This window comes from Dipodomys merriami, unplaced genomic scaffold (assembly GCF_024711535.1).
Source record: "Dipodomys merriami isolate MVZ:Mamm:240054 unplaced genomic scaffold, mDipMer1.0.p SCAF_39, whole genome shotgun sequence".
NCBI lineage: Eukaryota > Metazoa > Chordata > Mammalia > Rodentia > Heteromyidae > Dipodomys > Dipodomys merriami.
Genome location: NW_027205492.1, coordinates 11,812,360 through 11,951,231, shown reverse-complemented (window position 1 = coordinate 11,951,231; position 138,872 = coordinate 11,812,360). Strand labels below are relative to the sequence as shown.

General features: G+C 55.3%; 4 protein-coding genes and 1 long non-coding RNA gene across 6 annotated transcripts; all 5 read right to left on the bottom strand.

Annotated features, from left to right (window-relative positions):
* Window positions 1-1,385: 1,385 nt before the first annotated feature.
* Window positions 1,386-7,962, bottom strand: Pck1 (phosphoenolpyruvate carboxykinase 1). The gene is made up of 10 exons (XM_069990047.1): window positions 7,857-7,962; window positions 7,434-7,696; window positions 6,924-7,105; window positions 6,103-6,306; window positions 5,469-5,656; window positions 4,712-4,874; window positions 3,713-3,937; window positions 3,467-3,598; window positions 2,639-2,734; window positions 1,386-2,409 (listed from the first exon to the last, which is right to left on the bottom strand). The coding sequence occupies exons 2-10, from the start codon at window positions 7,655-7,657 to the stop codon at window positions 1,955-1,957; spliced, it is 1,869 nt and encodes a 622-aa protein (XP_069846148.1). The 5' UTR covers window positions 7,658-7,696; window positions 7,857-7,962; the 3' UTR covers window positions 1,386-1,954.
* A 2,370-nt stretch (window positions 7,963-10,332) lies between these two features.
* On the bottom strand, window positions 10,333-11,807 carry LOC138805355 (uncharacterized). Its single transcript, XR_011365501.1, has 3 exons — window positions 11,599-11,807; window positions 11,201-11,269; window positions 10,333-10,731 (listed from the first exon to the last, which is right to left on the bottom strand). It is a non-coding gene; the product is annotated as an uncharacterized lncRNA (long non-coding RNA).
* A 44,301-nt stretch (window positions 11,808-56,108) lies between these two features.
* On the bottom strand, window positions 56,109-85,821 carry Rbm38 (RNA binding motif protein 38). Of its 2 annotated transcripts, none has more exons than XM_069990046.1 (4): window positions 85,430-85,821; window positions 84,788-84,911; window positions 84,284-84,338; window positions 56,109-56,590 (listed from the first exon to the last, which is right to left on the bottom strand). In XM_069990046.1, the coding sequence occupies exons 1-4, from the start codon at window positions 85,673-85,675 to the stop codon at window positions 56,584-56,586; spliced, it is 432 nt and encodes a 143-aa protein (XP_069846147.1). In that variant the 5' UTR covers window positions 85,676-85,821; the 3' UTR covers window positions 56,109-56,583. The 2 variants fall into 2 exon arrangements, with proteins under 2 accessions (XP_069846147.1, XP_069846146.1); XM_069990045.1 differs by lacking the exon at window positions 56,109-56,590 and adding an exon at window positions 75,393-76,189 and having other exon boundaries at window positions 85,430-85,820.
* Window positions 85,822-91,643: 5,822 nt separating this feature from the next.
* On the bottom strand, window positions 91,644-108,457 carry Rae1 (ribonucleic acid export 1). The gene is made up of 12 exons (XM_069990044.1): window positions 108,245-108,457; window positions 105,006-105,102; window positions 104,328-104,432; window positions 102,892-102,984; window positions 99,220-99,306; window positions 98,500-98,586; window positions 98,324-98,395; window positions 97,511-97,618; window positions 96,011-96,117; window positions 95,861-95,936; window positions 93,937-94,131; window positions 91,644-92,065 (listed from the first exon to the last, which is right to left on the bottom strand). The coding sequence occupies exons 2-12, from the start codon at window positions 105,093-105,095 to the stop codon at window positions 91,979-91,981; spliced, it is 1,107 nt and encodes a 368-aa protein (XP_069846145.1). The 5' UTR covers window positions 105,096-105,102; window positions 108,245-108,457; the 3' UTR covers window positions 91,644-91,978.
* A 7,474-nt stretch (window positions 108,458-115,931) lies between these two features.
* On the bottom strand, window positions 115,932-130,469 carry Spo11 (SPO11 initiator of meiotic double strand breaks). The gene is made up of 12 exons (XM_069990141.1): window positions 130,339-130,469; window positions 126,545-126,658; window positions 124,882-124,970; window positions 124,387-124,453; window positions 124,058-124,166; window positions 123,624-123,710; window positions 122,556-122,592; window positions 122,129-122,238; window positions 119,768-119,867; window positions 119,440-119,477; window positions 118,642-118,718; window positions 115,932-116,101 (listed from the first exon to the last, which is right to left on the bottom strand). Exons 1-12 carry the CDS (start codon window positions 130,467-130,469, stop codon window positions 115,969-115,971), a joined length of 1,092 nt encoding a protein of 363 aa, XP_069846242.1. The 3' UTR covers window positions 115,932-115,968.
* Between the last annotated feature and the right edge of the window lie 8,403 nt (window positions 130,470-138,872).

The following is a 138,872-nucleotide window of genomic DNA, read 5'->3' as shown; positions in this document are numbered from 1 at the left end:
GCCACCAGAAAACTGAAAGTGGCGCTGTGGCTCAAGTGCTTGAGTGCCCATCTTGAGCTGAAGAACTCAGGGACAGTACCCAGGCCCAGAGTTCAAGCCCCATGACCAACCAAAAAAAAAAAAAAAAAAAGTTGCAGGTGATGACAGGATTGCACACAAACACTCCTGAAGTAGAGAAGGGGCTGTCAAGTCTGGAAGGACAGCCTTGTCTTTAAGGCCCCACCACGGCGCAATAAGGTTAGTTTCTAGTTTGGGGGCGTGGCAACTTTATAATAAGCATCCTTGCAGCTAAATCTTTGGGCCTAGCCAGTGGTTTTCCCCTTAGGCAGAGTTCTTAAAGGTGTAGATGCAGGAGAAGGGGGAATGTGGGGGGGGGCACTGTTTGGAGGACAGAAGTGGAGGCTGGGGGAAGGGCCTAGTCCCCAGCTCCAGCCATAGGCTTGCATCTCCTGACAGGAGGCTTTGGAATCTGAGAACACATCCAGACTCTACCTCAAGCCCAGGGAACACACAGGCAGGCGTGGGTTTGAGTAAACCCTCCAGAGCGCATTGGATTCAGCAAGTGGCTTCTCCGTCCGTGGCTTGGGCCTCACAACATGCCAGTTTGTCTGAGAGGCTGGCTGTGGCCCTGCATCCCTTAAAAGGGAAGGAAACTTGCCTGTTTAGTGCACATCCCTGCCTCAGTTTCCCTAGAGATCCAGGACATTTGCCAAAGGAGAGCCCAGGTGTGATTAGTAGAAGAACTGCCCCCTGGGGTGTGTCCAGTTAACACTTCCCAGTCCCACCCAGAAAGGAAAACACAGCAGACGGAAATACTGATTATCTGCGGGACAAACGTGTCACACAAGTTTATGGTTTGTTTGGATTATTTTGTAGCAGCCAGTAAGTTCCAGAGCAGCAGAGACACCTGCCCTAGACCTCATTCACACAGTACAGCCACTGTCGGCTTTCCCTTCTCAAGGTGGCTTTTCTCCACGCCCCACCCTGCAAACCACAGTGGAGAAACTGCTCTTCAAAAAAGGCCAAAGGCAGCACCCGGATGCCAAGCACTTCCTGGAGAAAGGCTGAGCCCCTGAAGCCCAAAACACACTGTGAATGCTGCGTCCGTCCGGCTGAGTAGGCCTGTTGTTGCTACGGGGCGCCAACTAGTGGCAGCAGAGGCCTCTGCAGCCGGAAGTACAGCCTTGTCACCTCTGTCCCTTCCTGCATCTTCCCATGGCTCCTTCTGATCCCTTCCCCTCCCCTGTCCCCTTTCCCCCACTTCAAGGGCAATTCTGCAGGGTCCCCGCTTTCTCAGGGGCGAGGTAGGATTTAAATCACAGAGTGTCTCATCAGAACAGTTTTTGGTGGAGTCAATAGGGAAAACAAAGCAAAGCAAATCCAAATTTTCTATAAAAGTTTATTTTGCAATTTCCCCTACCCCCCCAGAGATGATAAAGACACACATCATAATTATGTAAAGATAGTGTATAAAAATAATTTAAACACATATATTAGTAACAAAGCAACATTTCTTTCTAGTAACCACTAGTAGGTAAATCTTGCCCGAGATTCTCCCAAAGGTGTTAAATAGATTTTTAGACAACAGAACAGACAGAAACACACGCACAAATACACAAAAATACACCTATGTACAACTCAAGTATTTTTTTCTGTGCATTCTAACTCACTGAGATAACTAAAGTGAAAAGACTGAAGGCCAGAGAGACCTTAATGTGGAAACAAACATGCACTGGGTGTGAGTTCTGGATTCTCCCTAAGATTCTTCTCCTACTACCTACAGCTAGGTCCTGTGCACCTCTCACCTAATCACGGTGTGAATGATCAGCTCCCAGTGTGCTGGCTTGCTACTGTGGATGTGGGAAGAAGGGCTGCCTCTGGCTGCCGATGCATCCTCTGATGGGACAGGGGCTGGTTCTACAGACCCCCCCCCAACACACACACACACTCCCCGTTACATCTGGCTGATTCGTTGCTTCAGAGACAGGACCTCTCTCTCTATTTCATACGGCAGATCGGCATTGACTTGATCTTCCAGGTATTTCTCCACGTCTTCCACTTCCTTCTCCCAGAACTCCTTGGAGATGCTAAAGAGTTCCTCCATGTTGACATTCCCCAAGCCTTTCAGGTTCAGGGCGTCCTGCTTGGGGATGTAGCCGATGGGCGTGAGCCGGGCGCTGTCCTCCCCATTGATTCGGTTGAACATCCACTCCAGAACCCTGCTGTTCTCCCCGAAGCCAGGCCACAGGAACTTCCCTTCCTTGTCCTTCCGGAACCAGTTGACATGGAAGATCTTGGGCAGCCTGGCTGCCGGGCGGTGGGCCATGCTGAGCCAGTGGGTCAGGTATTTGCCAAAGTTGTAGCCGAAGAAGGGCCGCATGGCAAAGGGGTCGTGCATGATGACCTTGCCTGTCAAACAGAGGCAGACGCATCCATGTGCCTTGTGCCCACAGGCAACAGCGACCTTTACTGGCTGCTGACCTAAGCAAGCCTGGGTCTCTGGGTCTCTCTCTCTCTCTCTCTCTCTCTCTCTCCACACACACACACACACACACACACACACACACACACACACACACACACACACACACACACACACACACACACACAGGCAGAGCCCAAGAGAACCTGACTTTACCTTTGTGTTCTGCAGCTGCTGTGGCCTCTGACCTCATGGCAGCGCCCACAAACACCCCATGCTGCCAGCTGAGAGCTTCGTAGACGAGAGGCACCCCTTGATGAAGCAGGATAAAAGAAGAGGCGGTTGGTTTAGGCTGTGTGTTAATACCAGGACTTGAAGTCAGGACCTGGGTGTTGTCCCTGAGCTTTTTTGTCCAGGAGGGCACTCTACCACTTGAGCCACACCTCCAGTTCTGACTTTTTGCTGGTTTTGTCTTTGTCTTGTCTGGCTTTGAACCAGGACCTCGAGCTGAGTAGCTGGATTACAGGGGTGAAGCGCTCATGTCCGCTTCTCTAAGCACCTGACACTCACACTCCCCGACCAGTGGCACCATTTCACATAGGAAAAGACACAGCCAAGCAGCAGCTCTAAACCGTTCTGTAGACCACAGTCTTGTTATTTAGAGCTCGCGGTCCTCCTGCCTTAGTATTCCAAGTCCTGCGGTCTCGGGCATGTGCCACCATGCCCCGCCAGCAGCATCTTTTAAATTGAGCTGGTTTTTCATATGCAAAGCTAACACAGAGAAAACTGGAAAGTCAAAGGAACGCCACCGGGGTCCTCCAAGGTCCCCGAGTGAACAGCAGAACTGCTCCGAGCTCCCCTTGATCACAGACCCAAAAAGGATATGCGACCACAGGGATCAGGTGTACGCTCAAGCTTGCCTGGGAGTCTAGACTCGGGGAAAGGAAGGCCTTTGGCACCCCTGACTAGGTCACAGAAGAAGAGAGATTTTACACCCCACCGGCCACCCCAGCGGCGCGCCGCCTGAGCAGAGAGGGGCCTCACCAGCAGGTCTGCGGCCGCCAAAGATGATGCCCTCGATGGGCACACCTTCCGGAGACTCCCAGGCAGGGTCGATAATGGGGCACTGGCTGGCAGGGGTGCAGAACCGCGAGTTGGGGTGGGCACAGGGCTCCCCTAGAGAGAGGGGGGAGTGTTGGTGTTGGCATCTGGGCATAGCAGGCCCTCACAGCCCAGCCCAGCCCACAAACTCCAGGACCAGGCTCCTGCCGCGGGGCCTCAGGGGCTCACCATCCTGTGGTGTCCATTCCCTGTTCTTCCAGGACGTGATGGTGACCCCGGGGGCCAGAGGCTCGTCCATGCCTTCCCAGTAGACGCCTCCATCACTGGTCTCCGCCACATTGGTGAATATGGTGTTTCTCTGGATGGTCTTCATGGCATTGGGGTTTGTCTTTCCAGAGGTGCCAGGAGCCACCCCAAAGAAACCATTTTCTGGGTTGATAGCCCTTAAGTTACCTGAAAAGTAGTAAAACAGAGGAGCAATGAATGCCAAGCAAAGCACTGTGAGTCCTTTGTTGGTTAATTAGAAATAAGAATCTTAATTAGAGATAAGACTCTTACAAGAAGCCTTGACTGGCTCTGCACGATGATCCTCAGATCTCAGCTTCCAGGACAGCTACGATTACAGCTGTGTACCAGCACAACTAGCTTTTTTTTCCCCAGTCCTGAGGCTTGAACTCAGGGCCTGGGCACTGTCCCTGAGCTTCTTTTGCTCAAGCTAGCTGTCTACTATTTGAGCCATAGCACCACTTCCAGCCTTTTCTGTGTATGTGGTACTGAGGCATCAAACCCAGGGCTTCATGCATGCCAGGCAAGCGCTCTACCACGGAGCCACCTTCCCAGCCCCCACCCCTTTTTTGTGCAATAGTTCTCATTAACTTTGCCTTTGGACCACAATCGCCTATCTCTGCCTCCCCCCCCCCCCCCCCCCGTGTAATTTTTTACATTGTGCTGCGCTAAGACTTATGTCAAATTCTCAAGTCAGGCTTTCCTCCCTTAGACTATACATCAGCCTTGTTTTCACCCAAGCAACAACACTTCACCTCCTCTTCAGTGCCCCCCCATACTGTTTTCACAAGTGTCAGTGTGTGAACACACTGCAGCCCAGGTGTCTAACAGAGGCCACCACATTCCTAAGGCTCCTGCAGAGTCTGGACCGGTTCAACACCCGCCCCGTGAGCTGTGAGAACTGCTGACCTCCAGGGAACCCCAGCTTGCACCCAGAGTCACCTTGGCTGTCGAACTTCATCCAGGCAATGTCATCGCCCACACACTCTACTTTCCACCCGGGGAGCGTGGGGTTCATCATGGCCAGGTTGGTCTTCCCGCAGGCACTGGGGAAGGCTGCTGCCAGGTACTTCTTCTCACCCGCAGGGTTTGTGATACCCAGGATCTGCCGAGACAAGGCTCATTGTTACGGCCTTTGTTCCTTCCTGGGTATGAAACTGTCACTCGAAGCCCATTTTTTCCTAGGATGCAGATGTGTTCGTGGTGTGGGCAGGGGCTGAGGAAGCACAAGCCAAGTGCGAGCGGGCTCACACCTGAAATCCTAGCTACTCAAGAGGCTGACATGGGAAGATTATGGGTCTAAGCCAGCCTGGGCAGAAAAGTGTGATCATCTTTCTCTAAAATAGCCAGCAAAAAGATGGACTGGAAGCTCAAGTGATAGAGTGCCAGCTAAGCAAGCAAGTCAGGTCAGAGTGCCAGGCTCTGAGTTCAAGACCTGATATTGGCAAAACAACAAAATAAAACAAAACAAAAGATTAAGAGAAATAAAATCCAAAAACAATTCAGAGGAAGATTTAAAGCTGTGTTGATATAGGAAGCAGGGAGGGAGAGAGGGAGGGAGGGAGAGAAAGAAGGAAGGAAGGAAGGAAGGAAGGAAGGAAGGAAGGAAGGAAGGAAGGAAGGAAGGAAGGAAGGAAGGAAGGAAGGGCGGTGAGGAACTCTGGAGGAGGGGGGGGGGGGGGTCCGGCCCGACGCTCACCAGCATGTGCTCGGCCAGCCAGCCCTCCTCCTTGGCCAGCCTGCTGGCCATCCTGAGGGCGAAGCACTTCTTCCCCAGCAGCGAGTTCCCGCCGTAGCCGCTCCCGAAGGAGACGATCTCTCTGCGGTCCGGGAGGTGGGCGATGAGCGTGAGCTCCGGGTTGCAGGCCCAGTTGTTGACCAGGGGCCCTGCGAGTGAGCGAGCGAGCGAGCGGCCGTGAGTGCGGCCCCGGCCCGCCCCGCGCCACGCTGGCACCCGCACCGGGCACCGCACCGCAGCACCCCAGCACCCGCACCCCGGCACCGCACCGCGGCACCCCGGCACCCCAGCACCCCGGCACCCCAGCACCCGCACCCCGGCACCCTGAGCACCCCGGCACCCCAGCACCGCACCCCGGCACCCCAGCACCCCGGCACCCCAGCACCGCACCCCGGCACCCTGAGCACCCCGGCACCCCAGCACCGCACCCCAGCACCGCACCCCGGCACCCCAGCACCCGCACCCGGCACCGCACTGCGGCACCCCGGCACCCCGGCACCCACACCCGGCACCCCGGCACCCCCGCACCGCCCGCGTCCCGGCTCTCTCACGGCCACCTCCGCGGCTTGAACTTGGGGCTCGAGGGCGCACGTACTTCTGAGCGGCAGCGGGCAGCCCACGGAGTGCAGGCACTTGATGAACTCGCCGTCGCCCAGGGCCTGCAGCACGGCCGTGCCCATGCGCGTCATGACCCGCATGCTGGCCACCACGTAGGGCGAGTCCGTCAGCTCGATGCCCACCTTGGCCAGCGGCGAGCCCAGCGGGCCCATGCTGAAGGGGATCACGTACATGGTGCGACCTGCGCGGCGGGCGGAGGGCACGTCAGCGCGCCCGTGACGTCAGCGCGCCGCGCTCACGCCCCCGCCCCCACGTCACCCGGGGCCGCGCTCACGTCCAACCTCGACGTCACCGGGGGCCACGTTCACCCCCACCCTGATGTCACCCGGGGCCATGTTCACCCCACCCCGATGTCACCCGGGGCCATGTTCACCCCCCACCCTGACGTCACCCAGCACCACGTTCACCCCCCCACCCTGACGTCACCCGGGGCCACGTTCGCCCCCACCTCCACCGTCACCGATTTTCTCAGCCCCAGACTTCGAAAATTAAGGTGTTTTTAGAAACACACAATTGGGTGCTGTGAGCGCGCATGCGTAGAACTCAGCTCTGGGCTACTGGAAACACACGTGCGCAGAACGGCAGAACGCAGCCACTGGGCAGCTAGGCCTGCACATGCGCAGAACTCGGCAATTGGGTGGCAGGATGTGCGCATGCGTAAATGGGTGCTCGTTGGTTTGTTTTTTAAATTTGGAACAGAGGCTGAGCCAGCGAGCTTCCTTCCTGTGACCAAGACCTTGAGGAAGAGTCACGGGGACAGTTAGCTGTCCTTCTGTCCTGGAGGCTGACGGTACTCACCCTTCATGCACCCAGGGAACCTGGCATTGAACGCTTTCTCGAAATCCTCTTCTGACATCCAGCGACCCAGCTGGCTGGGGCCGGTCTTGGGGATGGGCACTGTGTCCCTTTGCTCTTGGGTAATGATCACGGTCTTGCTTTCGATCCTGGCCACATCCCTGGGGTCCGTGAGAGCCAACCAGCTGCAAAAGTCATGGGATTCCCGTGAGCCAAGCATCAGGAAGACACCCGGCTGGCTCCTCATCACCGTCTGGCACATGGCGGTGACCCCTAAGGGTGAACTCACAGCAACTAGAACGTGGCCAGATAGACCTCTGAACACCGAGAGTAGCATCAGGAGTCTAATTTACAAAGAGCTTCTCACTTAGGGCCTGGGCGGCTCTGCTGGCATCATGAGTCTCTGGGGCTCTGATGGGTTTTTAAGTGTTTTGGGGTGCTCAGTAGCTTCTCCTCATTGGCCGCTCCCCACCAAGGATGCCAAGGAGAGGGTGGGACCGGAGGGGCACTCACCAGTTGTGATATTTGCGGAGCTTCTTGATGATGCCCTCTTCCTGCATGCGGCCCAGCAGCCGCTGGTTCTCCTCCTCGGAGCCATCGCAGATATGGATGTAGTCCGGCTCACACAGCTGCCCGTTGCTCTCCACAAACTCCCTCACGGCCCGGGGCAGGCTGTCCAGGGCGCCTTGGACCACCTTGGCGGATAAGTCCACACGGTTATGCAGCTGAGGAGCCATTGCTACCAAGGTGCTGCTGGGCACGGGCACCAACGTCACCTGGAACAGAAAGCGGGAGCTTCCTGATCACGCGTGCACACAAACACCTTCCAGCCCATCCCACCGGCTGCTTGGAGAGTTATTCGCTAAGGAAGAAAAAAAAAGTGAGTTTGTGGCATCTGTGTTATTTCAGAAAGGTGACTGGGAAGAGAAGACTCACCTTTGATCCTTTGGAGGGTCTGGATCAGAGGTCCAAGTGCAGGCGGCCCTTTCTGTCCCCTGCCAGGGATGTGTTCCCAGTGGGACGGCCTTCCTGGGAGGCAGAGCCCAGGCTTTAAGTACTGTGAGGAGGGACAGCCCTGCCCTCCGCGGCACGGGAGGCTCGACCCTGACGTCAGGGGCAGGTCTTTGGATCCCAGCCCCGTCAGTGATGTTTTGGACAAACTTGCCACAGTAAACTGCGGGGAGATAATGATTGAACAGAAAACTTGTTAATGAGTGTTCGGAGGCCTCCAGACCTCTGTGGCCGCCATGGTGAGTCCTTACACAACGTCTATTGACTAAACTTTGACCCCATTCGGTGCTGATGCAAAACACACACCCTTTCCTTGACAGGCAGGTAGGGGTCAAGGACAAGGCTGGCCAGGGCACCCCCAGGGGTTCATGTGCTGCTGGCAGCACACTTTGTGTGCCAGTGGCTCCTGGTTGTCAAAACACTACTTATGAGGTGTCACTCCATAGTCAAAGTTCACAAGAAGAATAGCATACCGTAATTCTGCACGTGGGTGCCTCACTGGCAGAGCTTGGCACCATCTGAGCTTACTGGGGACTTGGGGCCTGACCGAGTGCCCTGACACTCCCAGATATAGATTCCATAAGTGTCTACCTCCGCTGTTCTGAGAGAGAGAAAGAGGAGCTGTCAGGTAGGTGGGGATACAACGTGGTGAACCAGGCTGGCATCAGTGGCTCCCCCCTGAAAACCCAGCCGCTCAGGAGGTCTAAGGATCACTGTTGGAAGCCAGCCCAGACAGGAAAGTCTATGAAACTCTTATCTCCAATTAAACATCAAAAGGCCACAAGTGAAGCTATGGCTCAGGTGGTAGAGTGCTAGCAAAAAAGTTGAGCACAAGAAATGTTTGGGCACAAAGGCTCAGGGACAATGCCCAAGCCCTGAGTTCAAACCTCAGGAACAGTGCTCACACACACACACACACACACACACACACACACACACACACACACACACACACACAGTGATGGACCTACCAGGCACTAGTGGTTCATGTCTATAATACTAACTATTCAGGAGACTGAAATCTGAGGATTACAGTCTAAAGCCAGCCTAGGCAAGAAAATCCATGAGTTCAATCCACAGGACTGGCACAAAAATTGGGGGGACTCTTTCCATGCAGTGTTGCTGCATCTTAGGGCTTTCCCCACAACCTTATTCACAGGTGGCAGCAGGAGGCTGCAAAGGGGGAAAGGACACCTTCCCCTTGGAGGCCACCCTCCCCAAGGACGCCAGGACTGATGGGAAGCCTGCATCTGGCTGAGCCTTTCTTCTAGCCCTTTCCGAACATGGGTGTTCTGGCTTCTGAAGTGCTTATGTCTCCTGTGTGTCATATTTACAGTCTTAGAATTAGATCTCTTCTGTAGACAGGAAGAAAGGTGGGCCCAGATCGCAAAAGTCCAGGCTTTCTCTCAGGAGCCAGGACAGGAATCCTGTGTGGGTGCCCTGCCCATTCTCCTGATGGGATCTCAGCAGGTCAGGGCCTGCGGAAAGGGCTCCTGGGTCAGCTCCTGCGCTGACGGAAAGCCAGCCTCTCCATCGAGCTTGTCCTACAAGGATTCCGTTCTCCAAAACCTGCATTTGCTTAAGACTAGACATTGTGGGGGCTGGGAAGGTGGCTCAGTGGTAGAGCGCTTGCCTTGCATGCATGAGGCCCTGGGTTCGATTTCTCAGCACCACATAAGCAGAAAAATCCGGAAGTGGCACTGTGGCTCAAGTGGTAGAGCACTAGCCTTGAACTGAAGAGCTGAGGGACAGCGCCCAGGCCCAGAGTTCAGGCCCCACAACTGACAAAAAAGGAAAAGACACTCTGTGTCTGTCCTGCAACTCTTATCATCAGTTAACCACCAAAAAGCCAGGAGTAGTGGAAGTGTGGCTCCAGTGGCAGAACACCAGTCTTGAGCAACAAACCCCAGGGACAGCGCCCTGACTGCAGGAGAGCAAAGGGCATCCCCATGTCCAGACTAGGAAACCGAGGCAGAGATCAAGTAGCCACTCCTGGCTGGCTGGTAGGGTCCAGAGAGAAGAGATGAGCTCAGGCAAGCTGGGTCCTAGAACACCACCTCACCCCATATACTATAGCATTACCTCTTCTAGAAACTTCCTTGTTGCACACCATCCCCTCCCCCCACCCCAGAAGTATCAGGCTACACACAGCTGTCCCTAGAGGTGATAGGACACTTTTCGCTTTCCTTGCAAGTCTGAGTGTTGTTTTTTTTTTGGGGGGGGGTGGTGCTTGGTGGCTCTGGGAGATTGCACTTAAGCACCGAGACCTTTATAACAGTTGTAAAGAATTTGCTTAGCAAGCCACCAGACCTTCAGTCTAATTTAATAACCACCCAGCCTGCTGGCCGGGGCCGAGGGAGCACTGGGTGAGAAGTCAGGAGAAGTTCTAAGGCTCCTCACAGCCGGCCTGACAGCTCCAGACACTTCCAGCTCAGGCCCAGGACCAGTGCCCCCTGCTGGCTGAGCCATGGAAGGGTCCACAGAGTGGCAGGAGATTCGAGGCATGGGAAGGGCCGTCCAGGGCCTTCCCAGCCTGTCCCAGGCCCAGCACTGGTGGGACCAGAGGGTCTGGCTCACGCTGCAGCGTGGACCTGGTTCTGGCCACCTCCACCGCCCTGCTCTGCGGCCTGGGCTGGGTTCCACCCAGAGGATGTTCTTCAACTGACGTGCAGTAGGGGGCGCCGCGTTCCTCGTGGGTCAGGTCTCCTGGGTGGCTGGCATTCTCCCCCCAGCGGCAGCATCAACTGGATGTAAACGGTGTGGTGTGAGAGCACACACGGATCTCAGGTGCTCTCGGCCTCTGGCGTACAAAATGTGCATCACCACCCACACTTCGGCCCCCAGTGTGTTCACCAGTTGATTTCCCCGGAGATTATACAGATCGAGAGCAAAACAGGCGGTTTAGAGTTTGGCTGGAGTTTTGAGAGCTCCACATAAACTCCAAGTATTTTTTTGTCATGCATCTTCAGGGAGGGAAAAGGCCAGCTGTATTCAAACACAGGCCGCAGATCACATGGACCTTTCTACAATCTGCCACCTAACTGGTGTGGAAGGACGGCACAGCTCCCCGCAGCCATCCTTACCACAGTGTTAGAAAGAGCCAGGCCTGGTGGCGCACTCCTGTAAGTCCAGCCACTCCAGAGGCAGTGGCAGGAAGATCACAGCCCAAGGTCAATCCTGGCCTCAATCCTAGATGGAGGCCTTATCTAAAAATAAATAAATAAAAGCAAAAAGGACTGGAGACATAGTTCAAGTTCAATTCCTAATACCTGGAAGGGGGGCAGGGGTGGTAAAAAAGCAAATCCTGGGCTGCAGACTTACTCCAAGTGCAGAGTTCTCTGGAAGAAATGAGACAAATAGGAGGTAGAGTTTTGAGGACACAGACAATTGTGGGGGCGAAGTTCCCCTATCCCTAGAGGATGACACCCTGTGCCCCATCTGTCTGTCCTGGAGGCTCCAAGGCTGTTCTCCATGACAGTGGGGACAATGCACGTGGGCCTCGGTGCCTCTCCGTCCCCTGGGCCCCCACTTCCCGGGCAGGGCAGGGTGGTGTGCCTGCGCATGTCTGCACAGACCCTCACAAGCCTTCTGGGGAAAACTGGACATTGACTAGCAAATACAACCCATGGCAGGGAAAGACCCTGGAGAAGGAAACGGTGGCACTCACCTGTCCGAGCAAAGGCTCTGCTCACTGGCATGCCCTCGGCCCTGCACACCATAGTGCTGAGCACCCAAGAAATATTTTCCTGGCCAGTGCTGGTGGCTCATGCCTGTAATCCTGGCTACAGGGTAGCTAGGATAGGAAGGAGGAAGGAAGAGAGGGAAGGAGAGAGGAAAGGGAAGAAGGGAAGGAAAAAGGGAAGGAGAGAAGGAAGGAGGGAGGGAGGGAAGGAGGGAGGGAAGGAGGGAAGGAGGGGGACCAAGACCTCCCTAGTCCCTGCCACGTGTTCTGTGACAGAGCAGACAGTGACCAGAAAGATGCCCGCTAGGTCAGAACCTGTGTCAATAGGAAAGCCCGACTCTTACCGGTAACGTAAAAGCAACAATGGTTTTCTAGAAAGTGACACACTGTCAATCTCACATCCTAGAGTCAAAGGTCTTTGCACAAGCCAATCCTGCTCGCCCCTGCCCGCCGGTGCCCGGTGGGGGGGGGGGGAGCGGGGCGCGGGGGGCGGCTGAGCTCAGTGGACATTTCCAACAGGAAACCGCTGCGCAGCCCTGCCACCGGCCGCCAGAAGTGTCACCTGGGCAGGGCAGGTCATCCACCCCGACTGTTTGTTAGGGGCAAATATTGAGATGTTCTGTATTTCTGGGGTTATGGGGATGTCACTCCTCCCCCCCCCTCGCCCGGGACACTGAGCAGTACATTTCTTGGTACCACCAAGTCTTGGCATCGCTGGTCCCTGACAGGTTGCAGCTAGTGGGCCTGGGGTCCCCAGGGGCAGTGACAAGCGTTGACACTACACAGCAGATAACTGGACAACGTTGCAAACCTAGCATCGCTGACCCTGTACCTTGTAGTGATTCATGGTAAGTCTTCAGGCCAGGCACCAGTAGCTCACACCTATAATCCTAACTACTCAGGAGGCTGAGATCTGAAGGCTAAGCTTCGATGCCAGCCCGGGCAGGAAAATTCTGTGAGACTCTTTTTTTTTTTTTTTTTTTTTTTTTTGCCAGTCCTGGGGCTTGAACTCCGAGTCTGGGTGCAGTCCCTGAGCTTTGAACTCAAGGCTGGCACTTTACTGTTTGAGCCACAGCGCCACTTCCAACGTTTACTGTGGTTAATTGGAGAGGAGCCTTGTGGGGACTTTCCTGCCTGGGCTGGCTTCCAACTGTGATCCTCCGATCTCAGCCTCCTGAGTGGGTAAGATTATAGGCATGAGCCACCAGCGCCCAGCTTTCCATGAGATTCCTATCTCCAGCAAGCCAGCAAAAATACAGAAGCTGAGATGTGGTAGTAGAGCACCAGGCTTGAGCAGAAAAAGCTCTAGGATCAACACACACACGTGTGCGTGCACACACACGCGCACCAACTGCTAAGTTACCAGAAAAACAATCCAACACAATTGTTTCATATGGCAAAAAGCAGATCCTCTTTGTAACGCAGTGAGCTATATTGGAAGTTAGCGCTAATTGCCTGGGAGTTGAACAAATGCTACCCGGCCCCAGCTCCTTGGCAACTGCAAATTATCCTGCTTGTCTGTAATGCTGCCGTTCAAGAACAAACGCCTCTTCTGACCCGTGTGGGGTGTTGTCCCCCAACTCGGGAAACCTAACTCATGCTGCCAGCGCCTCTTACCAAAGACAGGCTCGGGAGAGAGGGAGGTCTACCCAGAACCGTTGCTCAAGGGTCAGTGTCTAAAAACAAGGCAAAAACTGGCTGGGAGGCTTGGCCTGGGCACCTTCCTATCAAGCACAAAGAGCTAAATTCAACCCCAGTTCCAGCCAGCCAGGCGTGGCTCACACCTGTAATCCTGGCTACTCTGGAGCTGAGATCTGTAGTTCAAAGCCAGTCCATGCAGACAAATCCGTGAGACTCTTAGCTTCCAGCTAGCAAAAATCCAGGAGTGGAGGTAGAGCACCAACTTTGAGTGGAAAAGTACCAAGCTGTAATATGAAGTCCTAAGTTCAAGCCCCAGTACTGGTGCATGCACACACACACACACACACACACACACACACACACACACACACACACACACACACACACACACACACACACACACACACACACAGCCCAGTACTGCCACTCACCATTCCCCCCAACCGCCAAAATACCAAGTAGATTAGATTTGTGGTGGACTTCCCCATGGCGGTAAACAAGAAATCCCAGTGCTTTGGGGCCCAAATGTTGAAGATGTGTGTGTTTGAAGATCTTCTCTGACATCGTTGTCTTTGCCTCTAGGTACTGCTTAGGCAAAGTCTATTTGAGTGATCTTTAGAAATATCTTTACTTTTTTAGTTTAATGTTTACATGAATTCGTTTTTATTACAAGTTCTTTTAGAATGTTCTTGTTTCTGAGAGTTTCTATCTCCTATTTTATTTGTAACGAGCATCTAATACTTCCATGCATTTATGACTCTGTTTCTGGTAGATGTCCCCGGTATCATTTGGGGAAAATGGTAGCACCCTTGGTTTGGAGAGAGAGAGAGAGAGAGAGAGAGAGAGAGAGAGAGAGAGAGAGGATGAGAATGAGAATGTTTTTGTAGACCCAGAGCCTTGTGTGGATTCCTAAATTATAAGTTCTTGGGGAGAAAACTTCGTGGACTTCTTTGTTGTACTTTATATTTGTGTGCTGTACCCATCAGGGCATGCCTAGCTAGCTGTCACGTTACTTAAATGAGAGCCAGCTGACATTTCCAGAAAAGAACTCTCCCTCTTCGCTGCTTTGATGAGCCCGCCACTTGGGCTTTTCAAAAGAAAGGTGTGGAGCACTTCAGTTTTGGAGTGACTTGCCGTCGATCAACGGGGAGAGTTAAAATGCTCCCAACCACTTTGCAAAAGAACAGAGAAAGTTCCCCGCTTCCCGACAAGCAGGTGAGCTGTGCGCGGTGACATTTGAAAGGCAGCGATGGTGGTGTCTGGGCTCAGAATACACGTGGGAATGTCTGCCTCCCTTTGTTCTCCCCGGCTCATTATCCCAGGTACGGGTATGTCCAAAAAAAAAAAGTTTCAGCGACATGTGTTACTTTGAAAAACAAAAAAGTACAGACTTTTCTAAAGATCACTACGTCAGGGATGAGTTGTGAGTTGTCAGTTTGTGGAGGGATCGAGGCAGGCAGGTTACCTTGGACGGTGGAGAGGAAAGAGCCCCTGTCTACCGGCCGGTCGTCTAGCTACAGGCAGTTAGTGCTGTAAACTTGCTACTCCTACTCTCTCTCTCTGCTAGGTCCTGCAGCTTATAAACGTGTCCTGGGTGCTGTCCACAAGCCAGGCACGGTGCGGATGGCTCTGAGGGCTGATGTGACCGTAGGAAGGAAAGCTCATGGAGTAGGCAGAAGAAGCCGAACATTTCTGTCCCTTTGTTTTATGTTTTATTTTTATTTGGGGGGGGTTCCGGTCGTGGGGCCTGAACTCTGGGCCTGGGCGCTGTCCCTCAGCTCTTCAGCTCAAAGCTAGCGCTCTACCACTTGAGCCACAGCACCACTTCCAGCTTTTTTTCTTTTTGCTTATGTGGTGCTGGGGAATCGAACCCAGGGCCTCAGGCACGCAAGGCAAGCGCTCTACCACTGAGCCACCTTCCCAGCCCCGCCCCCTTTGTTTTATTTTGAGCATCAGCCAACTCCACCCCTTGTGGGACTGTGGTCACCTTTTGGGAGCGCCAAGGATTCCTCAGAAGTTCAAACTCAGCTTCTCTTTCGTGAGTCAACTTCCACTGCACTCCTGAGCCAGCCCAGTCCCCACCCCAGGGCCTCTGCACCTCTTGTCCTGTTTGCCTGGAACACTTTTCTGGTTCGTGCCTGGCAGGACCATCTTGTTCAAGTGTCAGTATCTTCCAGCACCTTCTGCCACCCTCTGTCACCTGACTCTTTTGTCCCCTACCATTGCTGGTGAGTTCAGCCAAGACAAGACAACCTCTGGAGATGTTCCCACCTCTAACGGCCTGCACCACCCAGTTTTGGAGTGGGAGGAGCTGGAGGTCCCAGTGTGGAAGCTAGAAAGCTGGCTAAGGGGGGGTTGGCTGTACGGGACGCCAGTCCCAAGGCCTGGTCCGGGCAGGTTCTAACCACCACTGAGGTCTGCTTATTTGCACGGACACCTTACCGCTTGGCTTTTCTAGGACGCCGTAGCCTCGTGTCTGCAATCATTCGTTATTTAAAAACCAACGCGTAAAAATAAATCAGTAGCCACACTGGTTAGTCGTTAGTGCCGCGTTAGTCGAGCGACCCAGAAGAGACCGACGGCGTTCCATTGCGCCACGCAACACACCTCTTCACAACTTGGCAGAACTGAGTTTCTGAACACACCCACCTCCCCGCCCCTGCCCAGGCCCCCAGAGAGAGGCGCAGCGTGGCTCCAACCCCATCTTCTCCAGGGTGGTGAGGGTGAACCCCGAGTCACCACCACGCCCACCCCTCCCCACCCCCGGCACAGAAGCCTGAGACAAGAACATGTTTTGTTCAGGATTTGTTTGTCTTGGAAATTAAACCCTAGCCCCATTGTGGCTGGAGACACAGGAAAGGCAGACTCTGGGGAGGGGGCATTAAGTGCACCCTGATCCAACGGTCATCATCACCATTCACCAAGGCCAGCTGAACACCCCGAACACTGGCTCCTTCCAGGGGGCCTTCTCCCCCCCCACACACGTCATTATTGATTAATTTATTCATTTATTCATTAAGCCGTGCCGGGTAATTCACCATCTGAAAACGGGCAGGATGGCCGGCAGAGGCGGCCTGCAGCGAGTCCCAGGTTTCAGCTACTTTAGAAGAGATTGGAAAGTTTTTCAATCTCGAAAGTAGCAAAATTAAGGAGAAAGAGGAAAAGCAACAATTGTGGTGGTAAATGACAATATGCTAATAAGTAAGAGAGGCAATTACATATTCATGACTTGCCGGGTAATGGTACGATAGCAGTGTGGTATTATAAAAATTGATACGGTTATTATAAAATAATAGGAAATTTATCTTACCTTTTCTCGCATTAAGAGATAATAAAATTACCCTCTGAAAACAAATTATTCCTTCTGCTGCTCTGGGGAGACATTAGTTAGCCGTGTCTGGACACCATTCCAGAAACCCTTTGTGGGGCGGGGGTCCCTCTCCGCGGGGCCGGCCGGCGGCCTGGCCTCTCCCGGGTTTGTGTGGGGCTCCGGGGAATCTTTCCCTGTGGCACACGGAAGCCCACTGCCACGAGTGTGACACTCAGAGGCATGTGCTGCTTTCAAAGGAGACCCCCTCCTCCTCCTTTCATGGATTCATGACACCTAGGCAGGGGAGAGAACCTTCTAGAAGGACCACAAAGGCCAATGTGGCCGACTCGCATGGTGGCCGACACGGTCATGTGCTTGGCACGGACTTGGGGGTGGATCTGGGGCAGGAGCCCTCTCTTGCTGCACCCCCAGAGTCAGGCTCCCACGTGAACTTGAGCTTCTTTCGGGGTTCTGCGGGGGCCACACGCCATTCTCAGAGGAACCCCTTCCAGCAGGAAAGGCCACCCAAGGGCCCAGAGGACACACTGTTCCCTCTGGGTGACAGCTGCAGGGGGGCTTTGGAGACCTGCCCTGGTCCTCCTGGGCGCAGCCTCTGTTTCAGAAGGGGACACTGAGTCACACACAGCCAGGACTCCCCTCTGCCCCTCCCCTGCCTGTCCACGAGGCCGACGTCCCCACGTCCCCAGGTCTCCCCTCAGCCCCCCACTCCGTGGACACTGCGGCTCTCAGCTGTGCCCGCCGCTCAGGGAGCCAGACACCCGCAGGGCCGCCCCCGGGCGCCGCCCCCGGGCGCCGCGCCACGCTGTCTCATCCTATCTCCAGATGAAAGTACACTTGTAATTTGTCTGGCTTCTTAATTCCTCCGAAGACACACTGACAGGCTCCCCTGCCCGCGCCCTCGTGTTGGCTTTTGTGATTTATTTCTCCATTCCCATCCCACCCACTCCCCGCCCGGCTCAGCCTTCCCGCGCCTTCTGTTGTCACTCGAGCTATTAGCGCCGTCTGCCCGCGGCCCACCGCTGAGCACTTATTTTATTACTTGCTTTCCTTCCCCCGCGAGTGACTCAGGCCCAACCTTTACAGACGGCAGCCACGCCGCTGCCTCTCCCTTTCCCCGCGCCCTCTACTTGCAGATACCAGTATCTGCCGGGGCCTCTCGGTTGTCCTGGCTTATCTGTGACTCCCAGCCCTCGGCCTTGTTTTTCTCGCCTTGTTTTTCTCTCGAGCCAGCAATCAGGTTAATCAGGAAAAGTACTGCGCTCAGAGTTTTCAAGTCTTGTGGAATCAGAGTGACAGAGATAAGCAGGAATCCAGGAGGAAAATACGGGGATCCATGGGTCCTTCAGGCAGATCTTGGACCAAGACAAAAGTCCAGACATATCCTCTTTGGATCCTGGACTTCTCGGTGTCTCTATGTTAAGAAGATTCTAGAAATGGAGGTTCCGATTCAGGCAGCCCTTCTGTGGGGGGCTCCTGGGTACTCTCGGAACCCTACAGGGCAGACTTAGGAAGAACTGGGGGCAATTAAGGAAACCCAAGATAGGAAACACCCCTAAGTTGTATGTCACCGCCGGCCTAGACACTCCCAGCATGGATCTTTCTAGAAGAGGAACTTGCTACAAGACAAATCCAAGGCCTGGAGCCTGATCTGACTCCCAAACCCAAACCCTTTCCAGCTCCCTCCTCTGGGTGTGAGGTTTGGACTGAGAACCAAGGCTAAGAGAAGGGTATGGAAAACAAGCAAGGGCCTGGAGGAGTGCAGAGCCCACCTGGCATGTGCTTCTAAATCGGCTGGTCAGAAAAGTGAACCAGAAATGCCCAGCCGATACCTGGACAGAGGGTGCACTGGACATGTGGGGGCGAACGTGTACCAGTGGGAATAGCTTCCGAACCTCTCACCGCACTTATTCTCACCTTCTTCAGATCAGCTGGATAACGTATCTCACACCCCTCAACCCCTTCAAAATGCAAAGTTCAGCAGTAATCAGGTTAATCGAGAAGAGTACTGTGCTCAGAGTTTTCAAGTCTTGTGGAATCAGAGTGGCCCACACAGAATCGCACAGCCGTCCCTCCCTCAGCCCCACCTCCCTCAGAAAATTTTGCCCTCCCTCCGGTTTCCTCCAGCCTTGTCGACCACACAACCATTTCCTGTACTTTTCCATTTGCCTAATTGGAAGTTGCCCACACACGAGCTACGCCGGATGAGGGCTTTTCCTTTGTGACTGGCATCTTAAACTTGGGTCGTGTTTTCAAGGTTCGGCCCCATTGTAGCGTGTGTCACAGCATTGTCCGTTTGTATGATTGAATAATATTCCACTGTGGATACAGCAGTTTGCTGATCTGTTCTTCCATTGGTGAACTGAGCTCTTGGGTTGTTTCCATTTGGGAGCTGCTGTGAAGAATGTGGCTGGCCCTTTAACACGGCCATACAAGCACCCACCCACCACCCCCCTCTACCTGGTACCTCCACCTCTTCTTCCTTTTCCTTCCCCTCCGCCTCCCCTTCTCCATTCCTCCTTCTGGCAATACTGAGGATTGAACCCAGGGTCTCTACCACGTGACCCCTCTGCCAGCCCTTCTTCCTATTGGTTATTTTCCATCTGACTTTTTCCCCAGGGCCAACCTGGGCTGTGATCCTCCTATTTTGCTTCCCTGGGTCACTGAGATGGCAGGTGCATGCCACCAAACCCAGCCCTTGGTTGAGATGGGGGTGTCTTGAACCTTGGCCATTTTGGCCTTGATCTTCAGTCCGCAGACCTCTGCCTCCCAAGTGTGAGGACTGCAGGGTGGAGCTGCTGAGCCCGGCTCACAGCAGGTGCTGGACTGCCCGAGGCTGCCCTTATCTCTGGATGCCAGTGTGATGTGTAAACTGCCCCAGTTCTTCTGCCCTCTCTGTGTCTCCTTTCCTGTGCGCCGTCTTGGAAGGCTCCTAGAACTCTGAGCGGCCCACCCATCCATTTCCGTTTCCATGGCCAGCTCTGAGAAGCCTTGTGGACAGGTTTCTGAGCAAAACTCTCCGCTTTCTGTCTCTGGACCTCCACGTTTCCCGGATTCAATCTTTATGACGCGGGGAGAGCAAGGCCTGCTCAGAAGCGCTGGTCTGAAGAGGAGAGAAACTAGTACGGCTTGTCAGAGACAGACCCGGACCCAGCACGCGGCCGGGCCACAGCTAGCCATTCTCCTGTCTTCCCACAGCGCTGGCGTGCGTGGAGGGAAGTAGACTTTTTTCCTCTGAAAATGATCTGAGGATGGGGTCATGGAAGCGGGGGGAGAAGGAGAGATTTGTGGATGGGCAACCCTAATCAAGACGCATCGTATACATAAAGGGACATATTACGTTGAAACCCCTTTGTATAACTATTTGAAAGCAATAAAATAAATTTATGTCCTTGCCAGTAAACAGTCAATAGGTAAAACAGAACTGAATTAAAATTGGCTGTCCCCAATTAAGTGGTGTAAGACACCAATCAATCCAGTGTCACGCACAGGCAACTCACATCCCCGTTAAGTACGAAGAGGGAGCCTGGGAATCGCAACCACCGGGGCGATTCCGATAGAGGTCAGGTTAAAGTTTAGCTTTGAAGAGCTAAAGGCTCCGCTAAGCAAATTAAAGCTGTCAACAGGATTTCTGGTGAAAGGCCTCTAGAGGTGCCCTGGAGACACACGCCTGGCGGGCGGGGGACGGGGGGCTGTTTTCTGTGGGCGTAAACACAGCAATCAATACTGAACTGGAAAACAGAGCTTTGAATCATCCTGATGTGGTTTTTTCCTAATGTTCCGCTGACGCGCTTTATTAAGCTGTCGTCTCCGAGGCCGCTTCTTGCTGGGTTGAAAGTAATAATGTATTGTTTTTTTAATTGGAAGATAATTGGAACTTTTACCCGGTCGGGTCCCCTCAGCTATGAGTCTAAATCACAGGGCACAGACTGCGCTGGCGGTGACGGATTTCCAAGTCACCCGTCCGGCTGGTGAGGAGCTCAGGGTATGGCTGGAGAGCAGCGGGCAGGGGCCCTGCTGGCAACTCCCCAGCACCCCCATTCCATACGGCTCAGGGGGCCCACAGGGGTTCATACCACCCCCAAGGTTTCGATCAAGGTGGATACCACAGCCCCACGAGGGACAGATGCCCCCCCAGATGTCCCTCTGGGGAGCCCAGGGATCTGTTCCGTGGGGTCACAGGCCGTCCTGCTCCCCATGGGAAGGCTGTTGCCTGAAACTCGAGCCCAGGTGTGGCAGCGAGGTTCACGGGGGGGGGGGGGGGGGGAAGGGGGGTCCTTGGGAGGAAGAGGCTGGGCCTGGCTCCCGGGTCCCCCCCCACCCCCCGTGCTCAGCTGCCATCTGGCAGCCATTCGGGAGCCCTGGTGTGGGGGGGGGGGGACTGTGCCTCCCGTCTGGGGACAGTGGCAGTGTCCAGGGACAGCTTTGGTTACACAGCTGGGGGCAGCACCTCTGGGGTCTGGTGAGCAGAGAGCAGAGAAGCTTCTAGATGCTTCTAGTACACGGAACAGCTAGATGATCATGTCAGCTCACCACGGCTGTGGCAGTGCTGGGTCCTCTGCCTCCCGGTGCCACCCTGCGCTCCCAGAATGACCACACTCTCAGACAGCGCTACTAACATGGCCGCTTCCGGTTCCAAGATGCCCCACATCCTCATGCCACAGATGTCCAGGCAGCCGCCCTCCTGGGACCCCCCAACACCCCCAGGAGACCTGGAGGTGGAGGGCAGGGGCCTGCAGGCTGCTTCTGGCTGTGATCCCCAGAGCAGCTTTATTGGGGACCAGAATCCACCTCTGCGGCTCCTCACATCTGTGTTCTTCAGCCTTGTGTCCTTCTGTCCTCATGAAGTTGTGTAGGGCTTGGACACCACCACCCCCAGACCACTTATGGCCCCCCTTCTGTCATCCCAACAGCTTGGCACCATTTCAAGTTCACAAATGAAGAAACTGAGGCTCAGGGAGGCTTGGGCTTGTGCAAAGTCAAAGTGAAGCTAGAATGGGCCTCCATTACCAGGCCTCTAGCACTGGGCCTCTAACAGAGTCCTACAGAGTTCTCCCTGAGGGACCACTGCTGCCTCGAACCCATACCGTCTGGGGACAGAGCCACCTGGCAGGTGGGAGTTCGTCTCCCCAGTAAGGCAAGTAAGAACATGGCCCCCAGGTCGGTGTGCTGGAGCCTGGCGACCGTGGCTGCCTCCCTAGGTCCAAGAGCTTTACAAAGCAGGCCTGAGCTCAAGGAACCTCAACCGCGGTGACCCTCTCCGCCCTGTGACCAGGTCCACCCGTGACCACATGGAACGCCGACCACAGCAGGAAACCCACCGCGGCCACCTGATCAATACTATTACCAGGTGTGAGCTCGCAAATGTGCAGAAAAAACTCCCCTCGCACACTGTGGCATCCACATGCGCGCGAAGCCAGGGGCAGAGGCTGCCGAGGGTGTCTCCTGCTGAGACGAGGGATTCTGGGATCTGACAAGGCAGACCCGAGAGGTCCCATCCCACCAGAGACTTCCCTACTGCTCAGATGCCAGCGGCCCTGGGCCACGTCCTCCTATGGCTCGGCTTCCCCGCTGGTCCCGTGAGCTCCCCGCTCAGCCCACGCGGTCCTGCGTGAGCCTCAGAGGTGGCCGCCTCCCTCCCTCCATCACGGCGGCCTCGGCGGCCACTCATCCCCACCGCGGCTGAGCTCCGCAGCCCTTTGTCTCTGTTTGCTTGACAACTGCTGACAATTAGAAAATGACCTCCCAATTCATCTTTCGAAACAACTAAAGTCCACTCTAATTGCTAAAGGGCAGCTTAATCTAGAATGTCTGGATGAGTTGGCCGGGGCCAGAAAACTTTCATAGGAAGCCAGTGGGCCTTGGGTGTCGGTTGAGGTCGGAGGTCTGTGCAGCCACGGGGGACACAGCCCAGCCAGTGACCGAGGGTGGCGGCCACGTCTGTCCCTAACGAGGTGTCTGCATGGCACCCACAGGCCCGAAATGCCCGAGTGTGCTTGACGTTTGGAGTCAAGTCCGTTCAGCAGGTGTATGCAAGCCAGGCTTTGTGGAAGACAGAAAACAAGACGATCAAGGCGCCGAGCCCGCCCCAAGAAAAGCAAGTGGACAGAAGAAGCCAAAAACAAGAAGTAGAAAGAAGTGAGAGCAGAGAGGGCGGGTGGGGGTCAGGGCGCAGGCCGGGAAGCCGGGCTGGGCAGGGCGGGCAGGGCTGGGCTTGGCCTTCCTGGCGGGGAGGAGGGCTGGAGGCTGCGGCTGGAGGGAGATGACCAGGAGAAAGAAGGCTCCAGAAGCTGCCTGTGGGATCTGGCTGTGCAGTATAAAATGACACACTCCAAGGAGACAGAACAGACCCTGGGACCCCCTTGGAAGCCCGAAGGGAAGGCTGTGGGCGTGCGCCAAAGATGAATTGCCTTTGGTGTCAGCAAAGATTATTTAACACAGGGAAGGTGAACGGGATGCCCTGCGGACCTGGTCCAGCGAGACGAGGGGTTCTGACAGCAAGCCCACAGCCCTCAGAGCTCGCACAAAACTCCCCACAGGCCGAGCCCCTGCCCTTTGACCCCTCCTCCCAAACCAGCGTGCTTCTAGAACAGTCCATCTTGGTTTTCTCCCTCCCACTGGCCTCGGCTCGGAGGGGATTCTAGGGTGGCAAGCCTCACAGCCGTGCCAAGCCAGGGGTGTGAAGGCCACGCCCCGGCCCGTGGCTCCGCCCACATCGGCCTCAGTCCTGCCAGCTCGGAGGGAGGGCGTGAACTGCTCACGGTGGTGGCCCTGTCCCGGTTTGTTCCCAAGAGAAGAGCTGAGAGCTTCTTGGGGACCAGGGAAGACTCCAGAAAGAGGACGGCACGGGAGAATGACCCAGAAGGGCAAATCCAATGGGAGGCGGTGCTGAGTGTCCGCGTGTTCCGCGTGTTCTGCTCCCGGGGGTCCCGCAACATGTGGCTCACACTAGCCAGCAGGGGACAGAGGTGCACCGGCCATCGTGGGCCCCGTCTGCCCGCACGCGCGTGGAGCCGGAGCCTCACTTGAAGGAGGAGGCAGACCAGGGCATTTGGGGCTCACAGCTAGGCTGAGCGCCCCCAGAACTGGCAGCGCAGGCCCCTCAGTTCCTCCGTGGTTCCCTCAGGCAGGCGGCGTGGGCACCACGAATCTGTGCAGCCGAGCTGCGTGGAGCCGGGTCTCCCTGAGCAGGGCCCTGCCCGCAGCCCGCTTCCGGCCCACGCACCCCCTCACTCGGGGGGCTCGTGGTTCTTCCTTGGGCTTCCTGGCTGCTGTTGATCTTCCTGCTCCTTCTTCCCCTCCTTTTACAAATATCTGGCCTGCTCCTCCCAGTGGCCGCCCGGGGCCAGCCCTGAGGACAGTTTGCTGTCCCCGAGAGCAGCGTCCCCTGGCTCTTCCCAGAGGCCCTCGGCCTCCTAGCTGTGTCCCGTCCACTCTCCAGGGTCTTCGTTCTCACGTCACCTTCTGCAGGACATTGACTTCAGGGTATCTGTCAATAAAAAGTCAGGAGTTGCCGGGCACCGGTAGCTCACGCCTGTAATCCTAGCTGCTCAGGAGGCTGAGATCTGAGGATCGCGGTTCAAAGCCAGCCTGGGCAGGAAAGTCTGTGAAACTCTTATCTCCAATAAACCACTAGAAAACTGAAAGTGGTGCTGTGGCTCAAGTGGTAGAGCGCTAGCCTTGAACTGAGAAGCTGAGGGACAGTGCCCAGGCCCACAGTTCAAGCCCCACGACTGGCCAAAAAAAAAAGTCAGGAGTGGCCAGGCATGGGGATACATGCCTGTAATCCCAGCACTCAGGAAGGAGAGGCAGGAGGACACCGAGTTTGAGGCCACACTGAAAAATTACCCCAAAGCAAAAGAGCCAGGCACCAGTGGCTCACACTTGTAGTCCTAGCTATGCAGAAGGCTGAGATCTGAGGATCGCGATTCAATGACAGCTCACGCAGGAAAGTTTCATGAAACTCATCTCCAATTAACCAACAAAAAGCTGGAAGTGGAAGTATGGCTTAAGTGGTAGAGTGCCAGCCTTGAGCAAAAAAGCTAAAGGACTCAGCCAAAGCTAAAGCCAAAGAGCTCAGGCCCTGAGTTCAAGCCCTAGGGCCAGCACCAAAAACTAAAAATTAAAAAAAAAAAAAAAACAAAGCAAGGGCTATGATGGTGCATTTGTTTAGTGGGCAAGGCCGGGGCTCAATGTCCAATATTCCCAAAACAAACAAACAGGGTTTCGTGCAGCAGAAATCCACCAGGAATATATTTTCTGCTTCAGTTTGGAGATTGCATTTCTTTTTCTTTTTCATGTGTGTGTGTGTGTGTGTGTGTGCGCGCGCGTGCGCACGCCTGTGCATGCACATGCATGTGCGTGTGCCCATGGACACACGTGCACACACCTGTGTGTGAGCCCTTCCTTGGCTTCCTTGCTAGACTGCAGCTCTATCACTGGAGCCAGGCTTCCAGTCTGGGGTTTTTATTTAGAGATGGAGTCTCATAGACTTTTCTGCCCAGGCTGGCTTTGAACCCTGATCCTCCAGATCTCAGCCTCTTGAGAAGCTAGGATTAAAGGCACCCGCCACCTGCATACTTATTTTATAATGGCACAGAGACTTATAACTTTGGCAAGTTAGGAGTTTAGGTGCCAGGAGGCCGGTTACTGAAACACCCAGGCTGAGAGCCGTGCCCCGCCCACTGCGCACTCCTCGAACCCAGCTCTGAGCAGCAGGAATCATGGTAGACCACGGTTGTGTAAGGAGGCGGCCAGGCTGGCTGGCTCACGGTCCCCAGGCACAGGCCACTGACCTGACGCTGGGCCGGGGCCAGGTGACAGGAAGAACCTTGGACCCAGCGAGACCACGTCCCGGTGACATCACTGTTAGCTGAGTGGGAACATCCCATTTTCCCCCAGAGATGCACACAGCTCTCACTTGCTGAGGGAAATGAAGCCGACAAAGAGATGTGGGTGTTGGTCTGGGGTATTGGTCTTCCCTGGGGTGGTGGGAAGGCCTCAGAAACAGGCAGAAAATCCAAGGACAGTTTGCCATGATCACCTTTCCACGCAAAAAGAAAATCAAGCGAGGGCTGGTGGCTCATGCCTATAATACACCTATAATTCTAGCTACTCTGGAGGCTGAGATTTGAGGATCGCGGTTCCAAGCCAGCCTGGACACGAAAGTCCATGAGACTCATAGCCAATGAACCACCGGAAAACTGGAAGTGGAGCTGTGGCTCAAATGGTAGAACATTAGCCTTAAGCAAAAGAGCTCAGGGACAGCGCCCAGGCCCTGAGTTCAAGCCCCAGAACTGACAAAAAGAGAGAAAGAAAATCAAGATTGGGGAGGTTGGGAGGGAAGGGATGGTATGGGAAAACAAAGGATGTAGTAACAGTGCTTGATAGAAAATGTACTCATTGCCAGACACCAGTGACTCACGCCTAGCCTATAATCCTACTAAGGAGGCTGAGATCTGAGGATCACAGTTCAAAGTCAGCCTGGGCACAAAAGTCCCGGAGACTCTTATCTCCAATAAACCACTAGAAAATCAGTAGTGCTGCTGTGCTCAAGCACTAGAGCACTTGCCTTGAGCTGAAGAGCTGAGGGACAGCGCCCAGGCCGAGTTCAAGCCCCACGACCGACAAGAAAGAAAGAAAGAAAGAAAGAAAGAAAGAAAGAAAGAAAGAAAGAAAGAAAGAAAGAAAGAAAGAAAGAAAGAAAGAAAGAAAGAAGAGAGAGAAAGGAAACGTACTCATTACCTCACTGTAACCCCTCTATACAGTATCTTTACAATAAAAAATATATATATTTAAAAAAAGAAAATCAACAGCAAAGTCTCTGAGCTGACAGCCAGTGTGAGGGGGTGAGGAGCAGCAAGGAGCCTCCTGGTGGAGCAGGAGAAAAGGGAAACTGGGGTGCTTAGCTGTGGAGTCTGAAAGGAGCTGGAAGGGTGCATGAGGACTTGGCCTGGGGCATGATGCAACATAGGTGCTGGCAGGACGCGATGCAGCCCAGGATCCAGGTAGAAGTCAGGAAGGACCAGGGGTCCAGAGTCAAGAGAGAGTTGGGGACTAGATCCATTGATGGAAAGGGATACCACCACAAGAGAAGGAAGTGTCTAGAAGTTTCTGCATTCAATTCAGTGGGAAGAGGGGAGGGGACTAAGGACACTGCTTAGGATGCCTTGGCCAGATGAGGGGAGGGGGGAGTCCCAGGGTCTCCAGCCTGAGCAGCATCTTGATTGGAGTCTTCAGCATCATGGAGACAGTGACACCTCCATGGGTGAGGGAGCAGGAAGTCGGAGGCCGGTGGGCGGAGTTACGGGGAGCGGAAGCCGGCTCACAGGCCGGGTCTCAGCCCCAAGAGGAATGGAACCAGAGGCCTACAACCCAGAAACGGGAGCCTGGCGGCTGTACCAAGCCAGCACAAACTGCGGCTTCAAGCAGCATAGCCACACACACACACACACACACACACACACACACACACACACACACACACACACACACACACACACACACACACACACACACACGATGCCCAGGCATGGCGCCTAGTGCCCGTGGAGCCCCTTCTGGGGAGACCGGCGGAGAAGCCCTTTTGGTGGCAGCCCCCTCCCTCCCTTTTGGCTCTCCTCCATCCTGGAAGTCCCAGAACATTCTCTTCTCATCTCGCTCCGCTTCCTTGATGTCAGTGCCTCACGGAAGCTCTTCTGATGACACCGAATCCACCTGGGATGTTTAGACCACGTTCTCATGTCAGGACCCTTTACCCCCACACACACACCATTTCTACATGCTACCAAGGAAATTATGCAAAGGTGAAAAAAAGGAGCCCAAGTTGAGCATGATGGCACATGCCTATAATCCCAGCTATGTGGCAAATGTAGGTGGGTGGGATGCTGTCTGAGGCTGGCCTCAGGCAGAAAACTGTGACTCTCCAAAACAAAACTGAAAAGGGAGAGAAAACAACTCTGGGGTACAGGAGGTGACTCAAGTGGTAAAGTGCCTGCCGGCAAGGCTGAGGACCTGGGTTCAAATCCCACTACTGAAAAAAAAAGTCCTCTCATTGACCTCACCCCCACCCCCAGATGAATCGCAGTTTGTCAGCTGGAGAGCACTCTTCCAGATTTTCCCAAGATGGAGATTTCCAGACTCCATGCAGTTAGACTACATGGAACAGCGTTTCTTCATCCACCAAACCCGGGAGAATCTGGACTTGTGATGGTAAGGTGCTGGAAAATGCTGGAAAATTCTGGTGTATTTTATATAACAGTCAGCTGCCACTGTTCCTGTACCCGGCCTCTTCTGCTTACCAACTTGCCAGTTTAAGAATCTACTCTTGTGACTCATTTGTCCCCAATGCCCCATCCCTCTGTGCAGCGGCCAAGTCCGAGAGCAATGCTGGACAGCTTGTGAAGCCAGAGTCCATCCTCTCCGTGTTCAAAGCAAAGTTCAAAGTATAATGAGTCGTATAAAAACAATGCTTGCTCAACAGGTTACCCGGCACGGTCCAAAATATCGGAAGGACAACTAGAACATTCAAGATATCTATTTACCTTTTTGGTAAAAATGATCTTCATAACCTTAGAGCAATGGTAAATAATTACAGAAGCAACCAACTACGCAGAAGAAAATCTGGGCACTTAGTGTTCATCGATGCCACCGCTCCATCCTTCGACTGGAGCACAGTGGCAACACATGCCATCTACGATAGCATTCACCCACCTCAGCACCATCGGAGAGCTTCCTCTAGGCCTGCGTGTCAATTCTCACCCAGAAGCACGCCCACAAGGCATCCTGGGAAGTGTGGTACACCCACAAGGCATCCTGGGAAATGGGGCATACACACATTACATCCTGGGAAATGACGACCATAACTTCCAAGATGGAAGTGCCAGGTGCCAGGTCACACTCCAGAAAGGCCTCCTGAGCACCTAGTTCCCAACAGCATAGCCCCCAGTGTGATCACAAACGCCTACTGCACAACCAACTGTGCATGCATATATGCTTCTTTAAAACAAAGAGGTCGGAGACATCACTCAGTGGTTCAGATAAATGGCACTGCAGGTAAGCAGGAACAAAGCCACCGTGATGTTTTCTGTGTGTGACATGAAATCAACCACCCCTCTTGCTGGCCCAGTGCGCTAGCCAGGCAGGGCTGCTGTGCCCCAGCAAGGTTGGCAGGGACCTCTGCCTGTCCTGTCCCACAGAGGGGACGCACACACACACACACACGCACGTGCACGTCATATGCAAATTTGTCTGCACACCTCATAATCCGATATTAAAGTGCATGCAGCTTGAGTTAAGTAGATATAACATGTGCATGTTTAATAGAAGTATTTGGTGTAACATTTCTCCCGGGCAATCTACAAGAAATAGAACATCTGACCCTTTCTCGCATGAGAAGCTGGAATGCCTGAGAGTTTAACAAGAGCCCCATGAAGGTTTTACACCGAAGTCAGTTGCAGGAGGCCATGCAGCAGACCTCTCAGCTCTTACTTTGGAAGCAGGAGCGAGAACGTCTTTTATTTTTGTTCAAGCCAGTCCTGGGGCTTGAAGTCAAAGACTGGGCACTGTCTCTCAGCTTTTACATTCAACACTGAGCACCTGCCACTTGGGCCTCTTCCTCACTTCTGGCTTTTTGGTGGCTAATTGCACCTAAAAGTCTCACACACTTTCCTGCCCCAACTGGCTTTGAACAATCTTCAGACCTCAGCTTCCCAAGTGGCTAGGATTCCAGGCATGCGCTACCAGCACTCGGGGCTCCATGACAGCCCTCTCAACCAACCAGAGGGGTCTGGTCTGGAAGGAGTAAGGACCAGATTTTATGACAGTAATCATTGGAAGAAGCATAGATCAGTCCAAGAGAGACTGAAGCCAGACATAGGGGTGGGGGTAGAGCTGAGAGGGAGGGCAAGGACCAGGAGTTCATTGTCCTCATCCTAGACTAGAGGACCAACCCTTGGCCTTGACCTTCTAAAAAGTACACGTGGATGCTGAGCTGGTAGAAAGCAGAGTACAAATAGGCTCTCCACTCTCAGGGTTTCCAAAACAGCCTCCTTCCTCTCTACCCTTCCTTTCCATCCAGCTTTCTTCTTAGCCAGGCATCAACCAGCAGCTCACATCTGTAATGTTAGCTATTCAGGCAGCTGAGATCTGAGGACCACAGTTCAAAGCCAGACCAGGCAGGAAACTAAGAGACTTTTATCTCCAATTAATCAGCCAAAAGCTAGAAGTAGAAGTGTGGATCAAGTTGTAGAGCACCAGCCTTGAGAGGAAAAAGCTAAGAGACAGCGCAAGGGCCGGAGTTCAAGCTCCAAACAACCTCTGAGAAAAAAGAAAAACCTACTTTTGCCCTTCAAGTGTACCTTGGTTTTCCCTTCCCATATTCCCTTCCTCTGCCCTACTGGCCTTTTACCTCCCTTTTTCTTTTCACAACTCGAACTCGGTATCTGATACTTGCTTTCACTCACCGGCTGGCGCTGTGACCTAAGCCATGCCTCCAAACCCACTATCTCCTCTTTAAAATGTGCTTTTAAATTAGTTTTCTAAATTTCTAGCATGAATCTACCTATCAGTCCTGACGACAAGTTTCTAGCTGCAGGAGTGGAGAACATAATGCAAAATTACTCTCTCCAAGACACTAAGCAGCTGGTGAGTGTTCAAGCAGAAAAACTCATTTCAGTGATTTAAAAGAAGTTATTATAACACACTGTTTTCCCAGCGACCTTCAAATATTTATCTTCACCGTATAGTACATGCACTGTAATAGAAACCCCCAGACACAGCGTGAAATTTACCAGTCCAAGAAGCTAACTCACCAATCCATCCAGGACAGAATAACTTCTTTTTCACGCCTGAATTTAGTTCTATCCTTTGTATTATTAAAAATGAACAGAATCTAGAGAATGTGCTGTGTTCAAATAAGATATGAGGAGTTGGGAGAAAAGTTGGGGAGGATGGATGAAAACAAAACAGCATGTTCAAGGGTGCAGAAAAGCCTCTGTGGCTACGGATAGGAGGGGAATTCACACCAGGTTCCTGGGACGGCGTCATGGCTTCGCTTCTTACTTGTGCAAGTTTCTGAGGCTGTTTCCCCCCAAATATGCTTTCTTCTTTTCCGACCAAACATTCACAACTGGTCAGCAAGAAAATCCCATTAAAGCCAGTGCCAATAGCCCGTATCTTCAGTTCTAGCTATTTAGGGGCGAAGATGAGGATCTCAGTTCGAAGATACCTGGGGCAAGAAAGACTGTGAGACTCATCTCCAATCAACCAGCAAAAAGTCAGAAGTGGACCTGTGGCTCAAGAGGTAGAGCCTCAGCCTCGACAGGAAAAAGCTAAGCAAGAACACAAGGTCCAAAGTTCACACCCCATGAAGAATGAAATACAGTGAATTTGGACTTGTAAACCATATTGTAAAACAGAGAGAAACAAAACTAGTAAAATACAAATAATTTCATTCCTACGTATTGTTTTTCTGAATCTATTTGGAGATAAGAATCCCTCTTTCTCTGGAAATCTTTTGGGGGGGACGGTACTGGGGACGGTACTGGGGACCGTACTGGGGATTGAACCCAGAGACACTGCATTTGCCAGGCAAGTGCTTTGCCGCTGAGCTACATTCCAGCCCCATCAAGAAGTTACCAGAATCACTCCTTTCCATTAAACAGAGCTTGTTAGGGGGTTGAATCTTTTGTATCCCATTCTGGGGACAGAGGCCAGGGCTGGCCACTGAGCCACCTCCAGTACCCCGCCCAGCTTCTGTTCCTGTCACGGCATGGACTCCTGGGGCTTCCCTGTCTCCCCACCTCCTCTCTTCCCTGCCCCCTTCTCTTACCTCCCCCTGCATGCAGAGTTTCTGGAAAGAATGTAACAGGGCAGAAAGAGATGGGAAAGAAAAAGGGCTACCCAGGACTCCAAATGAACCCCCAACAAGGCTAGGGCCTCTAGCACTCGCCCTCCCTCTGCACGCACACCCTTCAGGGGACAGGGCTCTCCCCTCCCATAGGGCGGGACACCCCTTTGTTCCAGTGCACCTTCCCCAAACACGGAGGCCAAACACACAAACCTGCAGCGCCCCACTCACGGCCCCCCCACCCCAGCACGCTCTCCAAGGCCCTCCTCCTTGTCTCCTGTCCATCATCTGCTAAGCCCTCTCACCTCTCCCATCCATCATCCGCCCCCCAGAACCCCGCCCCTCCCGTCCATCATCCAACCCCCAGAACCCCCTCCCCTCCCGTCCATCATCCGACCCCCAGAACCCCCTCCCCTCCCGTCCATCATCCACACCCCAGGGACCCCCTCCCCTCCCGTCCATCATCCACACCCCAGGGACCCCCTCCCCTCCCGTCCATCATCCGACCCCCAGGACCCCCTGTCCTCCCGTCCATCATCCCTCCCCAGCCCTTCGGCGCCCCCTTCAGGACGCTCCCTTCTCCGCACCCATCACTCCTTCCCCGGACGGAACGGCCCCTCCCCCCCCGCGTCCGCCCCCGCCCCCTCGCCCCCACACCCTCGCCCCCACACCCTCGCCCCCACACCCTCGCCCCTTTCCCGCCCGCGCGCCTGCGCACTGCACTCTAGGGCGGTGGCTGCAGGGGGAGCTCGAGGCGGTGCTCACGTCCAGGCGGAGCTCACGTCCAGGCCGCGTCCACACGGACGGCCGGGCCCCAGCCACGCCTCCGGCGGTGAGGCTGGGTGGGCCGGCGGGGCGGGGGCGCGGCCGGGGCGGTGTTCACGGTGCGGGGCGGGGGTGGGGGGGCGCGGCCGGGGCGGTGTTCACGGTGCGGGGCGGGGGTGGGGGGGCGCGGCCGGGGCGGTGTTCACGGTGCGGGGCGGGGGTGGGGGGGCGCGGCCGGGGCGGTGTTCACGGTGCGGGGCGGGGGTGGGGGGCGCGGCCGGGGCGGTGCCCACGGTGCGGGGCGGGGGTGGGGGGGCGCGGCCGGGGCGGTGTTCACGGTGCGGGGCGGGGGTGGGGGGGCGCGGCCGGGGCGGTGCCCACGGTGCGGGGCGGGGGTGGGGGGGCGCGGCCGGGGCGGTGTTCACGGTGCGGGGCGGGGGTGGGGGGGCGCGGCCGGGGCGGTGCCCACGGTGCGGGGCGGGGGTGGGGGGCGCGGCCGGGGCGGTGTTCATGGTGCGGGGCGGGGGTGGGGGGGCGCGGCCGGGGCGGTGCCCACGGTGCGGGGCGCGGCCGGGGCGGTGCCCACGGTGCGGGGCGCGGCCGGGGCGGTGCTCACGGCGAGCCCAGGCCTCCCCGGGGTGCGGGGTCGCGCGGTGCGGGCCTGGCGTCGTGCGCGGGGCCGCGTGGCCGGCGCCTGGCCCGGCGGGAGCCGCGCCGTCGGTTCTAGAAGGCCGGGCCAGAGCCCGCTGCACGCGAGCCCCGCGGGCTGCGGCTCCCGGTGAGCGGCCCCGGCCCGGGCCTCACGCCTCTCCCTTCCCTCCCGCGCAGACCTCCCGCCATGGCGGCCCCCGAGGCCTGGGTCCGGCCCGAGCCCCCCGCCCGCCTCCGCCCGCGCCAGGCGGCGCCGGGGAAGGCCGGGGTGCAGGCCGGGCGCAGAGACGGGGGGCGCGGGAGCGGCTCCGGGCCGGCCCCGGCCGGCGCCCCGCACGCCGAGCTGGAGCCGCCCTCGGCGGGCGAGCGGCTCGTCCTCCCCGGGCAGGCCGCGCCCGTCGGGCTGCCGGGCGCCGAGGCCGCGCTGCTGTGGCTCGGGCCGCCCGTGCCCGGCGCGCCCCCGTGCCCGGCCCTGGGCGCGCCCGAGCCGCCGTGCCCGCCGGGCGGCCTGGAGGTGGCCGAGCTGTACCTGCTGGAGGCGACCCCGGCCCTGGTCCTGAGCGTCGACGCCCCCAAGGCGGCGGGCGGCCAGGCGGAAGGCGCGGCGTTCACCGAGGTAGGCCATGGACAGGGAGCGACTCCCGCCGCGCAAAGACCCAGGTACCACATTTGTGGGAAGTAAACGTATAAAGAAAAAGCATTGCCGGGCGCTGGTGGCTCACGCCTGACAGCCTGAGATCTGAGGATCCCAGTTCGAAACCAGCCTGGGCAGGAAAGGCCGTGGGAACCTTATCTCCCAACTGAGTATCAAAAGGCCGAGAGTGGAGCTGTGGTTCGAGTGATCCGAGCACCAGCTTTGTGCACAAGGCTGAGCTTCAGCATCCAGGCCTCGAGTTCAAGCCCCATTACAGGCACAAAAAAATAGTCTTATTATTGCAGCATTTCATATAGACAAGGCATTTTTGCAGTTTGAAATTAAACACTCAAGAAGGGAATGAGAGAGAATACAGGGGGCTGGCGATGTGGCACAGTGGTCAAGCGCCTGCCTAACAAGGGCCCAGTCCTGAGTTCGAACTCAGGAATTAAAAATAAAAGTTCAGTATTAGATGCAGTTGGCCAAAGTGCATTATATGCATGTGTGTAAATACCGTACAATTAATGCGCGTTATCTTGAATCATAAAATTAAGCCCAGTAAAAAATGTTTCCCAAGAAAGTCATGAGGTCTTCATTTTTAAAAAAATATTTAAGTAGGTGGCTTACGACTGTCATCCTACCTACTCAGGAGACTGAGATCTGAGGATTGCAGTTCAAAGCCAGCCTGCGCAGGAAAGTCTGTGAGACTCTTACCTCCAATGAACCACCAGGAAACCAGAAATGGTGCTGTGGCACAAGTGGTAGAACACTCGCCTTGAGCTGAAGGACAATGCCCAGGCCCAGAGTTCAAGACCCATGACAGACCAAACCAATAATAATAATAATAATCACCGGAATCCTGTAGGGTGCATCACAATTTTAAATAGAAAGGTTTCAGTTTGTCCATAAAAACCCTTGATATCAAATAATTCTTGTGTTTGCCCTGGGTTGAAATGCAGTTTCTAATTTTTGCTTTTCTGTAGTAGTCGCTCGTGTGAGCAGGCAGGTCTGCGTGGGGACTTGAGTGGGATTGTAACCAACTGTGATATCTGCCTGAACTCTGATTTTCACGAGCAGCTTGAGGAAGGTCAGGAGCAGCCACCTGAAGGAGGACCGGCCGCCAGCACTCAGGAACAGTTCTTCCTCTTGCAAGTGAGGCCCGGGGATGAAGGAAAAGACGAAATGATCCTGACAATTTCCAACTTAAAAGTTGAAGCACAGCCAGAGAGACTGACCACCGGTCCAGCCAACGTGGAAAAGCCCACAGCCAGGAGCAGCCAGAGGGGGGCAGCGGGTAGGCACCCTTTGGCTTCTCTTTGTGGGAAAGTTGGTGGTGGTTCAAGTTTTAAGTGGTTGATTTAGTTTGTCTTCGAAACATCAGGAAATGGGAGATGTTTTAAGCTGATGTTGTATTGTGCACTGAAGCTCAAAGGGTTTTGCATTTTTCCACACAAACTCCCCCCCCCCCCCCCCCGCTGGTCCTGGAGCTTTAATTCAGTGCCTGGGCGCTTTCCCCTGAGCTGTTTTATGCTTAAGGTTAGTACTCTACCGCTTGACCCACAGTGCCATGCCCAGCTTTTTTGAGTCGCTCATTGGAGATCAGTCTCACATGGGGACTTTTTTTGCTCAAACTAGCTTCAAACTGCTATCCTTAAATCTCAGCCTCCTGGGTAGCTAGGATTACAGGCATGAGCCACTGGCACCCGGCTCTCACAAACATTTTAGAATCACAGCGGGAATGTTCCACAATGCATCAGGCACGTAAATAGAAGGTTAGGCTATGGTCTCTGCTCTCTGGTCTCAGTACAAGAAACTGGGGCCAGGTGAGCTGGGCAGAGGCCACTCCTTATAATTCAGAATCAGCGATGGCGAGGAATGACGATTCAGGCCACCCAAGTAAAAAGTTCACAAAATGTCATTTCATCTAGTAAAAAATTGGGTATGATGCTACATGCCTGTCATGTAGGTATTCGGGAGACCAGGCAAGAAGGTGGCCATTCAGGCCAGCCAGGGCAGAAACTGGAGTCAAGCAAAACAGGCTGGTGGAATGGATCGGGTGGTATGATGCCTGCCTAGAAAGCCCAGGTCCCTGAGTTCAGAACTGGGAGGGGGAGTGACGGTCAGGGAGACAGGCCTTGCTCCGGAGAGGGAAGAGCAGGCTTTTGGGCCTTGAGGCAGAGAGCCTTCCTTCAGAAGGAAGAAGGCCCGGGACAGCGCAGTCATGGCCCAGGCAGCAGGGTGTGCAGGTCAGCCCGTGGGGAGAGCCTGCGTGGAGCGGTGAGGCGGACAGGAGGACTGTGACATTACCCACAACAGCATCTCAGTCATTCCAGAAGCTTCTCATCCACAAGCCCAGGGGCAGATTTGATCTTCAAAAATGACTTGCTTAGCCTCGTTTTATGCTTTTTGTTTGTTGGTTGTGGGTCCTGAACTCTGGCCCTGGGCGCTGTCCCTCAGCTCTTCAGCTCAAGGCTAGCGCTCTACCACTTGAGCCACAGAGCCACATCTAGCTTTTTCTGCTTATGTGGTGCTGAGGAATCGAACCCAGGGCCTTGTGCATGCGAGGCAAGCGCTCTACCACTGAGCCACCTTCCCAGCCCCTTGGCCTCATTTTTAAGAAGTAATAGTTTCTTGATACTTGGGAGGCAGAGGTGGAGCTGTGGCGCCAGCCCTGACCTGTCTGAGCACAGTGGCCTGCGCCTCTACTCAGGGAAACACAAAGGGGAGGGCTGCAGTCCAGATGAGCTTGGGTAGCAAAAGCAAAATCTTACTTCAAAATGAATGGGAGAAGGGATGACAGAGTGGCTCAAGGGGTGGGTATCTACCCAGCGTGTTTGAGATTCTGAGTTCACACACCAGTGTGGGGGGAGAAGGGGGGTGGGGGGACCAGTGTGGGGGCGAAGGGGGGGTGGGGGTGAGTCCAGTCCGCACTTGTTCTCATCAAGATGTTTTATCCCAGTCAGCTCAAGGCAAGCACTCTACCACCTGAGCCACAGCGCTACTTCTGGTTTTCTGGTGGCTCATTGGAGATAAGAGCATGATGGACTTTCCTGCCCAGGCTGGCTTTGAACTGCGGTCCTCAGATCTCAGCCTCCTGAGTAGCTAGGATGACAGGCAGGAGCCACTGGCACCCGGCTGATTTTTAGTGATTTTTATTTTGAGTGTCTTCCTGGTTCTTCAGAACTTGGGATTCGCTGGCCTTGTCCCCTCAGCCACACGTGGCCGGCTGGACCCTCACTGTGTCCAGTCCTCTAGCCACGCCCAGCTGCCATCTGGGTGGAGGACGCCGTTCACCCTGTGGGCTGCACCCCTCCAGGGCCTTTCTGGAGATTTCTCCCTGCTCTGAGCAGGTGCTTAGTGTCATCCGTCCCTTTGAATCGGAGGCTGGCCTGCCCAGTGGGGCGCACAGAGCAGCTGGTGGGACGGGCGATCTCCCGGCGGCGCCCCGAGTACACAAGTCCCTGTCTCCTCTGTGTAGACACAAAATGCGCCTTCCGCTGCAGCGTCTGCCCATTCGCCGCCGCGGGGATCTCGAGTCTGAACCGCCACGTGAAAACGCACACCAGCGGGAAGGCACACGTGTGCCACCTCTGCCAGAAGGCGTTCCGCACCGTCACGCTCCTACGCAACCACATCAACACGCACACAGGTGAGGGGCGGCAGCAGCCTCCGTGCACCCGCCCACCAGCTGCTTCACCGCCCACACCAGCGCCCCTCACCGGAGCTTCCCTAGCCCCCCCAGGCGTTGGGGTACACCCCCCCACGGGCTGGGCTGCACCCCGTGGGGGAGAGCCTGCCTGGTGTGCTTGAGGCCCTGGTGCGCACACACGCACACACAACACAAATCTCCCGTGGCTCCTGTGTATCCTGTTATCCTCCTGTCCCAGGAGTCATTGCTGACGGTTGCTGGTGACGTGTCTTACGTTCTCACGTCCACGTCGACCTGGGAGCGTGTGCGTGAGCGGAAAACGGGCAGTCAAGGCTGGGACTGTCGGGTCTGTGGAGCACTGGGCATGGGGCGCACTCTGTCCCCAGTGCACATTGGGGTTTTGTCCTTTTTGATCTTGAATCTCACTTAAGCGCCCTGAGAAGACAAAAGATTTCTCTCGCAGCCTTCGGTGTTGATGGTTTAAGGAGCTACTAAAGTTCCAAAGCCTCTTGAGAGGCTCACGCCTGTCATCCTAGCTACTCAGGAGGCTGAGGTCTGAGGATCTTGGTTTAAAGTCAGCCCAGGCAGGAAAGTCCAGGAGAGGCTAATCTCCAATTAATCACCAGAAAACTGGAAGTGGTGCTGTGGCTCAAGTGGTAGAGCACCAGTCTTGAGCTGAAGAGCTGAGGAACAGTGCCCAGGCCCTGCGTTCAAGTCCCAAGACCGACCGAAAAAGTATAAAATGCTTCCGAATTCTGTCTTAAAGCCTGTGGTTTGGCAGGAACCAAGCCCTACAAGTGTGTGGAGTGCAGTGCGGCGTTTGTGACCAGCGGGGAGCTGGTGCGGCACCGGCGCTACAGACACACCCACGAGAAGCCCTTCCGCTGCTCGCTCTGCCAGTATGCCAGCGTCGAGGTACGTCTCTCTACTCCCTGCTCGCTCTCGTAGAGGTTCTGGGGTTTGAACTCAGGGCCTCAAGCCAGCTCATCCATCTGACACTCAACACTCAGCTCTTTGCTGGTTGCTGTGGAGATGGAATCTCTGCTACTTTTTCCTGCCTGGGTTAGCCTTGGACGGTGATCCTCAGGATCTCAGCCTCCGGCGTCTCTAGGATGACAGGTGTGAGCTGCCAGTGCCCCGGCTCCCATCTGTTTCTACATGTCTGCTGGGGTGTAGAGGGCGCCAAGCCCTGGGGGCCAGCCCAGTCGGGAAGGGATGTGGCACCCTTCAAGGGGATGGCGTGAGTTTCGGTTCAGCCCTGAGGCAATTGGGTTTCACAAGTGAAGAGGTTGCACAGAGGGGTCAGAAGGGGTTCCAAGAATGTGTTTCTGCTCTCACTGTGTGTCAAGGCTCTTTCTCATGTCAGCTAAAGGTTGGCTTCGCTGGTGCGGGCACAGAGGTCCCCGAGGGTTCTGAGCTGGGGTGAGCAGCCTTCTCCGTTGAATTTCAGGCCTCTCTGGGTCCCTGTCCCAGTGCAGTGGGCGCTGGTGCCGGGGTCCCTTGCAGCCTGGGGATGGATGGGCTGGGGTGCCAGACCTGCTGCTCTGCCCTGATGTGAGCCATTTCCAGCTCGGCCTGGGGTCTGTGTGGAGAAGGGGCTGCCCTGCACTCTCCACCTCCCCATTTCCCATGGAGAGCGGCTGCAGTGCACGCAGCCAGGCCCAAAGCCTTCGGGCCCTGCTGGCCTCACAGCCCACCAGCCACCCAGACGCCAGCCTTGGGTTCCCAGCCTTGTGTGGCGCCTGAGAGTCTTCAGGCGCCTGCGTGGGAGCAGACGTGGCCAGCCTGCCCGAGGGCCCGTGTGCGGCCAGCTGTGAGCAGCCCAGCGCGGGCAGGAGGCTTCTACCTAGCGGCCTGGGTGTGCGTCATTCATCCCACCGGCCCCCAGACCCACCGGGGCAGAGGACGTCCCCACAGGACACGAGCCACAGCCAGCCCGGCTCAGCGTCACCCGTCCCAGGCCATGTCCAGACTCAGTGGTGTCCCCGTGTCCCAGGCCAGCAAGCTGACGCGCCACATCCGCTCGCACACGGGCGAGCGCCCCTTCCAGTGCCACCTGTGCAGCTACGCCAGCAAGGACGCCTACAAGCTGAAGCGCCACCTGCGGACCCACTCAGGTGAGACTCGCAGGAGCACGGCTGCCTTTCTAGAACCTTCTCTGCAGTGGCAGAGCTCAGCCTCCATGGTGCGTTCCTGCCGATCGGTTAGCAGGAGGGGGGACGCAGGCCCAGCGGGTTGTGGCCCGCAGTGAACGCAGGCCCCGGGGCCCTTGCCGCTGCGACTCAGGTGTTTAACTGATAGTCCGTGCTTCCACTCAACCTGGGGCTGTGCATGCGCAGAGTGCTCTAGCAGATACCAAACACCTGGTGTGTTGTGTGAGGAGTGTGTGTACACATGTATGTGGGCACTGCTCCTCCTGTGGATAAGAACCCCCTGCCACGGGCAGGTGGGAAGTCCCAGGTGCTGGGGAGCCCCGTGGTCAGCCAGTCGCACGTGGCTGGGCCCCGCGCTGAGCCACGCAGAGCGTGGTGCTTGAGATCACGCTGTGCAGCTTGACTTGGGCACCTGATGGGAATGGAAGCCCGGCCCAGTGGAAAGGGTGGGGTGCGCCCCAGAGCATCCTTCCCCCTTTGTCCGTGTCGCAGGAGAGAAGCCGTACCAGTGCCAGGTCTGCCACGCCCGCTTCACCCAGAGCGGCACCATGAAGATGCACGTGGCTCAGAAGCACAGTGAGAATGCGCCCAAACACCAGTGCCCCCGCTGCGCCACCCTCATCGCCAGGAAGAGCGACCTGCGTGAGTGTGCAGCCTGCTCGGCCTGCCCGACGCCGCTCCCTGGGCCGGGAAACTTGGAGGCACCATTTTTTTCCAGAGGTCTTATGGTGCCATCTGGTGGCCAGGCTGGTTAAGTGCCATCCACAGGCTGTCACGTTCCTGGCCTAGGCCTGTCCACTTTCAGAGACCTGGTGGACACCTGCACCCCACAGCTTTCTCAGTCTAGTGTTGCTGTGTTTGGGGACATACAGAAACCTGCCAGGCAGGGCGGGGGGGGGGGTCCCCTGACTCGTCCGAGGAGGTGGGTGGGCCGTAGCTCTGCTCTGCCCGTGTTCTCTCCAGGCACTGGGCCAGACGCAGACTGACGCCGTCATGCTCTCCGTGGTGGTGTGGCTCAGGGGCACCACAGGCAGGAGGGGACTCTGCCTGGGGCCAGCGCTGCGTTCTGGCAGTCACCCAGCCTGGGACAAGGGAGTGGGGGCTACTCCAGGGTGGGCCCTCCGATTTCAGTTCGTCTCCCGGGGCTCAGTTGTAACGTGGGGAATCACCCCACCGTCTCAGCAGAACAAAACGAGTGTGATCCCCACTGGGTAAAACTCCTCTGTTACCCTAAAGTTCACCTCAGCGGGCTCCGGTGAGTGTTTACCTGGCCGCCGGGGCGGGGAGGCGTGTCCGCAGGCCCCAGCACGCTCTGCTCTGCTGTGCCCCTCCAGGTGTGCACCTGCGCAAGCTGCACGGCTACAGCGCCACGGAGCTCACGTGCCGCCACTGCCCCGCCACCTTCCACGAGCGCTACGCCCTCCTGCAGCACCAGCGGGGCCACAAGAACGAGACGCCGTTCGTGTGCCAGCTCTGCGGCTACGCCTGCAAGCAGGTGCGTGCGTGGCCCCCGGGGAGAACGGGGCACGGGGCCCTGGCTCCGGGTGGGGGGCAGGGAGGCGGAGCGGGGTGCTCTTACCTTGAGAACCTGGGGGAAGCCATGCTTCAGTTGTTCAGAGGACCAGAACCAGCCAGAGTCCACGGGGGAGCGACGGGGCCCCAGCCAGCACACCTCTCAGAACCGGGGCTGGAAGCCAGGCACTGCGCCGCTCAAACCGTGCCCCCAGCCCTCACCCCCTGTGTAAGGCAAGCAGGAGTCTTGGCAGCATCCCGGCAGACGCCTGCAGAAGTGGCCGTGGGCCCCGGCGCTGGCTGCGGGAACCAAGGGCCCCGTCAGTCAGGAATGGGAAGTGCTGGTGGCTGGTCTTCACGTCCTGTGTGAGGAACGGGAGGTGACACGAGAGAGCCCGGTGTCCGGCATGCCAGGGGAGAGGGCGGGCGCCGGACTTGCACCGGCCGCTTTCCCAGGGAGGGGCAGCCGCGGGGGGACCACCCCCGCCTACTGGACGCTTGCGTGTCTTCTTAACGTGAACAGCGTGGCCCTGCCCTGCAAGGGCATGGGTCATGGGTAGACCCATCCTTCTGAAGGAAAGAGTGCTTTGAGTTTTGGAAGTCTTATTTTCATTGCTGAGGGCTGATAGCTCTCTAGTCCTTAATGGCATTCCTCTGGCGTGGCTCTGAGAAGGCTGTGTGTGTGTGTGTGTGTGTGTGTGTGTGTGTGTGTGTGTGTGTGTGTGTGACTGCGTGTCAGTGTTGAGAGTTTTGAACTCAGAGCCTCAAGCCTGACTTGCTCACAGTTGGTACTCTACCCCTCTAGCCCAGTATTTTGTTGGTTATTTTTAGAGGTAGAGGCCTGAAAAGTTGTGTTCAGGCAGGGCTGGCTTCGCACCTGCATTTTCAGAGCTTAGCTCCTGAATAGGATTAGCGACGTGAGCCACTGATGTGCAGAGCGTTTGGCCCGTTGCATGCTGGTTCGTGAAATGTGTCTGCAGTTGCAAAGTCTTCGTAGCTCAGAGCCCGGGTTCTTGCCCACACCTGGCCTGTGGAATGCATCTCGCACTGGAGATCGTTCACCGTGCCGCACAGACACGGGCCGCCAGAGGGGGCACGCTCAGTGTGGCTTTACCTCCACAGTGCCACCAAACTAAGAAACCACCTGTGGAGTCTGAGTGTGAAATCAAGGCTTAGTGAGCACAAGGATCTGACATCTTGCTTTTCGATGGGTTTTCCTCGCACCATCGGCAAAGCCTGTGGGCGTCAGGAGCAGGGTCTGCGGCGGCGGAGGGTGTCGGGCACAGCGTGGCTGAATCGCATTTCAGATGGCAGCGGATGCTTAGTGGCGGTGGACCTCATCCTGCCACACACATGTGGGGAGGGAGAGGAGCTCACTTCAGCCCATATGTCCCTACGTTGGCCTGAGCCCCGGACGTTCTCACGTCTGTCCGCCCCGTGTAAACTCGGCGACTTCAACTGATTCTGTGGAAGTAGGACTCCAGAGGCCTTGTGACTCAGGGCAGTCAGAGTTGCTCACCCCACGGTGGGCGCTTCGGCCTTCCCCACGGGACCTTCCGACAACACGGGCGACCAGCGTGTCGGGCTGGAAGGGCTGAGTGTCAGCCTCTCACAGACACGGGGACGCTTCCCACTGCCACTGCGTGCCACCTGCAGGTCACTCCTGGCATCAGCTGTGTCCCTCTAGGTGCTGCGTGCCAAGTTCAGGTCACTTCCGGGGTCAGACAGGACCCTCTTGGTGCTGTGTGCCAAGTTCAGGTCACTTCCGGGGTCAGCTGTGCCCCTCCCCCCCAGGAGGCCCTGGCGGCCCACATGCGCATCCATACGGGAAAGAAGCCCTTCGCCTGCCCGGCCTGCGGCAGATGCTTCCGGCAGACCCAGCTGCTCAGTGTGCACATGAAGAAGTACCACGATCCCAGCTTCGTCCCCACCGTCCACCAGTGCCCCGGGTGTGGCAAAGGCTTCTCCCGCAGGGTAAGCTCCCAGAGCCACGCACATGCAGTACGGGGCCCAGGAGGGGAAGGGGCCACCCCGTGTGAAGACCCGCCTGCATCGGGGGCAGTACCTCTCACGCAGCAGGAGAGGGCTCGGCTCTGAGACCCCCCACTGTGTGGAGAAGGAGCGTGGGGTCCCTTCCCAGAAGGGATGTCCTCCACGCACATCCTTGCAGATGGTTTGGGGCTTCCTGAAGAACCTGAGTTTGGGAGCAGACATTGACTACCTTGCAGTTTCTGGGGTTGGCGTGGGAGAGGGCTCAGCAGCCAGGCTGAACCAGATGTCCACAGGACTTGCAACATGGCACGGAGGCTGTCCCAACCGTCACTCTGAGGTGGGTCAGCAACTGGCTGTGGGCAGAGGCCTGGTTTCCTTTCCGTGGGGCCCCACGGGACCCTCCTCAGGACCCCAAGCAAGCGGCAGTCCAGGGCCTTTGCAACGTACCAGTGATGTAAGACTGTAATTGCAGCTATGCGAGAGACAGAGACCATGAGGATTGAAGTTTGAGGCCAGTCCAAGCAAAAAGGTAGAGAGACTTCATTTCTATGGACAAGCTAGGGATGTTTCTATAATCTCAGGGTTCTGGAGCCATAGATAGGTCAGCCTGGACAGAGAAAAAGACCTGATCAAAAAAATAAAGTAGAGGTAGAGGTGGACAGGAATTCCTGACAAGACGTGATCAAAAAAGACACAGTAGAGGTAGAGGGGTGGGTTAAATGGTGGAGCATCTGCCTTAACAAGCCCAAGGCTTTGAGTTGTCAAACCACTGCACCGTCCAAAGGACAGAAAACAACGTGGCACAGGGTTCTCTCAACCCCAGTGTGCGCTCTGAAGAATGAAGTTCACTGAAAACAGGAGTGTTGGGCCTTTGTGACAGCGAAAACACCTACATGGCTCATTGGCATCAGCTTGGGGTGAGCTTCTGAGGGAGCCAGCCCTCGGTGCAGCTTAGAATACAGCACTCACGGGCTGGGGAGGCGGCTCAGGGGTGGAGCGCCTGCCTGGCATGCCTGAGGCCCTGGGTTCCATTCCTCAGCACCACATAAGCAAAATGAAAAAAGCCCCAAGTGGCGCCATGGCTCAAGTGGTAGAGCGCTAGCCTTGAGCTGAAGAGCTGAGGGACAGTGCCCAGGCCCAGAGTTCAGGACCCACATCCAGACCCAAAAAAAAAAAAAAAAAAGAATACAGCACTCAGGCCAGATTAAAACTATGGAGAGGTGAGGTGGTTTAGTAGAACAGTCAGAAACAGACATTTCCCTGATACAAGAAAAAGAAGCCAGGGGCCCCACTAAAGTCTCAAGACTGCTCTTGCGTCTAAGCATATCTGAACGTGTGCCTGGAACTTGTGAAGAATTCTCACAGCTCAGTAGTGAGATGAGCCAGACACACTTGAGCATGGTGGTGCATAGACCTGCAGTCTTAGCACTCAGGAGGCTGGGACAGGAGATTTCACATTCCAGGTCTCGCTTTGTGAGAACTTGTCTCAGAGACTGCTAGCAAATAAGCAAAAAGCCAAAACATAATGAAAATATCTAAGTAGACATTTCTCCAAAGAAGTCAGTGGACTGCCAACAAACACTTCAAAATACACAGTGCTGTGTCATCGTGGGACGCGCGCGCGCGCACACACACACACACACCAGCCCGACTTCCGAGGGAGCAGTCGACAGCTGTGAGGAGGCTCCCATCCAGAGATGCTGTTGGGGATCCAGCAGTCCGCCTTGGAAACAGCAGGCCCCCAGAAAGTAAACGCAGCATTCAGATAACCTTAGTGGTGGTGAGTTGTTTGTTTTTGTTCATTGTGGTGTGGTTCTTTTATCTGCAATTCCGTTGTGAGTGAAAACTGCACTGGGTAGAAAGTTCTGGGTTTTTAATGTCTGGCATCATGTCGCTGCCAGCCCTCTCTGCTCTGCCCATGGGCTTTCCCTTGTAAGCGACCCGTTTCTTACCTCTCTCCACAGCTTCCTGCAGCTTGGCTTGTTCTCTGTGCTTACTGTTTTAACCATAATGCGTTGTGGAGATGTTCTTTTCTGTTCTGGTGTATTGGATATTCTAAACGCCTGTGGTCAGTGCCCAGACCAACTTCGCCCTGTCCAGGCTTGGGAGGTTTTATGCTATTATTCTGTTGAATATGGACAGCCTCTCCCCACACTGTTGGCCAATCTCTCTTCTCCTTCATCAATGCCCATCAAATGTAAGTTTGGTCTTTTAGTTCTCACAGATTTCGTTTTTATTTTTTAAATGTTGTTGTAAAGGTGCTGTTCAGAGGGGTTACAGTTACGTGAGGAAGGTGATGGGTACATTTCTTGTAGAACATTGTTACCCACGCCTTAGTTTTTTCTTCCACTATCTCCCCCTCGCACACATACACCCCCACTCAGCAAATTTCTTTACAGTTCTTTGATTTTTCCCCCTATTCTTCCCTTTCTGCTCGAGCTCAAGGACTCGTACCTTCCGTGTGGACTCTGCTGCAGGGGTGTCACTTCCCTCATCTCTCAGCCTTCTGGTTATTTTTCAGGATTTCTCCCTCCATTTGGATCTCTATTTTCTCATCAGGCATTAATTCCCTACTTCGTTTAACTGTCTTCTTTGATCTCTTGTAGCCATTTACCTGCGTCCTCTTTATTAGGAATTCACTTAACGTTTTGTCTGTGTTTCCATTGAATTCCTTTGTGTGCTTCCTTGGTGTCATTGCTTACAGATGCTTTCGTTTCATTGACCGTTCTTTTTGGGGAGTGGAGGGCAGTAGTAAGATCTTTAAACAATCAGTAAATGTCATATCATGTGCTTGGTATAATGGGTACCTTCTTTTATTCTGGTCAGCTCGGGCCTGGGCACTGTCCTTGAGTCTTTCTGTGCTCAAGGCTAGTGCCCTGCACTTGAGCCACAGCGCCACTTCTGGTTTGTAAGTGGTTAACTGGAGGTAAGAGTTTCATGGGGACTTTTGTCCTGGAGCTGGCTTCAAACCCAGATCCTCAGATCTCAGCCTTCTGAGTAGTTGTGCATTCATTGCCCATTCTTACCAACAGTCCTTTGAGCTCAGTGTCTGGGATTTCCTTCACTTGGCTGTTGTGTGGAGGTAGTTTGTTTTCTCAAGTTTCTTGTACTTCTGTGCTGGTCTGCTCGCTGGCGGACCCGTGGTGGGCTGCACCATTGCTCTCTGTGGTCTCCAAGCGTGCTGCAGGGTTCTGTGGTCTTTGTGGCCTGGGTTAGGCGGGTTTCTAACGTCTTCCTCACCCTTGGTGTGGAGGTGTGTCTCGGCGCTAATAATGTCTCCAGTTCAAAACCCAGAGAGAGGTCTACACACAGGACGAGACCATCCGTGGCCCTTACCTGTGCCCCCGGCCGCCGTGAGGCTCCAGGGCAGGGCTGTGGGGTAGAGAGAAGCTACTGGCCGGCGAGGATGGCCCGGGGCGGACCCCAGCCCAAAGCCCAGTGCCTTCCCGCCCCTTCTCGTCCGCTGGGCTCTTGTCATTCACAGAGAGAGCTTGGCACCGCTCTGCCTCCCAACTTCATGTTCACAAAGTGAAATAATTTACCGACTTAATGCTTGTTAACACACAGTGGGCACCGTTGATGAGCACACCAGCTGGTGCACAGCGTGCCGGGTCCCTCCACACGGGCCTGCCCTGCGCTCGGCCACAGCGCCTCTCCAGGGCCACAGCTTCTCCTCTCCGAGGTCAGCTGCACCTCAGTGGTGGCTCTCTCAAGGGTCACAGCTTCTCCTCTCCGAGGTCAGCTGCACCTCAGTGGTGGCTCTCTCAAGGGTCACAGCTTCTGCTCTTTGGGGTCACAGTTTCTCTCTGGGGTCACAGCTTCACTTCGGTGGTGGCTTCCTCTGGGATCACAGCTTCTCCTTTCTAGGGTCACAGCTTCTCTCCGGGGTCACAGCTTCTCTCCGGGGTCACAGCTTCTCTCCGGGGTCACAGCTTCTCTTTGGGAGTCACAGCTTCTCTCCAGGGTCACAGCTTCTCCTTTCTAGGGTCACCGCTTCTCTCCGGGGTCACAGCTTCTCTTCCACACTGGTTTTTCACATTTCTTCACCCCAAGTGAATGAGTCCTGCCATCTTTAAGCAGCTCGTTTGTTGACTCCCCGCAGCGCTGGGAGTGGAAGCAGGCCCCGCAGACCTTTCTGCAGTCTGCCACTGGGTTCCGTCCATACCTGTAGCTACTCTGCTGAACCTCTGTGTGTGTGCATGTGTGTGGTGTGTGTGCGTGTGTGTGCGTGCATGTGTGTGGCGTGTATGCGTGCATGTGTGTGGTGTGTGTATGTGTAGCGTGTGCGCATGTGTTTGGCATGTGTTTGTGTGTGTGCGTGCGTGCGGTGTGGTGTGTGTACATGTGGCGTGTGTGGTGTGTGTGTGGCATGTGTGCATGTGTACATGTGGCGTATGTGCATGTTTGGCATGTGTATGTGTGGCATGTGTGCATGTGTACGTGTGGCATGTGTGCATGTTTGGCGTGTGTGCATGTTTGGCATGTGTGTGTGGTGTGTGCGTGCGTGTGGTGTGTGGTGTGTGTACATGTGGCGTGTGTGGTGTGTGTGGTGTGTGTACGTGTGGTGTGTGTGCGTGCATGTGTGTGTGGTATGTGTGGCATGTGTGCATGTGTACGTGTGGCGTGTGTGCATGTTTGGCGTGTGTGTGTGTGTGTGTGTGTGTGTGTGTGTGTGTGTGTGTGTGGTTTCTCACTACAGAACAGACGCAGCAGCTCTCCAGCCCCGAGCCCAGCTGCAGGGAGGGCAGACTGGGCTTGCGCATGCACCCACTAGGGCAAAGGGCTGACAGCGCTCTTCCCCTCCTGGGGACTCCGCTGAGCCCTAGCCGAGAAAAGCAGCTTGTGGCACGCGTTCTAAGTCCACTCTCTGTTTACATCCCGTCCCCGGCGGCCACGGTGGGCTCAGTGAGTGGCTGCCTGGGCCTGAGCCCAGGTAAAGCACCTGTGTCCTGGAGAAGCTCCAGCCCCACTGCCTGAGAACAGAGCCGGGCTGTCCTTAGTGAACTCGGGACACCCATCCTTCACTCGGCACGTGAACTTTCCAGACTGAATTTTGGGAGTTTTTTCTTTTTGTATTATGATTACACTGTAAACACCTCAGTGAGGAAAGTTCCCACCTAGAATTTATTTAGTCCTATGAAGGTCAAACAAGTTTTTCTACTGGTTTGACCCCGTTGGGTGTTCCCTGCATCAGATTCGGAGCGGGCTTGCCTGGGCCGCGGTTCTGTGTCCGGCGCCATCCCTATGTCTATCTGCCGCCCATGTCCTGGGAGCTCTGGAGGTCAGGAGCAGCAGAGCGCTGTCCCCTCCGGAGTGGAGCGTGAAAGCACTGTGATGAGTTCAAATCCCGCTCCCCTGGGTCCTCACGGAGAGACTACGAGCTCTGGAGATGCAGCATGGCCGCTCTCTGACTTAGTTCACTAAGACCGTGAGAGCAAGCTGGTGTTTCATAGCTGCGCGAACGCCGGGGTTGGCTCCAGACGTCCTCTGCGCTCCTGCTGTCCACACGGGTCCTGGGGCCTGCACCGGGCCGTGGTGTGCTCTGCGTGACCTGTGTCGTTTCTCCCACAGCATAACATGCACCGCCATGCGGAGCAGTGCGGCCTGGCACCGGAGCACCCCGGCCCCTCGGGCGAGGGTCGCGCGGGGAAGAGTGCGCCGGCGGACCCCGGACCCACGGGCTGCAGGGATGGTACGTTGTGTGCGTGTCGTGTTCCCCGTGTGTGGACTCGTGGTGCAAGCGTCTGCCCACTGCGCACGCGCAGCCCTGGCCCAGACCTGGAAGGCGCCTGGCTGTGCCTGACTCCGCTGCTCCCACGGCGCCTCCCAGCACCCCACGGCTCCACGCAGCACCCCACTAATTGTAGCCATACTGGCAGGCTCAGGCAGCCGGTGAGGCCCGGGGTTCATCACCCCTCTCAGAAGGCTCAGGATGAAAGAGAAAAGTCAGTGAGGGTCTGAGGTGTGTGTGCCTTGCCACGCACCTGTGCACACCTGCACACAATACAGGTACACACACAGATACCCAGTCACGGACATGGACACACACCGCACACTCCACCTCAGGGCACACTGCACAGCGCCCTGACTCCAGGACCGCTGGAGCCCCAGGGGGTCCCTGAGGAGGCTCCGTGCCTCCCCCCCCGCCCGTTCTCTCCCCTCCCCACACCTGTGTCGGGTCGTGAGCCCGTGTGGACCTCACACAACCCACTCCAAGGTCTGTTCCCCAGTGGGGCGGAGGCCAGCGTGGCCCTGCGTTCCACCCTCACCCACGGGAGTCAGGCAGCTAGCGTGGTTCTCAGGTCAGCCCAGGACGGGCAGCCCTGGCACTGCCCCGCGGGCATCTGTCCCTCCTCTCCCCTCCCCCCATTTCCTGGAAGCCAGGACGCCGTCTCCGCCTCTGCGTGCCAGGCGCTGCACTGGGTGTTGGCCCCCGCGTGCGGTGGGGGGTAGGGGGGCTGGAAGGGCTGGGAGAGCCCGCCCGGTGCCGCGCACCCCACTCACGTGGTGAGTGCTGGCAGAGCCGTGCCCGCGCGTGCCGCCGCCCACGACGCCGGGTTGGAAAGGAAGCGGGTCTCGCCCCTGGCCCAGGATGCCCCCGAGCACCCCCTGGGCCCCAGGGCGCCTGGCTGAGCCCCCGTGTCTTCACTTAAATCTTCTCCTCGTGTCTTCCCCCCAAGATGGCGCTGCCGGGGAGAGCCGCCCCACGCGGGCCGAGCCAGAGGCGGTGCGGCGAGGAGAGAGCAGCAGCATGGCCACGTGACGCCGCCCGCCTCGTCCTGCCCTGCTGAGCAAGTTCGAAACCCGCACTCTTCCCGTAGCCCAGTTCATACGGTTGTGTCTGTTGGTCCGTTTGTGGGGAGCAGCCGCAGCATGGCGCTCGGGCGGGTGGGAGCGAGTCTCAGAAACTACCGCAGACCGCGTGTGTCGGGCTGGGGACTCGAACCCAGGCATTTGTTGTTCCTTTGCTGAGTAACCTTTCCCAGGATAGCGATTTTTCTACGACCAGCCAGGGCTTCTCAACGCTGGAAACTTTACATGGACTTGTACACACCGAGAAGTTCCAAATCTTAAGTCGTTTTAAGCATCTCATTACGAATATGAATTTACATCCTTTTCATACGAATGAATTTTCCGTGAAGTTTAAAACTTACTGTGGTGCTTTTAATTAGCTCTAAAATGCAACCCAAAACACTTCTTTAAAAGAAAGGAAATGAAGAGGGGCCCTGAGCGGTAAATGGGGGGGGCCAGAGCTGAGTCTCCTTCCGCTTCTGTTGCATTCACGCATGGAAGCATCGGACCGGCCGTGTGCATTGGGTTCTCCTTGTCATGATGTTTTCCCCTTGCTCCAGTGACTTCCTGTACAGCTGTAAACCACTGGCCCCGTGAGAAGAAACACAAGGGCTCAGGAAAATCAGTGTGTAAAGAATTTGTACTGGCTGGCACCAGTGGGTGCCGAGTACTCCCCTTCCCCCCCCCGCCTGTGTGCCCCCCACCTGCATGCTGGCGGGCCTCAGCGCACCCCCAGGTCTTCCCAGAGCCCGCCCTTCCCCCGTGGCCTTCCCCACACTGCCAAGGAGCCCTGCCCAGATTCTGCGTCTGCGTGAAAGTGTGGACGCGTCAGGAGGGGCGGGGTTTCCTCCACTCCACCCCACTCACGCCCAGCCCGGGGTCTGCGGGTGCTGCATGGGGCCTAGGAATTCTCTTGGCGATGTTTTATTTTTTGTAATGTTGGAATGTGTTGCACAACTCAGTAAAATGAATTGACTCAAGATGGCCGCCTTCGTCTTCATGCCATCGGAGGTCGCCCTAACATGGGGAGGGGCTCCGCGCTGGGAGACACAGGGAGGGCCCCCACCCTCTCCCCCCTCCCCGCACCAGCTGCAGGCGGCTCACGGCCGGGACGCAGAAAGCTTCCTCAGAAAAGGCAGACGCCATTCCTTACCCAGCACCCCGTGCCCTGTGCAGCACACAGCCCAAGCTGGGGGGGGGGGCGGGCAGCGCCCATGCACGGCGCCGCCGTGGTGGTCTTGCAGGCTCGGGTCTCATGGCGGGCACACGCTCGGGAGTACAACACGCGGTGTCATCCCTAGTGCGTGGGACTCCCCGGTCATCGGCTGAGTTGGGGGAGGAGCCGTGGGGGGGGACGCCCCACAGGTCCTATTGGCTGAGTTCTAGTGACGTGGCCTAAGTCTCCTTACTTTCTATTGGGGGATCTGAGCACAGCACGTCTTGAGCTTCGCTGAGTGTTAGGAGCCGCGTGTGGCTGTCCGCTCAGTCTGTTCTGTGAGTTCCGGAGTGGTTCTTCAGGTAGGTGCTTCCTGGCGCGGTTTCTACCATTTTCTCATTTTGCCGCCCTCCGTTCCTCCCTTGCTAACGCCCCCCTTCTCGTGGGTCCTGTTTTCCTACAGGTGTCCCGACGCGTGAACTTCGTTGCTCCTGGCGAGTTTCCACTCGGCGTCAAATGCCTGGTCTTGAAAATGGGCCACCTCTGGTTGATTGCGAACACCTCCTTATTGGTCTCACCCCCAAAGGTCAGGCACACTCGGGCGGGTCCCCAGCAGCACTGTCACAGTAACCAAGAGCAGCTCCTCGAGCGAGAGGACGTGTGTCCTGAGCGGAGGAACAGGATGCGGCGTAAAGAGGAAAGCTGCTCGGCCAGGTGAGCCCTGAGGCGTGACGCCGAGAGCTGGGAGCCCAGCCCAAGACACAGGCCACTCCTGAGGGCAGGGCTGGCACGTCACAGGAAAAGGCAGTCTGTGGAATGTTCTGGAAAAGATCAGACACAAGCTGTGGTGGCCGGGGACGGGGAGATAGCGCCAGCCGCAGGGCCGCGTGGATTCGGGGTGCCGGTCACACTCTGCCCACCTGGGACTGCAGTCAGAGCCTTCAGAGGAAACGAGTTTGGGGGAGGGGAAAATGGTGTGTTCTGATTGTGTGATGCTTGAGTGGAAGGCTGTATCAAGCAAATCGGCTGTAGCGTGACCCGAGTTCATCAAATGCCCCAAGAAAGGTGGTAGGTATTTCTAGGGCATTCTACCTGGGTGGCTGCAGTGCCCACAGTGCCCACTAGAGGGCAGGCGACACCTGGCTTCCAGACTTTGAAACTCGCTACTCAGCTACAGCTAAGTCCTGGCAACGTTACTAACTTCGCACCTTCACCACAGGGAAGTGAAACGCGGTGTCTGGTCTTTAATAGCCCTGGAGGTTGCTACGTGAAAGGGGTTTCACAGAGGCTAGAATGAAGCTGCTTCCTTGGCGAAATCGGGACCTGCCTTCTTCAAAGGTGAAGGTCCAGTGGGAGCTGCTGGTACCCACAGGACACACAGCTTGCCAGCCTGAAGCCAATGTTTGCCAGGAGATGGTATTTAAAAAGGAAGACTGCGGGCTGGGAAGGAGGCTTAGCAGTAGAGTGCTTGCCTAGTATTCATGAAGTCCTGGGTTCTACTCCTCAGTACCACATACACAGAAAAAGCTGGAAGTGGTGCTGTGGCTCAAGTGGTAGAGTGCTAGCCTTGAGCAAAAAGAAGCTTAGGGACAGTGCCCAGGCCCTGAGTTCAATCCCCAGGACTGGCAAAAATAAAAAAGGAAGACTGGACACAAGTTGCTCACACCCACAATCCTAGCTAATCAGGAGGCTGACATCTGAGGATCATGGTTGAAGCCAGCCTAGGCAGGAAGTCCATGCCTTTTCCATAAACCACCTGTTAGGTTTTTAAAAAGAGGGGTTGCTGAGTAAGAACAGCACCACGCAAGTGGTATTCAGGAAAGGGGTAGGTTTATTCATCGTTCTGGCTGGCACCAGGCCATGTTGGCCCTCCATGCGGCTGGGAAAGAGCTTTTGGGCCTGGGCTAGGCCTTATCTAGGGTATGGGCAGAGAAAGGTGTGGCCACACCAAATTCAGATGTGACCTCAGCAGATGCAGATGTGACCTCTTCCAGGTGTGCCAGTTGCCTAGGTAACGCAGGTGCTGGGTGGAGACTTTGCTGCGAGGAGGGTGGAGTCTGCTCGCCATCCAGGAGCGGACCTTACATTCCAGCCTTTAAATAATCATGAAATAGGGCTTCTCCTGCTGACAATAGGGCTACTCCTGGCTACTTCCTGCTGACAAGGGGCGTCCACAATAGGGGTAAAAGGCTGAAATTTGGTCCCCTCCCAGAGAAGGCAGTGAGCAGCAGCTGTCCCTTGGTGGCTGGAAGTCGAGCTGTGATTCAAATAGTAGAACACCAGATTTGATTGGAAAAAGCTAAGGGACAATGCCCAGGCCCTGAGTTCAAGCTCCAGTTGGGGGGAGGGGAGGGGAAGAGCACCGTCACCTCCTCTACTCAGGGATTACAGTTCTCCAGGGAGCTCACACAAAGGACCGTCTCAGGCACAGCCTCGCCAGGGCCACGGAGCCCGGGGTGACACCCTGAGCCACAGAGGGGAGTCTAGGGGTGACTCCTGCCAGTCCGCACCTCCAGGGCCCCTGTCCTTCCTCCAGTCTGGGCCCCTTCCCCTCCCTCACAGATGCTGAGGATCTGGAGGTCCCCCTGCTGGCCAGGCTCCCCGCGTTTTACTCTGGAAGGTTCTACCCTAAAGAGCAGCCTGGGCTCTCGCTAGGGAATGGAAGAAGGCAGGGCTCTGTGTGCTGTGTGACCTGGGTCATGGGACTCGCTGGCCTCTTCCACACTGTGACCGCCGCACACAGGACCGTGACGCAGCGACCCCTTACGCGCTGCCCGGCCAGCACGCTGTGCGGCGCTGTCTGTGGGAAGGTGAACAGTCCCTGTGTCCGCAAGCCCGCTTTGTCCTGCGCCCAGCTGTTACTCTCGGACTGGAGAGGCCCAAAGCCAGCGCTCACTGGACTGGCAAGTGGCTTCGAGTCAGCCCTGGATGGGCGGCTGTGTACAGACAGACGCTAGCTGACTGTCCACGTTGTGACCTGTGGAGCGTGGTTATGACCGGAGTGAACAGTGATGGCAGATCTCACCACACTTTCTTGGGTATTAGCAATGTGTGTGTGTGTGTGTGTGTGTGTGTGTGTGTGTGTGTGTTGGTCCTGAGGCTCGAACTCAGGGCCTGGGCACTGCCCCTGAGCTTTTGCCTTCAAGGCTAGCACGCTACCATTTGAACTACAGCTCTACTTCTAGCTTTCTGGTGGTTCATTGGAGGTAAGGGTTTCATGGACTTAACTGACTAGGCTGGCTTCAAACTGTGATCCATCCTCAGATCTCAGCCTGCTGAGTAGCTAGGATTATACACGTGAGCCACCAGCACCTGGCTGATTTTTTAAATAAATGGTTTCCTGACAGTGGACTTGGCATGGGAGGTGTTCACTTTGTCAGCATGGATTGTGTTATCTGTTCATGAGATTTTGCACTGTCTTATGTGTGTGATGCTTCCATTAAAAGTTCACCTTAGCCAGGCACTGGTGGCTCACACCTGTCATCCTAGCTACTCAGGAGGCTGAGAACTGAGGATTGCAGTTCAAAGCCAGCCCGGGCAGGAAAGGCTGTGAGACTCCAATAAACCACCAGAAAACTGGAAGTGGCACTGTGGCTCAAGCAGTAGAACGCTAGCCTTGAACTGAAGAGCTGAGGGACAGCGCCCAGGCCCAGAGTTCAAGCCCCATGAAAAAAGTTTACCCTAAAAATACACTTAGCTTTAAGAAAAGAAAAAAAAGAGGGCTGGGAAGGTGGCTCAGTGGTAGAGCGCTTGCCTTGCATACATGAGGCCCTGGGTTCTATTCCCCAGCACCACATAAGCAAAAAGCAAAAAGCTGGAAGTGGCGCTGTGGCTCAAGTGGTCGAGCGCTAGCCTTGAGCTGAAGAGCTGAGGGACAACGCCCAGGCCCAGAGTTCAGGCTCCACGACCAGACCCAAAAAAAAAAAAGAAAAAAAAGACTAAGATCAACTGCGTCATAACAGTGTTGATCCTTCCCTAGCCAGGACAAAGGCATGGATCTGCAGGGGCCGGAAGACCCAGCTTGTTCAGCGAAAGCCCTAGAAAACTGAATTTTAAATTGCTTCAGAGAAACTGTAAGAGGAGTCAGAGGCCAGTGCAGACGCGGGTCTGACAGCAAGCACTCCAAGACCGCTTCCCATGACGTCCCAGCCGTCGGCTCCTCTCAGCCATTTATCCACGGCAGCCCTCCGCCACTGAATGCAGCCCCCCGCGGGGAGCCAAGCTGGCTGTGAGCAGGGCGTGAACACAGAGCCCCACGGAAGCCCCACCCCCCACCCCACCCCCCCGGCAGGACCTCACGCCTCCGATCCACCAGACCCCTGGCTGGCACTCGCTCTCGGCCCCTGGCTCCCACAACTAGTTTACTGCCCAGTGTATGGTCTTTTCCAGAACATTCTTTTTTTTTTTTTTTTTTGAGGGGGTCTGTCGTGGGGCTTGAACTCGGCCTGGGCGCTGTCCCTCAGCTCTTCAGCTCAAGGCAAGCACGCTACCACTTGAACCACAGCACCAGTTCTGGCTTTTATTCTGCTTAGGTGGTGCTGGGGACTTGAACCCAGGGCCTCATGCATGCAAGGCAAATGCTCTACCACTGAGCCACCTTCCCAGCCCCAGAACATTCTTTGCACAGGACCACACACTGTGCATTTATTTGCCTGTGACATTGCCAGTCACGGCTGCGCCCAGGCCGGCGTGTGGCATTGCAAGATCCACTCGTGCCCGGCATCTGCATGAGCGGCGTCCACCACTGGGAGCAAAGTCGTGGGGAGCCAGCCTAAAGGAGGACAGGCTCTTTGGGGGCTCATTTCAAAGATGGGGGTTGTGATTCCTTGGGTTGGGGATATGGAGGCAGAATCACATGATGGAAGATGCTGGAAAGAGAGGAGACAAGGACCAGGCTCCAAATTCCTTCTGGGAGAGGTTCCACCGCATCCGGCAGCACCCTGAGCCGGGGACCAAGCTTCAACCCGGGGACCCCGGGCAGCACCAGGGCCCCTGCAGGGCAGCCAGCGTGAGGGTGCTCGCGGGCTGCCCAGGTGCGGGCTGCCCAGCTACGCGCTGGTTTGCTGCTGTTAGTGGCTGCCTTCAGGTACTGCGTTTGCCTGGGGTGAGTGAGAGGGAGCTCATTTCACTGGTCAGGCCCTCCCAAATCATTTCCAGAGAGGACATGGCCCCTCCCTCCCAGCCAGGAGCCAGCCCCGCCCACCCCGCCCGCCTCTGCACTGGCAGACTTCCGTGTTGCTTTTGGCCTCTGCCCCCTAGTGGCAGAGATGCCTCACTGCCAGGTTCGTTGGCCTCCACTAAGAACAGATGATTCTGTGAAGTCTTTTGCCTTCCGCTTTCCTTTTTTTTTTTTTTTTTCTGGTAGAATATCTATTTGCATCTTTTTTTTTTTTTTTGGGTCCATCATGGGACTTGAACTCTGGGCCTGGGCGCTGTCCCTCAGCTCTTCAGCTCAAGGCAAGCGCTCTACCACTTGAGCCACAGCACCACTTCCGGGTTTCTGGTGGTTTATTGGCGATCAGAGTCTCATGAACTTTTCCTGCCCGGGCTGGCTTTGAACCGTGATTCTCAGATCTCAGTCTCCTGAGTAGCTAGGATGACAGGCGTGAGCCACAAGCACGGGGCTTCTATTTGCATCTTATGAACACTTTTACTCCAGGACGTTTGAGAGTTTGAGAGGTGAACAGTCCGGAAATAAGATCTTCATCCCATGGATGTTTTGCAACTACTCTCTCCATCCACGTCCTGACTTCTCGGTCCTTATAGCAGGATCTTCAAAGGCCAGGCATTTAAAAACTCTGGGTGCATCTAAATGGTCTGCTCCTGCTTTGATTTGCGTTCTTTTGATGTCATCTCCTGGAAGACACACACATCTTTTCTCAGATTTACTTGTATAAGTTCCATGGCCGCCTCTTTTACACTTAAGTCTGTGATGAGGCCAATTTTATTGCTGGTGTGAGGTGTGAATCAGCATCTGGTTTTTTTTCACATGTGGAAAATACGTTCACCAGCACCATTTGTTTAAAAGCAAACAACAACAACAACAAAACAGTCTCCTTGTCCCATGGCTTCCCGGTACAGCTGTGGGCTGTGCAGACATGTGCTGGCCCGGGCAGGGGTCCATCTCCCATCCATTCGGATGCCCTGAGCCCCCTCCCACCCATCCTGGCCTTGATTCTCTTAACTCTTTTTTTTTTTTTTTTTTTTTTACCGGTCCTGGGGCCTGAGCGCTGTCCCTCAGCTCTTTAGCTCAAGGCTAGCACTCTACCACTTGAGCCACAGAGCCACTTCCGGCTTTTTTATTTTTGCTTATGTGGGGCTGAGGAATTGAACCCAGGGCCTCGAGCATGCAAGGCAAGTGCTCTACCACTGAGCCACCTTCCCAGCCCCTCTCTTAACTCTTATGGTAATCACCAAAATCAACTGGCTCCAGTACCCACCCTGGTCCTTTTCCAGAATTACTTTGGTTATCTAAATCCATGTTCAAATCCACTTGTCAACAAATGCAGATTTGCTTGCTGCTGGGATGGGTGGGGGCTATGACCAGATCCGTTTGGGAAGAATTTTTCACCTCACCAGCATCCATCCTTCCCATCCACACAGGAATAAATCTCACCTAGAAAGAATTTTTTTTTACATCTCCTTGGACTTTTTTTTTAAAATTATTGCTGATCTTGTACAGATGTTGGATCTACAGACAACTTTTTCCTATTTAGGGGACTATTACAAATTGTACTACTTTGAAAATTGCAATTTCTAGTACTTTTGTTTAGTATGGAGAAATATGGCTGATTTTTTTATATTAGCCATGTATCCTGCAACTCTTCTGAACTCAGTTATTAGTTCTAGTAGTTTGTAAAGTTCTTGAGACTTTCTCCTTCTTTCCTTCTTTCTCCTTCCTTCCTTCTTTCCTTCCTTCTTTGCCAACACTAGGGCTTGAATTCAGGTTCTCATGTTTTTGTTCAGTATGCTTGCTTGACTGATTCTTTACCACTTGAGCCACACCTCCAGCCCAGCTTTTTGATGGTTAACTGGGGATAAGAGTCTCAGAGTTTTGTGCTGAAGCTGGCTTTAAACCATCAGATCTCAGCCTCCTGAGTAGCTAGGATTACTGGTGTGAGACTCCACACGGTCTCCTCAGGCTTTTCTATATAGGTAGACATGTCACCTGCAAATACAATTTTACGTTTCCCTTTCCAGTCCTTGTATCTCTGCTTGGTTTTTGTTTCTGATGTTTTTCTTACCCTGTGGCCATGGCCAGGAACCGCAACATGGTGCTTGCCTTTGCCTTATTCCCAAGTCAGGGAAAGCATACAGTCTTCTCAGAAAGCAAGATGCTGGCCTGGGCTTTGTGGGTATCTGTCGTCAGGCAGAGGGATGTGCCTTTCTGTCCCTAGTTTGGGGAGAGCTCATCACAAATGGATTTGGATGTCATTTCTGTGGAGGACAACACAGGCCACATTTACATCTGCTGACTCGGCTGGTCACACACTGAGGCTTTGTGCGATTGAACCAGCCTTGCACTGTAGGAGAAAGGCTTGAGGTGGAGTCACTATTTGATTTGATGTTTGCTGGGAATCCTCTCATGTTCATTTGTTCTCAGGTACTGTCCAGTGGTCTGGGTGAGGAGATGTTGGCAACAATGGCCTCTAGCGGGCTCCCTGTGGCTGTCAGGGTCCTGGCCTGAGAATCTCAGGCTGCTCCCACACCATCCCCCCACTCACTCCCTTCCTTCCTTCCTTCCTTCCTTCCTTCCTTCCTTCCTTCCTTCCTTCCTTCCTTCCTTCCTTCCTTCCTCCCTCCCTCTCTCTCTCTCTCTCTCTCTTTATCTCTTTCCTTCTCTCTTTTTTTTCCAGTCCCGGGGCTTGTACTCAGGGCCTGGGCTCTGTCTCTGAGCCTCTCTGTGCTCAAGGCTAATGCGCTACCACTTGAGCCACAGTGCCACTTCCATCTGGCTTTTTCTGTTTCTGTGGTACTGGAGAATCAAACCCAGGGGTTCATGCATGCTAGGCAAGTGCTCTACCACTAAGCCACATTCCCAGTCCACCAGCTCCACCTTTCTGCAGAGCTGAGGCTCAGTGGGACCTTGATGACTCACAGGCAAGTTTGGGACCTCCATGGCAAATGCTACTTACAACCTGGTTGTTTAAAGGCTGGTTTGCACTGTTTCCACGCTTGGCCTAACCCCCTCTGCATGGACGCCACAGGAGCTCATAGCTTCTCCCACCTGGGGATGGATGCACATTCGAATACACCCCAACTCCATGATGGCAACTGGTGGGCAGAGAGCACCCCCAGGAGCTGCACGTGCCCTCCCCACCTACAGCTCCAAACATCCTCCAGCTCAGAGTGAAGAGGACAAGGTGCCATCAGTGCTCAGAGCCAGAGGCACAAGACGCTCTGATTGGCCAGCTCTGGCCACACCTCCCCCAGAGCTGCAGGTGAGGTCAGCACCCAGGTGACCAGAGCCAGACCCAAGTGATATGGGGGGCACACGAGGAGGAGGCTGGGGGTCCCGGGAGGCACAGGGAGGATCCGGCCTCATGGGAAATCCACATACCCTCCCTTAGACGCTTTCTCATCTCGGGATAGTTTATTTTTATTTTATTCTCATTTGCTGTTTTATTTTTTGCTGGTGCTGAGGCTTGTACTTGAGGCCCAGGCGCTGTCATGCTCAAAGCCGGTGCTCTACCACTTGAGCCACAGCTCCACTTCTAGCTTTTTGGTGGTTAATTGGAAATAAGAGTCTCACAGACATTCCTGCCCAGGCTGGCTTTGAACCAGATCTCAGATCTCAGCCTCCGGAGTCACTAGGATGACAGGCGTGAGCCACCGGCTTCCTGACTTCATGTAGAGAAGTCAGTTGGTTTGAAACAGAAGCCACTCACTGGGGTGGCCCACGCTATAGACAACAATAATGACTTAAGTAATGCGGAGGTGATGAGCGGGGCTGTCAGTGCTCAGTACACAGCATGTCTCCCTGTACTGTCTCATTTTTGTTCTTTTTTTTGGGGGGGGGTGTCTGGTTGTGGGGCCTGAACTCTGGGCCTGGGCGCTGTTCCTCAGCTCTTCAGCTCAAGGCTAGCGCTCTACCACTTGAGCCACAGCACCACTTCCGGCTTTTTTCTTTTTGCTTATGTGGTGCTGAGGAATCGAACCCAGGGCCTCATGCATGCAAGGCAAGCGCTCTACCACTGAGCCACCTTCCCAGCCCCCTCATTCAAGTTCTTAAGCAATGAGAAGTTGGTCCATTCTGCAGAAAGAGAAACTGAGGCACAGAGAGGTAAAATAACCCACCTCCCAGGAGGGCTCAGAGGTGGCCTCTACTGGGCTTCTTTGCCAGCGAGAGGAGACGCATCTGAAATACAGTCCCCGGTGGCTGGGCCCCCGTGGGAGATGGCGTCTGCCCCCCCCCCCCCAGGAGACATCCCGGCGGCCTGGGCACTTTGTCTGAGACCCAGATTCGCTCTGCCTGTCTCCTCACCGGCTCCGCTGACAGCCTCCACCAGACCAGGCTGGTATTTTTAGCTCGCAGGCACCCTGTGCAGCCCATAGTACACTCTGACCAAATTTAGCCATGTCCAGAGTCTGCGGGAGTCACAGTGAATGCAGAGGCCTCGGCCGCCTCAGCAGACCTCAGCAGCCCTGGGGCCCCGGGGGCTGCAGGGGGGGGGGGATTGCCCGGGGCCTGCGGGGCTCGCGGGAAACCAAAGGGCCACGTGTGGAGGGGAAAGCGAGATGCACAATCCAGCATGTGGGCCGGGCCAAGCCAAGCCCCAAACACAGGTGCCTGAGTCTCTGTGCAAGGACAGGGTGTGACAATGGGGGCGCGTGAGGTGACAGGGCCGCTCTGCGCAGATCTCACGTACACCGCGTCCCCTGTTGGATAACTGGGCACTCGACTGAAGTCGGAGAACCTCATGCAGCAAAAAATGTAAACTATCCCAAGATCTGCTGGCGGGCGCTGGTGGCTCACGCCTGTAATCCCCGCTACTTGGGAGGCTGAGATCTGAGGATCGTGGTTCAAATCCAGCCTGGGCAGGAAAGTCCATGAGACTCTTGTCTCCAGTTACCACCCAAAAAGCCAGCAGTGGAGCTGTGGCTCAAGTGGGAGAGTGCTAGCCTTGAGCACCAGAGCTCAGGGCCAGGCCCTGAGTTCCAGCCCCAGGCCCGGCATCAAGCCAGCGTCCCGCTTCTCCTGGCTTGTCCGGAAGTCTTGCCTTGGGCCCGCATGCTGGGACGCTGGTCAGCAGCTGCCCCTGGGATGGAGCCCGTTCCCACCGCGGGGCCCGCCCCCTGGCGCCCCCTCGGGCACAGCCCCGCCTGGCCCCGGCGGGCTCGGCAGTGGCGCTTGTGCTGGTCAGGGCTGAACAGCGGCGGCGACGGCGCTCCACGCGCTCCTCTCCTCCACCCGGAGGGGCCGCGTCTCCAATGCCCACCAGCCGGGCCCCAATCTTGGGCTGGGGGAGGGGCGTGGAGGCTCCCCAGAGATTCCAGACGGACAGTGGAGACAATGACAGAGATGGCGGGAGAGACACGGATACAAAGAGACAGAACCAGACTCAGCGAGGGCTGCACGTGGCTCGCGTGGCCTGGCGCCCACTCCCTGCCCGAGGGGAAGAGCAAGAGGGGGCGGGTGTGGTGATGGGGACCCCACGGTGCACCGCACTGGGGCCTCCTGCTGCAGCTTCGACACGGAGGCCAGCGTGCGGTGGGCAGCGTGGGCCTCTAGGGGGCGCTCAGCCCCGCCCCGCTGTGGCTGAGCTTCCTGATGGACGAGCCAGGGCAGGCGCGGGCACCGGGCCGGGCGCTCGAGTCCTGCACTGAGCCAGGGCGGCCAGGGCGGCCAGGGCGGCCAGGGCGGCCACGGCTGCGGCCCTGGCAGCTGGTGGCGGCTGGTCACGCGTGGTGAACAGCAGCACGGGTTTGCACAGGTGCTTGGTCAGTGGGAGCCGAGTGGCCCTGGGTGCTGCCCACAGGCTCGGGCACTCAGACCCCGGACAGCGCAGAGAGCCCGGCGGGCAGAGGGCATGGGTGCACACGGAGGGCCTCCTGGCAGCTACCACCGTCCACCCGGGTCCCTCGGCGTGAGCCGGCTCCACCCCCCTCCCCCCCCTATGAACAGCGCGGGTCTGCGCTGCGGGGAGCAGGGCTGAGGCTGGAAGGGGTGGAGGCCAGGCCCTGCTCGGTCCGCTCAGTGGCCCCCTGGCCTCCATCCATGGTCCCCACCCAGGCTGCCTCCCCAGCCCGCCCCAGCTCCGTCCAGGCAGGGACACAGCGCCACCCCTGGGTCACCGCGCCTGCGGGGGTGCCCACCCCCCCCACCCCAGTCCCCGGCCAGGTGCGCTCAAGACCCCGGAACAGGCCCAGCAGCCACTCGCGAAGCCAGCCGGCAGCCTCGGAACCCGGCTCGGGTAGCCAGGGGCGTCCCGGCTCCTCTGGCCCACGCCACCCCGAGTCCGCTGGAGTTCCGGGAAGAGGGTCCCCAGGCTGTGTGGCTCCCAGCTCAGGTCAGGCCAATGCCAAATCCCCACTGCTCCTGCCAAGAAGGGACATAGGGAGGGAGGGAGGAGGGAGGGGGGAGAGAGGAAAGGGGGAGGAAAGGAGGAGGGAGGGAAAGCCCTGCGTCTCCCTCCCTCAGGAGCTTAGAGCCTCGCTCTTCCTCCCTTGTCCCACGTGAATCCTCTTCTCTGCAGAGGAGAGCGAGGCTCGGGGCTGCTTGCGGCCCTCGGATCGCGTCGGCACACGGGCCGCCGTCCTCCATCTCAGCCCCACCAAGGCTGATGCTTGTTCCTCTCGCCAAGCCTGTGGGAAACCTCCTGCTTCCTTTGGGGAAATCAGGGGAGAAGGGAGGTGGGGAGGAGAGGGCAGGGGAGGGGAGGGCAGGGCAGGGGAGCTGTGGGCACAGAACTGAAGTGCTGTTCAGGGTAACGGGGTGAGTGCCAGTTGAAGGACGGGGCCCCCTGGTGGCCGGCTGCGGAGCCCGCCCTGTGCGCTGCCCTCACTACACCTTAGCAAAACCCAGGTGGGGAAACTGAGGCTCTCCGTCGGGAGGAAGAAGGTCTGGAGCCCAGACATCTGTGCCGCAGCCTGCACTCTCTCCAGGCACCAAAGGCAGAAGGCCTTGGACATCGGAGTGGAGCGGAGCCCAGCTGTGTGGGCCCGCACCCCTCCTCCTGCAAGCCGTCACTGCCCTTCCGGCTCACACCTGCCATCTTGAGCTACTTGGGAGGCTGACGCTGGGAGGATTGCAGGTGGAGGTCAGCTCAGGCAGAAAAGTTCTCAGGAAAGCTCTCCTGTCAATGAACAGCTGGAGCGGAGACTCCGGCTGTCCTAGCTTCCGGAACGCCTGGCGGGGGTGGACCTGTCCCCAGAGCCAGCAGGGCCACCTGGTGGATGTGCTCTGAATAGCACCTCAGGGCAGGTGGGAGGCTGGCGGCCTGCAGGCTCAAGCAATGACCCACTCCCCTCTCCCCCGGAAAAAATGCTCCCCAGTGTGGCCACTCCCCTCCCCCCCCCAGGGCCCCATTTTCTCGGCCTGGCAGTTGCCAGCATCCTCACCTGATTGCAAAGACTAGCTCTCGGGGCCCGGGGTGAACACCGTGGGCCGTGGACGTGAGCAGCCATGTTCCTGGGAACAGCCGTGGTGAAGTTGAAAGCAGGATCTTTCAAGAATGTTTTGTGCACTGGGCGCCAGGGGCTCATGCCTGTCACCATAGCTACGCAGGGCTGAGGAGCTGAGGTCTGTGGGTGGTAGTTTGAAGCCAGCCCAGACAGATGAATCCAAGAGACTCTTATCTCCAATTAACCAGCAAAAATCCGGAAATGGAGGTGTGGCTCAAGTGGCAGAGTGCCCCACAGTTTGGCATGGGGCCATGTCCGCTGCTCCCCGGCTGTCCCTGGGGTAAGAGTTACTCCAGGCCACCGTAGGGGTGAAGGAGGACAGCAGACCATCAACCGGATGGCAGGAGTGAGTTCGAGTCCTGCTGCGGCAGCCAGGAGCAGGGAGGAGGCTAAGGGGCCGAGTAGAAGGTGAGCCTTGAAACCCAGGCTAAAGAAAGCTCACAGAGCCGGGCGCTGGTGGCTCACGCCTGTAATCCTAGCTACTCAGGAGGCTGAGATCTGAGGATCGCGGTTCAAAGCCAGCCCGGGCAGGAGAGACCATGAGACTCCTATCTCCAATAAACCACCAGAAAACCGGAAGTGGCGCTGTAGCTCAAGTGGTAGAGCGCTCGCCTTGAGCTGAAGAGCTGAGGGACAGCGCCCAGGCCCAGAGTTCAAGCCCCACGACCGACAAAAAAAAAAAAAAAAAAGAAAGCTCACAGAGCCAGGCACCAGATTCCAGGCACACCGGTCAGCCTAGCTACTCAGGAGGCTGAGATCTGAGGATTGCCATTCAAAGCCAGCCTGGGCAGGAAAGTGTGAGACTCTCATCTCCAATTAAGGACCAGAAAACCGGAAGTGGTGCTGTGGCTTAAGTTGAAGAGCTGAGGACAGCGCCCAGGCCCAGGGCTCAAGCCTGCCCCAAGACCAACAAAAATGGAAGAAAGAAAAAGGAAGGAAGGAAGGAAGGAAGGAAGGAAGGAAGGAAGGCAGGCAGGCAGGCAGGCAGGCAGGCAGGCAGGCAGGCAGGCAGGCAGGCAGGCAAGCTAACAGCAGGACTTATGGAAGCAGCTGGGGCCAGGCTACCCATGGCGGCCAGAGCGGTCCAGTGCAGGCAGGCTTGACTCCCAGGGACCCAGGAGAGCAGGGTGCATGCCCCCTGCCCCCAACCCCCGCTCAGCCCCAGCGGGCAGAGGAGGGCCACCAGACCTGGCCGGGGCACGGCTGGTACCAGGCGTGGTGGGGAGTCCAGAATGTGAATTGAGGGGCTCAGGGCCTGGAGGGCGCCCGGACCCGGGCAGCCTGTGTGCAAGGGCCTGGGTGGAAAACAACCAAGCGCAGGGCCGGCGTGGGCGCGGGTGGCTGACCTTCAGGGCCTGGGGACGGAGGCAGGCCTGCACACGGGTCTGTGCACTGGAGAGGTGAAGGCCGTGGATTTTTCTGGAAGCGGGGGCATGGTTCACCAGCCCCAAACAGCCCCAGGAAGCCTTGGACGCCAGCCTGGGCCGCAGGAAGTCAGGTGGGCTCTGCTTTTCCCATCTTCCCGCCATGCCAGGCTTCTGTACCCAACCAAGTAGAGGAAGGGTGGAAGGTGGTGACAGGGGCGTGGCTGGATTTGCACCCGGCCCCCCCAGGGCAATCCCCACCCGCCTCCTTCCTATTAGCTTCTGTCCTAGGAACCTGGTACCCAACTTTCCTTGTGCCTCAGCCCCTGGCTCCCCCTGTCTGTGGGAGGGGAAGGGGCCCGGCTTCCTGTCGCAGGTGACGCCCCACCAATGCTCGGCCAGCCACACCCCCAACCTCAGGTCTCTTAGGAGTGTGGGGGCAGCGCCACCCCCCTCCCAGAAGCTGATGGGGAAATCGGCCAAGTCCGGTTGCAGGACGGCAGCATGTCCCCTCAAAGCCATGTGGTCATGGTGGGGGGTGAGCCCGGCCCCCGCAGAAGGCGTGGCAGAGGAAAGCCAGGGAAGCGAGGCCGCCGCCGGCCGTGCTGTCTGCGGTCACAGGAAGTGCACACGTGCGCACGCAGCTGAGATGCGCGGACGTGTGACGGGCTTACCCGGGCGCAGCAGCCAGGACCACAGCTATGGTGTCCCTGACCCCCACGTGGGCCAAGGGCCTGGGGCACTCGCTGGCTGGCACACACTGAAGGATGCACCACTGATAACACAGGGCTGCCCTGCGGTGGCTGCCCCAGGGCCTTTACACACTGTCTGGCACATCACCCCCAGAACCTGGCTTGTTCCCTGGCTCTGCAGCCCCTTCCCCTCCGCCCTCTTAGCCTCTCCCCTTCATCTCCTCCCTCACCCTTCCAGGGACCTGAGCATTCACACTGTATGCTTGTAGCTTTGGGGGTCTGTCTGGCCAAGCACCTCAAGGGGCCTGGTCCTTGGCACCTGAGGGCACATCAGTCCTGGCGGACCAGGACTGGGCAGCTGTCTGGGCAGCTGGCAGGTGGGTAAGGTCTGGGTCCCCTGGGCCTCGGGCGATGCGGAGCTGCAGCGCTGGGGGAGCAGAGGAGAATGTGGTTTCCAAGGTGTGTGTTCCTCTTTTGTGGTCAGCATGACCCCCTGACCTCTGTGGCTGGGGCAGCAGCACCCCGCCCGGCCTTGGGGTGGGGAGGCTGTGGGGCCCGGAGTTCGGGGCGGCACAGAACCACAGCCAAAGCCACCCGAGGCCACTCACCTGTGCCGGCCACTGGGCCACGCCGTCAGAGTCCACGGCTGAACTCGCGAGCTTGCAGGTGCCCTGGACTCAGAGGTGCACAGGTGAGCACACAGACGCACACACATGCACCGCGCACACACACGGTCACACCCAGCAGGTGCTGACCAGCCCCACCCCAAGCTTCTGGCTGTCAGGGAGACGGTGCCACCCCGGCACCCCAGGACTGTGAGGACATGGGGGGGCACTAGGCAGAGGGAGAGGGACCCTCTGTCTAGCAAGGTCCAACGTGGTCCTTGCCGGCCCCGAGGAGCCCCCCACTCGTGCCCTCCCCACGGGGCTGTCCCGGGCCTCCCTCGCCTGGTTCCGAGCCTTCTCCCGCCGGGGACGCAGGTGAGGGCCAGGTCACCTTCGGACCCTCGCCCTGCTCTTGACCTCTCTCCTCTCACCCCACAGAGCAGCAGGGAGGGGCGGGCGAGGCCCCCGCAGGGGAGCCCCGGGAGAGGCCAGGGCGTCCCTGGGCCTCGTAGACGGGCGCTCCCCGCCAGGCCGCGTTCCCCGCCGGGCGCCTGCCCGGTGCTACTGGAACATTCCGGAGCTGCCACCTGGAAGCTCCTGGCGGGCACCGGGGGCGGTGGTGCGCGGGGAGGGCTCTGCGGGGAGCACGCGGGGCGTCCCGGCCGCGCAGGCCCCGCCGAGGCCTCGCTCCGCGCGCGCGGGGGAGGCCCCGGGGCCCCGGCCTCAGGCGCAGCCCCTGCCCGGGCGCCCCGGCCGGGGCTCGGCCCCGTCGGTGCACGCGGGCCCGGGGCGCCCGCCCCGCGCGTTCCCCGGCCTTTGCCTATATAAGGCCGGGCGCTGTCCTCAGGGGTGTTTGGCACCCGGCAGCAGGTTCTTGTAAAGACCTGGCGGGGAGATTGTTTGACAGCTGGCTCCCAGGGGAGATGCCGGGCGCCGGGGACACGGGGTGCTCCGGGGGGCCGGGGCAGGGCGCGGCCGGCGAGGGCGTCAGGCCGCACCCCCACCCCGGAGTCCGCTCGCAGCCACGCCACGGCCGCCCCGCCGCGCCACCGAGGCCCCTTCCGCCCCCAGGCCTGTCCCGTGCCAGGCGAGTCTCTGCGGGTGGCCGGCTGTGGCTCCTCTCCCAGCCCCTTCCCCTGGGCCTCACCTGCGTCCAGCGCCCGGGCGCTGTCAGGAGACAGACAGGTGCCCGCCCCGCCCCGCCCACAGGCAGAGCGCCGGCTGTGCCGCCAGGCCCCACCCACCCGAGCCCTCCCCACCCAATCCAACTGCAGGACGCCAAGGCCCCGCCCACCCAGGCCCTCCCCACCCAATCCAGCCGCAGGATGCCAGGCCCCGCCCACCAGGGCCCTCCCCCACCCAATCCAGCCGCAGGACGCCAAGGCCCCACCCACCCGAGCCCTCCCCACCCAATCCAGCTGCAGAACGCCAAGGCCCCGCCCACCCAGGCCCTCCCCACCCAATCCAGCCGCAGGACGCCAAGGCCCCGCCCATCCAGGCCCTCCCCACCCAATCCAGCCGCAGGATGCCAGGCCCCGCCCACCAGGGCCCTCCCCCACCCAATCCAGCTGCAGGATGGCAAGGCCCCGCCCACCCAGGCCCTCCCCACCCAATCCAGCCGCAGGACGCCAAGGCCCGTGGCCTTGTCCACACGCGGAGCCTCCTGTGGCACATGCCTGGCGGGGCCGCCCGTGCAAGGGGCACTGGCGAGAGCCCTGCAAGGACCGGCGCTTCTGGCCGTGGAAGTGTCACCGCGCCAAGACCAAGCTGCGCGGCGGAGGGAAGGGCGAGCGGGTGCGGGCGGCTATGCTTCGCTTCCTCCTTTTTGTGCTGCCTGGGCCTTGACAGGGCCTGGGCTGCGTCCTGGAGCTGCTCTGCTCAAGGCCGGAGCTCTACCACTCGGGCCACCGCTCTTTCTGGCTTTGTGCTGGTTAATTGGAGATCAGAGTCTCACGGACGGGGCTGGGAGGGTGGCTCAGGGGTCCAGGGCTCGCCTAGCACGCATGAACCCTGGGTTCGATTCCTCAGTCCCATAGACACAAGAAAAAGCCGGGAGTGGTGCTGTGGTTCAAGTAGAAGAGCCCTGGGCAAAAGAAGCTCAGGGACAGCGCCCAGCCCTGAGTTCAAGCCCAGGACTGGCCAAAGGAAAGAAAGAAAGAAAAGAGAGCTCCCGGACTTCCCTGCCCAGACCAGCTTTGAACCGTGATCCTCGGATTCCGGCCTCCTGAGTGGCTGGGATGGCAGGCGCGAACCACCTGCCCGTCCTCCGGGTCTTTCTTGTGTGGCGTTTGATTTCCGCGTCCCCGAGGCAGTGGCTCACAGGACCGGAGGCTGGTGTGGCTCTTGCAGCCCCAGGGTGCAGCAGAGCGGGAGGGGGTGGCGTGGGGTTGTGGGGCGCATGCTGGGGAGCCCCGCACACAGCCTGGGACTCCCAGGCTCCTAGCTGGGGGCTCTGGGGAGACAGGTAGGAAGTTCCCTTCCAGGGCCGGAAGCGGACCAGCCACACCCCAGCTCAGAGGGACACCCCGAATCTAAATATAGCCATAGCCACAGGGGCCCGGGTGCAGTGTGGCGAGAGGAAGCCTAGCGGGGTGGGGGTGGGGCACCCTGACTCCAACCCTCCCCCACCCTCAGGGGAGAGGAAATGGTGACAGTTAATTCTGGCCTGGCTGGGGACAGCAGGGACCTCTCCACCAGGCTGGTCCTTAGCTCTATTTCAGGAGAGGGCTGGGACAGGGTGGACAGTTGCCTGGTGTGTCCAGAGCCAGGAGCTCTCCGAGCCTCAGTTTCCCCACCTGCAGAATGGGTAGAGTGTGTGCTGCCGGAGGGAAGGGCCCCCCCTCAGATGACTGACTGCACCCCATGCCTATGTGAAGGCCCAACCTTCCCAAGAGTTTCAAGATGCACCAGCGAGTTCAAGGCCCTCCTGAGCACGGACGTGCCAGCCACTCCCCGATGTCCTACAGCTCCCAAGGCTCCCGGCTGGTTCCAGAAGGTTCCAGGGGAAGCAGCAGGGCCAGGGCGAAGCCATGCCGGGGCAGGCGTTCACAGAGCCCCCCCCACAGTGAGGCTGTCCCTGGACCTCCATGTGTCACCAGGTGACCAAGGGAAAGACCAAACCACGCTCCACACTGCACGAGTCACCGCTGTGACCACACCACGCACTGGATCCAGGGTCCAGGGAGACTCGCTGGGTCCTTCATTGCTAAAAGACGTCACTAGCCAGGCATGGTAGTATATGCCTGTAAGTCCTGCACTAGGGAAGAAGAGGCAGAAGGAAACAGAGCCTCAGGTCAGCCTGGATGAGAGAGAGAGGGGCGGGGGAGAGGTGGCAACCCACAAGTCTCCCAGTGCCTGTGCACAGGGCAGCCGCCTGCTCGGAATTTTCTGTGTCTTTTACTTGTATTTATTTTTGTTTACTTATGTATTTGTCGGGCGTGGGGCCTGAACTCTGGGCCTGGGCCTGGGCGCTGTCCCTCAGCTCTTCGGTTCAAGGCTAGCACTCTACCACTTGAGCCACAGCGCCACTTCTGGCCTTTTCTGTTTATGTGGTGCAGAGAAATCAAACCCAAGGCCTCATGCATGAGAGGCAAGCGCTCTACCACGGAGCCACCTTCCCAGCCCACTTTTATATTTTTGTTTCCTCCCCTCTATTCAATACTCTGCCACCTAAATCAGAGCACCATCTCCAAAGAGTGAGAAGCCAGCTGGCCTGAGGGTGGGGCAGACAGGTGGGGGGGCAGGGGGGAGGCTGGCCTGGGGGTGGGGCAGACAGGTGGGGGGGCAGGGGGGAGGCTGGCCTGAGGGTGGGGCAGACGGGTGGGGGGGGCAGGGGGGAGGCTGGCCTGAGGGTGGGGCAGACCGGTGGGGGGGCAGGGGGGAGGCTGGCACAGCCCTGCGTCAGGACCCAGCTGGCCTGAGGGCGGGGCAGACAGATGGGGGGGCCATGAGGGGGGCTGGCACGGCCCCTGTGTCAGGACCCGGGGTTTTCCTTTCAGTTTCCTTGGTGTGTCTCCTCTCCCTCATTCTGGGTCTCCCCCTCCCCCACCCCTTACTCGGTTTCCCTCTGTGGGCATCTCTCTTCTTCCTGAAGGAGATGAGGACAGAGTCCAAGGAGACCACCAGTGGCTGAGTTGTCCCAGGGGTGGCAGAGGGGACGCGGGTGGAGGGAGGACAGCAGTCCTCCGAGATGTCCAGAGCAGGGCAGGAAGAGCAAAGGCCCTGGGGCAGATTAACCGGGGAGCAGACCTCCACAAGCAGGAGCCTCTAGGAGCCAGGACCCCAGGGGGCCTCCCTGGGTGGAGCCTCCGGGGACTCTGAGTGGGTCAGGGTGAACTAGTCACTGGGAACCTCAAGGAACTTTCCAGAACCCCCCCACACACACCCCACACACACCAGAGGAGGGGATCCGGCGATGGGCCCAGCACCAGCACCTACCCCAAAGAGGCCGGAGCTAAACACGCGGCCCAGGCCTGAGAGTGCTGAGCCCCTTCTATGTGTTCAGTTGTCCACTCCGGAAATGGACGTGGGCGCCGCTGCAGGAAGACAGCGCTACGGGGCCCAGCGCTGACTGCCCGGGGGGGGGGACTGTCCCGTGGCCGCCCGCAGCTCACTGGGGAGGCCTGGCTGCGACGCCCTGGGCCCTTGGCCCGCCCCCCCAGCCGCGTCTGCCCCGTGCAGGCCCCGGGCCTGCCGAGTCTCTCGGCCTGGCCCGTCCTCCCGGCTGGCGGCCGGTGGGACCCGGGAAGGCCCCGGACGCTCACCCTCCCAGGGGACAGCTGAGCCTGGCTGGCTGGAGGCCTGCGTCCTCACACCACCCCGGGCAGCACCGGCCCAGCTGGTGCAGGTCCAGGGGCTCTGGGACAGCATGGCTGCGGGGCAGCGCGGGCAGCGCCCCAGGGCCTGGAGGGGGCAGGAGGGGCCGGGGCCTCCTGCTCCCTGCGTCCCCGAGTCACATGCCCATGTGCGAGAACACAAGCATGTGCGTGCACGCACACACACACACACACACACACCCCACTTCCTGGCTGGGCCCCGCTGGGTCTCCTGGTCTCCTCGGGGCCTTGCCAGGCTGGTGCTCTGCACACCTGCTCTCACGCCTCCTTTCCCCGCCGGAGGGCCTGGGTCTGTCACGGGGGTGTGTGTGTGGGGGGAACCCCAAGGAGGCCTCCCCCAAGCAGCCAGCACCCCACTGCTGCCATGCACACCCCCGCTCTCACCAGCCCCACAGCTGCTGCCGCTTTACCCACAGTGCAGCACAGCCCCGCTGGGTGCCCCATGCCCGGTGCTGGGTGCCCCATGCCCAGTGCTGGGTGCCCCATGCCCGGTGCTGGGTGCCCCATGCCCAGTGCTGGGTGCTCCATGCCCGGTGCTGGGTGCCCCATGCCCGGTGCTGGGTGCCCCATGCCCGGTGCTGGGTGCTCCGTGCCCAGTGCTGGGTGCCCTGTGCCTGGTGCTGGGTGCTCTGTGCCCAGTGCTGGGTGCCCCATGCCCGGTGCTGGGTGCTCTGTGCCCGGTGCTGGGTGCCCCATGCCTAGTGCTCATTCCCCCATGCCTGGTGCTGGGTGCCCCATGCCCAGTGCTGGGTGCCCCATGCCCAGTGCTGGGTGCTCCATGCCCGGTGCTGGGTGCCCCATGCCCGGTGCTGGGTGCTCCGTGCCCAGTGCTGGGTGCCCTGTGCCTGGTGCTGGGTGCTCTGTGCCCAGTGCTGGGTGCCCCATGCCCGGTGCTGGGTGCCCCATGCCTGGTGCTGGGTGCTGGTTCCCCCATGCCCGGTGCTGGGTGCCCCATGCCCGGTGCTGGGTGCCCCATGCCTGGTGCTGGGCGCCCCATGCCCAGTGCTGGGTGCTCTATGCCTGGTGCTGGGTGCCCCATGCCCCGTGCTGGGTGCTCGGTACTTGGTGTGGGGTATTCCAGCATGGTGCTAGGTGCTCTATGCTTGGTGCTGGGTACTCCACGCCCGGTGCTGGGTGCTTCGTACTTGGTGCAGGGCATTCCAGCCTGGTGCTAGGTGCTCCATGCCCGGTGCTGGTTCCCCCACTTGTCTGTGGCCTGACACTGCTAGCTTTTCAGTGGCTGGACATCTGCGTTGTTTCTGCTCCAGGACGCAGGGAGGGCGGGGCAGGGGTGGCAGGGGGGTGGGCAGCGGGTCTGGGCAGCTCTGTCTGGAATCAGTGGTGTGGGCTGGGGTTCTGGCCTCTGACCTGGCCTCTCTCCTCTTCCCCCTCCAGGTGTCTGTGAGGTGGGTCTCTGGCTTCAGCGTTGATTTTCGGAGCCTGTGGTTCTTTTAGACTGCTTAAGTGAATCAAGGTGGGAAGGAGGAAGGGGAGGGGGCGGGAAGGAGAAAAGAAGCAGGGAAAGGAGAGGGGGGGAAGGAGGGAGCCCACCCCACCCTAACTGGCTTCCCTGGGGGGTTAGCAAACTGAAGTTCAAACTGATGATCAAAGCCCTTTGCAGCTGAGACTGCTGTGGGGGGGGGGGGGGAGAAAGGGAGAAGCAGGGGAGAAGGGGAGAAGCAGGGGAGAAGGGGAGAAGCAGGGGAGAAGGGGAGAAGCAGGGGAGAAGCGGGGAGAAGGGGAGAAGCGGGGAGAAGGGGAGAAGGGAGAAGCGGGGAGAAGCAGGGCGGCGCTGAACTGGGCCCGTGGCTTCACCTGCAGTCTCAGCTACTCAGGAGGATCATAGTTCAAAGCCACCCTGGACAGAAAAATCTGTGAGACTTTTATCTCCAATTAACCACAAGAAAAAAGCAAAATCCCGGAAGCATGGCTCAAGTGGCCGAACATCTGCCTTGAGAAAAACACAGAGTGCATGAGGCCCAGAGTTCGAGCCCCAGTACTGGCAGAAAAGAGAGGGGAAGGAAAAGAGAGGGAAAGGAAAGAAGGAAGGGAGGGAGGGAGGGAGGGAGGGAGGGGGGCGGGGCTGGGTTAGACAGCGCTGAGGCGGGAGGGGCTGAGCTGGAGGCTGTCTGTGAAAACAAACACAGCCTCAGGCCTGGGGCTGGGTCAGCTGTGCCCGTCGCCCTGGGTGACTGTCACCCTGGGTGGCTGGCGTGGAGTGCCACGCGGGTGGGGCATGGGGCCCCGCCCCGCCGGGAGCCCGCTGATAAGCACAGCTGGACTTATCGGCTCCCAGGAGACCTGAAGGTATCGGAGCCAGGTGCCACCGCCGTGCCAGGGACGGCTCCCCCACTGACGTCCAGGTGTGGTGTTTACGTCTCTGGGGAAAACACGTGGTGCCTTGCCCGGATGTAAACCCTAGCCCTGCCGTGAAGATGGCCGGGCCTCCAGGCCTCCATTTCCAGCTGTGACCAGGCTGTGGGGGGGGGGAGGGGCAGGAGGTGGGGGCCAACCCATGAGGGACCCGGGAGGTGCTGGAGAACAGTGGGAGGGTGTGTGTCTGCGTGTGCGTGTGTCTGCGTGTGTGTCTGCGTGTGTGTGTCTGCGTGTGCGTGTCTGCGTATGCGTGTCTGCGTGTGTATGTCTGCGTGTGTATGTCTGCGTGTGTATGTGTCTGCGTGTGTGTGTGTCTGTGTGTGTGTCTGTGTCTGCATGTGTGGCTGCGTGTGTGGCTGCGTGTCTGCGTGTGTGTCTGCGTGTGTGTGTGTGTCTGCATGTGTGAGCACGCGCACACGCTGGGGCTTGAACGCAGGGCCTGGCTTTTTGCTGGCTAACTGGAGAGGAGTCTCACAGACGTTCCTGCCCTGGCTGGCTTTGAACTGTGATCCTCAGACCTCAGCCTCCTGAGCAGCTGGGGTGCCGGGTGTGAGGACCGGCGCCTGGCGCAGTGGCTGCGGGACTGCGTGAGGCTGCGCAGGCAGCGGCACAGGAATGGGTGCTGTCTCTCCTCACCATCCATCACCCTCATCATCCTCTTTTATCCTAGTGACAAACCCTGGCAGAGCGCTGTGCCTATTAGCTCATCTACAGGGGGTGTTACCAAGATGGCTGCCAGAGTTCCCGCCGTCACGCCTAAGATCCAGAATACCAAGCCTGAGCATCCAGACTTCCCCTCCCCTCACACCCTTTTGCCCCCGCCTGCGGCAGGCCGGGCACAGGGAGGGGGTCTGTGCCTGGGGGCGGCAAGGTGGGATGGGGGCTGCCGTGGTGTGTCCCGGTGAGGAAATGCACAGGGCAGAACTGGCGGGGCAGCTCCTCAGCCAGGCCGCCCACGACCTCCACAGCAGAACCCAGGCCGCTGGTGTGCGCTCGCGCCAGGACCCACGCAAAGGGCCAAGGCAGCCTCCACCCCCGGGGTGAGGGCGGCGGGCCCCGGGCAGTCACTGTCCGGTGTCCGGTCCAGCCAGCCCAGTCCTGTGCTCCTCAGCCACCGAGCGGAGCCCTCGGACGCCCCGCTGGGCTCCCCATCCACAGCTGCCTCCCGGGTCCCGGGATCCAGGGCCACTCCCGGCCTCGCGCTGGAGGCTGGGGAGGCTGATAGGGCCAGGCCACGGTCGGCAGGTGGCCTTGCTGATAACCTGGCAGTGCCCGCACAGACCCCGCGGGGCTTATCAGCCCCAGCAAGCCCCCGGCCCCGCCCTCGCGCTGGCAGAGACACCGAGCGCGGCCTGGGCCTGGGCCGGGCCTGAGGCCAAGCAGCCCGAGGAGGCCGAAGGACGCCAGACCTGGAGAGCACCACCCCTCTGCGCTGTGCACCCCATCCCCTCTCTGTGCCTCCGTTTCCTGTCTGGATGGGGCAGGGGGGGTGAACTCCATGTGGACCCCCCTCTCACTGCTCACCCCTCGGTCCCACAGCCCCCCAGGAAGCTGCTTCCTCCTGGTGATTGGTCTCTGCCCCGCTGGCCAGCCAGACTGGACATCCCAGACTCCTGTGGGGCAGGCGGGGCTCCTTTGCTGGGTGTGAGGGCTGGCGGGGGAGGGTCCTCATGGCTAGCTCTGCCTAGCGTCATGACAAGCTAAAGGCTGGCAGGACCAGGGTGAAGTGAGGAAAGATGAGGAGGCCACGGCCCCACAAGCCACCGCGGGCAGTGGGGAGTCACAGAGGGTTGGGAGCTCAGGGAGTCGGGGCGTCTGGGGTGCTTGTGGGGCAGGGCGCAGGCAAGGGCGGCTTCGGACGGCTGCGGCGGTGCAGAGCAGAGGCGGCGGGGGCCGACCCAGCCGGGTCTGAGGGCCCTCGGCAACCTGGGCCTCACTGCGTCTGTCAGGCCCTGTCCCAGCCCTGGGCCCCCCGGAGGCCCCCCGGATTCCACCTCCCCCAAGCCCCAGCCCTAGGACCCCACGGGGCCCCCTCCTGTGCCCCCAGGGTCCTAAACCACTCGGCCCTCTTTGCTTTAGCAAACGGCATGAGCGCAGGCTGGACGGGGACGGGCCCGGCTCCCCCCCCCCCCCCAAGCGGGGCAAGGTCGCAGGCCAAGGGCTCTGAAGAAAACGAGCTTTATTGTTATCCCCTGCCGGTCTAATAAAATATGGAAATGGCCACAGCTACCTTGCTCCCGGCCTGGCGGGCAGGCGGCCGGTGCGGCAGGGCAGCGCGGCGGCACGCGGCTCCCTGAGGTAGGTGTGCGGGCGCGGCTGCCCGGCCGGGGGTCCGCGCCGTGGCGGCATCGGCCGTGGCGGCATCGGCGTGGAGCCCCGTGGGGGATGACGTGCCCCCCCCGTGGGGTACACAGCGTCCTGGCTGCAGATCACAGGACACGGGAGGGGGTCCATCCTGTACCCCTGAAGGCTGCTGTGTCCTGACTGGGGCCTCACTGGCCTTGGGGCCCGGGCGCCCCCCCCCCCCCGGGCTCCGCCACCGCCGCCCAGCGACAGAACACAAGTCTCAAAGTCCCCACGAGGGCGGGGCGCGCACCCCTGCACGGCTGGCGGGGGGCGGGGGCGCCCCGCCTTCTCCCAGGCCCCACGGGCGCGTCACTGCATCCGGTCGGGCTGCAGCTGGGGCGCCTGGTACTGCAGGAAGGCCGCGGCGGCCGGGGCGGCGGCCGAGAGCGAGGCGGGCATGGCGGCGGGGTAGCCGTAGCCCACGAAGCTGGAGGCCGAGGCCGGTGAGGCGGCGAACGGGCACTGGTCGTAGGCGGCTGGCGGGTACGGGGCGTAGGCTGGGTGGGCGGACGTGTACTCGAGGTAGGGCGAGGACAGGGACGGGACCGGGGTGGCCGGGATCACCATGCTGGGCTGCAGGACGGCTGACGGGTAGACATAGTGGGGCGTCAGCCTGTGGAACAAGCAGAGTCAGGGCCGACGTCAGAGGCGGGAGGCTGGAACTGGAAGCAGGTGGGGTAGGAGAGCAGCTGGCCCGTGCCTCAGGGCCTTTGCACAAGCTGTGCTTGCTCCCGGCAGGACACTAGCCCAGGCCCCCCACAATGGAGCCCCAACAAAGCTTTCCCAGACTTTCCCCATCTCCTGCAGGACCATGAGATTTAGGAAGCTCAATAAAACTCAAAAGTATGGCCTTGTGGCAGGGTGCTAGGCTCCAGCCTGCCTCCTAGCTACTCAGGAGGCTGAGAGGTGAGGATCACAGTTCAAAGCCAGCCCGGAAAGTCCGTGAGCCTCATCTCTAGTAAACCACCAGAAAAACCCTAGGTGGAGCTATGACTCAAAGTAGTAGAGTGCTAGCCCTGAGCAAAAGAGCTCAGGGACTGCACCCAGGCCCTGAGTTCAAGCCCCATGAGCAACAACAAAAAGTGTGCCGTTTTGATTTAAAATTGAGAATTTGGGGTGGGAATGCGGCTTAGTGGTAGAGTGCTCGCCTAGCATTACACGAAGCCCTGGGTTCGATTCCTCATTACCACATACACAGGAGAAGCTGGAAGTCGTGCTGTGACTCAAGTGGTAGAGCACTGGCCTTGAACCAAAGCTGAGAGACAGCGCCCAGGGCCTGAGTTCAAATCCCACAACTGACAAAACCAAAACCAAAATCCCTGAGAATTCCAAGACGGCAAGGGAGGGATGGGGTCCACCAAGGCGAGCCTGGCCACCCCCTGCCCCTCCCCCCCAGGCTCTGCCTGGCTCAAGGCCAGGCTAGAACGGGCGCACGTGGAGAGGTGGGCGACAGGAGGCCCAAGAGCCATGCCAGTGATGCCCTGCGGGCCCACCCCGACTCCAACCACTGACAGAAAATGGGGGCCCTGAGGGCCCACCCCGACTCCAACCACTGACAGAAAACGGGGCCCTGAGGGCCCACCCCAACTCCAACCACTGACAGAAAACGGGGGTCCTGAGGGCCCGCCCCGACTCCAACCACTGACAGAAAACGGAGGGTCCTGCAGGCTAGCCCCGACTCCAGCCACCCACAGAAAACAGGGGCCCTGCAGACCACGGGCCCCACGCCTGTCCTGCCTGCCCTGTTCCCCCCGCCCCCCCTGCCCTGGCTCCAGTGTGGGGCACGAGGGCGGAGTCCCTGCAGCCCCCACTGAGCCAGGGAATACCCCAGGGACGCGGGGGGGGGGGGCTGAGCAGGCCCCACCCATGCCCACGGCGGCCCTGCCCCCCACGCCACGAGCCGGCAGCGGTGTGGGACAAGGCGAGGAGAATGCACATCTTGGGGCGGGGGGGGGTAGCTGAACCCCTCACAGGGCAGAGGCGCTAGCACGGAACTCCACGCGCACCTGCTGATTGATCGGCTCAAAGGAGCCGCGCCACACCGCGGCACGCCATGATTCTCCACGCGCGGGCAAGCAGCCACAGAAACTGGAGATTCCGCACCAGGGCTGGCAGCCGCCAAGGCCGCAGCCTGAGCCAGACCGCAGACCCGCACGGCAGCCATTCCCAGGCCCGCACTCCGGGAGCCCGCACCCTGCCAGCCTGGCACAACACGGCCCGGGTTCAAATCCTGCCGCCCTAGGGGGAGGCCATCTTTCATTCCCGACGGGACCTGGGCACTGAGCAGAGCTCGCCGTCTGCCCTCCAGGGTGTGGCCTCCAGGACCAGCCGTGGGACACCGAGGTTGACAGGAGCGGAGGCCGCAGCCCACCCCGCCATGAGACCTTCCCGACGGCCCTCCTGAAGCCGTGAGCCCGACTGTCCCCAAACACAGGCCGGCGCAGCCCTGCGAGCGGGGCGTTGAAATGGCTCCCGACAGAGCCAGGAGGGCAGCGGTCACCCGGCGCGGCCGCCCGGCAGCTGCGGGCCTTCCTGCCCCAGGCCAAGGGAAGAGGAGAGGCCGGCGCCCGGTTCCATCCCACAGCGCCGCGCCGGGCAGGGGGCGGTGTGCGGGAGGGCCAGGCAGCACGGGAGCCCTTCCGGATGTCCCACACGCTGGGGTCCAGGAGGGGGATCCAGGAGGGTGCTCCTGGCACCCGCCGGCCGAGCGGGGGACTGTGCCAGCTCTGCTGCAGAGCACGCATCACAGCCACGCCAGAGGTGACCCGAAGTGACCAGAGGCCACGCCCAGGGGCGCCCAAGCTGAGGAAAGAAGGCCCACACGTGCACGTGCAAACACACACACACACACACACACACACACACACACACACACACCAACAACCGTGGGCTCCAGGACACACACATCACCGCAGACCAAGACCTTCCTGGCCCTGGGAACCAGGCCTCCCGCACCCAGCAGTGGCCTCCCGCGCCCCTGCCGTCCGTCCCCGCCCCTGCTGTCCGTCCCCGCCCCTGCTGTCTGTCCACGCCCCTGCTGTCCGTCCACGCCCCTGCCGTCTGCGGCTCTGCCCACTGGACCTGCAGAGAGCACAAGCCAGCCCAGCCCGCTCCTCTGCCCCATGTCTGTGGCCAGGACGGGCCGGATGCACTCCCTGCCCCACAGCCTCGGGACCGTGCCACACCGAGCACTCTCCTCGCCAATCAGTGCCCGTGTTCACCCCCTGCTCTTCCCAGGTCTCTGGGCTGGGTCACTGGACACACAGCAGAAGGAACAGAATCATGCTCAAGACTCCCCAGGCCTCAACACCTCCAGGACCAGCCCAAGACCCGGGGCTTCCCAGGGCTCCTCCAGCTCCCCAGACTCCACCCCATCTCCCACCAGCCCCAGGACCTTGGCACCTACCATGCTTCTGCCCGCAGGCTCCTCCCCGCAGCTGCAAGCAAGCTCACCTCCCAGATGTTTTCTCGGGCCTGCAGCTTCGCCCTTCCTTGCGGTCTGAAGAACAGACCCCGCCTAGGCCGCTGGGTGCCGAGTTCTCAACACAGCCATGATCAGGGCTCTCTGCTACGGGCTTGTGCCGGAGCCCAGCGGACACAGCTCCCTCCCGGAGCCCTCTCCTCCCACCCAGCTGGCTCAGGCCTCGTCAGCAAGGAGCACCGGGGAACCCCTCAGCTTCGCCCACGGGGCCACGTGTGGCCTGTGCCTGACACCGTGCAGCCACCCTGGCCTCAATTTCCCCATCCGCAAACTAAGGATGCCAGAGTGCAAGACTGAGCTTGCCCAGGCCCGGGCTGCCCTAGGAGGGGCTGGGGGAGAAGCAGGGCACCTGCGCCCTCGTGGACAGGGTGGCTGCTGACAGGTCACCCCAAGGGCAGGCCTGCCACACAGCTGTCATGAGCGACAGGGCCGGGGCTGGGAAGGCGGCTCAGTGGTAGAGCGCTCGCCTTGAGCTGAAGAGCTGAGGGACAGCGCCCAGGCCCAGAGCTCAGGCCCCACGACCGGACCCAAAACAAAACAAAACCAAACAAAAAAGAGATGGGGCCTAGCCCTGCACTCAAACCCAAAGCCCTGAGGGAAGGGCGGGGCGGGGGCGGGGACGCGCTTCCTGAACAGAGCCACCACTGGAAGAAGCCCGGGAAAGGCCAACGGGCCCATCACTTCCATCACTTTTTCCGGCTTTGGGAGCTGGTCCCAGCGCTGCGCTGCCCACCCAGGAGACTCTTGGGCAGGAAGGGAGGGCCCAGTGTGCCACGCCGGCAGCAAGCCAGGCCTCAGGGGGTCTGGGGAGCCCCCACACAGTGGCAGGGAAGGGGAAGGCTGCCTGTGGTATGGCCAGGACACACGTGAACTTGTCACCTGCCCACCCCACCCCCCACCCCCACTGAGTTAGATCGGGACGACCCAACTTGCCGCTCTGCAGCCCAGGCTCATCAAGCCAGCACGGAGAGGCTGGCAAACATCTCTCCCCAGCCCAGCACTTGCCGGCAGCCCGGGACACCCAGCTTCAGATTCCACAACTGCCATCGAGGCCCCGCCCCCGCCCCCTCCCCCTCCCGGCCATCCTGCAGGGGGCGCTGGGATCACCAGCTGGGCAGGGGCTCCCCCAGGCCCCAGGGCAAGCTAAGCTCCAGCCCGTGTGCGGTGCGTCCACCTGGCCGACCGGCTACTGAGCCCAGAGCACCAGAGGAGAGTTCAGATTCCTGGCCAGGGCAGGGAGGGGTCCGTCAGCCCTCTGGGAGCCTCTGCCGGGCCGGCTATCGCTGTGGGGCTGAGCCTCTGTCCAGGTCTCCAAGTCTCCCGCCCCTCGTGGCCTCTGGGGCCGAGGCTTCCGAAGAGGCCCTCTCCGGCCAGGCCCCAGCAGAGTGGGAGCTCAGCCTCGGAGAGGAACGCAGAGCCTGGCTTCCCTCAATGCCCGGGCACAAACAACAGGTGCAGCACGGGCCGCGGGCGCCCTGGCTCCCGTCAGACAGCCAAACAGGAAGCGGCTGTGGGGAGTCGGCAGGGCCACCCCGAGAGAGGGGAGAGAAAGGTGAGGCTGCTCGGGGGCGGAGGGGGGGAGCCAACACCCAGGGACTTGCTCCACATGCTCAGACCCCAACGGACCCTGAGGTGCAGAAACAGCGCAGGAGACCCAGGCCCTTTCACACCCACAGCCCTCCCTGCCAGGAGACCCAGCCCCCCCCCCCACGACCCTCCCTGGCCAGGTGCACTAACAACACAGGCCCTGCGCGCCAGGCCCGCTTTGCATGGAGCAGCATCCTTCTTTGCATGCGGTTCTCTTGACTCACACAGGCTCAGCGCCCCCCCCACTCAACCCTGCACCCCCTGCTGGCACCTCTCCACCAAAGAGCTCCCCGCTGCACACAGTTCTTTCTGCCCCGCCACCCCAAAAGATGAGCTGTGCCCCTGGGGGTCGGGACCTCTTTTGCTGGCCCTCACTATGGAGACAGGGCTGACCTGGAACTGGGGATCTTTCAGCCTCCACTGCGGCCTTGCCAGGCAGGGAGTGAGCACACCAGGCTGTGTGCACCTCGAATACCAGACATGAAGGGCTCTGCTCTGGTCCCCCTGCCCCCCACGGCCAAACTATTAGTACCCTGAGCTGACCCGCGTGGGGGGAGCTCAGGCCCGGTCCAGCACACCAAGAGCCACCATGGGACCCGCAGAGGGCTCGGAGGACCGAGCGTGGGCCTGGCAGGCTCCAGCTCTGGTCATCACAAACACGCCAGCAGTCCTTGCCGTGAGACAGAGCCCAGCGTTCCCCGAGCCAGGCAGCCAGTGCGCCAGGTACAGCGGTCATCCTCCAAGGGACCCTACACAGAGAGGTGTGTGTGTGTGTGTGTGTGTGTGTGTGTCCAGCCGATGGTGTGTGTGTGTGTGTGTGTGTGTGTGTCCCCAGCCGATGGTGTGTGTGTGTGTGTGTGTGTGTCCCCAGCCGATGGTGTGTGTGTGTGTGTGTGTGTGTGTGTCCCCAGCCGATGGTGTGTGTGTGTGTGTGTGTGTGTGTGTCCAGCCGATGGTGTGTGTGTGTGTGTGTGTGTCCAGCCGATGGTGTGTGTGTGTGTGTGTGTGTGTGTCCAGCCGATGGTGTGTGTGTGTGTGTGTGTGTGTGTGTGTGTGTGTGCGTGTGTGTCCCCAGCCGATGGTTTTTAGCCTTTTCTGCTTACGGTGCTCTCCACCTGAGACACACTTCCACTTCAGGCCTTTTCTTTTCTGTAAATAACTGGAAATAAGAGTCTCACACACTTTCCTGTCTGGGCTGGCTGTGACTCTTCAGACCTCAGCTTTCTAAGCAGCTAGGATCACAGACACCAGCCAGCGGCGTCCAGCAAAGATTCTCTTTACAAATGGGGATCTTCAGAAACAGCCCACAGAGGCCCCTGGGGCAGCCTGGTCAGAGCAACCTCCGCTGTGGGGCTCCTGACTGACCCAAGCTGGGTGGACAGATGCCCTTGACCCTCAGAGGCCCTCCCAGGCCAGGCCAGCACACTGCCTGGACACAAGAGATCTCCAGACTACTCCAAACTCTCCAGAAGCAAGACCTGCCTCCTCTTCCTCCCATACACACACATACACACACATATACACACATACACATACACACACACACACACACACACACACACACACACACACACACACACACACACACACACACACACACACACACACACACACGACATCCACAAGGGAAACCCACAGGCCTTCCTTGGGTTCAGAAAGGAAAGGCCTGGCGGGGCCGGGCATGGAGCAGTGGCAGATGGTTCTGGGGAATCTCGCCAAGCTGACAGTCTTTCTGGGCAACAAGGCCAGGGCTCCTAGCAAGGCTTGGCCCAAAAGTCTTGCCACGGACTCCTCTGAACCAGCTGAGCCCTGGAAAGCCTGGAGAACGTTTATTCGGGCCCCGTGGCCCCCCAAACTCCCCAGTCCTGGCCCTCCCCCCGCATAGTGCCCTCATCTAGGCAGGCCTGGCCTCCACTGCCAGCCTGAGCTGACAAAACAGCCGAGCCAGGCCTCCTGTGCCCCAGCCCAATTGTCTGCAAAGACAAAGGGGTCGCTGAGGCCCGGCTCTCCAGGCCGGCCCAGGGCGGGAGCTGGGGCTCACAGATGACCTACACAGCCAGGCCTGGCCGCGGCTGCACCACCCAGCCCGGCCATCCGGCTACCCCGTGGAGGGGGCTGAGCGGGGGCAGGAGCTCAGGACAGCGCTCATTGGGAAGAACAGAAAATGTTCTGTGGACGACCCCGTCTTTCTGACCTGTCCCTGTGCGGGACCTCCACCTCTTGGCAATCAGTGAGCAGTATTGAATGACCACCCCAGGACCAGCCAGCAGTCCAGTTACAAACCACTGCCACCGTGAGTCAGGTGCACATGGCACTGAATCTGTGCCCGACCCCTGAACACTCAATGCCAGGGGCTCCAGGGACTGGGGGAGAAGGAAAAGGCTGGGTTGGAGGCCCTTCCTACTCACCTCCCAAAGAGCTGGCTGACTGTGGCCTCCTGGAGTCTCCTCCCGCTTACCAACCAGCACATCCTCCCCCCCCCCCCAGACTACCAAGCCCATCCTCGCCTCAGTCTCCCTGTGGGTGACATGGGTCCCCACTTCAGAGGCTGGCTGGAAGGGCGCACAGGGAGGTCTGCAGGACGCATGGTACCCCAGCCCACACACGGGGTACTGTTACCAGGTGTTGCTCCCTTTTTCCAGAAGGGAAAATTAGGGTTACCTTGTGCCAGGACCCAAGTGTAGAGTCGGGATTTGAATCTGGGCCTGGGCTGGCCCCAGAGGCCAGGCACTGGTCGCTCGGGCGGCAGCACCGGCTGAGAGCAGAGCTGGATGTGGGTGGGAAGCCCTGGGCCCTGAAGGCAGCAGAGGCTGGGCCAGGTCTGTGCCCGCTCCTCACGCAGCCTTGCAGACACAGACAGGAAGGCCCTCCTGCCTGGCCCAAACCCTTGAAGATACAAAGGCTGGGAGTGAGTGTCCCCAAACACCTTCCCACACGGCCCTAGATCATGAGGGAACAGATCTCAAGGAGAAAGTCTAGAACCATCTGCCCCAGGACACTGCAAGCCTATCCTAGGAGAACAGACACTTCCAGCCAGGCCACCTCCAGCTCCCTGCCAGCGAGTCTGCCAAGCTACCAGGACACCACCGCGCCGCCTAGCAGGACAACAGCACCCGGGTGGGCAACACTCAAACGGAGACCCAAAATCCTGGGGCCGGATAAGGCCTGGGAAAGCTGGGGGAAGGGCTGCCCACCTCTGGTCGAGAGCCACCAGTCCCCGGCTGCTGCAGGGGCCTAACCAGGCAGGACCCCGGACAGGGTGCTCCATGCCCCATGCGGCTGCCAGGCCTGATATTCAGCATGGGAAGTAGGATGTGCTGCTCTAGCGCATGTCACACAACAAGCAGCCAGGCCAGCCACGATCAAACACCACACCCCAGCTGGGACCCACCCCAGGGGGCGGAGACCCGCGGCTGCCTGGCACCAGAGCAGGTCTGAGGGCACTGAGGGAAGAGCCCAGTTCACTGGCTCCCCAGAATGCAGGCAAACAAACGTCCCGCCCAGGTGTATCCAGAGCCGCTCACCACACCTCATAGGTGGGAGGCAGAGGGGCTGGCAGCTCCCAGCCTCAAGGAAAGCCCATGGCGGGCGGCCTCATCTCCAACAACCGCCCACCCCAGGCCGGCCACATCCACTCACCCGTAGGTCCGCTGGATCAAGGTGGGTTGTAGCTGCTGCACACCAACAGCAAACCCTAAAAGGAAAGGCCAGTCAGGGCCCTCACTCCTCAGGTTGGGGGAGGCGAGCACACCATCCATCCCCAGGCTCAAGGGATTACCAGCTTCCTAACCCCTCCCAGGCTACCCCACCCCCCACACCAGCTGAAACAAACTCCAGCCTGGGGGCCAGGGGGGAGCAGCGCCTCTCAGGGTGAGGCTCAGCCTTCAACCCCGAGGGCAACTTCCTCTCAGTCAGGGCAGCTGGCAGTCGGGGGCTTGGGCCCTCCCACGCCGTCGCGGGGCCCACACACTGGCGAGCTGGGGTCAGGCTCCCGAACTGGGGTGCGTGCCCGGCAGCCAGGGCTCTGCGAGCACATGATAGCTGACTGCCACTCCCGGCGGGAGGGGGCCCTGTCTCACCGGACAGATACCAGCGCTGAATATAGAAACCCAGAAGAGCCGGGAGGAAAACACAAGCTCTCACCCGTCTGCAGGCTGCGAGGCTTGGCGCCCAGATACGCCAGGTTCACGTTGGCCTTGCGGCCGTCGATGATGGGGTTGGGGTCTTTGCAAGCCCGCTCGGCGGCCGCCCGGTCGGCCATGGTCACCTGGAGTGGCACAGACGATCAAAGGCCGGGAAGGGAAGGGGGGGCACGGCCGCCCCCTCCCTCCAGGGCGCCCACCCTCGGGGCCTCCCGCAGGCTGCCCCCCTGGACTCCGGCTCTCCCACAGTTCAAGTCCTGCCAAGTGCGGCCTCCCGGGGCAGAAGCGATCCCCCGGGGAGTGGAGAAGGGAAAACACCGAACCCCTGGAGGGGCGGCCCCTCCTGGGGGGCCGCGGGTGTCGGGGAGGAGGGAGCCGGCCCGGGCGGGAAGGGAAGTGGGAAAGCGCGTCTCCGGCTCGCTTTCACTGTGGTCGGGGTGCGCTGGGGCGGCCCCGGGGTCTGCTGGGAAACGGGGGAGAAAGGGCGAGGGAAGGCCCCAGCGCACCCCGGGGGGCCGGGCCCCTCCCGACGGCGCTGGGGGCGGGGCGGGCGGCGGGGGGCGGGGAGGCGGCAGGTGCGCGGCGCGGCCGGGGCGCGGGCGGCGCGGGCGGCGCGGGCGGCCGGGGCGGCGCGCGCACTTACGAAGCCGTAGCCGCGGGACTTGCCCGTCTGGCGGTCGGTGATGACCACGGCCTCCTCGATGTCCCCGAAGCCCTCGAAGTACTTCCTGAGCGAGGCGTCGGTGGTGTGGTACGGCAGGCCGCCCACGAAGATCTTGGTGAACGTGGTGTCCTTCTGCGAGCCGTGCATGGCGCCGGGGGCGGCCGGGGGCCGCGGGAAGCCCGCGCTCGGGGCGCTCGGGGCGCACGGCACGGGCTGCAGCAGCATGGGGGGCGCCCCGCCGCTACGGACCCGGGCCGCGCGACGCTGCGCGCATGGGGGGTGGGGGGCGGGCGGCGGGAAGCCGTCAACCTCCGGGCCCGTCCGTGCGCCCGACCGCGCTCCGCACCGGCGCCTCGCGAACTCTGAGCCCCGGCGTCCGCCCCGGGCTTTGTAGCAGGCCCCGCCCCCGCTGGCCCCGCCCCCATCCTCGACCACGCCCGCCGTCGGACCACGCCCCCCGCGCGGGGTCCGTCGGGAAGTGTAGTCCCGGCCCCGCCCGGCCGGGTCGCTAGGGGCGGGGGGGGGGGGCGCGGGGGGGCGTGATGGAGGCGAGGGGTCCTGGGAAGGGGACGTGGGGGTGAGGGGGCGCGCGGGAGAGGGAGCGCCGGCGGGGAGGGAGCACAGGGTAGCAGTTCGCCTCCCGCCAGCTGGCTTTTCTGCAGCAACCCCTCGCCCACTTGGCCCGGGCTTCAAGCCGGGCCTGGAGCCGTGTCCCCGCCCCGCCCGGAGGGAGCGCTGTCGGGGATGGACGCCCGAGAGGGAGTCTAATCCCGGGGTTGCCTGAGGAACAGCAACGCCCCGCGTTAAGGCAGGGTGATCGGATTTAGGGTCACTTGCACGTGTAGCCCCCCCCCCCACGCGCAGCACAGGCCGCACCCGGCCTCGGGGACGGGACTCGATCACCGAGCGCCCGCGCTGGGGGAGGCCGAGCGCAGCCCCGCCGCAGGCCGCAGGCCTCACCCCCTCCTCCGCTCCTGTGCACTGGGGACCTGCAGCTCCCGACCCGGGACCAGGTGGGAGCCGCACCCCTGGCTCCGGGCAGTGGGCAGCGAGGCGGCCGCGGGGCGTCCCGCCGCCCTCCCGCCGGCCCCCGGCCGCCGGCCCCTTCTCTGCCCAGGTCCGGTTCCAGCGAGATGGGCCCGGCCCGGCAGTCGGTGGGGACCCCACCCGGCCTCCTGGGAAGGGAACCCCCAGTCTTCCAAGCTGAGCTCCGTCCGGGGTCTGACCCTTGCCTCCCCTATCACCTGCGCTCCGGCCTCCCCTGGGGACACCTGACCCTTCCCTGGGGAGGACAGTGCTTGTTGAGCGAATCTGCGCCGTGGCGAGACCACCCCGAGCCGCCCCGGCCCCTGCACCCCCTGCGCTCCCTGCATCCCCCGCACCCCTTGCATCCCCCATGACCCCTGCGCCCTCTGCATCCCCTATGCCCCTGTGACCCCCGAAACCCCCTGCATCCTCTGTGTCCCCGTAGCACCCACTAGAGGCTCTGAAGGGGGCAGCTACATGGTCTTGGACTAGCTGGGACCCTATCCCAGGGACTCAGTTGCCCTTCTGTGACACCCAGCAGGGCAACTGGGGCAGGCTGGGGCCAGGGTGGCCAACATGTGGTCTACAACTGCCCTGGCCACCAGAGGCCATGGCCCTTCCCAACCCACCCTGCAGAACAGCCCCTGAGGAGGGCGGGAGGAGGGGGGCGCTGTGGGGTCGGGGGCATGCTGCAGGGTCAGGGGCACGCAGTGGGGTCGGGGGCAGGCTCAGTGGGCGCACTGTGGGGTCAGGGAGTGCGTTGTGGGGGTCAGTGGGCGCTCTGTTGGGGTTGGGGCAGGCTGTGGGGGTCGGGGGCGCACTGTGGGGTGAGTACACTGTGGGGTCGGGGGGCACGCTGTGGGGTCAGGGGGCATGCAGTAGGGTCAGGGGGCATGCTGTGGGGGTCAGGCACACGGTGGGGTCAGGGGGCATGCTGTGGGGGTCAGGGGGCATGCAATGGGGGTCGGGGGCGTGCTGGCCGGGCACTGTGGACGCTGAGGGCACTGGAGAGCAGGGTCCGGTGGTCTGACACTGTGGCCCATCCCTTTGGGGCACTGCCTCGGCCCGCAACCTGCCCGCACTCGCCACCTCCCACAGGAGCATTATTGGCCCGGATTTGCACCGGGGATCCTTCCAGGGGTCCGAGGGCGCGTGGAGGGGGGGGCATTCTGCTGCTTTCCTGAGAAAGCTGTAGTCGGGCGCAAGGTGGGCAGTGCCGTGGCCCCGATGCCCCTCTAAGGGGCACTCAGGGGGCTGGGGGCAGACGGGGCCGCCCTGGGCGCAGAAAACAACGAACAGAAAGCCAGGGCTGCAACAGCTCCGACTTCCGCCATTTAGTAAGTACTTTTTCAAGTGCTGTGTGTGTGTGCTGGCTGTGTGTGCGCGTGTGCGCGTGCTGGTGCTGGTGCTTGAACTCAAGGCTTGGGCACGGTCTCTCAGCTTTTTTGGTCAAGGCTTGTGCTCTCCTGCTTGAGCCACACTTCCACTTCCACCTCTTGCTGGGTAATTGGAGATGAGTCTCCTCGACTTTCCTGCCCTGGCCGGCTGTGAATGGTGATCCTGAGGCCTCTGCCTCCGACGTGGGATGGTAGGTGGGACTGCGAATTCTCCCCCGTCTCTCATAAGGACCCGTTGCCTGGCAGTGCACTTCAGTGCCAGCTCCGGGACTGGTGACTCATGTCTCAGCGATTCACCCTTGCACCATCCACTGCCACAAGTGGACACACCAACTGGGTTTTCAGAGGGTGGCTACCGGGGTCAGCGGCTGGCCGGCCGGACCCAGGAGCCCATCTTGTCCTCAGCAGCATTCCAAGAGGACAGGTCTCCAGGTCTGGGTGCTGGGCTGGTGGAGCTCGGGGTTGGGGAGATGCGTTGATGGGCAGTGCAGGCCAGGCTGGGCACAGCAGCTGGCCTGACCACCCCTCAGTAGACAGTCAGCCCCAACTCATTTCCGCAGATGAGCAAAAGGGTTTAGGGAGGAGAGGCGAGCTCAGGATGGCACAAGCTAAGGATGGCTCGAGCTCTAGGTTCCCCTAGCCCTGGGCCCGTGCAAGTCCACAGCTGGCTGGGAATGAGGTGGCAGTTGTCACAGGGCCTTGAATGTGTGGCTCTGGCAGGCTGTGGGGGCAACCGGGAGCCAGGGTCTCGGCAGCCCTCCTGTAAGCAGAGGAACATTCTAGCACAGGTCACGTGGTCAGGACTGTGGCCTGGGGCTGAGTAGGGTCCCTTTCCTGTCAGGGCTCCCTTGTCTCCCTCAGGCAGATCCTGTCTCAGGGTTTGGGAGACCTGGAGAGGCTTGGGGCCAGGCAGGGACTAAGCCACCAGGACTGACCACAAGGAGCCAGAGGCAGGCCTGAGGGGGGTGTGCAGGATTTGCACACAAACTAGACATCAGGGGATTCCCACCTGTAAAAACTCAGCTTTCTGGGCCCTAGTGGCTCAGGCCTGTAATCCTAGCTACTCCGGAGGCTGAGATCTGAGGATTAAGGTTCAAAGCCAGCCTGGGCAGGAAACTCCCTGAGACTCTCATCTCCAAAGAAAGCCAGAAGCGGAGTGGTGGTAGAGCACTAGCCTTGAACACAAAAGCTGGGTACCAGGCCCTGAGTTCAAGCTCCAGGACTGGCGCAAAACAAAAAGCTGTCAGCTGGGTAGCAGTTGAGTGACAGCCTAAGCTAAAGTCTAAAATCGGCCATCATCTGTCACCCCCAATGAGCAGCTGGACACGGCCAGCGGCAGGGCTGGTAATGTTGGTGGAGACAGGCGCATTTGCAAAAGCCCCAGGGCGGTGGGGCCCCAGGCTGGATGACGGCAGTCCCCACGCTTTGCTTCCCTCTCGCTTTGCTTCCCTCTCGCTCCCACAAAAGACTTGAGAAAGCACAGTTGGGTTTCAGTTTCCCTGCAGCGAGGGGCCGCCTGTGCACACAGCCAGGCCGGGGCGGGGCCGCCCGTGTAACTGGGCTATAGCCCGGGAGACCCACAAGGGCGTCAGGTAGGGCGAAAGCTTTCACTTTCCAGCTAGTGCAGGTTCCTCATTCTCCCTTCTGCCCCCAACATGGGAGTCACGTCTGGGGCTGTGGCCCACATCTTGGGACCATGACGCACCGACACAGCTCCTGGTATGCGTGACCCAAAGAACATTTGGCAGTGTGGTCTGGAGACATCTTTGGCGGTCACAGATAGGGGAGGAAATGCTAGGGGCATCTAGGGGTGGACATTAGGGATCTACAACGCCCCCTATCTCCAAGGACTTAGTGGACCCTAATGTCGGTGAGAAGCCTTGTGCTCGCGCAGCTCTCACAAGGCGGCCGGCCGGGATTCCACCTCCCCTCCCTGGGCGCCTCTGGCCACCGGGAGGAACAAGGCACAGGGGAACACCTCGCCCCACTTTCTCTCCATACGTGTCTTATTCTGGCACTTTTGGGGTGCTTTTCCTCCCTTCACCCCCTGGGGCTTCTGCATGAGCAAGTCACCCCAGTAGTAGGGGGGTGGGGCGGCTGTTTGGGGAGGTGCGAGCCTCACCACTGGTGACAGACGCCCCTCCCCCCAAGGCAGAGCCTCCTGCCCCCCCCCGCCCCCCGCACAGCGCTGTCCCTCAGAGTCCAGCCTTCCACAGCTGCCCCAGGACTCTTGTGAAAAGCACAGCGCTTTGCATTGAGGAAACAAAGCACAGAGCAAGCCGGGGCTCCCGACTCCATTCCATGGAACACTTTTTTTTTTTTTTTTCTGCTATGTGCCCAGGCTAGCCTGGAACTTTCAGCATTCCTGCATCCACCTCCCTTGCGCCAGGATTACAGGCATGCAACCCACCACGCGCAGCCAACTGCAGAGACGGGGTCTCTGCCGTCACGCACAGCCCCGTCCTAACGTGTGAAACGTCACAGGCTTTCACCTAGCCACGCATGCGGTCTCCACGTTCCTCCAAGTGTGAGACGAGCTGTAGGAGTGGGGGTGCAGGACGTGGCTGGTAGGAAGTGTGCAGGGAACACGATGATTGTGCCCAAATGACCTCCCACAACACCGAGGCCAGGCCTGGGGTTGGGGTGCATACAGCTCTAAAATGCTGGGGGGGCTAAGACAGAGCAGGAACTCATGCCACCCACCTCAGCAACCTATGAATGGTGGCTCCTCCACAGCCAGGGCCAGCGGGGTGCCATCTTCACAATGGGTGCAGCCTCATGAAGGACTGCCCCCCCCCTTTTATCAGCCCCACCGAAAGAGGCCGTCACCAGCCACCACCATGCTGCCAGGCCCTGCCAATCACCACATGAACCCCTTGCTTTATGAAGTACTCAGGCTCTGCTACAGTCACACGAACCGAACTGGGAAACCGCAGGGGACCTGTCATTTTCCAACCCAAAGTACTCTCAGTGCACATACTCTGTGAAAACCAGTGAGGCAGCCGGGTGCCAGGGGCTCCTAGCTATTCTGAGGACTGCAGTTCAAAGCCACCCTGGGCTAGAAGGTTTTTTTTTTTTTTGGGTCCGGTCGTGGGCCTGAACTCTGGGCCTGGGCGCTGTCCCTCAGCTCTTCAGCTCAAGGCTAGTGCTCTACCACTTGAGCCACAGCACCACTTCCAGTTTTCTGGTGGTTCACTGGAGATAAATCTCACAGATTTTGCTGCCTGGGCTAGCTTTGAACCACGATCCTCAGATCTCAGCCTCCTGAGTAGCTAGGATTACAGGTACGAGCCACCAGCACCTGGCTTTTACTGTATTATTTTAAAGCTATTCTTCCAAGAGGAAAATAAGTTTTCCATCCCACCTTCCAAGTATGAGGGATGTGCTAAGAGTAAACTGAGGGGTGGGCCAGCACTCAGTTGAATTCAAATCCCACAACCCCCGCCAGGAGCATCCTCTCCAACCTCAGGGGAGGGGATGGGCGCTGGTGCCACCTGCTGGTCGGACTGAAACCAACCATTAGCCAGGTGGAGGAGGGAGCAGTCCAGGCCACACAGTGCACCCACTTGGGCGCGCAAGACTGCAATAGCCCTGTCATTCAGCAGGAACTCTGAGGACACCAGGAGGGAAGGGGCTGTGGTGGGGTCCTGCTCCCCCTAGGGTAAAGAGTCCCAGCCCAGCTTTTGATGGTGGTCTAGCAGAGCTGGCAGGACGTCCGTTTCCCGAGCCCAACGGCAGGGCAAGGAGGGGTGGGGAAAGGGAGGCAGCAGCAATCTTCAAAATATTTTATAAAATACAGCCCAGCACTCACAGGCTGCTTTCCCAGATTCTCCAGCACACGGAGAACAACACACGAAAGGACGCCCAGTGGTGCCCTCAGGAATCCAGCTTCCACGTGGCCTCAGTCCTTGGCCACAGGAGAGCTGGCAGCAGGCAGTGGGCTGGCAGTGGAGAGTCGCCAGGCCAAGGGTCACCGGGTCCCGGGCCGGCCGGGCCAACTTCCTCCTGGGTGGAAATTCACATCCATGGCTGACACCGCCTCCTCGGTCCCGAATCTGTACAGTGGAGGCCAAGCGGGAGGAATCTCGAGAGCCCAAAGCCACCCCTACTTCTTATTCCTTGGCTTTAGCTCTTCAGCAGCATTCCGCAGGAAAATGTAGTTTTTCTTTTGGGGGTTATAGAACTCGTGTCCCTGAAAGGGGGTAAAAAACCTGATTAAATGCACAGCCATCACTGTGGGTGGTTTTTGCATACATAGCTAAATGCTTGAAGGGGGTACAAAACTGCTGGGCCAACAAGCACAAGGCCCCAGGTTCAAACCCAAGTACCACCCAAATCTCTCTGGCCCTGAATAGTGGAGGGCAGGCGTGAGTGCATCCTGCAGAGGTGGGCCATGACTACTGTTGGGTCAACGGGGGCCTCAGACGGCCCCCAGTGGGAGGGAGCCGGGGCATGGGAAGGAGGCCTTAGATGGCAGGGAGCTGCTCTGCCAGGGCAGCAAAGGCCAAGGCCCTGGCTGCCAGGCTCATGCTGGGACAGGGCTGGTGACCAGGTGCTGCCCAGTACAGGGCAGAGCCGGCAGGCAAGTCACAGACATGATACGCCGCTGCAGCAGCAGCTTCCGGGGCTGCAACAGGACAGGATGCAGACACAGGCCTGAAGAGGCAAGCGCAGCCAGAGCGCTCTGCGCCTGTACTGTATGACATGTTCTACTCTCATTCCCAAAGGCATCTTTAAAAAGCTCTCCAAGTGTGAGCTGGCCCATGCAAGTGTTAATGCCCACCATAATGTGCCAGGGGCAGCTTTTCTCAAATGGCTGCATCTGGCTGGGGGCTAACACCAATGACACACAGCCAGGTTGCCACCCAGAGGTAAGCGGGGGCTGATGTCTGGAACCTGTGAGGTAGGCACAACCCAGCCGCAACCTGTCTCCCTTGAGTATATGAGGTACAGGTGGCACACACCAGCACGAGTCAGTCACCGATGAAAGCCAGGAACAAAGAAAATGTGTGTGGCACCTGTGCAAACACCTGTAATCCCCATGCTGGCCAGGTGCTGGCCAGGTGCCGGGGCAATGCATGAAGCCCTTGGAGAGATGAGGAGGGGGTCCCTATCCCGGCCATGGTGTCACCTATGTGTAACCGACCAACACGAGCACCAGCATGCGTCACCACCACACATCCCTGCAAGCAGCCCCTCGTGTTCTTGCTTATTTTTTTTTTTCCTCAAGCAAAGTGATTCCCAGTACTCATTACAGTGGAAAGGCAAAAGCCTGCTCTACCACTTGAACCACAGCTCCACTTCTGTCTTCTGGAGGTTAGTTGAAGATAAAAGTTTCATGCACAAGCCCAGGCTGGGTTTGAATCACAATCCTCAGATTTCAGCCTCCTGAGTAGTTAGTGTTACAGAGGCGTGAGCTGCTGGCACCTGGCTCAACAGCAGGTTTCTAGGCTGGCTGGGCTTACCCTTGGGGAAGGGCCAAAGATTGGCTGTGAGAAGCTAGGAGCCAGCAAAGGCATCTCCAGCCAGGCAGTGAACTCAGATGGGCTAGAAGACATCAGGAGGCTGGAAAGGAGAGGTGGCAGGACGCACTGTCCAGACCTCACAGCAGAAGCTGGTGGCTACCTACAGTGGGCTGAGACGCGGTCCCAAGCCAACAGGCTTCTCTAGTTCACACCATGCCCAGACCCCATCGGCTCCTAACTCCCCCTGCCCAAACCACAAACCAACCAATAGCACCCAGGCGACAGCTTCATGACCCACTCTTCCCCTGCTTTTCCTAGCAGTGACCACAGCCCCTTCTCCAGGGTGCCAGCCACAGCCTGCCCAGTCCTGTGCTAAAGGGTAGAGTGGCCTGATGGCCTGTGCTGACCAACCTTTTCCTTTGTGCGGGCACAAAGTGCCATCCCCATTGGGGAGGAAGCTCTGCAGGCCCCTCCCAGGGAGGTGGCACTGACAGTCTCAGGACACACAAGTCCCGCAAGTGTCCCAACTCCACTGGGTCTGCTCCTGCGCCAGCCCTGCTGCCTTAGAGGACCCTAGCCTGCCTGTGGCGGGGCTCACCTTGGACCAGTCATAGCTAGAAGCGTAAGCAAATATGTTGCCATTGTGATTGAAGCAGCAGGCAGATATGGGCTGGTCCAGCTGCTCTGAAGTCTTCAGTTTTGTTCTGGCATCCTTGTCCCAGAAGCTGAACCGACCGTCTGACCCCACAGTAGCCAGAGTGCCATGGACAGGATGGAAGGCGATGCCATTCACCTGCAAGGGTGGACAAGCACGTTAACAGCAGAGGCCGAGATGGGTGGAGGCCTGGTCCTGCCAATGAATGCTTGCACTGGGAGTCAGGAACAAAGCGACGGCTATTTCACTAAACTGCCATGCTCCTGGAGTTATGCCAGCCCAGGACTAAAGCCTACAACTACAAACAGAAGCAGCAGGCAGCAGGAGGGCACAGGGCAGCTGCAACCCAACGAGTGCAGCTCAGGGAAACACCAACAGCAATCTGTCTCCCCTTGTGTGGGAAGTGATTCCCAGCACTCATTACAGTAGAAATGCAAAAGCCTGCGCTCCGGAGCAAACCGAGCACAGCCGGTGAATGTGCATATACAAACAGAAACTAGACCCATAGCATTAGCTGAGCACACAGGCTCTTCAAAGACCTTTTTCGTTGTTGGTCTTGAACTCAGGGCCTGGATGGTATCCCTGAGCTTTTGTGCTAGTGCTAGTGCTCTATCACTCTGAGCCACCACTCCACTTCCAGCTTTCTGGTAGTTAATTGGAGATAAGTCTCACAGACTTTCCTGCCTGGGTTGGCATCCAACAGTGATCCTCAGATCTCAGCCTCCTGAGTAGCTAGGATTACAGGTGTGAGCCACTGGTCCTGGGCTAAAGATCTTTTTTTTTTTTTTTTAAAGCAGTAACTGAGGTTTGAAGACAGGGCACTCTGACTAAGAGGAGACAGGAGGAACCAATCCAACAGTGATACTCACAAGACAATATGTTGGAAATGATCTATACAATGGTGGGGGAATTGGGAGAAAAATGAGGGAGGGGATAACAAGTTTGACAAGAAATGTACTCACTACCTTACTTATGTAACTATAACCCCCCTGTAGATCACCTCAACAATGAAAGGAAAAAAAACCAAAAGCAGTAACTGAGGTTTGAACTTAGGGCAGAACTCTAAGCCTTGGCTCGTTTTTTTTGTCAGTTGGGCTTGAACTTGGTCCTCTCCCTGAGCTCTTTTGCTTGAGGCTAGCATTTCACCAGTTTGAGACACACTGCCACTCCTGGTTTTCTGGTGGTTAATTGAAAATAAATGTCTTATGGACTTGCCTACTGGGGCTGGCTTTGAACCCTGATCCTCAGATCTCAGTCTCCTGAGTAGCTATGATTACAGGTATGAGCCAACGCCTGGCTCCAGCTCTTTTCTGGTCATTTTTCAGGTAAGTTGCCTGGGCACACACCTGGACTGCATTCTACTTATGTTAGGCATTCTGGTGTAGCTGGGTTGACAGGTATGTGCCCCACACTCAGCACCTTCTACAGTTAGTTTCTACAGTTATTTTCTGCCTGGGCTGGCCTAGAACCCGTTTTCTGGATCTCAGCATCTCACATAGCTGAGCAGACATGCCTGAACCAATGTGCCCAGCTATCTGTTGAGAAGGTGTCTGTCGGAAGTGGCGCTGTGGCTCGAGTGGTAGAGCGCTCGCCTTGAGCTGAAGAGCTGAGGGACAGCGCCCAGGCCCAGAGCTCAAGCCCCATGACCGACCAAAAAAAAAAAAAAAAAAAAGAAAGAGAAGGTGTCTGTCAAACTTCTGCCTGGACTGGCCTCAAATCAAGAGTTTCTGGACCCCAGCTTTCCAAGTAGCTAGGATTACAGGCAGAACCACTGGTGCCCAATAGGATTGCTTTTTTCTGATCCTGTAACACTGGGAGCACCACCTAGAGGTGTTTCCAGGGTAAAGTTTAGCTTGTCTCCACATACCGCATAGATGTCCTGAGGAGCAGAGGTGTTGGTTCCATTCGAGCGATGGCATTTAAAGGTGAAGTTGTCTTTGGCCCTGAAAAGCAGAGGCTCATCTTAGCTTGTCCTTCTCAGTCTGCGTGACTACTCCCACAGGCTGAGTCCACTTACGGATTTGGAGGGTTGATGTAGTGGATGGCCACTCTCCCCTCAATACTTCCCAGGGCAAACCCTGTCGGCTTGTTCTGTTTGTCTTTAAAAATAGCCACACAGCGATGCTAGAAAGGAAAATCAGTGTGACTGTCAGATGTCACGGTTATCAAATGTGACTGAGGCATTTTCATCCCAGCAAGTTCTACTTTCTATCTTTTCAAGAACCACAGGATTTTGCCTGGTCTGTGTATGGCTAGTGCTATCCAGATGCCCTCCACATGACCACTAACCAGGCGACTGCCCTCCGGCCGGCCTCAGCCAGGCAGGTGCCCCTTAGGTGACGAGGACATAGGCTTTCCAGAGTTGAGCCTTGAAACTCTTGTGCTGCAGCCAAGGCCGCATCCTGTCCCCACCACGACCAGAGCCCTCCGGACTCTGGGGCTGGGCGGCATACGTTCCCAGCTCGCTGGTTCACATGGTGTTTCTTGGTTCCGCTGGTTCACACATGGCAGACCCCCTTCTCGTTTAGGGAGAGCCCGTCCGTGCTGTGTTCCGGCCGCTGTCACTCAGCCCCTCACTCAGCTGCTAGGACACTGCCAACCAGCCCAGGATTGTCTCTCCAGCTCCTGACCTAGCCTCTGGTGGCTGACAGCCGGCAGGACCTGCGACCCATGCTGGTCTGACTCTGACATTTCCAGGGTCTCCCCATCCTCACAGCTTTCAGTCTGGTAAGCCTGACTTAGTTGCATGGTTTTGATCAAGCAGAGCAAACACAAAAACAAATCTAAATCAGAAAAAAAAATCAAGTTTCAAAAGCAACCATTTCTAGTTGTCGGTGCTGCTGATCATCAGCGGTGCTTAAATCCCAGGGGAGGGGCTGGGAAGGTGGCTCAGTAGTAGAGCGCTTGCCTTGCATGCCCGAGGCCCTGGGTTCAATTCCTCAGCACCACATAAGCAAAAAGAAAAAAGCCGGAAGTGGTGCTGTGGCTCAAGTGGTAGTGCTAGCCTTGAGCTGAAGAACTGAGGGACAGCGCCCAGGCCCAGAGTTCAGGTCCCACGACCGGACCTCCCTCCCCCCCCCCAAAAAAAAAATCCCAGGGGAGCCTGACTCTGTGACAATATGGCACGCCTTGTAAATGACACCCAAAGCAAGGTGGGAGTCATGGTAATCCTCCCAAGCTGAAGAGGGCGCAGGCGTGCTACCTGACGCTTGTGAGAAGGCCTGTGTGCCTGGCCGCCGTACCTGGCTTGTTTTGTTGAGATGGGACCTCATTAACTTTTTGCCTTGGTTTTTCTTGTACCAAGATCCTCCTAATTTCCACCTTCCGAGTAGCTGGGATTATAGGCATGAGCAACTGAGTCTAGCCTTTCTTTTTTTCAAATAAGTAGTATACAAAGAATGCTTACAATTCTGTCTGAGTACACTAAATCTCGGTCAATACCACCCCTTCCACTGTTCCCTCCATTTTCCCCCTTCTCCCCCTGACCTTGTTCATTTCTTGGTGTTCTCTGCCTCACCTGATGTTTGAGAGGAGAATCTATCCTCCTGAACTCTGAAGGCTGGTTTTCCAGCTGGTAGACAATCAGGCCCCGTTCTGCAGTGGCGACCACGGCCATTGGATATATCTAGAGAATGGAAGAAAGCAGAGATGCGCTTAAAATGAAAGAGGGAGGAAGCTTTTTATACCAAAGGGTTAGAACAATGGTTTCATTCATAAAATCATAAGGTTTAAGTTTAGTAGTCTCTATCGACATTCACGAAAACCCAGAGAACTGGGCCTTGTACATCATTCATGTGAAACTTAGGCTGCGACCTGAGTCACCTCTGTCCCAGGCCCTGAGTATGTGGGTGCCTGCACTTCTGTGGCTCACATCCCTTGCTCACACCCTCCGCCATTCACTTCTTTGGAATATGTAGGAGCAGCTAAGAGTCCAGAGGCACACAGGTGGTGGGGCTAGCCCACTGTGTCGCTTCCGCACTTGTGTAGGACACAACAACACAACCTGCGCCCATCATTTTCCTGGTAGTCCTACAAGTGGAACTCCAGGGCCAGTTCACACAGAAGACATACCAAGGGGGCGTTCTGAAGAACACTCTTCCTTCCTCACGTGTGACCCCACGCAATCCTACCATGTCACCGCACCCAGGTGCGCCAGTGACTTGTGTGCACACACGTGACAAACCCCGCTCTGATAAAGCGGAGTCTCCTGAGATGCAGAGGGTGGCTGTGACCTGTGGCTCGTAAGAAGGTCAAGGGGCTCTAGACTACCATGATGCACACGCGCAGGCGAGCTATCCTTGTTTCAAGGGATTAAAATGCTGTTCCTTACCACGTCGGCGCAGTAACACCTTTCTGGGAGCTGCAAGACCATCATAGGGTTTGAAGAGCGGGTATCCCAAAACTGAAAGCAAGAGGAGGCAGAAGTGACTGCCAGAGCTGCAGTCTTGTGCTGAGGATGGATGTACGCCCTGACCAGGCCGCACTGCCCCCAGCAGCACAGCTTACCTTTAAGGTCTTGTCCCAGCTACCGGTCATCACACAGCTGTAGTTTGGGGCTTTGATCCAATGAATGGTCTTAACAGGAGCATCGTGCTTTCAACAACACAAAGCCAGACAGATCAATGCAACAATCTATTAGAAAGCCTTGGTTCTGAAAATCAAGGGAACTTAAAATACTGAGGTCACAGCAAACAAAACCAATGCCGAGTTCAGCACTACTGCAAAACCAGAGCACCCAACACAACCTGGCAGTGAGCCATGCCAAGCCCCGCCCTGGGGATACCCAGTAAGGATGCTCTCACCTATACTCATTGGGGGGTGTAAACCAGGGTCGGGAGATGCTTCTAGAGCAAGGTGCTGTGATCTGTGTGTGTGTAACTCTGTACTGCAGAAGTGTCAGTGTGGAGAACCCCTCTCTGACCCCCTGAACCCCCAAGCTGGGCCCCCAAGTTCGGGTTCTCTTAGCTTCACTTCTCAGGTGTGGTCTCACCTGGCACACAGTGAACACTTGCTGAGTGAGGAGTGGCACACAGGTGTTATATGTTCAAATGTGAACGTTCCAGGACCACCTGCGGTGCCTGTCTTTCCAGACTCCAACACTACTGCCTCTGGTGAGGCTGCCGACCCAGATCTCAGCAAAGGGTTCAAACCGCTAGAGCACAGTGCTCTTATATAGGCACCTCAGCTCTAACTGAATGGCCAGGCAGCCTGGGCCCTGTACTGTACCTGTGCGATCTGAATGGCCTGGTTACTGTTGAGGTCCCACATCTTGGCCGCTTTGTCACACGATGCTGTGAACACTTTGCTCCCATCCTAAAATAAAATGAGAACCTGCCATTAATAGAACATTAAACCGAGGGAGGTAAGCCAAGATTAGAGAGACAAATGGCACATGGTCTCCCTGATATGTGGATGTTCAAAATGCAAGGTGATATGACTAAGTAACAGGACTCAAGAAACAAAGGACCTCTACTTAAATGACTCCATGTTCTTGACCTCACCTGTGGTATATACATGTACATATCTGAGGGAAGCTAAGAGGAAGGCACAGAATCAGAGGGAAATGGGAAAAAATTCATCAGAGGGACTTATCAGCTGCACTGGACATTGATGAAAATGAAGTAAGCAACTCAAGGACAGCGATGGGAGGGAGGGAATGAGAGGGAAAGAGGGAACAGCTCATACTAAGCAAAAGGAAAGAAATGTACCTATCATCTGATGTGGAAGAAATAGCTTTATTGTCAAAGCTTATTTTTTTTTTTTTGGCTGGTCATGGAGCTTGAACTCTGGGCCTGAGTGCTGTCCCTCAGCTCTTCAGCTCAAGGCTAGTGCTCTACCACTTGAGCTACAGCGTCACTTCCGGTTTTCTGGTGGTTTATTGGAGATAAGAGTTTCAGGGACTTTCCTTCCTGGGCTGGCTTTGAACCTCCATCCTCAGATCTCAGTCTCCTGAGTAGCTAGGATTACAGGCATGAGCCACCAGTACCCGACTTTTATAGACCATTATAATAATGGCAACTTGCCTTATGAAGGTTTAGTACTGTGAAATTTGTAAAATTTATGTAATCACTTCATCTCAAAAAATTATTTTTAAAAGAGAACATTAAACTATACCTACAGACATTAGGTTAATGTACACATTTTGCCATTATTTTTCTTGTAGTTGCAAACTATAGTATCAAGAACAGCACTTTACCATTTATTTCTTGAGTTAACACATAAGCAGGCTTGCGCGTGCGTGCATTCTGTGCACACATCTGCCGTGACTGGGGCTTGAACTCAGGGCCTTGTGCCTTTACTTGGCCTTCTTTGCTCAAGGTTGGTGCTCTACCAGAGCCACAGCTTCACTTCTCACTTTTTAGTGGTTAATTGGCGATAACAGCCTAACGGGCTTTTCTGCGTGGGCTGGCTCTGAACCATGGTCCTTTGATCTTAGCCTCCTGAGTAGCTAGGCATATAGGCATGAGCCACCAACACAAATATTAGCAGGCTTAAAAAAAGTAGTATGGACAGGGCTGGGAAGGTGGCTCAGTGGTAGAGCACTTGCCTTGCATACATGAGGCCCTGGGTTCGATTCCTTAGCACCACATAAGAAAAAAGAAAAAAGCCGGAACTGGCGCTGTGGCTCTAGTGGTAGAGCGCTAGCCTTGAGCTGAAGAGCTGAGGGACAGCGCCCAGGCCCAGAGTTCAGGCCCCATGACCGGACCCAAAAAAAAAAAAAAGTAGTATGGACATTACTTTTTCTTACTTTGGGCTTCAGAAAAAGTTGGCATACCACGTAAATACTCATCAACTTTCACCAAGACTGGCTGATGGAGGCATGCGGCACACTTGCCTGCCTCTGTAGAGTGTGCGTGTGTCCACAGTCACCACTTCCATGGAGCTCGTAAGGCCCCCGGCCTGCGCACTATCCGCCAGTCACCATTCTCACCATCCAGCTTGAACCAAAGAATGCCAGGCCTGACCCCAAACCGCGAGCTGGCGAATGCGGATGCACAGAGGCTCTCCCCGGCCCTGCCGCATCCTGAGGTGGGAGGCGGCATGCCATGCCAGCTTTCCTCACACACAGGCCAAGTGCCCAGATCTGTCTTGTGGCCATTGTGTGAACCTGTGGTCATCCATGTCCTCCCCTAGAACAGTCTGCCCACTGGAAGCTGTCAGTCCTCCAGTGAACAAGGGAAACAGTGACTTGCTCCTCTGTCTCCTCTGGACTACAGGAACAATACCACAGGTCCTGCGAAGGCAACTCGGCCAAGCAGACGGGGCACAGATGGCCTCCTCCTCTCGTGGCCCTGCTCAGCCACAAGCAGGACAACGGCAGGAAACACAGCACCTGTGGATCTCCAACACATTGTGCTGACCGGAAGAAGCCACCAGAGGCTCTGACTGCACACTTCTGAGCTAGTACAACCTCACTAAATACAATGTAGGCATGGAAAACATGATAGTTCCAGGAGCTAGAGTGCGGGAAGACCTGACTACAGAGGACTGAGGGGGTCCAGGGGCCATGAGTCATCAGTGTCACTGTAACTGTGCACTGCCAAGGACAGGGCTGCACACCAGGTCGGCTTTGCTATGTCTGTAATAAAGCAATGCGCCTGGGAAGACAGAGGCCTGAGGCTGGCTCCGAGCACTGTGGATCCTCTGCCTTGGCTTCTCCAGACTGGGCTTGGCTGCCAGGCAGCTGTGATGGGGAGAGAAGATGCTGGCAGTCAGCCCCCCCAACCCCCCCGGCTCTACACTGCCCAGAGCCCTGCCCACTGTAGCCCCACGGCCGCCACCACAGCATAAAGGGAAAGAAAGTTCAGAGCAAACGAACTGGAGCACAGGCATGAAACTGCTCAAGTTCAGGGCCTGAGAGGGAAAAAAAAATCCCAAAATAATCATAAGCTCCTGGCATAGAGAGAGGAAAGACTTTAAGAAATTATCCGGGCATGGCTCAGCAGCAAAGCACCTGCTTATAGCAAGCAAGAGGCTAAGTTCAAACCCTTACAGCCAAAAGAGATTACAGAATCCATGCTTAAGGTAACAAGTCAACAAAAAAATTTTTTAATGCAAAACAGCATTCAGAGTAACTAAAGTCCTAATTAAAAGCACCAATATTTACAGAAAGTGATTTAAGAAACTTAAAATTCCTACAGTCACACACATGCCACAGGTTAAGCATCCTTAACGCAATAAACTGAAACAGTCCAAACTTCCCAATCATCAGGTAAGAAAGAATTATGAATGTCTTGAATTAAGAATAGTATGAATTACACAGTACTTTAAATAAGTGAAAACTAAATTAGAGGGCTGGGAAGGTGTCTCAGTGGTAGAGCGCTTGCCTCGCATGAATGAGACCCTAGGTTTGATTCCTCAGCACCACATAAGCAGAAAAAGCCGGAAGTGGTACTGTGGCTCAAGTGGTAGAGCGCTAGCCTTGAGTTGAAGAGCTGAGGGACAGCACCCAGGCCAAGAGTTCAGGCCCATAAGCGACAAAAAAACAAAACAAAACAAAAACAAAAACAAAAACAAAAAAACACCCAAAAACATTAGAAATGGACTTAAATCAAGTGGCTGGCTCATATCTGTCATCACAGCTAATCAGGAGGCAAGAGATCAGGTGGATTGTGGTTTGAGACCAGATAGGACAAAAAGTTTGTGAGTCTACACAAAAACAAGTAAGCTGAATATGATGGTGCATGCCTGTCATCCCAGCTGCACTTGAGAGGTAGAAACAGGAGGGTTTGGGTCCAAGGCCAGCTCTAGGCAAAACACAAGACCTCATCTGGAATCTAAACACAAGAAAAGGCTGGAGTGTGGCTGCAGTGGAAGAGCGTCTGCCTGGTGAGTGCAAGGCCTTCAGTGGAAACCCCAGCCCACCAGAAAGGCAGAAAGGAGCGGCCCAAAACTTACGTCACTCCAGCAGACGTCAAGCACGGGCCCAGTGTGCATCTGCTGCGCTTTTGGAATGGTCTGCCCGCTGTCCTGAACCTCCCAGCAGCGAACCTGCAGCAGCAAGACGATGCCATCAACCCTGAGAAACTGATGGGGTACAGTTCACCACCCCGCTTCGCTACTGAGCTAACTACCTAATGCGTCGACAACGTTCCTAAAATATCTATGCTGGCAGCTACTGTCCTGCTAAGCCAGTAAGACATAAAGATTCCCTTGCTTGCACATAAAGCTAAGGCTGACGTGCTCACCTCGTATGCATCATGTGCCATTTACAGCAGAACAACATACTGTCACACGCAACTATTCAGACTGGAGACTGAGTTTCTACTCTGAATGCTTCCACTTTTTCTCCTTTGTTCATAAAAGTAGCAGATTTGACTTAGGCTGGAAGTGGGACAACAAAGCTGGTACACTGTCTATTATGCTGTACCCCCCCCTTCCCCCCAGCCTGGTGGTGCTTAGCCTTCTGTCCACTCATGCTGATGCCAAGGACTCGAGACCCCAGGACCCTGGCTGTACCTGCGCAACCCTGCCCCCTGCCCACTCTTCTAACACTTTCTAGCAACAAATCAAATGAAGTCTTTCAAAAACAACACACAAAAGGCCAACCTGCTCAGCCCCGACTTCCTCCTCCCTTCGTCTTCCTCAGGCCTTCCAGTGCTGTAGGCCACTGTGGTATCTTCTACAAACTTTAAAGGAACCCATCACCCACTATCATGAGCATTGCAGTTACAACCTTCACACTCCCTAGAGGATGCAGGCAGCAGCTAGCAGTCTAACAATGCGGCCTGTTCCTGGCTCCCAGACTCAGATCCATCAATGTGGATCTAAGTCCAGTGTCACAGTGCACAGCACTCTCACCGCCGTAGATTGATTCAGAAAAGGTGCATAAAGTATGTCATCACATGTGCTTGCCAGAGTCATGGGAAAAGGCTCAAGGTGAAATATGACAGTCATGGCCAACACTCCTCTCCTTGAGGGCTGCTTGTAAGTCACACCCGGACCAGCAGCACACACCAGGCCCAGCCTACCTTGGCCAGTACATTACATTATTCTTGTACACTTACATGACAAGGCTTTTTCTGGTCATGAGTGTGGTGAAGGTCACACTTATTCTACTTGTGAAGTGTCTCCTCACATCCTAGTAGCACTCTGAATCTCTTTGTCCATTTTGATTGATCTTTGTGTACATAGCAAAGAAAACAACTGGTTTGGGAATGTACTTCAGGATACTGAACTAAGCTGGGTTCAGGGGCTTATGCTTGTTATCCTAGCTACTTGGGAACCTGAGATTGGGAGAGCTGCAGTTCAAGGCCAGGCTGGTCAAGAGACCCCCCACTCAATCAGTAACATGGTGCAGATGGAGCACACAGAGGTGTCTGAGATGCACTTACATCGTTAGCCCAGGAGCCTGCAATGAGGAAGTTCCCAGGCAAGGTTGGAGGGCTGAAGGACAGACATCCGATACTGTCATCTGGAGAAGACGTCACCTCAATGTCCTGTTGGGAAAGACACTGTTAGAATGTCCACATCACATCAAACCTCTACCATCCTCACTCAGCACTCAGAGTGGACTTCGTGCTTCAAAATCCTATAGAGAGGGCCAGGAATGTGGCATAGTGGTAGAGTGCTTGCCTAGCATGCATGAAGCCCTGGGTTCCATTCCTCTGTAACAGTAAAAGCCAAAAGTGGCACTGTGGCTCAAGGGGTAGAGAGGTAGATTGAGCAAAAGAATCTCAGGACAGTGCCCAGGCCCTGAGTTCAAGCCCCAGGACTGGCAAAAAAAAAAAAAAAAAAAAGATACAATTAGACCTTCCTTTACTTTGGTTAAAAGAGAAGAGCTCTATCTGGAAGCCACACTCTTGAACAGCGCCGCCGCCCCCCCCAGTTCAATCTTGCCCTCCCCTCCTTGAGTCCTAAGCGAGTCCTGGGAAGCTCAGTGAATCCGGAGACCTGGCAGGTCGGGAGTTGGCAGTCACTAGTCCAGTAGGGATCATGTCTGCGCTCCAATGCCAGACAGTCTGAGCTTTCATCCCAAAGGAGTCTCCTAGGCCACCCAACAATCTGCTTACCTTCATGGGATTGTGATTATCTGTGGTCGTACTGCCGAACATGCTGGTCCCGCCAGTCCCAAACCCCGTGGTGGTGCCAAACAGACTCATTTTGGCTCTTAAAAGAAGAAAGAAACATGACTGAGAAACAACATGGTGATACAGACCACAGAAGCAATGTGCTAGTGGCTGGAGGCCGGGTGCTCTCCTCAGAAGAGCGCAAGCAGAGAGCTTGCCAAAAGTAAACTTTCTGCTTCAGAACAGTTTTACATTTCCAGTTTCACCTATTTTTTTTGTATCCTCTTAGGTTTGTTTATTTGTTTTGGTCGTGGGGCTTGAATTCAGGGTCTGGGTGCTGTCCCTAAGTTTTTTTTTTTTTTTTTTTTTTTGTCGGCCGTGGGGCTTGAACTCTGGGCCTGGGCGCTGTCCCTCAGCTCTTCAGCTCAAGGCGAGTGCTCTACCACTTGAGCTACAGCGCCACTTCCAGTTTTCTGGTGGTTTATTGGAGATAGGAGTCTCACGGTCTCTCCTGCCCGGGCTGGCTTTGAACCGCGATCCTCAGATCTCAGCCTCCTGAGTAGCTAGGATTACAGGCGTGAGCCACCAGCGCCCGGCTGTCCCTAAGTTTTTTGCTCAAGGCTAGTGCTCTACCACTTTGAGCCACAGCTCCACTTCTGATTTTTAGGTGGTTCATTGGTTTGAACCACGACCCTCAGATCTCAGCCTCTTGAGTAGTTAGGATTACAGGTGTAAGCCACCAACACCCAGCTTTCTTTTATCTTTTATTAGCCTGTCTGTTGTCACCACTAATAAACCAGTATTAGTCATTAGAAATTGCTCTTCAGTAGCCGGCAGGAGGTAACTGTATGTATTAGTTATGTACTTTAAACAGGAACACTAGGTACAACAGCAAAAATGACACAAAAACCTTATCTTTTCAGGTGGAAACTTTCTTCTTATTTTTGTGCTTCAGCCTGAAGTTACCAAGAAAAAGCAGCCAACCTTGGCAGGAATTTGTTTTTTGTTTTTTGTTTTCTCTTTATCAGAGACCAGAACTTGAACTTTGAATATAATACTTTGTGCTCATTGGCAGGCTCCCTACCACCAGAACCATACTTCCAGCCCTTCCAGTTTCTTTTGGAGGGCACTTAGGTGAGGCATTACGCTGGTGGCGTCTTCTTGGGCCAGCTCCTTGTGCCACATTCTCTCCTGGGCATCAGTGTAGCAGGCCCAAGAAAGCCCTGCCCCTTGCCACAGCGGGCACCCTCACATTCTAGGCTTCAGGTTCTGTTCTGCAGATAGACAGCAGTGCATAGCCACCAGGACTGCTCCAGGGACAAATGGAATTAGGCCAAAGTGATAGGCTCCGTGAAGAGCCTTTTCCTTTCTTCTAAGAGAAAAGTCCAAGCACTACAACTCCCTAATGGCTCACTTACATTAATGACACATTTCAATGCTGTCAGTGATTAGTGTTTATGATGTTTTACACCCAGAACTCTATCATGTTATCCCCTGGCCAAACCATGGGAGAGCCAAGTGATACACTTGCTTCTTTAGACAGGACAGCTCAGAGGGACAGACCTCACACGAGTAACAGGGCAGAAAAGCCACTGTGCACATGCGCACTGCAGAAGGCACTGAGGACCAGCCACATCTCCACCCTCAGCTGGGATGTACCTGAAACACCAGGTAACTGCTTGAGTGACAAAGCAAAGGAATCATAAGGTCTGGGCACCAGTTACCAGACAGAAAAACAAGTAGCTTTGAGTTCTTCACCTGTAAAACAGAGACTCTAATACTTCATAAGAATTATGAGGGGCTGGGAAGGTGGCTCAGTGGTAAAGTGCTTGCCTAGCATGCATGAAGCCCTGGGTTCGATTCCTCAGTACTACATATACAGAAAAAGCTGGAAGTAGCGCTGTGACTCAAGTGGTAGAGTGCTAGCCTTCAGCAAAAGCAGCTCGGGAACAATGCCCAGGCCCTGAATTCAAGCCCCAGAACTGGAAAAAAAAAAAAATGAAACCTATGGGGAAGTCACACATAGTGCTTGAAACACAGTAGGTTTTTTTGGGAGGAGCAGGGAGAGCATTATAAGGCCTTGCACCTTCTTGACAGGCGCTCCATACACCCAATCCTGTTCATTTTTTTGGATGATGACCTCAGTTCCCTGATCCTTCCCTGCACCTCCTCCACTGCTGGGATTACAGGGGTGTGCCACAGGCCTGTCACCACACAGCAAGTTTTTTTGTTGGTGGTAGGGCTTGAATGCTGGGCCTGGATGCTGTCCCTGAGCTCTTCAGCTCAAAAGCCAGTGCTCCACCACTTGAGCCACTCATCACTTCCGGTTTTCTGAGCGGTTTATTGGAGACAAGTCTCATGGACTTTCCTGACCGAGCTGGCTTTGGACTGTGATTCTCAGATCTCAGCCTCCTGAGTAGCTAGGATCACAGGCGTGAGCCACGGGCACCTGGCACAGCAGGTTCTTAATAAACATTTCTGTCCCACTTCTGGTTGCATGAATCTAGACAGCAACCATTCAAATACTGATCGGGCAGCAGCCAAGCCTGTGCTGGCCTTGAGAAGCCGAAATACTGGGGACCTGCGCACCCGCCCCCACTTGTGCCAGATGGCCCTTCCACTCAAGAGGCCTTTCTGGCTCTACCCAGCAGCCTCTTCTCCAATGTTCAGATCCCAGCTCAAAAGTGGCCTCCGCAGAGCGCTTTGGGGTGAAGCTGCACTGTGACCCCGCTCATCAGAACGTGGCGTGCAGGGGGCGAACTTAGCGTCTCAAGTTAGACTTCTGAAGCCTCCTGTCCAGCGGGCCTTCCACCGCGTTCGCTCCCGCGGCCCGCGGGCCCTGGCAGGAGGCGGCTGTGCCGGCCCGGTGCACACTGGGTCTGGCAGCACGGACAGACAGCCGGGGGCCGACCCCAGCCCCGCCCTCGTCTCGCTCGGTACCCGGAGCGGCTCAGCTTCACGAAACCACGGAGCGAGGGCGCGCCGTCCTTCCGCACCGCCCGCTGCGGGAAGGCTTCCCCGGAGCGGCCGCGGGAAGGGGAGGCCGGCCCGGACACACGCAGCCGTCCGCGGGGCGGCGTCCTGGGCCTCAGTTTACCCAGGAAAACGAGGGGGCCGGCCCCGAGGTGACCCCTGAAACCTCCCCGGCTCGGGCCGCGCTGCCTGGGGCCCCATCGAAGCTCGGCCGGCTTGAGACCCGGCGCCAACGCGGCGGGACCGCGGGGACGCCGCCCGGGGCCTACCTGGGGCGCCCCGAGAAGAGACCGGCGGCGGAGGGGCGCTGGGCGCCCGCGGGCCTGCTCCGGCGCAGGCGAGAGGGCGACGGGCGCGGGGAAGAGGCGGGGAGCCAAGCGCGCGAGGAAGGGGCGGCGGGCGCGCGTGGCGCTGAGGGGCCCGGCTCTCCGCGAGCTCCCAAACGCCGCGGGAAACAGCGCACGCGCTTCGTTGCCACTTCCGGTGTCTCCCGGAAGGCAACGGGAGAGGAGGAACCCGCGTCCGCTCGGTGCGTGCGCATGCGCAACGACGCCACTGACGTCAAGAGGAAATCCCTCTGCCAGCAGTTTCCGAACGGGTGAAAAATAAGCGAAGCGTGATCGTTGCCAGGCAACCGCTTTTGTAATTCCACAACCCGGGACTTCCGGAAGGGCAGTTCGCCCTTTGGGCTAGTGAGTTAAGTGTGTTTGTCTTGTTTTAAAGCTTAAAGGAATCGCGAGTGCTTCCAGTTCCTGTCCTCCGCCGTCCCCGGACGGCGGCTGCCCACGGGGACCCCAGTGATCGATGCCGGGCCCCCGGGCTGGCCCCGGGACTCTTGTGCTGCCCGCAGACTCGGAAGTCCTGCCGCTGGACCAGCCTGGGCTTAGTCGGGCTGAGGATAACATGACTGGAGGCCCTAGAACGAGTGTCCCCGTGCAGCCAATAGAAGGTGGTTTTAGAGACGGACCTAATGCCAGAAACAAAGAACAAAAAGCAGAGTGTCTTTTAAAGTTCGCTTTCTTTGTGAGGTGGGAACAGGAACACAGAACAACAGCGAGACAACTGGTTCACCTCGTTGTTCTTTCTAGAGGGTGGGTCGTGGGGCTTGGACGCAGGGCCAGGGCGACTCAGGGCCAGGGCGCCGTCCCGGAGCGCTTTGGCTCAAGGCTAGCGCTCTACCACGTTGAGCCTCAGCTCCACTTCTGGTTTTCTGGTGGTTAATTGGAGGTAAGAGTGCACGGACTTTCCTGCTCAGGCTGACTTCAAATCATGATCCTCAGATCTCAGCCTCCTACTAGCTAGGATTGTAGGCCTGAGCCACAGGCGCCCAGCTTCGTTTTTTTGTTGTTTTTTTTTTAAGGGCAGGATCTGAAGTGCCATGGAACTTTACTCTGAGTAACACCGTTTTGATTGTCTGGTCTGTGGGCACAGTGCAGTTCAGTCCAGAGAAATGACTTTACACACAGTCTAAATATGGCATCCGAAAGAGAGAAGACCACAGGAAGGGACCTGGGCGATGCTTTCCTTGGCCTTCTTGGAGAGCTCTGGGATCTGTGGTGATCTTATAAAATGCAGATACAGAAGGACTTGGTGGGCCTGAGAAATGACGTTTCTAGCAGGCTGGGACATACCACAGTTGATGCCTAGGATTTGATTTAGCTAGGTTGAATGACTGGACCACACCCCCACAGCTCTGTGTGTGTGTGTGTGTGTGTGTGTGTGTCAGTGCTGAAACTTTAACTACTTTTTTTTTTTTTTTTGCTCATAGCTTGTCCCTACCACTTGAGCCATGACCCCCCCCCTTTTGGCTTTTTGCTGACTCTATAGAGATAAGAGTCTTTTGGATTTAGCTTCTAACCTCAGTGTTCAGGTCTCAGCCTCCTGAATAGCTGGATTTATATAGGTGTGAGACATCAGCATCTCAGAGATTCTGGTTTTATAGGTCTGGGACAGAACCCAGGAAACCACTGTCTTTTACAAGGGCCATAGATGAGACACAGCTATGACCCCTTGCTGTTGAGGGATAGGGACTAGACAGGCTGCTCTTGCGTGGAACATCGGAGCACACTTGCCCATTGCATTCTGACTTTCTGAATCGTGTCGTTCAAACACAGTCCTCACAGTGACCCAGTTGCGGTTAATGAGTCAGAGATCAGCCCAGCTTGTATCTCCCGTAGAGGCAGACAGTAGAAAGAGGCAGACTTGGTACATGAATGGCCTGCCCCAAAGTTATGGTCATTCATATTTTTGCTCTAGAAACAAGAAGGGAAAGCAATAAAAATTTGCATCCATGGATGTGATTGTTGAGCCATATGGTATAGTGAAAAAGAATTTAAAAATAGAGCTGGGTGCTGATGGCTCTTGCCTGTAATCCTAGCTACTCAGGAGGCTGAGATCTGAGGATCACGGTTCATAGCCAGCCTGGGCAGGAAAGTCCGTGAGACTCTTATCTCCAATTAAACACCAGAAAACCAGAAGTAGCGCTGTGGCTCAAGTGGCAAAGCGCTAGCCTTGAGCTGAAGAGCTAAGGAACAGAGTTCAAGCCCCATGACCGACAAAATAAAGAAAAGAAAAAAAAAGAACTGAAATTGAGCTTTGGCTGTGGCTTTCCAGCATCATTACACAGGTGAATGGCTATGAATGACTACAATTTTCTGTAGTTATTACTAAGTGGATGGACAGTGAGTATGCTGACAATTTGAGTACCTATTACTTTTCATTTGAAATGATATATGTTTAGGAAGGTTTAATTTAAAAGTTCTAATAGGCTGGCCTAAAGTTTTTTTTGTTTGTTTTTTGGTTTTTTTTTTTGGGGGGGGGGTCCAGTCGTGGGTCCTGAACTCTGAACCTGGGTGCTGTCCCTCAGCTCTTCAGCTCAAGGCTAGCAATCTACCACTTGAGCTACAGTGTCACTTCCAGCTTTTTTTCCCCTGCTTATGTGGTGCTGAGGAATCGAACCCAGGGCCTCATGCATGCAAGGCAAGCACTCTACCGTTGAGCTACCTTCCCAGTCCATGGCCTAAAGTTTTGTAAACAGCTTAGTTGCAACATATGCACACGAATTCAACTTCCCCAGGGCATGGGGGACAGGAGCAGGTCCTACCACAATAGGAAGGGGGCATGTGAAGTCCTCCCAGCTGTCCAGCCTTTGTGCATGCATTTGCACACACGTGGGGGTGTAGCCCACGCTCTTCCATGTCATTACTTTAAAAGTGGACTTGACTGTGAGCAGATTGTGAACCCGAACTCAATCAGTCTGAGCAAAGGGGGAGGGGGCTGCTGCTAGGGATAATCGGGAGTAGCCTGCTTGCTCTCTGTGCTTGCTTGCCATATTTCTGGATGATGGTGCATCCTTCTGCAGAAGCAAATTTTGCCTTGGGAGACAATTCTTCATTTTCCATGTCTATTGTTGTGACTCCAGTGGTTCTTGGAGAGCATATTTATAATACAAGTTAAAGAAAAAAAATGGACTTGAAAATGCTTTAAAGAAGTTTCCACCCAAAGGAGTGGATTGGTGAACCATTAATGAGCTGCTGCTGCCAGCAGAGGGTGCCCTTGGCTTATATTACAGTATTAAGTTGTATTGGGCTATTTACTTTGAATGGTGAATAACATCTATTTAACAATAGAAAGGTTGGTCAATATTTTACTACAAAGACATTACACTGAAGATGTTTTTTTTGTTTTTGCCAGTCCTAGGGCTTGAACTTAGCCTAGGCACTGTCCCTGAGCTTCTTTTGCTCAAGGTTAGCACTCTTCAACTTTGAGCCACTGCTACAGTTCTAGCTTTTTTGTGTATATGTGTTACTGAGGAATCAAACCCAGGGCTTCATGCATGCCAAGTAATCACTCTACCACCCAGCCACATTCGCAGGTCTCCATTGAAAATCTTTTTTTTTTCTTTTTGTCAGTCATGGGGCTTGAACTCTGGGGCTGGGCCCTGTCCCTCAGCTCTTCAGCTCAAGGCGTGCTCTACCACTTGAGCCACAGCACCACTTCTGGTTTTCTGGTGGTTTATTGGAGATGAGAGTCTCATGGACTTACCTACCCAGGCTGGTTTTGAACCATGATCCTCAGATCTCAGCCTCCTGAGTAGCTAGGATTACAGATGTGAGCCACCGGCGCCCAGCTGAAAATCTTTTAATGTGAACATACCCACAGCATAGTTCTGTTCTTTCAGCAGACAGTAGAATGGAGTAGACACCTATTCAAACAGTGAACTGTGGGGGGGGGGAGGTAGAACCTAAAGGATTGGAAGGGTTGGCACACTTTTGTACCAAGTGTACTATGTTGTTTGTTTGTCTGGTTTTTGTGAAATCACACTTCTGAAATCACTTAGCATCACCAAGGATGACAGTTATATTTCCCAGAAATCGGGATATTATGGGCAGCTTTTACGCGTGTCATTATGAGCCTCTCAGGAAAAAACAAGAGTCTCTGGACATCTTTTTGTTATACTGTTCATCCTAACCATGAACAGATCCAATGTTCTTCCAAGATTCAAGTTGTGGGAATATTCAAAATAGACCCGAGGGATGACAGTGGAGAGGATGTAGGTTGACAGATGCCAGTTTAACTAGCTTTCTATTTTCCAGTAATCCTTTTTGGAAGACAGTCTTATGAATTCGAATTCTATATGGTTCCAAATAGCTACCAGCACTATTTTCCCATCTTCATCCAATAAACACAGGCAGTAAAGTCAAACTATAGTTTGGCTTGTTCCTATTTTCATTTCCCAAATAATTGAAAATTACTAAGCATAAAGTTGAGATGACTTAACTATAAACTTAGTGTTATCCACGAGCCATTTTCAAATTTATTTCCAAATTTTAATGACAATTGTAAATTTTCCCATTTTCTCCTAATTTTGACAGTATATTCTAACCCAGGTGTTTTATGGGTTCATAAATTTTTTTCCAAAATCGTCAAAATTCAGAGATATTATTATATGTTAAGGGATTAAGTGCAGTATAAATTTAAAGAAAAACGTTTGTGATTTCCAAAATTGTTCTTAGAATTTTTGAAGGTGTCACAAGGAAGTCAAACAGCATTTGCAGAGTTCCCAAATTATGTGGTGTCAGTGTGTTCCAGAAGAGTCTCATGCCAGGAGTGTTACCTCCACAGAGGTGGTGTAGGGGAGGGGGTGGAGAAGCACAGTCCCCCTCATCCCCCCTCCCCCAGCACAGTGTACCCAGGCCACACATGGGCAGTGGGCCCTGGATCCCTTGCTTAGTGGCTATATGACCTCAGAGAAGTTATTTAACTTCTCTAGGCCTTTATTTTCTCATGTATGAAGTGGTGATCACAGTGAAAGTTTCTAGGCTCAAGGGGATGTGAAGGTGGAATGAATAATTGTTTGCAAAGTGCCTAGAAAAATGTCTGCTCTGGGTTGGGAAGGTGGCTTAGTGGTGGAGTGCTTGCCTAGGAAGCATGAAGCCCTGAGTACAATTCCTTAGTACTACAGAAACAGAAAAAGCCACAAGTGGCGCTGTGGCTCAAGTGGTAGAGTGCTAGCCTTGAGCAAAAGAAGCTCGGGGACAATGCCTAGGCCCCAGGATTCAAGTTCAAGCCCCAGGATTGGGAAAGAAAGAAAGAAAGAGAGAAAGAAAGAGAGAAAGAAAGAGAGAAAGAAAGAGAGAAAGAGAAAGAGAGGAAGAGAGAGAAAGAGAGAGAGAGAAAGAGAGAGAGAAAGAGAGAGAAAGAGAAAGAAAGAAAGGAAAGAAAGAGAAAGAAAGAAAGAAAGAAAGAAAGAAAGAAAGAAAGAAAGAAAGAAAGGAAAAGAAAAGAAAAGAAAAGAAAAGAAAAAATGTCTGCTCTGTGAGTCTAATTAAGCACTTTATTGCTGTGTTGCTTCATGTTACCCTGGCCAGGTGGTGTGTTCTGGGCAGTCACCAGGACTGCGGGCCCGGGAGGCGGGGCTTGCTTCTTTGATGCTGCTGTCCTGGAAGTCAGAACTGCCTAGCAAGCCCCTCCCACCTACATTTTGCACTGGACCTTTTTTTTTTTTTTTTCTGGTCCTGAGGTTTAAACTCTGGACCTGTGTGCTGTCCCTGAGCTTTTGTGCTCAAGGCTAGTACTCTACCACTGAGCCACAACTCCATTTTTGGCTTTTTTTTTTTGGTCCTTTAGTGGATAAGAGTTTCATGGACTTTCTTGCCCAGGCTGGCTTTGAACCCTGAGCTTCAGATCTCAGTCCCTTGAGTGGCTAGGATTACAGGCGTGAGCCAACAGTGCCCAGCTTAGACCTGGGTATCATGAGCGGCCCCTGTTCTTAAGGCAGGGGATTATTGTGGCTTTGGACATTAGTGCTGCCACCAGCAGACTATGAGCGGTCACAAGGTTCTTGGAGAATGAAATGAGATGTGGAAGTGGTGACAAGCTTATGTAAAATTTCCACAAATGGTATTTAGTTACTGTGAATCCTCATAAACCAACTCAACAGTGCCATACTTCCACATGCTCCTAGTCCTGCTTAAGATGAAAAATTCCTGAGATTCAGGATAAAGTCATAAAACTCACTCTAGCAAAACTAAAATAGATTTACAGGAGGAAGCAATGTCTTATTAAAACTTGAGAACTTGAGACCTCTGTACTCACCTCCCCCTAGGTAAAAGTGCAAATTCAGTCTCCTACTACCACAAATGATGCCTTCTCTAAGGTGAACCCCCCAAGTTTGGAGGCTTGCAGAGGTGAGCACGTTGGCATGGCACGGATGAGGCTCACCCTGAGAAGACCACTCTGTGATCTGGGATGGCAAGCAGGCAGTAAGTGTCAACATTAAGATGCCCTGACTTCTCTAGACCTAGACACTAGAGAAAGGCTTGAATGTGGGAAATAATGCCTGTCACTCTGGAGAAAAATTTCAGTATCACCGATAAAAAAGGATGCTCAAAACAAAGTAAACCATACACTAAAGGCTCGGCTACCTCCTATGTCTGTTCCTACTGGATTTCACTAGTCTTTCAATGAAATGGTGGGCAGGGCTGGCCCTGTACAAGCCACACAATGCAGGTGAGACCTGAGCACCCAATTCCCCTGTACCTACGCAAATTCAGATTATTAGTCTTTTGCTACTAAGAAGATACTTATACCTGATATACGTTGTACCATAGAAAGTAGAGAAAACATTTCATCGTCTTGTATGATGCCAAATATTTTTTCCAAACAAAATTGAAAAGTCAACATCAAATATATTTTAGCTTAATCTAGAACAAAATAAAATTCAGTCTCTGCAGAGGGTAAAATTAAAACTCTTAGAGAACATATTAGAGCATTCTAATAGACCACTTGGTTTAGCAAAACATAATTAATAGAAATTATTTTGTTTACAAAATTAGGATGTTATATTCTCTCTACAGTGTCTTTACCAATTAAAGCAGACAGATGAAATCTGCCAGCAGTGGCAAATTCTTCCAGTGCTCACTTATAGCCATCCTCCAAATTTCAGTTTGTTGGGCAAGTATACTCTGGAAAGATAATCTGATGACAGGAAGGTCAAAGCTTGGATTTCTGCCTTCATGTTCAACTCTGCCATCATTTCCATCTGCCAGTAACATAAAACAGAGTCAGACAGACCAGAGCTCTCTGCTACAGTGTGGTCAATTCATCAAATTAGTCATAGTGAAGAACCACAAGGCAATAGTCATTAGAGCCAGCCAGAATATTCTAGAACTAATGTCGGTAAAACATATCATCAGGTAAACATATCATACTTACTATGATGCCTTGAATAACCAGGAATGGTCTGGTAGTTTTATGGTTGTTTTCTTCTTCCTTTTAATCCCATAAACTAGGATGCTGACACTGACAAAGGGTAGGTATGCTAGACAGCTCCATCCAGCTCAACTCATCTATCAGCACTCAATTTCAACAATTATTTACTACAAAACCACACTAACATACATTCTTATACAAAATTTCAAGAATACTGTTGAAATATTACATGAATAGCCACTAGTAAAGTAAAAGACAACTGAACACCCAGTACTTGATTTTAAAGCAAAACATCAGTTACTTCTTTTCTCCAGAGTGGTTGGCAGTTAACATAAGGTCTTTTCAGAATACTGTTGAGTTTCATATGGTCATGCTTTGTCAGTGGGATCAAACTGTTTTTCGGTATATTTAGCCTGGAAAACAGAGGGGGGAAAATCAGTGACAGTAAGGTAGGTCTGTCTTTCTTTCCCTCCCTTCCCTCCCTCCCTTCCTCCTTCCCTCCCTCCTTCATTCCTTCCTTCCTCCCTTTTTTGGTCCAAGATTGGGACTCAAACTTGGTATCTGAGGCTTTTGCTCATTGACTGGTACTCTACCACCTGAGCCATGCTGCTAACCCATCAAGGTGTTTCTAAAACACATATATATGTCATATCAGGAAGCTCAGGAAAAAAAAAACATAGAAGATAATCAGCACTGATCTTCCTCTGAAATCCACCATTTGGGATCTCCCATACCAGCAAGTGTTCAGGTTTATAGTGAAGGTTTGTGTTTCCATAGTAAATAGATTTGATTTTTTAAATTTCCTTCTTGTTAGACTCATGGGATGGTGACAGGCAGACAGACACTGGTTACTGAACAAATACCCACAGCACTGGCATCAAGTATCTTGACACCAGTACATGAGTGAGGCCTGAGTGAGGCCCTGTGAACTTCCTGCTCCTGGGGCCATGAGCTCCAGGGCACATGGCCAGCAGCTGAGATTCTCTGAGGGATGTTAGCTTCCTCTCCCAGACTAAACATCTATCATTCATGGAGGATTTGGGAGGTAGATACTGGTCTGTTCTCTTCCTCGCAAGCACCCCACACAGTCACAGACACCTAGCGAGTTTTAAAGTAGACAAAAGGGAATGTAGTTTTATCTTGGTTTGTGCTTTAAAAATAGAACATGAAGCTGGGTGTTGTAATCCTAGCTATTAAAGAGACTAAGATCTGAGGATTGTGGTTTCAAGCCAGCCTGGGCAGGAACGTCTGTGAGACTCCAATAAACTAGCGCCCCCCCCCCCCCCAAAAAAAAAAGCCAGAAGTGAGCTATGGCTCAAGTGATAGAGTACTAGCCTTGAGCAACACACACACACACACACACACACACACACACACACACACACACACACACACACACACACACACACACACACACACACACACACACACAGACCAGGAAAGATCTGGGATTTGTGATGTCATCCCTCTTTGATGTCACACATCCTATATTTCTGGCCTTTTTCAATGTCCTTGTGATGGGCTGGAGGACAGTATGGCTGAAGGGGAGGGGCAGCAGCTCTGGAACATGTTTGTGTGGCTGTCAGTGTGTCCCTGGGTGGCTTTTTTTTTTTTTTTTGGTCAGTTGTGGGGCTTGAACTCTGGGCCTGGGCGCTGTCCTTCAGCTCTTCAGCTCAAGGCAAATACTCTACCACTTGAGCCACAGCACTACTTCCGGTTTTCTGGTGGTTTATTGAGAAGAGTCTCATGGAGTTTCCTGCCCGGGCTGGCTTTGAACCTTGATCCTCAGATCTCAGCCTTTTGAATAGCTAGGATTAAGGCATGTGCCACCAACGCCTGGCTAGTGGCATGTTTCTTCGGGTGCTTCTGAGGGTGCTGCTGGAATGTAGTAACACAGCTATTTCTCCAGATCTTCTACCTTGACACTGATCAAACCCCTTGTCCTGAATGTGTGTTAGAAATGGTCTGCACAAAAGCACGTCACCACCATGACACACTTACTGCATTGGATAAAACCTTAATTCACTGGAGGTAAAAACTCTAAATCTAAGGACCCATCTCGGGGACTCTCATTTTGTGACTGTTCACATACCTGCTTTAGGAAGTTAGCACCCAAAACTGGGGATCACACACTGATGAAAGAAATCTCAGTGGCAAATCAAAACAACAAGAAACTGTTTTACATTTCACATTAGCAGAGCAGAGACTGCATTACTCTCATCTCTTCAGAAGCAAACGTGGATACTGTCCCCACAGTTCTTAGACTAAGACTCTGGTGGGGATGAGCAGCTAAACACACAGATGCGTCAGTGGTCAGTCCAGTTGGTACTCAGCCATAGGAGATATCAAGGTGAAATGACACAGAAAGGAATGAAAGAGTAACCACACGGTGTCATGTGGTACAAAGCAGATGAGAAAGTACCGGGTGGGTGAGATCATACCTTTGTGAAAACAGGAAATGATGTGGGAGAGCAAAGTAGCTCAGCTCTCATTGATTTTCTTGTTGCTACCTATGGATATGTTTCCCATAATGAGAAGAGATATTCGATTTGCCATACTTTGCCTTTTCAAACTTTATCAATTGTAAAATGTGATTTTTATGAAGTTAAAAGTTTAAATGTGTGGTCAAATTGAATCCTATAGTGTTCTCTTGATTACTTACAATCTATATATTATATTTTAGGTATAAAAAATGAACAAAATGTTTTACCCACCAGAATTAGAAAAAACACTTTATAGCTTGCTGAATGCAAAACTAACCAAACTCATTGAAAGTATTTTAATGGTAGAAATAGAAGCTCTAGTGAATTAACACATAGTTATATGATCCTGATTCATAGTGGACAATATCCATAAAAAAATTATGTGCTGCTCTTTGCAGTGCTGATCGGCTTATTGTTCAGAACCCCAGTGAATCCATTTCAAATGCCCCGGTTCTGCTACCCCATCTGACCTTTTAATATCAGAAGGGAGGAGACCAAGCCATCTAATAGCGGGCACTGTGAGATTGTGGGCTTCGAAGGACATGGACTGAAATAAAGAGCAGATGCGCATTAGGTGAGGTTACTTAACATGTAGAACATCCAACATACCTGTTTTTGCAACCAAATTCTATTAAGGAGGACTAAGTGTTAGACTGTATTCATTTCCTCTGAAGCAAAACAGCAAATGACTGCTCTGGTCACTGCTGGCAAGGTATGGTCACCGTACCTTACATCCTTTCACTATCTGCCAATGTGGCCAGGCCTCAGAGTCACATGGAGACTCCAATTCAGCAGGTCGGGTAGGAACAGATATTTGCAGTCCTGGCAAGTTTTCAAGGGATGCCAAAGCCACTGGCCTGAGAGCCACTGCCGTGGGCACTGCACAGTTTAGCGAGCAGAATTCAGTGGTATTTACCCTTCTTTAAGGTGGGAGAAAAGGCAAGGTCACAATTCAAGCCTACCTGAAATATTCAGAGCATATTTTGGTGGGGAAGATCATGGGCCTGCAGTGGCTGCAGGAGTGTGGAAGAGGCAGCGTGACAATGTGACTAACTGGGAGTGGGTCTCTACTGTCTAGTCACACTGGTGACGCTTGGAGCTGGCTTCAGAGCCACTTTGAAGCACAGACTGACACAGAGGCCATTGGATCCCTGAGGATTTGGGGTGGGAGGGTATTTGGCTTATTAGAGAGTGATAAGAGAATGGAAAAGCCATCAATGAATGTAAAATATCTAAGTAATGGAAAAAAAACTACTTTTTATACTTACCATAGATCCATATTTATAGATGCACATTATTTCTATGCCTGTTAAAAAAGGTTTACTTTAGAATGAGCTCATGTACTACAGATTAGATCATTTGCCCCTTCAAACTTTAGCAACTATGATCTTTATTTTGTATTGACGTTACCAGTGGCAAACCGTATGGCTCTCAGTTAATATGGTGAACGCAACCATAAATTGTCTTAGATAATCAGCCTTGGAGTTGAATAATATGCTCTAACAATATTGTATGAATGTATTCTCAGAGCAGAAGCCCCAGGCAGAAATAGGTTTGGTTCTGAGTGTTGCTGTGGGTGGTCCAGGGCTGCATTACCGTGAGGGTCAGCGTCCACCAGCGTGAGCATAGGCATGTGAAACGTGTCCCACAGCTTCTTCACTAAGAGTCTCGTGTTCAGATCAGGGACGCCTTTGCCCTACAAACAACAGAGGAACCATGTGTGGAAATACCGTAACCAAAACTAAGAGGAAGGGTACCACAACAGCTCTGCCCCTGGCTGTGTGCACATGTCCTCAGACAAGGGCTGAGGGGCAGCGTGTGACCTCTCCCTTTAAAAATGTGGGTTCTTTATGACCACCCCTATGTCTTCTCTGCATTCAAATGCAACTATGAGGCAGACCTCTGTGTTAGTAGTGGGTGGGATTCAAAGGCCCAGGGCTATCCCAGGTGGCAGCTCTTGTCTGTAATAGTTCTGCCACCCTGGTTAGTCAGGGGGTGAAAGCAGTCAATGCTGGCTACAGCCTGCCACAGGACCCAACCACAGAGCCACCGTCCATTTCAAGGACCCAACCCCAGCCTCTGCTTCTGGGCTCTCAGTCTGCATTTCCCTTTTGACTCTTGGGACTAGGAGTTCCTGCTGACCACTGGGATCACATGGATAAGATCACACTCAGAACTTCCTCCCGGTAAGAGCTGTGTGCAGCCCCATGGCGATCAGCAGGGACAGCTGTATGGTGCAACACATAGGGCCATGTTGACTTGCTTCTCACATCAGGTCCTCCAAATCCTTATGAAGCATTCCCAATTCTGTCCTTTCCCTGAACTATATCCCCCTCCGTGCTTGTGGGAGAGAGTGCCCGCCCCTCCCGCAGGCCCTTGCTAATCCTACTCACTTTCTCTCCTGGACAGCTCAAAAGCCACCATGAGCACCTGCTATTTCTGCAGAGGTCAGGTGTACCTGGGAATTTGGCCAGGCCTTCCACAGCCTCATGGGGTCACCCAACACCTGCTTCCTCTCCAGACTGCTCTCCTGGCTGCTCCCACAATGCCATATTTCCTGTTAATCTCATAAACCCGTGGAATTTTAAGTAGAGAGCTTTGCTTCTTCAAAGAACTAGGCTTTAGCACAATTGTATCAAAGCAAAAGGCTGAGCAAAGAGCATGAAAGAGTGGAGCCTGGCCACACTCTGGCTCTGTAGCGGCCAGCACACCCTAAGCTCTCTCCCCTCCCCTCCCCCTCCCCTCCCCTCTCCCCTTCCTTTTCCCCTCCTCTGGCAGAAGGTTCAAGGATAGCCCAGCTTTATGGGCTTCTCCCATCTCATCCTGAAGCCCTGCAGGGGGCTCGGGCTCAACGAGAAGGGGACAGTCTAAGGAGCCAACAAACGGCCCCCCCAGCAGACACAGAACCTGCAGCGCCTTGGTTGGGGCTCACAGCCTGCAGCACTGTGAGCAGTAACGGTTCCTCATGTGCAGTCTGCAGGGTTGCAGCAGGTGGGCCAGCTGGGACACAGCCTTTGCCAAGCGATGCAACAATTCCAGTCCTCCTGGCCACATGAGTCCACATACGCTTTCATGTTCTTTGCTCGTTTTTTGCACATTTATGTTTTTAAAGGCAAGCTCCTCTGATGAGTTAATGACGTTACCTGTGGAGGAAGAACAGGGAGAAGCCCCAGGGTTAACACCAATAGTACTGTGGGGGTGGTGTGAGGGAGACACCACAGGCCCAGGGAAAGTCCCCCACTATCAGAAAATCACAGGAACTTAAAAATCAGGTCCCAGGCCAGGTCTCAGTGGCTCACACCTGTAATCCTAGCTACTCAGGAGGCTGAGATCTGAGGATCATGATTCCCGGCTAGATTCAAGGCAGGAAGGTTGGTGGGAGTCTTATTATCTTTACTTAACCACCAAAAAGGCAGAAGTGGAGTTGTGGCTCAAGTTGTAGAGTGCTAGCTTTGAGCAATAAAGCTCAGGAACAGCACCCAGGTGCTGAGTTCAACCCCTATGTCTGGCATGAAAAATAAAAATAAAATCAGGAGCTAGGTGCTGGTGGCTCATGCCCATAATCCTAGTTACTCAGAAGGTTGAGATCTGAGGATTGTGGGTCAAAGCCAGCCCCAGCAGGAAAGTCTGTGAAACTCTTATTTCTAATTAATCACCTGAAAACTAGAAGTAGCGCTGTGGCTCAAAGTGGTAGAGTGCTAGTCTTGAGCAAAAAGCTCAACCCCCAGGCCCTGAGTTCAAGCCCATGACTGACAAAAATCAATTAATCGACTGATGAGGGCTTGTCTTCCATCATAGTCAGGTTGAGAAGGTTTGCTAACACCCTAGACATTCCTGTTCTTCGACACAAGCAATGCTTCATACCAGAACCAGACTGTTGCCCCAGGCCCAGAGGTGATGTCATAAACAGCTCAATGGTGTGTTAGTCGTGGACACAAAGGGAGGTAGATACTCTACCGTGACCATGATGCATGGAGACAGTTTACTGCAAAAGTTGTCATCGAGGAGCCGTTGAAATGTTGCATCTTTTTCTACAATTAACAGAAACTTTGCATCCGTAATTAGATCTGACAAGCTAAGGCTGAAACACTGAAGGCAGAGTATTTCAGTCTCCTATCCAATAACACCAGTGCTGGATACATAGGCCCAAAAGCAGCTATAAAGGAAATATTTTCACTTTTAACTTCAAATATATAAACATATCTACTTAGCTATCTCTCTTCTGCCTTATGGTGAGCTCCTGAGAGGTCTGAAGAAGGCCCCATGTGTTCCTCTTGATGACCCTGGGGTGTAACTTGTCTCTTACATGTTAGGAAGGCCTGCTTTGTCAAAGGAACAGAGGAACATTCCACAAGTTTACATAGTTTTCCTACTTAAAGGATACTCCGAATTCCTTGGATATTAGATGGCACAGCAGTGGCCTAAGTTAAAAAAACAGACAATTTTGATTTCCAAGACAAAAGTATAAACTCCGTTGTTAAAATTTATTACAAAGTTCTGTTTTCATTTGTCCGTGCCAGCAGCAGGAACTAGATCCACCCCTCATATCCCCCGCTTCTCTCTCTCTCTCTCTCTCTCTCTCTCTCTCTCTCTCTCTCTCTCTCTCTCTTTCTTTCTTTCTCTCTCTCTCTCTTTCTCTCTCTCTCTCTCTCTCTCTCTCTCTCTCTCTCTCTCTCTCTCTCTCTCTCTCTCTCTCTCTCTCTCTCTCTCACACACACACACACACACACCAGCTTACAGCATTTCTGGAGGCTTTATAGGTATGTGGCTTAAGCAGCAAAACTGTAGAAGGGCAGTGAGCATGGCGATGCAAGATCTCACAGAGGTCCCTTTCCCCACCCCATCTTCTCTGCGAGCTCAGTGATTAGTGCTGCCTGCCGGCTCTCTAAGCATCAGAGCCCAGCCAGAGATTTGGTGAAATGTGTTAGTTTCAGAACCTGGCATATTTTTTTTGGGGGGGGGGGTCTAGTTGTGGGGCCTGAACTCTGGGCCTGGGCGCTGTCCCTCAGCTCTTCAGCTCAAGGCTAGCACTCTACCACTTGAGCCATAGCGCCACTTCTGGCTTTTTTCTTTTTGCTTATGTGGTGCTGAGGAATCGAACCCAGGGCCTCATGCATGCCAGGCAAGCGCTCTACCACTGAGCCACCTTCCCAGCCCCAGAACCTGGCATTTTTATGGAGATGACACAGCAACTCTTCTGAAACAGTCATGCCACAGGCAATCTGCCTGAAAGAAGCAATCCATTTTCAAAGGGAATGTGTCTTCTTATTTTAAGATGACTGCTGGCATATTTTTAAATGATGTGATTGATACATAACCCTGTAGATGATTGCCTACTCATCCATTTATATTTTAAAATCTTAAGGTCCAAGTTACATTACAAACAAATAAAGTGCATTTCTAATGGGAGGGGCAGTTGGGGGCTGAGGTGTGAGATGGGAAAGCCACTCACCGTGGCACCGCAGGTACAGTTCACCCTGGTGCCATCTTCCTCCAGGTATCTTAAATTGCCAGCAATTAGCCCTTTGGATGTGGATAGCTGGAAGAAGTAGGAGAATTACTGAGAGCTTTCCCCTCTAAGTTTGTGCTGCTAAATACCCTGCTCATACCCACCTGCGGAGTCACTTTCATTTTAGCTCAGACTGGAATTTAGAGATGCCGGAGAAACTAATTCCATACTTTGAAATATTGAATATTTGTTAATCCACCTGTTTGGATCCATTTATCCAAGGCTAAAGTGGCAACAGATTATTTAAGTTTATGAGAAAAGATATAGTGTGAAAATGCCACTTTCACATAAAAAGGCAAAAACTGCTTTCATTTGTTTATCCCAGTTTTAATTCACATTTTGTTTTAGAGAAATGTTTTGCTTGAAGTACGACTTACGATGTGCAGACTCCTCCTCGGCACCTTTAACATACATGAGATGTCATCTATGATGTTGTCCACAGCCGCCTGGTTACCAAAGAGTTGGCTGTCAGTGTAGTATATGTCTCTATGGAGATTTAAAATATGTGTTTTAATTAATTAAATAGGACAAGTATCACAGTGGCATTTGAAGAAAGTATCAACCCCATAAAATGCAACCTATATGGAAAGTAATTTACTGCCCCATATCTAATCTTACATGACTTTTTCCAAAACAGACAATGAAAACCAATCCAAATAAATCTCATGCTGCATTTAAAGGTGGATTTCCAGAACAATATATTTACCTTTTGGTTGCGTAAGTGTTGCTCTGCACTAATTTATAAATCATGGACAATATTTTAAGAATTAGAGCTGGAAAATAAAGCAAAAAATTCATTTTAATTTCCCCTAATAATTCAAAAGATATTGCCCTTAAAATTTTTTAGTTAAAAAATCCCCAATTACTGTCCATAATGCCTTTAAAATGATCTTCCCAGAAGAGAGGGGTTAAAAACAGACTCACTGCCTGAGGAATCTAACCATTCCATGACCAGCAAAGCAGAGAGAATAATTCCTCACTAAATGATAATCATCATCATAATAATAATTTATTTGAGAAATATATTTACTTAGGAATGGAACAATGGAATCTACTTCCATTGTTACTACTAAGGCAAAAGTCTAGACAATTATTTTAAGTTGGTCTATAAAAGTAAAATTACTGAACTCAGAACAACTAAAGTCTAGAATAAGCCTACATTCATTTATTCTTCTTTATTACAGATGCAAGAAAGATTTACCAAATTTTTGAATTGATTTTGGTGAGTCACTTTTGATTTTCTTTGTGGTACAATGAGACACCATCTGAAGACCCACAGAATCTTCAAACCTGTTTTGTTTAAAGCAAAGGAATAAAATGAAAACAGCTTCACCTCTGGACACACAGTGCACCCAACATCCCCCTCTGCATGGCATGTAAATCCCACAGAAGCTTTATAGAGACACCTGGCAATTACATAATTAGCTTTATAACTCATAGGTAACTAAGATAGGGTGTCTAAGCTAAGTATGTTTGCATATGGGGTTGGTGTGTGTCTACCATATTAGAAGACAGTGCATGTGGAATGATTTATGCATTTCATACTTTATTGCATTTTAAACATTAATGTACCCACTTACCAATGTGACTCAATTGAATAATGATAAATGTTGAGGTACTTTATTTGTAGCAAAATGACATCCCACGAAATAACCACTGATACTAGATTATTATGTGGACCCGCCAAGCCTCTCCTGAAGGTGGCAGAAGACACCAGGCAAAGAAACTAGGTGTCAGCTGCTTTTAAGTTGGATGCAATCCATCTTTCAAAAGGGATGCAAAAATAACACGGGAATACCCAGTTTGTATTAGTTATATTGAAAACAATACTCAGTGACTGAGGAGCCTTTAATATTCTTTTCACTGTTCCTGTGACAGTTACAAACTCTAAGCCATCCCTGCTGTTTTTCAACTTTCAAGGGGCTGAAAAACAAACGGTATCATTAGGTTTGAGGGCTTGGCTGTGGGCCAAGTAGGGGCCCATGTTCAGGAGAGTGCCTGGTGAAGTCTCCCCACTCAAGATGCTTTCCCTTCAGTGCCCTGAGCAGTGGTTTACTTCTGCAGCAGAGGTGACTGTGCCTACCTCCCCTCCACCCCGCCCCCACGCCCAGTGCTGGAGAACTCAGTGCCTGTTTTTGCTTCTAACCTCTTGCAATGTTCCACTTTTTGTTAACTTTTTCATTGGCCATATATATATTTGGTCGGCTGTAGGGCTTGAACTCAGGGCCTGGGCGCTGTCCCTGAGCTCTTTTCACTCAAAGCTAGCACTCTACTACTTTGATCTACAGCACCACTTCCAGTTTTCTGGTGGTTTATTGAAAACAACAGTTTCAGGAATGTTCCTGCACAGGCTGGCTTCGAACCATGACCCTCACATCTAAGTAGCTAGGATTACAGATGTGAGCCAGCAGCACCCGGCTATCCTGTTTCCTTCCTACTTTTAGTTAGTACAACTTCCTATATGGTACATTCTTTCTTTCTTTCTTTCTTTCTTTTTTTTTTAAGGTCGTCATGGGGCTTGAACTCTGGGCCTGGGCACTGTCCCTCAGCTCTTCAGCTCAAGGCAAGCGCTGTACCACTTGCGCCACTTCCAGTTTTCTGGTAGTTTATTGGAGATAAGAGTCTCTCGGACTTTCCTGCCCGAGCTGGCTTTGAACCGTGATCCTCAGATCTCAGCCTCCTGAATGGCTAAGATGACAGGCTTGAGCCACTGGTGCCCAGCTGGTACATTCTTTTTAATCTTCCTCCACTTTTTTTTAGCATGTCAAAGTCCATAAAAAGTACAAAATCAGACTTGACCTCTAACTCAAACACATTGATTGATGCTGACAATGCAGGTAAAAACAAAGCAGCAAAATGCCCACTTTATATTCTCCCAGGTGGATCTGTTCTCTATTGTGAAGGCAGGTGCTTCGTTTCTGGCCAGGCTTGTGATTACATCTTGAATGGTATTTTCTATAGATTCAAGAACCTCAGAACTGAAACAATAAACAAACCAAGATTTGATTTTAATGACGAACTAGGCTTTGCAACATAAAATGTTTCCCCAGGTCAATACTAAAATTGCTTTTTTTTCTCTCTCTCTCTTTTTATTTTTTTTGAGATAGAGACTCTCCCTGTAGCCCAGGCTGGCTTAGAACTCAAGATTGTCCAGCTTCAGCCTCTGGGGTGCTAGGATTATAACTATGCACAACCAAACCTTCTCCTTAGGGTGTGTGTGTGTGTGTGTGTGTGTGTGTGTGTGTGTGTGTGTGTGTGTGTGTGTGTGTGTGTGTGTGTGTGTGTGTGTGTGTGTGTGTGTGTGTGTGTGTGTGTGTGTGTGTGTGTGTGTGTGTGTGTGTCCTGGGGCTTGAACTCAACCTGTGTGTGTGTCCTGGGGCTTGAACTCAACCTGTCTACTGCTCTTTACCTTTTGTGCTCAAGGCTGGCACTCTACCACTACAGCCATGTCTCCACTTCTAGCTTTTTGGTGGCTAATTGGAGATAAGAGTCTCACAAACTTTTTTGCCCAGCTGCTTCCAAACTGTGATCCTCTGATCTCAGCCTCCAGAGTATGTAGGATTTCTGGCACCAGGGTCATTAATTGTTCTTAATCCATGTGAATAATGATCTCTCCCACTAAATCCTAACCTCAATAGCACCCTAAAACAACTGTATTTACAATGGTTACTTATAAAGCAATTTTATTTTTCAGATTAACATTTGGAATAGTTGTGCTCTTTTGCATTAACTTATTAAAACAATTTGCAAATACATTTTTATCTAGTCATACCTACTTTAATTTACCTGAAGTTAAATACAGATGTATTGTCGTGAAATACTAGTGAATGTAAAATGATGAAAGCACAAGGCATTGCTTTCAAACCCCAGTGTCAAGAGAAAAAGATATATGGCTTTGAATTTCTCTCCCAAAAAATGTGATATAAAAGAATTCTAAAAGAAGCTGTTGTAGCACATGACCCCATCTGATCTCATGCTTTAGAATTGGCCCTTTTTGAATTTTGTGGCTCAAATAGAAAGAAGTTTATCAACACAGAAAGAATAAATGTGGATTCTGCACTAAGTGGTTGTCTTGCCAATTCTGAGGACACTTTACAGAAGAACATTAACACTGAGCCCAGTTTTCTGTCAGCTGACTGGTAATTTCACAAACCATCAGCTTCAAAATATGTTGTTCTGTCAGAACATGAGCATATGGTCTGATCGGGGAACCAGACTAAATCTAGCAGTTTTCATTTCTGTGGCAATTTCAGAACTTTTACTGAAAACTTAGGTATTAGAAAATCAACTTTAAAACATTTAGTGTTTCCTGGGGCTGGGAAGGTGGCTCAGTGGTAGAGCGCTTGCCTTGCACACATGAGGCCCTGGGTTCGATTCCTCAGCACCACATAAGCAAAAGAAAACAGCCAGAAGTGGCACTGTGGCTCAAGTGGTAGAGTGCTAGCCTTGAGCTGAAGAGCTGAGGAACAGCGCCCAGGCCCAGAGTTCATGTCCCACGACCGGACATTTAAGAGCTAAGCAAATCAATATGCCTCTGCAGGGTAACAAAGGAGTACTCCCTCAAACGATGCTTTTGTAAAGATTTGTCTTTTTTTTTTTTTTTTTTTTTTTTTTTTTTTTTTTCAGTCCTAGGGCTTGAACTCAGGGCCTGGGCACTGTCCGTGAGTTTCTTTTGCTTAAGGCTAATACTCTATCACTTGAGCAACATGTCACTTCTGGCTTGCTTTTTCTGTTTGTGGTACTGAGGAATAGAATCTAGAACTTCATGCATGCTAGGGAAGCACTTTACCACTGAGCCACATTCCCATTTTTTTGTTTTATGCTAGGCCTGGGGCTTGAACTCTGGGTCTGAGTGCTCACTCTACCACTTGAACCACAGTGCCATTTCCAGCTTTTTTGAGTAGTTTATTGGAGATAAAAGTCCCACTGAGTTTCCTGCCAAGGCTGGCTTCAAACTGTAATCCTCAGATCTCAGTCTCCTGAGTAGCTAGGATTATAGTCATGAGCTCTTTTGGGGTTTTGAGTAGTTGCTCTAGGCTTAAAAACATTGAAATTAGAATGAAAAACTTGGTAGACAAAAACAGATAAAGGAATCAAAGTAATAAAGCATTTTAAGTAAGTAACTAATAAAGGAGGAAGTTTTAAATAAGTACATAAATGTGTAAACACATTTTCTGTAGTTAATTCTACCTTGAATAACAGTCTCCAGTTGATTTTTAAACAAATTGCTCCATTTACTTAAGATGTCTGTTGCTGTCTTTGCAACTGTGAGAAAACCACTATTACTAAGCAGAGTTACAACATTCCTTTCCCTATTTTCTCTCCCCTCACTAAAACATCCTGTGAACTGTGTGTGTGTGTGTGTGTGTGTGTGTGTGTGTGTATGTGTGTGTACTGGGACTTGAACTCAGGGCCTGTGTACTTTCCCTTAGCTTTTTCCATTCAAGGCTGACAGTCTACTATTTAAGCCACAGCTCTATTTCTGGATTTTTGTGTTTAATTGGATGAGAGTCTCATCAACTTTCCTGCCTGGACTGACTTTGAACCATGATCCTCAAATTTCAGCTTCTCCAGTAAGTAGGATTACAGGCACGAGCCTTTGGCACCTGGTACTAGCTTTTTTTTTTTTTTTTTTTGCCGGTCATGGGGCCTGAACTCTGGGTCTGGGCGCTGTCCCTCACTCTACCACTGGAGCCACAACGCCACTTCCGGCTTTTTCTGTTTATGTGGTGCTGAGGAATCGAACCCAGGGCCTCATGCTTGCAAGGCATGCACTCTACCGCTGAGCTACCTTCCCAGCCCCTGGTACTAGCTTTTGAAGCTAAAAACTGTTATTTTAAAAAATTAAGGGGGGCTGGGAAAGTGGATCAATGGTAGAGCTCTTGCCTTGCATGCATGAGGCCCTGGGTTTGATTCCTCAGCACCACATGCAGAAGTGGTGCTGTGGCTCAAGTGGTAGAGCATTTGCCTTGAGCTGAAGAGCTGAGGGCCAGTGCCCAGGCCCAGAGGTCAGACCCAGACTGACAAAAATAAAAATAAAAATAAAAAATTAAGGAAGCTGGGTGCCGGTGGCTCACACCTGTAATCCTAGCCACCCAGGAAGCTGAGATCTGAGGATTTTGGTTCAAAGCCAGCCCAAGCAAAAAAGGCCATGAGACTTTCCTCCCTCCAATAAACCACCAGAAAACGGATGGCGCTGTGGCTCAAGTGGTAGAGCGTTTGCCTTGAGCTGAGGGACAGTGTCCAGGCCCAGAGTTCAAGACCCACGACCCCCCCCCCCCCCCAGAAAAAAAAGGAAACAAAACAAGATAAATACTGGCTGAGGCATGGCTCCTAGTGAGGGAAAGGTCTTGAGTTCAAACTAATATTACCCCCCCCAAAAAAACACCCCAAAACATATATCAAAACAAAACAAACCACAAACCACCAGAAGTGAAGCCATCCTGAGTCCCCAACTCCCTAGCGTTAGGCCCAGGGGCTCCCAGAACATTCTAGAGGCGGGCATGGGGTGGGGCCTTTCAGCAGGCTCTTCAAGTAAGGGTGGGAGGCTGAAAGGCGAGGGGCCGTAGGAAGGCCCTCTGGGGTGCAGGCCTTCCCGTGGGGCGCTGTCCGGGCCCTGGGGCACCCCGCCCTGGGGCACCCCGCCGTGCTGTAGTACCTAGAGACCAGGCGGGGCCCCCGGACGGGGGTCTCCCTGCCGCCTGCTCTCAGGGAGGCCAACAGAGAGGCCCTGTGCCTGTCCAGGACCTCGAAGAACGAGGCCTCGGGGCCCATGGGCGCAAACGCCATGGGAGTAAACGGCCGCGAGCGGCCTCCACAGCCTTCAACCGGGCGTCGCGCCTTTCCCGCGCTTTCTGAGTGCGCATGTGCACACCTCACCATTCAGGGACGGTCATGCGCAGAGCAGACGCAACACATGTGCAGAGCCCTGAGTGCGCAGGGGATGTGTGGACGCATGCGCACAGCAGACTGGCGTGCACTCTGTGTGTGTGTGTGTGTGTGTGTGTGTGTAGGCACATGCGTGTATCCCTGAGCACACAGGGGATGTATGGACTCGTGTGCATAGCACTGAGCACACAGTGGATGTGCGGACGCATGCGCGGAGAGGTGAGTGGTGTGCTTCGCACCGAGTGCAGTGCGCAGGCGCAAGGCTCTCCAGCGAGCCCTGTCTGGAAGGCCAGACCTTGGGTCCCACAGAGCTGAGCTGAGATGACCTCGAACCTGTTACTACTTCGAGATTAATACCCACGGTTTTCCTTAGAGCAAATAACCAGGGAAGCAGGGATGCGGGTCCGAGGTAGAGGACTTGCCACAAGTATGGAAGCGCGGGGTCAGGTGGTCAGAGCCATCTCCACCCCACTAGCCGCAAGCCCCAAACACCGATTTCCCTGTGATTGGGGTGACAGAATCCCAGCTCTTCTGAATGCCTATGCCTTCTGATTCCCTCCACCTGCTCACCCTAGCCTGCAGGCCACACCAGGCAGTCAGGCCTGGGCTGAAATCCCAGCTTCACCACGCCATCCCCCTCCCTCCTAGCCAGTTAAGATGGAGGTCACCCAAATTGACTTCCAGTTTCAGATAAACAATGAGGACTTTAATTTTTTTAATGTTATTTTATTGTAAAGATTCAGATAAACAGTGAGGACTTTAATTTTTTAAATGTTATTTTATTGTAAAGATGCTGTAAGGAGCAGTTTCAGTTACATGAGTGGGGTAATGAGTACATTTCTTGTTGAGCATTGTTACCCCCTCCCTTGTTATTTTCCCACTGTCCCTTCCCGCCCTCACCTCCCTCCCTCCCCCCACCCCAAAGTTTTAAAGTTCATTTCCAATAGACTGTCTTGTGGGTATCATTGTTGTAATGGGTCATCTTGTGTCCTTGTTTCAGCATTTTGTTATTCCCCTTCCCCTCCCCAAATTAGACAAATGTATATACAAGATGCAGGGTACCAAAATCAAGTACCGTGACAACAGGGGATATACCATAAGGGGAAAAATATACAAAGGAAACAAAAAAATTACATAGTACATTAAAAACAACAACAAAGAAAGACCTATTGTGTCCATCTCTTAGGGTTCATTTCACTTAGCATCATCTATATGGTCATGTGTACATAGCTTTTGAGCTTTACTGCTCATCTGATACTTAAATTTTAAAAAATTTTATTAGTTTACATTGGTTATACAGGAGATTTCATTGTTCGATCTCCACACATTTACATCGTGTTCAGCAAATGTCACCTCCTCTGTCACTCTCCCCCTTTCCCAAAACAGTTTGATGGGTTTCATTGTTCTGTGTGTATAGTTCCAAATAATTGACTTGGACTATAATCAACTTCCTTCATCCCATGAGACCTGGAGTCTTTCGTAAGGATAGCATGTACTCATGTAATGTATGGGACATATTCTTACCAAAAACAAACAAACCCAAAACCCCACATTATTTTATTGTTGGTTTGAGATTCAAATCGACCCAGACATCCTGTATCTTACCTGGCCATTGTGTTGCTGTGCCACAACCTCTCATTACAGACTTGGTGAACAGCTCCTTGTCTGGCACTCTTCCAAGAATTCCTGGAGAAGGGAGGGAATGAGTCTTATCCTTGATGGGACAGTAGGGTCACCCCTGAAACAAGGAGGCTCCAAGGCCTCAGCCCTGCGTCGATGGGGCACTGGGGTCCCAGAGGAGCCAACTGGCCGTCGTCATCCCTAACTGCTTTGTTTCTTCAATTGCTGACTATTCCATAGTTTAGAATCTGAAACTAGTTTCCAAGCCTAATAGACTCTCCGTTCTTGGTGATGGTTGTCCTCTGTGTGTGTGTGTGTGTGTGTGTGTGTGTGTGTGTGTGTGTGTGTGTGTGTGTGTGTGTCTCCACGGGCAAACACTTGTGTGGTGGGCTATCATAGTACTTCCTGCCTCCAACCCTTGCTAAGCAGTGCTGGACACTGAGGACACAATGGGTCCAGGCAGGCTGAGTCCTGCCCTCAGGGAGCTCACGGTTAAGGGAGGGCCGGAACTGACGGTAAGGAGGTCAACACCTGGATCCACTGGGAGGGAGACACGTGTGCTTCACACAAATCAGCTACCTTCCGGGGTGAAACTCATTACTCCCATTTCATCGGCAGAGGAACGGAGGCTTGGAGAGGTCAAAGAACATGTGCAAGATGGCCCCTGCAGATAAATCTCAGAGGACCCTTCATTCCTGCTCTGGACCCTTACGAGGGGGAAGTCTTCTAGAGGTCTAGCTCTAAGTGGGGGCAGCATTTTGTACTTCTCCCGGGGGAAGAATGACCCTCATATCTCTACATGAGGGCCGCACACAGGATTCCCTCATCCTCTCCAGAGAGGACCCCACAGATGGAAGTCCTGAGGGAACAGGGCAGGCGGGGACCGCAAGTCCAGTCTTGTGGGGTTTCCATTGCCACAGACAAAGGCAGCTCTGCCCCAGCCTCTGCCCTCCTGGTCACCACCTCCAACCTCAGCATGGATGCACCCCCCGGGGCTGCTTGCGCCCCCACAGCAAGCTCTGCAGACCTCGGCCTGTCGCTCTGGCATGTGCCAGTCGCTCTGGCTGTGCCCCGTGTCCAGGCCCTTACTCTCCAGGCCAGCGGCTTCTCCCCAGGCCCCACACAGCTGGGGGCTTCCTTCCACCCTCGCCCTGACCCCGCTGGACATGTTTAGAGTAGGCCCACTTAGCAAATGTAAATCAATTTTAAAGTACTCTGGAGATGACAGAAAAGAAAAGGGTGGAGAAAATACCATAACATTTTCTTTAAAAAAAATCATCTGGGGGCTGGTGGCTCACACCTGTCGTCCTAGCTACTCAGGAGCTGAGCTCTGAGGATTGCAATGCAAAGGCGGCCCAGGCAGGAAAGTCAGTGAGACTCTTTTTTTTTTTTTTTTTTTTGGCGGTTGTGGGGCTTGAACTCTGGGCCTGGGCGCTGTCCCTCAGCTCTTCAGCTCAAGGTGAGCGCTCTACCACTTGAGCTACAGCGCCACTTCCAGTTTTCTAGTGGTTTATTGGAGATAGGAGTCTCACGGTCTCTCCTGCCCAGGCTGGCTTTGAACCGAGATCCTCAGATCTCAGCCTCCTGAGTAGCTAGGATTACAGGCGTGAGCCACCGGCGCCCCGCGTCAGTGAGACTCTTATCTTAACCACCAGAAAGCCAAAAGTGTCACTGTGGCTCAAGTGGTAGAGCACTCGCCTTGAGCTGAAGAGCTGAGGGACAGTGCCCAGGCCCAGAGATCAAGACCCATGACCAACACACACACACATACACAAATCACAAGCCAACCACTGGTGGCTCATGGCAGCAAACCTAGGAACTTAGGAGACTGAGATCTGAGTTCAATGTCAACCCAGGCAGGAAAGCCCATGAGACTCTTATCTCCAACTAACCACCAGTAAAGCTGGAAGAGACTTTATTTATGAGGCCATGGTCCAGCCATGGACAGCCGCTTCCTGGGAGAGGACATCTTGTCCTCATTCCCCAATCTTTCTGAGAACTGACTGCCCCAGGACTTGCTGGGAGGTGAATGCAGATGTGGTAGCGACAGCCCTGGGTCACGAGTTTGCTGTGAGAATCGAGGTAGCTGTTTGCAAAGCACTTGGCCCCTTGCCTGGAGTGGTGACAGATGCTTGGTGCTCGGTTGTTGGAGTGTCTGCGTTCTATCCCTGGGACCAGGACAAAGAAAGAAAAGAGAGTTGGAACTGGAGCCGGGCCTGTCTACGGAACCGCAGAACTCCTCTATCTCTGGTGGATGGTGGAGGCTGCGTGTGTGAGCCACAAAGCTGAGGTGCACGGAGGCCCCTGGGTCCTGCAGAGCCCGAGCAGGCCTTGCTGCCATGGGCTTGGTCCCGTGTGTTCCCCAGAGAGGCAGAAGCGGCCACGCCCTGGCGTGGAGGCCTTGCTAATGAAATGAGAATGTTCTTGCTTGTGGCCAAGCAAGCCACGTCCACGGCAGCTGGAGGCAAGGGACAATTCCATGTGTCATTTGACAGCCCTGGCCCTTAGCTGGGGCAAGCCCGATGCAGCGGGGTCTGTGTGTGGCACAGCAGATCCAATGTCACTGGGGGCTGTTTGACCAGATCTTTGCCTCCTTTGGGTTTCTGAGCAGCCCCTCTTCTGAGCCCAGGCTGTGTTCTCTTGGAAGACCTTAGTCTCTGGGGCAAGATCCCAACCTCTGCGGGGCTTTTTAAATCTTGTCAACCCAAGAAAGGGACAGCGAGGTAACTGGCTCCAGGAGAGGAGGAGAGGAGGAGCCTGTGGTGGTCTTCCCGTGCTCAGTGACATTCCACACACCCCGGGGGAAACCCGTGGTCAGAAACGGCCAGTTTGCTCTTCAACCAACCCTGCTCTCTCTGGAAATTTCCTCAGCGAGCTTTGACCTGGACACTACACAGCCGACTCCCTGTGGTGTTTAGAGCTGGAGACGAATAAAATCACCACGGAGCTCCCCAGAGTCACAAACAGGGGAGGGAGCCCAGGAGGCAGCGGCAGAGGCTGGCAGTTGGAGGCCAGCAGTGGAGGCCAGCAGCCAGCGGACCACAGTCCCCAGTGAGCTTCGGTGGCTCGTGACTCAGAATGGGGAGATGATTCTGCCGTCTCTGGCTCTTTAATCCATCTGTCTACAATTCTGCCGTACCCACCCTCTTTTGTGTCCGGTGTCCTTGACATGTCCGCATGGCCACATGCTCATGACACTCCGAGCTGTGTTCAGCTCCTGGGGCATGGTGTCTGGATCCTGTGACATCCCCGTGGGCTTCTAGAAGCTTCCATGCTGGGCCCAGGGGCATGAGGCCACACTCTGATCCTCTGATTTGGTGCTGGTCTTTTTACCACAGGCTGGCTGCTGGATAGGCATATTCTCAGTCTCTTTCTCTTCTTCTCTCTCTCTCTCTCTCTCTCTCTCTCTCTCTCTCTCTCTCTCTCTCACACACACACACACACACACACACACACGTGTGTGTGTGTGCACAATTTCCCCAGCCACCTATTTCTGTTGCCAATCTAGAACTCTGCTACCATCTGCCTGCTAGGTGGGGACATCTGATCTGAGCAAAGCAAGACAACATACATTCCCTTTCCACCTTCCTCACTGCCTCTCCCACTTAAAAAAAGTTAACACATTTCAACAAAACTATAAACCATTTGGTGCATGTGTGGCTTTCTCTAGCTGTTGCTTTACTTTTTTTTTGGTCAGTTGTAGGGGCCTGAACTCTGGGCCTGGGCGCTGTCCCTCAGCTCTTCAGCTCAAGGCTAGCGCTCTACCACTTGAGCCACAGCGCCACTTCTCGTTTTCTGGTGGTTCATTGGAGATAAGAGTCTCATGGACTGGACTGGGAAGGTGGCTCAGTGGTAGAGCGCTTGCCTTGCATGCATGAGGCCCTGGGTTTGATTCCTCAGCACCACATATGCAAAAAAAGAAAAAAGCCGGAAGTGGCACTGTGGCTCAAGTGGTAGAGCGCTAGCCTTGAGCTGAAGAGCTGAGGGACAGCGCCCAGGCCCAGAGTTCAGGCCCCACGACCGGATCCCCCCCCAAAAAGAGTCTCATGGACTTTCCTACCTGGCTTTGAACAGTGATCCTGAGATCTCAGCCTCCTGAGTAGCTAGGATGAAAGGCATGAACCACCAGCACCCTTCTTAGGAAGCATTTTATACCCATACTAGGGCATTTGAAGAATGCACTGTGGGTGCAGGCTGGTGGCTCACACCTGTCATCCCTGCTACTCAAGAGGCTGAGATCTGAGGATTGAGGTTTGAATCCAAGGTTTGAATCTATGAGGTTTGAATCTATGAGGAAGTGGCGCTGTGGTTCAAGCGGTAGAGCGCTTGCCTTGAGCTGAAGAGCTCAGGGACAGCGTCCAGGCCCAGAGTTCAAGCCCCACGACTGACCAAAAAAAAGAAAAAAGAAAAAGAAAGGTCTATGAGACTCAGATCTCCAATTCATCACCAAAAAACCAGATGTGGAGCTGTGGCTCAGGTGGTAGAGTGATAGCTTTGAGTAAAAGAGCTAGGGGACAGGGCCCAAGCCCTGAGTTCAAGCCCCAGTACTGGCACTAACTAACTAAATAAATGACTGCTAAGTTCCAGTAACAGATCCCCACCCAGAATGCCCAGCGACAGGGCAGAGCGGGCATGCCCTCCCAGCCCAGCCGAGCCTCAGCGCAGCTGCAGGAGCGAGCGCCCTGGGCCATCTCGTGGATCTCCAGATCTCCGTGAACTGGCCCTGCTTGGTTTCCGATTGCAAGGTGCTGAGCCTGCCAGCAGCCCAGCAGCGGGCGGCCGGCCAGCCACCCAGGCCCCTGCAGCCCATCCGCCGATCCGGCTCCCTCAAGTTTCTTGTTTGGAAAGTGGGGAGGAGGCCACTCCATCTCGCAAGGTGAGGCTGCTTGCTGTGGCTGCACCGGGGAGGGAAAGAGAGCCACTCTCCTCCCTGCAGAGCAAGCTGGAACCTGCTTCACATGAAGAGCTCGTTAGCGGTAGTCATTACCCAGCTCCCGCCTTTGAACCCAGCCGATGGGGGTGTTTATGGTCTTCGGGCCCAGCTGAGCAGGCAGCCTTTCCCCGGGGTGGGCCGCGTTTAAACAGTTAAGTCATCGGCTAACAGAGCCGGTGATGACTTCACAGAGAAAGCCAAGGCCATAGCCAAGGGTGGGTGTCCTCTGTGGCCGGAGCAGTCCCCTCGGGCTGTGGCGTCATTGGTGGACTAGCTTAGGTGGAGGGAAGGAAGGAGCATTAGTAATCTGCCCAGGCCCACAGCTGAAAGGTTGAAGGATGCCTGACTTGGCTGGAGTGCCTAGCTCAGATTCCACCAGCTTTAACTGAGCCCCAGCTCTCCCTCTTAGGAAAACAGAAAAGAAGGCATCTTCCTTCTAAGAAGGGAAGGTGGAAGAAGACGGAAAGAGGAGGCACAGACAAAGGGGGCAGGTGTTAGGGATCAACTGGGACCCGAGGGTCAGCGTACAGCCACTTGAAGGCAAATCGTGGCCAAGGAAGCAACGTCCAGTGACTACCCAGCACCCTTCCTGTGGGTGAGGGACATGGGGTCCTCAGAGGCCCAGGTGTGCACTGGGCCCCACCAGGCTTGTGCACGCGTGCTCAAACCCGAAAATCACCCAGGATGCACTTCTCGGTCCCAAGTGTTAGGCAACTGTGGGATGGTTTTTGCTCTGAGTGTGAATAGGTTGCAAATGTCAGAAAACTTAATCAAACAGCCCAATAGAAAAATAAATATTGGCTCATGTCACGGCATAGCCCCAAGCAGACAGCTTGCACGTGCTCAAATAATGCTTCTCTCTGTCTCCTCTCAGCTAGCCACTCTCCAAGACAGTGGCCAGACGTGCCAGGCTCTTGGCAGCTGCCCTGGGAAGACGTGCCTTCCCCACGTCCAGAAGAAAGCCTCATTATGCAAACATAGCATTTACTCCATGGCTCGTGTATGTGTGTGTGTGTGTGTGTGTGTGTGTGTGTGTGTGTGTGTGTGTGTGTGTATGTGTGTGTGTGTGTGTGTGTGTGCGCACGCATGCACATGCACATGTACCAGTACTGGGGTTTGAACTCAGGAACTGGACGTTGTCCCTTAGCTTTTTCACTCGAGGCTAGTGCTCTACCACTTGTGCCACAGCTCTACTTTTGGTGGTTGATTGGCGGTGAGAGTTGCATGGACTTTTCTGCCTGGCCTGGCTTCTAACCTCGATTCTCAGATCTCAGTCTCCTGAGTAGCTGGTATTACCTGGGATGCCAGGTGGCAGGGGTGAGCCACCAGGACCCAGCTGCTCACGCCTACTTTAACAAAAGCTTAAAACCACGTCTGATAAGGTTCAAGTTTCAGGAACCAAGGATTGCTACCTTAAACACACATCTAGAAGCTGACTTGACACCTGCCTTCTATAAAGGAATGGATGATTTGTGTAAATTGAACTGTACATCTTTTAAACCTGCTCACCATTAAAGCACAAATTAATAATTTGAAAAAGAAAAACTAAAGAAGTGTTGACTTTGAATCGCCAGACCTGTTTAGTTATCTGACCCTGAGCCAATCACAGTGGCTGGGGGCAGAGAGGAAATCCTCAGATTGGCTCACCCATTTGTCCATCCTGAACTAGGAAGACTTGGAACCAGGGAGGGTGGTCCCTGTGCTGCTCTGGGGTGGGGGAGGTGTTACCACGGCCAACATTTCAGAGAGGA

Excerpts from the sequence above, each read along its gene's own strand:
- Spo11 (XM_069990141.1), bottom strand. The coding sequence starts at position 130,469 with ATGGCGTTTGCGCCCATGGGCCCCGAGGCCTCGTTCTTCGAGGTCCTG. Across the intron at positions 124,454-124,881 it reads AAAATCAATTCAAAAATTTG|CTCTAATTCTTAAAATATTG; the intron begins GTAAATCTTTCT and ends TTTATTTTCCAG. Across the intron at positions 122,239-122,555 it reads TAATATCCAAGGAATTCGGA|ATCTAATTACGGATGCAAAG; the intron begins GTATCCTTTAAG and ends TTAGCTTGTCAG.
- Pck1 (XM_069990047.1), bottom strand. The coding sequence starts at position 7,657 with ATGGCTCCTCAGCTGCATAACCGTGTGGACTTATCCGCCAAGGTGGTC. Across the intron at positions 4,875-5,468 it reads GGCTGGCCGAGCACATGCTG|ATCCTGGGTATCACAAACCC; the intron begins GTGAGCGTCGGG and ends TTGTCTCGGCAG. Across the intron at positions 2,410-2,638 it reads AGCAGCTGCAGAACACAAAG|GCAAGGTCATCATGCACGAC; the intron begins GTAAAGTCAGGT and ends TCTGTTTGACAG.
- Rae1 (XM_069990044.1), bottom strand. The coding sequence starts at position 105,095 with ATGAGTCTGTTTGGCACCACCACGGGGTTTGGGACTGGCGGGACCAGC. Across the intron at positions 98,396-98,499 it reads GCTGGGACAAGACCTTAAAG|TTTTGGGATACCCGCTCTTC; the intron begins GTAAGCTGTGCT and ends TCTTGCTTTCAG. Across the intron at positions 92,066-93,936 it reads CTAGCTATGACTGGTCCAAG|GGACACGAGTTCTATAACCC; the intron begins GTGAGCCCCGCC and ends ACCCCCTTTCAG.
- Rbm38 (XM_069990045.1), bottom strand. The coding sequence starts at position 85,675 with ATGCTGCTGCAGCCCGTGCCGTGCGCCCCGAGCGCCCCGAGCGCGGGC. Across the intron at positions 84,339-84,787 it reads GCCTCGCAGCCTGCAGACGG|GGTTTGCTGTTGGTGTGCAG; the intron begins GTGAGAGCTTGT and ends CTTTCCTTTTAG. Across the intron at positions 76,190-84,283 it reads TTGATCCAGCGGACCTACGG|GCTGACGCCCCACTATGTCT; the intron begins GTGAGTGGATGT and ends CTTGTTCCACAG.